Raw genomic sequence first — 142,945 nt, forward strand, 5'->3', positions numbered from 1 at the left:
CAGCAAATTCTAGGAGTGTATGATATGGATGAAAAGGAGTCTGTGGTTCTCCCAAATTCTTTGTTTTAATACTTGCAAGTGACGAGTTAGGAACATGAAGCAGTTCCACAGTGAATGCTGTCTCAGATGTGTGTGCGCATCAGATGAATGTGTTCCCCATCTGTTTTTCCTCCTTCATTCATAATAAAATATTTTTAAAAATCAGGAGACGTTTCATTGCATAAGTCTCTATAAAACCTCATCCTGCACATGATAAGACACCAGCCTGACACACCATGTTCTTAGTAAGCAAACGGTGTGTTCATCAGCCTATTGACATTCTTATTTAATTCATTTACACCCAGGGCTTTTTTTCTGGGGAAAGAGGTGGTGGAACTCAGTGGGTTGCCCTTGGAGTAAATGGTCACATGGCTGGTGGCCCCGCCCCCTGGTCTCCAGACGGAGGGAAGTTTAGATTGCCCGACAGCAATCTAAACTCCCCTCTGTCTGGAGATCAGGGGGCAGGGCCACCAGCCATGTGACCATTTTCAAGTGGTTCCGGAACTCCATTCCACTATGTTCCTGCTGAAAAAAAGCCCTGGTTAGGCCCCACTTTTCTCCCTGGTGGGGATCCAAAGTTGCTTAAAGTGTTCTCCTCTTCCCCATTTTATCTTTACAACAATCCTGTAAAGCAGGTTAGGCAAACTTCCATGGGAGAGTGAAGATTTGAACCTTGGTCTTCCAAATCCTAGTCCATCTCTTTCACCACTATAACACATTCCAAGTGATTGGAAGTGGGACAAGATGCAACTTTCTGAATCGCTGGGCTATTTTGTATTGGAGCTAAAGGAAAATGGGTAGACATCCAGTTCCAATAAAAATCCACCTTATCCTTTAAAAACGATTAAGATACTTGGTGGCCCTTTGGGAGTAACGATATTAGGTTCACCAGTTATCCATGGGATTTAGCTTCCCCTAGTCATTGAGGATTGCAGCCTTGAGATCCTTCTTAAGTCCATTGCAGCATTGAATAGGAAGAACTAGGATCATGTTTCACCTTCTCTCTTTAATATGAAGGACATGACTCTGAGAGCCAAGCTACAAGTGACGCCTGACACAGGTTGGACACTTGTCAGCTTCCCTCAAGTTTTGATGGGAAATGTAGGCATCCTGGTCTTGCAGCTTGGCTCTCCATTTAATTGAAGTTTACAGACCAGCAGTCTATGGGAGGGAGAACATGCAGTCGGGAGGGGAGTGCAGGCATCGGGCTCTCGCCAGGCACCCCCCTTCCCCTCCACTGGGTGTGTGTGTGGGGGGGGGGGGGTTCTGTAAACTTCAATTACATGGAGAGTGAAGCTGTAAGACCAGGATGCCTACATTTCCCATCAAAACTTGAAGGAAGCTGACAAGTGTCCAACCTGTGTCAGGTGTTACTTGTAGCTTGGCTCTCAGTTTCAGATTTCGACCAAGCAATTCTCATTCATCTCTTTGGAGCCTCAATTTGGTAGGCAATGTGTTCTTTGTCTGAAAAACTTGCAGCTGGTGTAAGATGTGGCCATCCACTTCCTGAGTGGGGATACATGACACCCTCCCACAATTCTCTGAACGGGCTTCCATAGCGTCTTGGGCAGAAAGCATATCTTTGGATTGAGCCTAGAAAACCTGGATGAAGAGGAGGCTGCCCTCTTCCTTGTGGCTCACTGATATCCCTCTTATCAGTTCAGAGCTGCTTTTCGAGGGCGATGCACTTTGTAGAATGCCAAGGGTGTCCAGAAAAGTATCAAGACTCCCCCCCCCCCGGTACATTGAAAAAAGCCTGAAAGCCAACTCGAATGTCTACTCCCTGTTAGGGTTACCAACCTCATGGAGGAGATTTTTTTCTTGGAACTATAACTGGTCTCCAGACTGTAGTGATCCGTTCACCTGGAGAAAATGGCTGCTTTGGAGGGTGGACTCTATGATATCACTTCCCTACTGAGCTCCCTCCCCTCCCCAAACTCTGCCCTCCCCAGGCATTAATCCCAAATTTCCAGGAGTAGCCTAAACTGAAATGGACAATCCTACTCCCTATCAGTTTGCTTTGTTAGTAAATATATTGATATTTGGCATATACTCAATAAGAAGAAGGCAAGTATCAAGAGTACTATGAAGAAAATCCCTCTCTTGTCAGGAATAAAGTCCTATGTTGGAAAGAATAATAATTCTTCAAACAAATCATTATCCTCTGTACAGAAGGAGGAACCAGAAATCCAGAGGACAATTTCATGGAGAACAAAGAAGTAATTGAACAACAGGAGGTAGTAAGTACACAGTGCCACCAGGAGAAGGGAAGAAAAATCTAGGTAGGAACAGACAAAGCCATCAGAGATTTCAACGTGAACCTGTTCCACAGCTGAGAAATTGAAACTGTCATATATGTCTGTCTACATAGCTGCCATGAGTATTTTCTGTGTTCTGTGCTGGGTAATAATGATCCTCTGAGGGTACACGAAGTTGCCTATTGATAGCCTGTTTGGCTGGGAGTTGCTTATCTTGCAGGTGGCATCTACTTTCGTTTTTACAGCTGCCTGAGAGATTGTCCTGGAAGGCCCGTTGAGCCTGGGAACTGAAAATGACTTCATTTTTGCTTCTCCCCTCCTGTCTCAAAAGCCCTTCCTCCCCCTCTTCTGACCCCTTCGCGCCAGAATCTCAACCATCCTTCTCCCAAAGGCGGGAACTTTCCCTATAACTGACCCCTCCAAACTTCCATAACATCACTTTTGCCAATGACCTTGTCTGAGAATACTGATACTGACTGATCTCTAATAAAGTTACTTTAACTCATACCCTGGAGTGTGTGCAGTGGAGTACTATGGGGATCTAACTGCCAGAACCTGACATTAACCCTAAATGTCCAGAGCCTACTGCCTGCTATACGTAATACATTTCTTGTTAACCAGATTTAGCATTTCTGCTCCCTTGTATGAATATCTGGATAATCTCTGGCTTTTCATGTCTTTAGTATTAAATATTGAGTTCCCACAACATGCCAAAATTGTATCTGGCATATCAGAGGTAACACAAGCCTGGGATGAAAATCTTCTTTGTAGTTGTGTAAGTACTTCCATATGGAGAATGATATTTAGGTGGTCCTGTTTTTAAAGAAGCCATCTTCACATTTAGGAAATCTCAGGTAGTGTATTTAAGAGACATGTTTGTGCTCTGTCAAACCGAAAGTTCACATCAACCGAGAAATCAGCATTTTGAACTCCGTTACAGTTTAATTTTCTGAAAGCATATATATGGAGATCCCAGAGAAACCTATTGGCTACCTTGAATGTTGAAGAGGAAAAGAATCTGCCTTAACTACTGTTTGCTCTGGGTAGATGTAACATCATGATGGTTAATACAAACCCTGGTTTGCCGAAGCACGTTAAACCATGGGAGTGGATCCAGCCACTCCACTGAGCAAAGTCTGAAGTTTTTCTCCAGCCTCTAGTGTTTTCCTCCAACTTGTGGTTCTTCCTTTGGAGGAAGGCTTCAGACATTGCTAAGCAGAGTAGTTGGATCCACTCCCATGGTTTCACATCTCTGGTTTTCTGCCAGTCCTTACCTAGCTAGGCATACATCTTAAACATGATTAAGAAAAAACGAACCACGGGGGAAACATTACAGTGGCTACAGATATTTTATATTTTAACTGCAAGATTCGAGACCAGTAGCAACAAGACTTCTAGATTCAAACTCCCTTTATCAGATACCTGAGAACCAGGATGGGGTAGTAGACTAGGATCTGGGAAAGCCAGGTTCAAATCCTCACTCTACACTGGGTAACCTTGAGTTAGTTGGTTGTTGTGGGTTTTCTGGGCTGTATTGCCGTGGTCTTGGCATTGTAGTTCCTGACGTTTCGCCAGCAGCTGTGGCTGGCATCTTCAGAAGTGTAAGATGCCAGCCACAGCTGCTGGCGAAACGTCAGGAACTACAATGCCAAGACCACGGCAATATAGCCTGGAAAACCCACAACAACCATCGTTCTCTGGCCGTGAAAGCCTTCGACAATACAACCTTGAGTTAGTCACACACACTCAGTCTAACCCACCTCACAGAGTTGTTGTGGGGAATAAAATGGAGGAGAGAATCGTGTAAGCCCCCTTGGGTCCTCATTGGGGAAAAAGGTGGGGTATAAATAAAGGAATTTTTTTTTGGGGGGGGGGACCTTGACAGAGAACTTGACTTTCAAAAGCTTATACCCTGAAGATCTTGTTGGTCTTTAAAGTGCTACTGGACTTAAATCTTGCTGTTCTACTTTAGAGCAATATGGCTACCCATCTGAATTTATATTTTAACAATTTTTCCTTCTAAGACTCCAGCTTTCACACTACTTAAGTAATACCTTAAGCATACTTACTGAAGTAAACACATTTGGGATCCATCTGTTTATATTGCTACTGTCCTTGAGCCTTATGAGATAGTTTTTAAAAATCCAAATCGAAAGTTCTTCCTATATATTTTCTTCCTTTTTCATGTCTTTTTCTATACTCTCTTTTTAAAAATCTGTTTTAATCTGTGTTTTTTAAACCTTTCAATAAAATGTATATTAAAAAATCCAAATTAATAAATGCCTCTAGGGGAATGTCATTTCACAACTTCCCTTGGCAATTTCTTCTATCAACCAACTCTTATCACCCAACTCATCTTACAAGGAGGAAGTATCTCCTGATATCCATTCTGAAATCTTGTTTGAACTTCTTGCTTCTTTAATGGCCATATTGTGTCAGTGGAGATGTTGCAAGTTACAGCTGATCCGCTGAACTGCTGCTGCTTCAAAGCTTTCTGCCCTCGGAGAAATAAACTCTGCAGAGCGCTGAAATGTACCGATTTCACAATCCATGTCCGCCAACCTTAGGAGCTTGCTCTAGTTTTCAAGCATATGGCATTGCAAGGGTAAAAACAATACAACTCTAAATGTAGCCGTGCAATCAAGCTCAATTGAAATCAAAGAGATTGCTTTATTCATTTATTTTAAACATTTCTATGCCAACTTCCCACTCGATTCAGAGTCCCCAAAGTGGTGAACATTAACGTTTCAAACAATAAAACATTTCAAATACACCCACCAACTCATATATGCACATGAAATGTTTTTAAACATAAGGACAACAGTAATAGTAATAAAATAATAAAATAATAATATAAAACCTATAAACATATAAAAACAAACATACAAGGAGGAAGGCTAATAGCATTTGGTGAGGGAATGCCAAACAAAAGAAAAATGTTTTCACCCACTAATGGATAAGGCATTTTCAAAGTTCAAAAATTTCAGCGCCACAACCAAGAAGGCCCTTTTTTAGATTGCTGCCTGTCTAGACTTAGAGGGCTGGGAAACTCAAAGCAGAGCCTTTGAAGAGGACCGTGGTGGGATAGGTTCCTGTAGGAGAAGACGGTCTTTCAAGCATGTTGGCCTTCAGCTGTATATGGCTTTAAAGGTCAATATTACAACCTTGACTTGGGCCTGGAATAGGGCTGCCACGTTCTTGCCACCACTTCAGCAGCTGACGGGAGGGGGAAAAAATTAAAATCATGATCTGCTATCAGTGTTACATCACTTTCATGGAAAACTTTCAAGTGACAGCAGGTTGACCCAGGAATCAACAGAAACCCTATGGTAAAACCATAGAGTTCCCAGTGATATCTGGAGCAGTCTGATGTCACTCCTGGGTTTATCCTGGAAATGATATAATGCTGTCAATGGTGCCTCCCATGTCCCTGCCCCTCCCAGCCTTCTGCGGGTTGCCAGCTAATGGTTGGCAGCAATAGTCTGGAAGCAAATTAGGAGCCAGAGTAGATGGAACAAGACTGGAGTGATACGGTCTCTATGACCCATTCCACTCTGCATTCTGGCTGCAGAATTCTTTAATAGCTTCTGGACTGTCTTTAAGGGTAGCCCCATATACAGCATACTGCATTAATCTAATCTAGATGTTACTGGGGCATGCACTCCAGGGGCCCGATATTTCCTGCCCAGGAACAGCTGTAGCTTGCTTACCAGCCAAAGGTGGTGAAAGGTGTCCCTGGTACCAGCACCACCAAAAGGCCTTCACCATTGACTGCAGATTGTATTCTTCAAAGGAATGTATGCTTATACGGTTGCGTCATAAAATCAGTCCACGAAGCCCTGGCTTTATATTGCAATTGGGTTGGGCTGTATTTTCACAAGTGATGCTAAGTCCATGTATTATTTGCATTGTGTTTCATCTGAATTTTGTTTGTAGAGAAAAGACATTTCAAGCCAATCATTAAGAGATTAAGAACTATGCTTGAGAGAATTATTCTAACACAGAACTTAACTGTGGTTCAGAAGAATGAAATATGATTAATCTAATCAAGAACAAGTGCATTAATTTAATTCAGCTCAATCAACTCTTCTTGGCCAGATTGTATTCAAGTTTAAATACTGGTGTGTTTTTTTTTTCATTCAGTTTGCAGACATGGGATACTGAAAAATTAAGTTAGACGTAATTTGTATTGATGATGTAACTTGTATTGACGGCTTGTGAGATACATAGACTTCGTTCGTACGTAATGCAAAACGATGATATAATTAAACTATGGTTAGTGTGATTTTTCTAAACGCTGGTTAATCCACCAACTGTTTAATAGTGTCTGTCAAAGCAGGAGCTGAAAAAATGATCTGAAGCTGGTCTATTAACTACAGTTGGCAGATGCTGGTGAAAGGCACTCTTGGCCACAGCTGCAGAGGAGTTAGCCGTGTTAGTCTGTGGTAGCAAAATCAAAAAGAGTCCAGTAGCACCTTTAAGACTAACCAATTTTATTGTAGCATAAGCTTTCGAGAATAAAGTTCTCTTCGTCAGATGCATGATACAGAGACTGGTCAAATATAGAAGAGGAGGGAGGATATTTGACCAGTCTCTGTATCATGCATCTGACGAAGAGAACTTTATTCTCGAAAGCTTATGCTACAATAAAATTGGTTAGTCTTAAAGGTGCTACTGGACTCTTTTTGATTTGGCCACTGCTGTGATCTGCTTATCCTACTGTCTCTAGCAGCACCCCAAAGCATGAACCTGTTTCACAGGAGGGGAGTGAGAAGCCCCCTAAATTCCTAGGCTCGTCTTTCCTAGGGTTGCCAGCCTCCAGGTGGGGCCTGGAGTTCGCCTAGAATTACGACGGATCTCCAGACTATTGAGATCACTTCCTCTGGAGAAAATGGCTGCTCTGGAAGGTGCATTATACCCCACTGAGGTCCATCCCTTCCTCAGACTCGGCCCTCCATAAGCTCTAACTCCCCAAATCTTCAGGAATTCCCCAACCCTGAGTTGGCAACCCTATCTTCCAGCCACTAGAGGTACCTCCATTTTGCCAGGATTTTCAGCTTACATCCTGGTTTGATTTTGATTTGTTTCTTGGCATCCCCCCCCTCCCCATCTCCTAGCTACAGAGAAACCTGACAAAGGTGGTGAAACCAGCATAAGTCAAAGCAAACTGGGATTTGAATGATCATCTGTCAGCCGAAACCTTGTTTCACAAATGAACCATAGTTAAAATAAACGATGGTTTCACTGTGGTGTCTGAACCAAGCCTCATTCTTCACCAAATGTTCTACAAATGTATGTGAGCGTATGTGCTTGTATAATATCGCCCTTATGTAACAGTGTTCTTGCCCATATAGCCTATCATTAAAATACAGCGACAATGAATGATGACTTTCATTAGAGACCGAGAATGCAAATGAGTTTTCTTACAGAATGTTTATTGAATCAGAAGGAAATCAAAATATACAATTATCTAGAGTTCAGATGCTAGCTTTGAATTATAGCATTAGTCATTCTTCCTCCTTTTACAATAATGCAGGTATCTGGATTTACTAACAATATTATTAAACTTGCACGTCACAGGATCTTCATAAAGCTGGTACACTTGTTTTCAATCTTAGGATTTGGTGGATTTTTTTAAAAAAAGAAAGTAGCTTTAATCACAGACATAAATTAAGAAAACTGTCTGTAAAACTGTTCCCTCCCCTGAAGATAGAAAAAAAAAATTAGTAATACAAAAGTAAATACATCCTCTGAATTAATAAGAAAAAGGAGATCAGGTCTGCCCCCTTGTGTTGCTTTCTCGTTAATACTTTAATTACTCCCCCTAAGTTAATTTCTCCCGTTTTACTACATCATGGAAGAAACAGATGAGAATTCATTATAAATGTTGTACATTTCAGCCTTTAATTAATATTAATAGCTTGAGAACCAAATTGAAGCATACCTTAAAAGCTGATGATGCTATGATTATGGTCCTTTTAAACATAACCAACTTTAAAAAAAAACACTTTTCACTGTATAGTTTCTCAAAAGCTGGTTCTGATGGCTTCTTTAAATATTCGCAATTGTTCTCGTCTTCCTTGCATAATTTGGCCACCCAAACCAAATCCTTCCTATCACATGCATTTAACTATACTGGTTAACAATTTTAACAATCGGTCCCCTTTCTTACCTTGGAATAGTCTTAGAACTCGAAAGTTTAATGCAGTTCCATCTTCCTCCCACATTGGCCCTGTGCAGCTACAACACTTAACTCTCTCTCTGTCTCTCATTGAAGGGCTGCATCTGACTACTTAAACCATGGTAAGGATGGGAAGTCATAGGATTGGACCCTGCAGAAGATTTCCACACATGGAAGGAATGATTTTCACTGACCGCCCGCCCCCCCCCTCAGACCTCTGACTTCTCCCTCAAAGATGTTCCTGAGCATTTGGTGCTGCAGGGGGAGGGGAAATGCATGCAAGTCCCACTCCGTAGATAGAAATCTAATCCATTTTCTGAAATCTCTATCGGATTGAAGCCACGGTTTGAACTGAGTTTGCAAGCTATTGTTTATGCAGGCCAAGGATAAGCTTGGGGCAGGGTGTGCAGCTTGGATATAGTCCTGTTTGCTTTGCTTTTAGATGTCCAGACAACAACAACCATGTTGCTTCCCTGTGACAGAACTTTGTTTGGCAAGCCTGAATCATTTCACCACGTGTGTGTTTGCTTATTATTTTATTTATACCTTGCCTTTCTCACGAATGGGGATCCAAAGCAGTTCACATTGTTCTCCTCTCCTCCATTTTATCCTACAACAACCCTGTGAAGTAGGTTAGGCTGGAAATGTGTGATTGACCCAGGGTCACCCAGCAAACTTTCATGGTAGAGTGGGGATTTGAACCTGGAACTTTGAGATGCTAGTCCAACACTCTAACCACTACGCCACACTGGCTCTCACAGTCAGCGTGTGAGTTAAGGCAATTATACCTACAGCTAAGTGTTAAGTCTGCTCATATGTGAGAAAACTGTTTCCTTCCCAAATGAGGCTGTAGCTTGCTGGACTACTTGTTCCATACTCCTACATATTCATGACCAAAGTGTCATTCCTAGATCAGCCACAGAAAATAAACAGGCTCGTGTGTCAGAGAAGCTTTGGAAGCAAAATGCCTGGATCGCTTGCCTCTTCAGTGAAGGGATCTCAGATAACAAGGCAGGAAAGCTCTCTGATGGAGACCTTAGAGCTGCTGCTCTGAGAAAAAATAGTCCTGGGTTACACTGATCAGTGCCTGACACAGTACAAAGCAGTTTCATGTGGTCAGTGGCAGGAAGAACTGGATCTTTAGTCCACAGTTTTGCCGACCATTGTAAACATTGTGCTTTTAGCATCCTTTCCTAGATAGAGCTCCTCCCTCAGTCTATGCTGCCTTCTTGCCCTTGGCAAGGAAAGAACCTGTGCTTCTTGATTGCTCCTATTGCATTCTCGTTGTGATCCTAAATTCATGAGTTCAGTTGCCAACTCCAGGTAGGGAAATGTTTGGCAATTTGGGGGGATGGATCCTAGAGAAAGCAGGGTATGGGGAAGGGAGGGACCTCAGTGAGGTATAAAGCCATAGAGCCCGCCCTTCAAAGAAGCTTTTTTCTCTAGAACTGATCGCTGTAGCCTGGAGATCAGTTATAATTCTGGGAAATCTCCAGGCCCCGCCTGGAGGTTGGCAATCCTATCATGAATCTTGATTTAAAAGGTTTCATGCATTTCAAAGGTTATTAATAACCAGAAAAGCAATGGACTTTGTATGAAAATTTGGAAAGAAAAAAAAAGTTAAGGCACAGCTGAGACTGAAATATCTCAGCCCCACAAACTGTGGAGACGTAACTTGCATAGTACGTACATTACCAATGAATACACAGATTATGAATGTGCAAATTGGGTGGGCATAAAAGGGTCAGGTCATTTATTCCCAGGATTCTAGAGATCTGGCAAGCAAACCATTCAACTGTGGCCACACAGGAACAGGGAGTGGGGATTTTTGGGGAGTAAGCCCGAGCTACATGTGGGGATAGAAGCCTGTTGCTAAAAAAATTGACTTTTTTTTTAACAAAGGGGAGGGTTGTGCAATCGGGGGATGGATCCAGTGGTCCCCTTTCAAGCTGCTCTCACAGTCCTCACTTTTTCATTAATCTACCCCTCCCCCATCCTTCATTCATTCTTACAGCATGCTCATTGTTTCTAATTTATCTTTTGTGATATACTAGCTTTTGAATGAAAACATTCCACATAGGATGGTTTCAAAACGCACGCCCGTTTTGACCCTGAGGCTTAGCATTCATTTGGCAGCAGGCGTCCAAAAGCGGGGTGGAGGGGAGATATCAACCAAACCAGGAAGTCGATTTTTTTTAACTGCAGGGTTAGAAGTTATCAGGTCCAAGTGATTCTTCGGGAGCTTTAGAGGATTCATTACTTGGGTTTTGCAGGTGCTGGCACAAAAGACACGGGATCCGTTTGCACTTCAGCATCAGACATCCTTTTGGGGCTCTGTTGAAGGGGGAGGGAGGGAGGGAGGGAGGGAGAGAGATGAAAAGCTTAAGTATTATTATATTGAAGTCTTGCATAGTTTTTTTTAATGCAAACCCATTAAGTTTCTAGGCCACTTTATATATATGAAGTAGGCTGTACTCAGAGCTTTATTTTGCACTTTAAAAGTTATACTACAGTAAGTCACATTCTGTGTCAAAAAAGGTGAATCCTGCAACATCATGCAATTGGGCTTAATTTTGCACCATTTAATCTGCTCTTACTAATTGTCAGGGTCGAGGGGAATGGAGCTGTATGATCTCTGAAGCCCCTTTGGAATCCCATTCACTTTCCTCTTTGGTTTCTTGTTATTTCTTCAGGTGCCGTTCATAAACTTTCAGGCATAGCTTTGCACACATAAGGACTAGAACTTTATTTTCCATAATTTTTAATTAAAAAAAGTGAATTTCTGCACACATTCTGTACTTTTCTGTGCTTGTCCAGAACCATAGAATACATACAGCCCTGGTGCAGCAGGCCAAAGCTCCTTACACAATACATTTCAGAACAGTTTTTTGTATGTGGACTGCTAAACTTTGTCTTTTCCAATTTGCTCCTGTAGAATGCCAGTATACAGTAGGGCTTGATACATGCTGAATGTTAGGGAGAGATTATTGGGATTAGCTTCTTTAATTCTAACACATCATTATGTTCGATCCTGCTTATGAACATTATAAAAAAAAACCATTAGTGTTTCTACCTGTAAGGAATGTTAAAAAACAAGACCCTGGTGGTACTCAAGCAGGTCAAAGGTCTGTCTTGGGCTTTATTCCCCCTTACGGCAGACCGTAGGATTAAGAGAACAGCTCATGAAAGTAGGAAGTAAGCGGGTTGGATCCTACCAGTCTATTCCAGTGGTGCCAACGTGTTTCTCTGGTGCAAGGAGCATACCACAGATGGAAGAGTCTCCTCTCTCAATCCAGAGGAGTTATCCGTGTTATTATGTAGGTGCAAAATAGTAAAGAGTCCAGTAGCGCCTTTAAGACTAACCAATTTTATTGTAGCATAAGCTTTTGAGAACCACAGCTCTCTTCATCAGATGCAGATGAAGAGAGCTGTGGTTCTCGAAGGCTTATGCTACAATAAAGTTGGTTAGTCTTAAGGCGCTACTGGACTCTTTACTATTTTCCTCTCTTAATGGAACACATCTTGGGTGGGCGCAAGCCTCCTTGGATCAGAGGAATGTGCCAGTGCTAATGGATAAGACTGGTAAGAGCCAACCCATTTTATTTAAACAATGCCTACTACTCCGTGATTTACCATTAGAAACAAGCACCCAGGAGGACCCTGGCCCACAGGCTCACAATCTGAAATGTCAACAGCAATCTTGGTTAGTGATGCTCAGAATATGGAAACTGACGATGGAGGGTTGGGAGGTTGTGCCAAGAGTTTCAGATAGAGTCAGAGGCGGAGCCTTGGGAGTTTAAAGATTAGGTCTGAAAGCACTTGTGTTGACAGGTATAGATTAAGCAAAGTCTGTTGATTTATGTGGGATTGGTTTGTTTGTTGGGTTAAATTGTACTAAATGGGCTCCTATCATTGTGTCATATGAAGCACATGGGGCTGGGCTCAGTCACATGGTCATCAGTTTGATGCTCTGTTCCTAGAAGTAGATTGCTTAATATAGCCCACAGGCTATATAGACTTCCTTCCAGACATCCTGCTAGCAGGAGATAACATTCTGTATGAATGTCACAAGTCTGGAGAACTCATTCTAAATTCCACCAGCATCCAAAGCTGGGGCTTTTTTAAAGGATTTTATCACTTGCAACAAGAGCTCTGGCAGCCGGTGTGCATGGTTTCAGACCAATGAAAGACTGGATTTGTTTCTCAAGATTGGAATTTATTTATTTAATATACATTTTGCGGGGGGGGGAACACTTTGATTTCTGATTATCACGTTCTTATGCTGGCATTGTTTATTGCATTAGTGATGCTTGGATCTGATTTTAAGTGTCGAGTCTGTTTTGTGTGACTTTTCATTGCTTTGCTGTAAAACCAATGAAATTTTTTGTGCTCTAAAAAAAAAAAGATTGCCAACATTTGAAGAGGAGTTGATAGAGGCTGAGAACAGACAGTACTTTTCCAGAGAACTGAAAACGGTACAGAGCAGCTATCATACGTATACTCATTTCTGTTATTCCTTTATCATCTCTAATTAAAACAGGCTTTGTGGGATTTTGGAGCACATCAATGACTCTTCATCATAACACTTACAACTCTATCTAAAAAAACCCGCTTTCTTCCGGAAGATTGAAAATAGCAGCTGTCTACGAGAAACTCAGGAATATATTTAAATCATGGATAGCCTGAGCGGGGTGATCAGTGGCTGCTGTTTATAGATGAACCTGTGCATATTAACTTAGCTTCCAGCTAATATGCCCCACTTTCAGTTGCTAATTGCATTAATTAACATGTCTGGAAAGGCCACATGAGCCTGATCTCATCAGATCTCAGAAGCTAAGCAGGGTCAGCCTTGGTTAGTAATTGGATGGGAGACCTGCAACGAAGACCAGGGATGCAGAGGCAGGCAATGGCAAACCACCTCTGTTAGTCTCTTGCCATGAAAACCCCACAAGGGATTGCCATAAGTCAACCCTGACTTGAGGCTACTCTCCACCACCATGTTCGCTGCCCAATGTATAAAGTAGCTTAGTATAGTGATAAAGCCAATCCACGATTGCTGCTATGTGTATAAGACTGAAATAACATTTGAGCTTGCAACCCCCATCTGTCTCATAGACATGAACTCTATGCAGAATCCCATCTGTAGGGGACACCACACAGGGAAGGAGAGAGGGAATGAGTGTTCTGGCCCTGCCCCTTGCCTCCCCATGATCACCAAGTGGTCTGCATAGGGTGAATGTACAAAGGAAGCGCCTGCACATATGCCACGGGCATGCACATATGCTCCATGCATTCACTCCATGCATTTGCTCAGCCACTGCACAGAGGCTGGGGGCAGTGCCAGCATGCTCATGCCTGCTGTCCCTCCCAGCACACTGACTGCCCACATGGATGGGATGTCTGCACAAGGTTACTGTGATTCCTATAATTCATCCTTTCCTGTTTACAGCAAACCAAAGCTGCTTTCCTAATTAGCAAACTACACTTTGTATTTGCCCTCCAAAGCAGAAGTGCAGAGCACAGCTTGATTGTATTTTGCAATTCTGCTTGGGACGTCGGTAAGCATAGTTTTTCTGGTTCCGGTGTAAAGTTTTGAAACAGGGAGAGGGAGAATCCAGGAGAGGAGGAAGAAATGGAGAAGGAAGGAAGAGACAAGCCAAAAGCTGGTTCCAGGTGCCTGCAGGCGGCAACAAACCATAGCTTGCTGTTACCTCTTGCTTTGAAAACCCTCCAGGGTTGCCATAAGTTGGCTGTGATTTAATGGCACTTTCCACCACTACCAAATATCAAGAACGGAAAGGCTTCAATGGCCCCTCACATATACTGCACTATACCTGCTCTGGATTGCAGCTTCTGGGATTATTTTGCATTAAAAATCAAAACCCTAATTATTACTGAGCGACACCCTCCTAAACATCTGCAATTTTTTACTTCAATTTAGCAGATATAGTAATGATACAACTTGCTTTGTTTATTTAGTATTTTGTAGTTAAATGACTATTCAACTTACGTTTTATAATGTTGTAACCATTCAGACAAACTATATAGACCTTAGTGTAATTTACAATTTCTATTTTATAACTAGCTTTCGTATTGTTGTACTGTTAAAAATTATAAATAAAATATTTTTAAAAAATCAAAACCCTTCTGTAGAAAGAATCATGCTACTGAGTACCTTGAGATTTAAGTCAAGTGTGAAAAAGCATGCATACAAAATGAGTTACGTTCTTTTAAAAAATATTGAACGGGACCTTTCATTTTCAAGGATTTTTTTTTTAAAAAAAGAAGCATATACCACCTATTACTTGCATGCTTATTTTCCCACTTGACAAAAGGCGTATATATTTTACCACCAAAGCGAAAGAGGAAGCTTTCTTTCCATGCTCAGAAACATCTCACCTTCAGACATGGGGAGAAAATAGTAGCTATTAAGACAATGCTGTGAGTGTTAATGAATAACTCCTAAAACAGACATATCCAGCCCCATCTTAACTTTATACAAATATCCAGCCCCATCTTAACTTTATACAAATATGCTGGAGAATATAGAAAGTTGTTACCAGTGGCCACAAGCCTGCTCTTAATCTCCGGTGCCGTGCATTCAAACACCAATCAATAGTTTCTGATGAAAGAACCAATGAGCAGAGATTCATATCTGGTATACAAACCTGGCAGGTAGAGCAGCTTATCAGAAAATCCTGCAGGAGTACAAAACTTACAAGGTGTATGGTTTCTGACAGCAGCCAGTAAGTCTACCCCTTATTAAACAATTTTGACAAATTTTGTTGACCTGACCAACATAAAATGCGACTGGTGTATACTACTGCCATGTATACGCTTCTGCTGCTGTGCCAGGCCAGCACTGGGAATGGCTCCCAGGGCCCTGCTCTGCCCCTACAATAGAGGTTCCAGGCACTGCGCTACGTGCAGATCGCTCAAGAAAGATGAAAGGTAACGTACAAGGCCCTTAAAAAACCCTCCGAACGACTGTTTCTTCTCTGTCCTCTTGGGAACGTTTTCCTTCGTGGCGTCCCTTCCATTCTGAAGGGAGTCCGTCTCCGCGCCTTCTTGCTCCGAGGGTTCTTGCGGCTCTTTGGCTTCCTGTTTGCTTCCTTTCTCCTTGTTCAGCGTCTCTGTTGAGCTCTCTTTACTCCGAGCGCCTGCGGATTCTCGACTCTCGGCCTGGGTAAAGGGCCTGTCTGGGAAGTCCAGGGTCTAAAGCAGTTTCAAACAGTAGTTACTTTTTTTTAAAGAGTAAGAAATGCATTTGATTTGGCAGGAGGACCCCCAGTTTAGTTAATTTAAGTTTTGCCCTTTGACATCAACTGGATGGAAACCTGATGCTTTGTTATCTCAAGCAAGGTACACCTAACATTAGGGGTGTGCAAGCCAAAAATTTTCGGCTATAGCCGAAAGTAGAAAGCCGAAAGAAGATTCTCTATCGTTAAAGCCGAAAGCCGAAACAAGAATCTCTTTCGGCTTTCAGCTTTCGGGATTCTTTCGGGATTCTTTCGGCATTATTTCGGCTTTTTTCTATGGGAAAATGCCTCCGTCTTCCCGGACGTCTGGGGGAGGCATTTTCCCACCGAATAAGCCCAAAATTGGTGGGGACCTTCCTCTAACCCTTCTCTAACAACCACCCAAGTTTCAGACAGATTGGACTTTGGGGGGCCATGTTATGGCCCCCCAAAGCAGGTCCCCCCATCCTCCCATAAGAAAGCGAAGGAGCAGCATATTGTTAGCATGCTGCTGCTCATCTTTCTTCATTATTTCCTATGGGGAAAAAATGAAGAGGCAGGCTTCCTTTGCCAGGGGTGGCATTTTGCATGCAAAATGCCCCCCAGCCCTCTGGGGCCCTTCTCCCACCCTTCCTCCCACCCCCCACCAAGGCTCAGACTGCTCCCACTTGGGGGGGCATTTCATGGCCTTCCCAAGTAGGTCCTCTCAGCCCCTAAAGTCCACCCCTTACAGCCCCACACAAACCCAATTCCCCCCCAGCTGCCACACACAGACCCAAATCCCCACATTAGCCCCTCACAGACCCAAATCCACCCCCACCTGCCCCACACCCATAACCCCAGGAACAGGCTGGCAAAGGCCAGCCCTCTCCCTTTGTTCCCTATGCTGGGAACTTCTAAACTCTCTTTCCCTGGGCAATTCTGCACAGCCCAGAGGTGCCACAATGGTGGGCACACTTCTGAGTGCCAGCTGGTCCCTGTGAAAGAGCACCTGAACCACAGACACCCTCCCTCAAATTCCCCCACCACCTACAGAGATGGCTGGCCAGCCAGCCCCATTGTTCCCTATGATGGGAACCAACTGCACAACAAAGAATAAAACAAGAACAACACAAAATAAAGTTTTAAAAAAATTATTTTCTCCCTTCCAAAGTACAAGTAGGCAAAGCATTATGACACATTACACCAGCAGTCCCCCACACAAAAAAATTAAAACAAAACTCACTTAACATCAGAGAATCACAAAACACGATTCCTGTCAAAAACACTTTATTTCTTGAACAGCTTTAGGTTACACAGCAGGGGGGAACACCAAAGGGCATGGCAGCACTATCTTACACAAAAATAACACAACTCACTTAACATCAGAGAATCACAAAAGCACAATTCCTGTCAAAAACACTTTATTTCTTGAACAGCTTTAGGCTACACAGCAGGGGGGGAACACCAAAGGGCATGGAAGCAGTATCTTACACAAAAATAACACAACTCACTTCACATTAAAGAATCACCCCAAAAAATTGCAGTCAAAATCACTTTATTTCTGTAACTGCTTTAGGTTACACAGTAGGAAGGCACCACAGAGCAGGAAAGCAGTGTACTACACAAAAATAACACAACTCACTTCACATCAGAGAATCACACAAACACAATTGCTGTCAAAAACGGTGAAGTGGGTTGTATTATTTTTTGTAGTACATTGCTATCATGCCCTGTTGTGCCCTCCTACTGTGTAACCTAAAGCTGTTCAAGAAATAAAGTGTTTTTGCCAGGAATTGTGTTTTTGTGATTCTCCGATGTTAAGTGAGTTGTGTTATTTTTGTGTAAGATAGTGCTGCCATGCCCTTTGGTGTTCCCCCCTGCTGTGTAACCTAAAGCTGTTCAAGAAATAAAGTGTTTTTGACAGGAATTGTGCTTTGTGATTCTCTGATGTTAAGTGAGTTGTGTTATTTTTCTGTGTGGGGGACTGCTGGTGTAATGTGTCATAATGCTTTGCCTACTTGTAATTTGGAAGGGAGAAAAAAAATTAAAAACTTTATTTTGTGTTGTTCTTGTTTTATTCTTTGTTGTGCAGTTGGTTCCCATCACAGGGAACAATGGGGCTGGCTGGCCAGCCATCTCTGTAGGTGGTGGGGGAATTTGAGGGAGGGTGTCTGTGGTTCAGGTGCTCTTTCACAGGGACCAGCTGGCACTCAGAAGTGTGCCCACCATTGTGGCACTCCTGGGCTGTGCAGAATTGCCCAGGGAAAGAGAGTTTAGAAGTTCCCAGCATAGGGAACAAAGGGAGAGGGCTGGCCTTTGCCAGCCTGTTCCTGGGGTTATGGGTGTGGGGCAGGTGGGGGTGGATTTGGGTCTGTGAGGGACTAATGTGGGGATTTGGGTCTGTGTGTGGTAGCTGGGGGGAATTGGGTTTGTGTGGGGCTGTAAGGGGTGGACTTTAGGGGCTGAGAGGACCTACTTGGGGAGGCCATGAAATGCCCCCCCCAAGTGGGAGCAGTCTGAGCCTGGGTGGGGGGGTGGGGGGAAGGGTGGGAGAAGGGCTGGGGGGCATTTTGCATGCAAAATGCCACCCCTGGCAACACAAGCCTCCCCCAGCTGTCAGTGGTAGAGATTAGAGCACCTACTTGGGGAGGCCATGAAATGGCCCCCCCAAGTGGGAGCAGGCTGAGCCTTGGTGGGGGGTGGGAGGAGGGGTGGGAGAAGGGCCCCTGAGGGTGAGGGGGCATTTTGCATGCAAAATGCCACCCCTGGCAAAGGAAGCCTGCTTCTTCATTTTTTCCCCATAGGAAATAATGAAGAAGATGAGTAGCAGCATGCTAACAATATGCTGCTCCTTCGCTTTCTTATGGGAGGATGGGGGACCTGCTTTGGGGGGCCATAACATGGCCCCCCAAAGTCCAATCTGTCTGAAACTTGGGTGGTTGTTAGAGAAGGGTTAGAGGAAGGTCCCCACCAATTTTGGGCTTATTCGGTGGGAAAATGCCTCCCCCAGACGTCCGGGAAGACGGAGGCATTTTCCCATTGAAAAGCCGAAAGAAAGCCGAAAGAATCCCGAAACGTTTCGGCTTTTTTCTTTCGGCTACCCGAAACGTTTCGGCATTCCCCGAAACGTTTCGGCATTCCCCGAAAGAAGCCGAAACACTTTTGTTTCGGCATTCTTTCGGCATTCTGAATGCCGAAACGCACATCCCTACCTAACATTTCTTCTACACTGCCAATGGCTGGGTCCAAGCTGAGTCCCTATGGCGCCAGGGCTTAGTTTGGACCCCGTCACTGACAGCATGAGTTTGGAGTCGGTGCTCATCTCCTCCCACCCTGTTAAAGGCTGGAAGCACCCCGCAACATTATTGTGCCAACCCAAGCAGTTGTTTGGGGGGCATGGCTAGTGTACCAGCCACATGGCAACCCTGTATCCAGTATGTCCGAGGCATCACTCCTATACACGATTAACTTGGGTGTGAGCCCCATTGAATTATCTGGGACTGACTTTTAAGTCAATGTGCAGAGGATCGAAAGGCACCGCTTATGGAAAAAGGAGTTCATCCTGCTACCCTTGATCACATGAGTAGCCCCTCTCACAACTGTGGGGTTGCTTATGTGAATGAAATCTGCACCATCAGTTTTCTGCAAAGCATTTCTTTATGCACATTTTTCTTATTTCTTGCTGCATAATGAAAAAGGAAAAAAAAACATTTGACACAGGGCATGTCCAGAGGGCTCTTATTTTGGCAGGTCACCATGCCATTTTAGTATTTCCTTAGGGCACAGATGATGACAAATAACAATAGTTACAGCTGCTGTTCCTAGGCTGGGGCAGCACATCTGCTTGGCATGCAAAGGGTCCCAGGTTCAATCCCCAGCATCTCCAGTTAAAAGGACCCGGCAGTAGACAATGTGAAAGACCCCTGAGACCTGGTCCCAATCAGAGCAGACAATACTGATCTTGATAGGCCAATGGTCTGATTTGGCATAAGGCAGCTTCAAGTATATAATGCTTTAAGAGTGTCCAATAATCTTGCATCCCTTCTCTCGATGACCCTTACAACACCCCCAATAAAGCAACCCATTATTGTATTGGAGTCCCATACAGATGGGATGCTGAGACGGAGAGACAGGAGGAAATTTAAACTGGGCGCTTCCTTGCTCACAGTCGAGTGTTACGCTATGTCACCTTCCATGTGACTGATGCGCAGGATGCCTGTGCCAATGTTCAAGCATGTGTCTTCCTTGAGGAAAAGATACTCTGAGATAACTTCCAACATTTATTGGTCCTGAGTAGATGTCACTCAGGAGTCGCAACCAATCTGGAGCCCAAGAAGTTGCCATCTGGACACACCCCTTCAGAGACAGGCTTGGATTCCACGAACAAGTTAAGGGAATGCTGGATACTCTCTGCTGCCAGTCACGTTTCCTCTTGCACTGCCATTTGAGCAAGATCAATTGTTTTCAATCAGCCTTGGGCAAACAGAAGTGCTAACACATGAAGAGGTGTGTTTTGTAGCAGAGATTATTGAGCACACATAGAACTTGTTTGTAGGATCTGAGTGAGAAAGTTTTCTCATGCATGCAATACCACCATCACCAAAGAACAGTAACAATGTTCTTTTAATCCCAAACCATGAAGCAAGAAACCAAAACAGTTGCGGGGGAAGATGTAAGAAAGAGACATGAAAGAGAGTGGATACATGATACCAGGTTACAGAAAGGAAAGACAATCAGAACAATTTCCCCTGTTTAAGATTAAAATACTCCACCAGAAGATTGACAAACCATGATCTGATCAAAGAAATCTAATGCCACAGAAAATTCTGCATGGAATTGCAAATGGAGAAAATGTTTTCCTTTTTTTTTTTTTGCAATGCAACAACTATAACCAAGCAATTTATTACACCAAAGGAAGGAGGAAAAAAAGACATAGAAAAGGCTGAACGTTTACAGGATTCACAATGATACAGTTTTTAAAAGAACGAGAAAACAAGTGGCACTGTTAGTATTTCTGAATTGTTTTGGCTCTCCAATTATTATTTATCCTCTCCTTTACTCTAGACTGTATCCATCAGCCTTGGCTGTCATGTCTGAATTAGACATCGAGAAGCGAATAGTAGTGGATCTGGTCCAGCATTTCCACAGGCAGAAAGATTGTCCACTGAGAGCCTCACTACAAGTGACATCTTACACGCGAACGGCACTTGATCATTTTCACAAGTCTTTCTGGGAATTGAAGTCCCTCTCCCGCACCCCTTTTCCTTCTGTTTCTTCCCCTCTCTGTTAGAATGGCTGCCTGAAGAGATGGAGAAAGCCTACGGTAGCAGCTTTTGCAAATCGTCTTGCTGGGGGGTGGGGGATGCTCTGGAGAAAGCTGAGAAAGTCGCAGCTGCCCACCCCCAAAGATCATTGAGAGCAGGCTTGTGACTGGAGGAGCGATTTGCAAAAGCAGGCTTTCTCCGTCTCTTCAGGCAGCCATTCTAACAGAGAGGGGAAGGAACAGAAGGAAAAGCGGTGGGGGAGAGGGACTTCAATTCCCAGAAATACTTGCGAAAATGATCAAGTGCCGTTCACGTGTAAGATGTCACTTGTAGCGAGGCTCTGAGGAACACAACTTTCCCCCCTCCCACTGTAGCCAAATTGGAACGTTTCAGACTACAGAGGGAAAGAAGTGGCAAGAAAGTCGCTCTGGGGATTGGGAATCCTTCCACCCATGGAAACACTGCACTGGGCACAAGCCATTGACTCTTCCAAAAAGGCTCTATCCTGACGTGACCCTCAGTGTTTATAGGAACGAGGGGCGTATGGGAAAACATCAAATGCTCTGTCTGATTATTATCATTTAAAAGAGACACTGATAGCACAACTCTGTGCAGAGGTATCCCAGTCTAAGCCCATGGAATCAGATCAGATGGAAGCAACTTGTCATAAGATTACACTGTTGATTGAAAAGGGGACCATGCCCTGGTGCATAAAAAAACCCTCTGGTTTTGTAACAGTTCTATATTGTACAACCCTCTTCAGGAGTCTGTATGAGCACTGAATTCATTAAGTTTCGGGTAATGAAAATTTCTCTTGAGTAGTACCTCCAGAACAGTACTCCTTCACTGTGTATAACTGCTACAGAATTAACAGTTACTTGGTTTAAGTTTTGGTTAAAGCTCAAACCATGGCCGTTTCCACATGGCTTACCTTCTTCTGGAAAACAGCGTCTTCGCGCGCAAAATCGCGCTAGGAAGACGCTGGTATCACGCGAAATCACGCGAGAAGACGCTGTCTTCCGCTATAACAGTGTCTTCTCATGCGATTTCGCGCATGAAGATGCTGTTTTCCGGAAGAAGGTAAGCCGTGTGGAAATGGCCCATGTTTAGCAGGTTGAGAATGGGCCTTGGAGTCTGGAGTCCCCTCACACTGACATTAATTATAGTCAATTTCAGCATGAAATTTTTCAACTGAAGATAATGGGGATGTCAAGAAAAGCCTCTACTGGAGCCATGTAAAATATGTCCAGGATGTCATTTTATCCCTGGATCTGCAGGAATACTGGTATATTTTCCCCTAAATATCAGGAAAAGCAATGTAGGCAGCTAATCTGCAAGACTTCTCCATATTAATGTTTTAAAGCCCCCAAATTGACACGTTTAATATTGATGGAAACAAGATCGGGAAATACAAAATGAAAGCTATAAATAATGAGCCATATGTTCATCCCTCTCATTGTAGTGGCAGATCTAAACCTGACAGCCTGTCTCGGCTCATAAGCGGTTAGTGCTCCTCGGGAAAGGAAAGCCAGATTAAGAGGATGACATGTTTTCCTAAGGATTTCTTCTCGCCTCAGCTGTAGCGGCTGAAAGAAAGATTCTCGCTGGCTTCGAAACTGAATCACAGTCAAGCTCCTGCATCTTTCATTGATGACATTTTAGCAGAGGTACAGCAAATGAGACCAAAGAGGGCGCTGGCCTCACCAAATGGCATCTTCTACTGCCGGTTCAGAATGGAACACTAAACACTAAACAGTCAGATTTTATTGCTCTTCAGTGACCTCTTCCCCTTCTTCACTTGCCTCCCCGGTTGTCACTGCAGGGTTAAATAGAGGTGATTAGGGACAGCTTCTCTTAGCGACTGTGCAGTGCTGCAAGGACTCCTTTGCAAAGATGCTTCAAGCGGGACAGTTGGCTGAACAAACTGTTCACCCCAGTGCCATCTTTGCAAACCCTGATATTACAAATTAAATACATGCCCCCTTTACACACTATGCATATTTCAAATGGCTTTCTGTTTTATTATTTACACCTTTCTTTTGAAGAAAACTAAGAGTGGCATGCCTGCCTGCCACATGATCTTATGCAAAGGGCCCAATAATCCCTTCTGCAGACTGTTTTTTGAAAAGGGGTTCTGCATCCTGTCACAGTCCAATCTGGAATAGTAACATTGCATTTGGGAATAGAACAGAACACACAGATGATGTATGACTGTGCAGGGTACATGGTCCCCATTCTGTGAATTGTCTCATGGAAATCTACCTGTAGGCTGCTGACCTCTTATCCAGACAATTTAGAGGGCTCATCCTGAGGAACTCAGGGCCAAGCTAGACTTGTAGGTTTTTAAAGAGTTGGGTCTGGGTTCCCGAGATCCCTGCAGCTTCACAGCAGCTTTGGGGAGTAGCTGTTAAAAACAAAGGAGACCCTAAATGGCCACGGAATGCCTCCATGGGGGGAGGAGGGGCTCCACCTTCTCCCTCAAGCCATTTCGCCATGTCAAAATAACAACAACAACAACAACAACATTCGATTTATATACCGCCCTTCAGGACAACTTAATGCCCACTCAGAGCGGTTTACAAAGTATGTCATTATTATCCCCACAACAAAACACCCTGTGAGGTGGGTGGGGCTGAGAGAGCTCCTAGAAGCTGTTATTGACCCAAGGTCACCCAGCTGGCTTCAAGCGGAGGAGTGGGGAATCAAACCTGGCTCTCCAGATTAGAGTCCTGCACTCTTAACCACTACACCAAACTGGCTCTCAAATAGCAGGGGAGGGAGGTTTTTTCCTTGTTTTTTTCTGCTCCACGTGGAGTGTTCTGTACATGTAGAGCAGTAAAAACAGGGAAAGGGACTCCTCTTGTGCTATTGAGACATGGGGAAATGGCTGGAGGGGGAAAGGAGGAGCCCCTCTTTCACCCACAGAGGCATTCTGAGGCCATTTGGGCTCTCTTTTATTTTTTAACAGCCATTTACTTTTTAACTGCTATATAGCTGTGGAAACCTGAGTTGAGTCTGGGGAACCCTGTATAATCCTGCACGTCTAGCCTGGCCCCAAGACTACATGTTGTCACAGAATTAGAAGGCTACTACTTATATGATTCACATTTCACACCGGAGAGATCAAGAGTCCAGGCCAATTGGTCCAGTGTAACAAGGCTGTAGTGGAACAATTTCTGACTTACTCATTTTTAGAGATGCACTTTCAAAGAAGATTAAGAAAAACCCTAACAGTGCCACAATGAATCCAAACATTATTAGGAAACAAAGTATGAGTGAAATACAGTGTCAGAAGCTGAACTTGATGTAACAGAGACTTTTTATGAAACCATGACAGTCTTATAAGAAAACAAAGAAAGGCAGGGCCAGTTCAAGATATTCGGTCACCACAAATTAATCATCAGCGGAACCTGCTGCTACTGGACTTACCTCGGGAATTCACTGTCTTGGTAGTGATATGGGCCCAGGAGGTTTTATTTATTTATTTATATTTTATTTTATTTTATTTTAACCTGCCCTCCCCACAAGCGGGCTCAGGGCAGGGTACAACATTGATTAAAATACAACTTAAAATCAATCATAAAAACAGCAACAGATAAAATGCTGTACCCCTTTCGGGGCAACCAGCACCAGTGGACTCTTCATACCCCTTGTAGAGGGAGACCAGTGGAAGGCTCGGCAATGATGGGCTAAAATTAGCTTCCACCATATGCCTGGTGGAACAGGTCTGTCTTACAGGCCCGCCTAAATGACACAAGATCCTGGCGGGCCCAAGTGTCCTCAGACAGAGGGCCAAGCTACACATGACGAATGACACTTGAACGGCAAGTGGATTGAGTGGAGGGCAAGTGAACAGGGAGAAATACACTTGCCATTCAAGTGTCATTTGTCATGTGTAGCTTGGCCCAGAGAGTTCCACCAGGTTGGGGCCAGGACCAAAAAGGCCCTGGCCTTGGTAGAGGCCAGCTGAGCCTCCCTCGGGCCAGGGACCACCAGTAGATGTTTTCCAGTTGAACAAAGTGCTCTCTGGGGTACATACATTTTGCCAGTCCTCTCCTGTGCCCCTGATATCTGAGAGTGAGTTAAACCCCCAAAGGGCATCAGTGCCCTCCTCATTGTGCCACCCAGCAGTTGCTTAGATTGTTTGGCTGGAGAACCGGCCCTGAGTAAAGCTCCAGGAAGTGGAGTATAACTGATCCCATCACCAAAGGAAGAGTGGATTCCAGACACTTACTTGCTGGTTAGGCGTTGGGACATTTACCTCTTCTGAAGGGGTTATCCCTGCATCATCTCTGGCTGACTAAAATAGCAAAGGATTATATGCATTTCTAGAGTGTTTCCATGGTAAGCATATCAAATGGTTGGACACTAGCAGGTTCGTGAATCTCCAACATTGCCTTTGAAGGGAGAAAGCTTTTCTGTCTGACTGCAACTCAGGGCCTGCATAGCCCCCTCCTCTTCCCATGCTAGGGAGATTCCTGGGTTTGTCCTATTTGGACACAGGTGGGGACTCCACACTTCTTTAGCTGGCATGCTTCATGCTGCTCTGAGAATGGGCAGCTCCTTTGGGCAAGTCCAGGTAGAGCTCATTGAGGGATTCTCCCAGGGCATGGGATGAAAGATCAGCAGGCAAGTGGGCCCATTGAGGTTGACAGGACTTAATCCTTGGCCTTGAGATTTTAGGGGCTTATTCTCAGAGCCTCAGGACTGTCAGCTAGCCCACAGAGTTTCCTGTATGTGGTAACAAGGGCACATATATATTTCCAGAGGAGAGGCGATAATTTGGTATCAAAAGTTCAATGGCATTTTATGTTTAGCACATTTCCATCTTATTTTAATAAATGATTTTGATTGGTAAATAGCCCATCTCTTCAAAATCACAAGACAGTGACTACATCCAGGCCTGGGGACAATACAGCGGAGTGTGAAAATGCCGCCCTTAGTATTGCTATTCGGTGTGACATCATCAGGCCCCGTCCCTTGATATCATCACCCCACGACTCAGAGTTTGGCATCCTGGGGACCTGGTAATTCTGGAGCCCATAGTGAAGCGACATGTACACCAAGTCCCAGGCTTAATTTCCAATATCCCCATTTAAGGCAACAGAGCTGGAGAGATGCTGCCAGTCAAAGTAGATAGTATTTAGTCTAAATGGACTGAACAGTTTGATTCAGTACAAAACAGCTTTGTATGTTACACACCAGATAGGTTTCTATGGCAGGGGTATTGATAAATCAACACCAGATGAAATTGTTCTCCATCTTGGCAAAGAATGAACCAAAGTTGGTTTACAGATTGCTGCTTGGACCATATCGAAACAATCCCAGAATTTTATGATACTTTTTTTACAGTATATATAATTGTCAGTTTTAAAATTATATAGAAGCATGTTTTTTTTTATCAATTTCCATTCATGCCTTAGATCTAGATGGGTAGCCAGGTTACTCTGTCTATAGCAGTAGAAAAGAGCAAGATTCCAGGAGCACCTATAAAACTAACAAAACCTGTGGTAGGGTGTGAGTTTTTGTGAGTCACAGCTCACTCCAGATGCCATTTATGCCTTGTAATCTACATTTTCCATTATAAAGCCCATCCCATGACTATCAAATAGGGAATATTCTTAAAGGGCAACTGTCCCCAAGGAATAAAAGTTTAGCATTTATATGAATAACAACATCCGTGAGATTTGTTATCAGTTTATGAAATAGCTATTAAGGATAAGTGAGAAATAATAACAGGCCATTCTGACCTCTCTTCCTCACCCCTTCTGCCTTTCTGCTGTTTGTAGCTTTTGGTATAACTTTCTCTGACAATTGAAAATAACACTTCATGCATCTGATGAAGTGAGCTCTGACTCATGAAAACTTGTGCTGCAATAAACATGTTGTTTTTTTGAAGGTGCTGAAAGACTTACTTGGAGTTAAAACAAGAAACCGTTTTAAAAGCTACCTTTTTGTGGGTTTTGCACACTTTGCCTTGACTGTGAATTAGACCTTTGATGTGGTGTCAGAAAGATGACTGAAGAACAGACTCTCACATTCCCTGGACATAAGCAGTGGAAGCTCAAATAATAGATGCAACAACTTTCCCTTCCTTGAAATCAGGGATATCCAATGCATGTTCCATAGAGATATTTATTCCATGCATTGGGAATTCACGGACTCTAATTCCATTTTCCACCAACTGTGTGAGCCGTGAAAAGGAATAGCACAGCTCAAAGTATCTGAAAGCACGGTCCATTGGAGAGGATGGCAATGGGTGCAAAACACCAGCAACTTTAAGCTGCGTAGTAACCCACTCAAAGACATCTTGTGTTGCCATCAGTATAGAAGTGGGACAAACCAACAAGCTTGGAATACTCTAAGTGTTAGACTTATGGCAACAGAAACCAGTTTAGTAAACAGTTTGGAAGTCGACTGCACTAAGGCTTTAAATATATATGTGGTGGAGAATGCCCTCAAGTCATAGTCGACTTATGGCGACCCCTGGTGGGGTTTTCATGGCAAGAGACTAAGAGCAGAACCACAAGTGACAAAAGGCACAGATTTGACACTTGTCAGCTTCCCTCAAGTTCTGATGGGAAATGTAGGCAGCTTGGCGGAATGTTGGACAAGTGACAGTTGAAAAGTCCATTGGACAGCAGTCGGAGAGCCAAGCTGGAAGACCAGGATGCCTACATTTCCCATCAAAACTTGAGTGAAGCTGACAAGTGTCCAATCTCTGCCTTTTGTCACTTGTGGTTCTGCTCTAACAGAGGTGGTTTGCCATTGCCTGCCTCTGCCACCCTGGTCTTCCTTGGAGGTCTCCCATCCAATAACTAACCAAGGCCAATCTTGTTTAGCTTCTGAGATCTGACAAGATCAGGCTCACCTGGGCCATCCAGGTCAGGGCTTAAATATACATAGATGTGCCATTTTAATCGCAATCTTCCAATACTTGGTTGTATGCATACAGCTAATGCTTAGCATGTAAGCCACAACTGGGTGGGAAAGGCAGGCCAAATCTTTTGCTTCCCTCCAAGGTTCTCTCTTTCCTGCTTTCACTGTGAGAGGACAAAAGAGAAAATTGCCAGAACAACACAGAGATATGAGAATGGTGAAGCCTGTGTTCAAACTGGGAGAAACGGGCGCTCCCCAGATGAAGTGTTGGAAGGAAATACCATACTGTACTCACTTAATTGCCATATAACTTCTGAAAGTATTTTACAAGGCATTGGGAATCCATCAATGAAACTTTGTTGGCATCTACTTGTTTTTTGTTTGTTTATTACTTATGGATGGGGGAAACTTATTGTTAAACCCCTGACTGGTGCTAATGGGATGCTTTCTTCAAGCCAGAGGGGTTGGGGAGGAACTAGTGGAGCCATGTATTTATTTATTTAAATGATTTCTAACTCACCTTTCTCCATATAGACCCCAAACACTTAAGCTTCCACTGCTTATGTTCTCTTTCAGCCCAACCTATCATGGAGGGTTGTTGTGAGGATAAAATGGAGAAAGAAGAACCAAAGATACTCTTCTGAGCTCTTTGGACAAGGATGGAATAAAATGTCCTAGACAGACAGAACAAACAGAAAGGAGTGGCTGCTTATGGTTTCCTGGGTCATGTTTTATATTCCTTCCCTCTACGTTAAAATATATATTTTTCCTTCTTACCAACTTAAAGAATTTCCTCAGGTTTGTTTTGGAAGGCTTTTCCTCTCCTTTGGATCTTGTTTCTGCTGCTTCCAGGCTTCTGCTTTCAGTTTTTGCAGGGGCTTCGGGGGCGGCTTCCATTCTCTCTGTGTTTATCACCTCTATGTCATCTGTCGGAGTCTGCAGATTATTGGCAGAATTTTTTAAAAAAATAAAAGTAATGCATCCATGACAATGCAGCTAGATATATCGAGACAATCTGTTTTGCAGAATCTCATGCAGGGGCAAAAAATAAAATAAAATCCAATTTTGTCAAATTGAAGAGCTAAAGAGATTTTTCTAGGAGTCAGATTGGAAGAAGGGAGACAGAATGACCTGAGTGTGCCAGTAAGAGAGGAAGATCCTGTTCTAGCTGGCTCCTCTCCTTCCCTATTTCCTCTGAATCAGTGCTTAATTAAGAGGGATTCAACCTGGAAACTATCGCCTCTGATGTAGGAACTTCTGTGCTGACTGCCATTAGGGACAGATATCAGCCAGAGTCTTCCTGCCCTCCAGTATGGGAGACGGAGAAACCATCTTCCTAATCTTTACCAGTCCTGCTGATAGTAATCATTAGGACCAGTTCTGAAGTCACTGATGGGCTATCTGGATTTTTACACTCCTGATCCCATCTCTCTTTCCCCCACCTATGAACCACAACTAGATTTTCTTGTGAGAAGATTCTTAGGTCCTAATCCAGCATCTCTCTACACGATACATCTGACATGGGGATGCTAAAGTGTAGGGAGACATAATGTTAGCTGGGAAGTGTAGTTTAAAAAGACAGAGCTGGCTGAGATCATTCCTCAGAGGGTTTGTTAATTTCATCTTCACCTCCCTGAAAGGGAAGTGAAATTGACAGAGCGATCTCCTCTGGTTCTGTCCGGCTTCCCGGCTATCACTGCATCTTCCTACACTTGAGCGTCCTCATGTAAGGTGTCTCATGTAGAGAGACTCCCAGTGATGTATATGTCTGAGTGCCATCAAGTCACAACCAATTTATGGCAACCCCATCAATGGGATTTTTATAGGAAGATACATTCAGAGGTGGTTGGCCATTGCCTTCCTCCAATCTTCCTTGGTGGTCTTCAGCCTAAGTACTGGCTAGGGCTGATGCCCTGACCTGGACAACCCACACTAGCCTGATTTCATCAGATCTGAGAAGCTGAGCAGGATCAACCTTGGTTAGTACTTGGATGGGCAACTAGCAGGGAAGGCCAGAGTTGCTATGCAGAGGCAGCCAATGGCAAACCATTTCTGTTCTCTCCTGCCTTGAAAACACTATGGGGTTGGCATGTCAGCTGCAAATTAAGAGCACTGTAAACACACAATCCAGTGATACTTAAACACAGCCCTGTTTTCCTGCTTCTACTTCCCAGTGTAGTGAAACTTACCTGCATTTCTACAGTGTTTTGTTGCTCCTGTAAATGGCAACCGATGATGTGGAGAGAAGGGTGGGGAAAGTCAGAATGTCATAGGATCAGAATATGGGTAATCTTTGAGTGTCTCAACATGAGACATCTGACACATGAAGAACATATGTTGGGAGATGCAATGATAGCTGGGAAGGGAAGTTTAAGAAGACAGAGCCGGGCAAAGGCTTTGCTATACACTGGAGCTGTGTGAAGGGTCTGTGAAATGCCAGAAGGTAACTTCAGCCCATCAAACCTGCCCAGGTCCAAGCCCAGCTCTGAAAGGCAGCTCCAGCCCATTTCCTTTCCTTGTTTCCCTCTGGTTGCGATCCCACACTGTTTTAGACTGGAGAGGTGAAATTGACAGAGTCTTAGGGGAGGCAAAGATGAAATTAACAAACCCTCTGAGAAGCGTCTCCCAGCTAAATGCATCTTCCTACACTTGACAAACACATGCTGCTTTGTCATGTCCAAAGTAATGCACAAATTTCACCTGCTTCAGAAATACATGCTTCTCACCATGGGTTGTGATGCCCAAATTCCCCATTATCTATTCACTTAAAAGATTTATGCCCTGCCTTTCCATCTTTGAGAAAGAATCAGAAGGCAGTTTCCAACATTTTAAAAATAAATAAATAGCAACATCATTTTTTTGGGCTGCTCCAGCCCATTTCCTTTCCTTGTTTCCCTCTGGTTGCGATCCCACACTGTTTTAGACTGGAGAGGTGAAATTGACAGAGACTTTGGGGAGGAGAAGATGAAATTGACAAACCTTCTGAGGAGTGATCTCCACCAGCTCTGTCTTTTTAAACTATGCTTTCTGGCTAACATTGTGTCTCCCTACACTTGATGAACATGCACTGAGGCGTCTCGTGTAGATAGAGACTTTGACTACATATCATGAAGGAGGAGGAAGAGACTCAAAATGGAGCTGCTGTTTCTGGCAACAGCCCTGTTCATCATGACATGTAGTTCTACCTTAAAATTCAAGCACTGGGCAATCATTAGCAATTTAGCTTTTATTGTTTTTAACATTCACATTGTACCTTCACATCCTATCTTACTTCTTTGCAACACTCCTCTTACCTTCTGATTGGGATATAATGACTCAGTTCTCCTTTGCTACTTGTATCTGATGAAGAGAACTTGACTCTTGAAAGCTTATACCCCAGAAACTCTCTTATTGGTCTTTAAGGTGCTATTGGACTTGAACCTTGCTCAATAAACGTTCAGTCAACTACATTTAATATTGCTTATTTAATACATCTATATCTCCCTCTTTTGCTTCAGCACAAAGGGTTCGCATGAAGTTTGTCATCCAAGCAAAGCGAGAGGGCAGAGTCAGACCTGCATAGCTTCAGTAAAGTAGTTGAATCATCTGCCTTCTAACCATACCTGGTCCCATTCCACGTGTTACATGGGAGGTCTGAGAGTAGATAGCCCAAATTTATTTTAGCATAAAATCCAGTTGGTGCATGTGTTTTCTAATTCGGATCTGATCCAATGGTACTGGGCAGAGGGAAGATGGTTCACCGTTTCCCTTTCCTTGATAGAAAGCTCTCCCCTCCAACTGCTGCTAGCCCCAGTGAGGAAGAAAAACAAGAATCTGTGTTAAATATTGTGGCTAACAGCAGTTGGGGGCAGTGGGGGGATTCCTACTGGAGAAACAAAGAGGAAAGTTTGACCATCCTGTTATAGCACAAAGACCCGGATCAAAATTCATCTCCCCACAGCTGCTTTTCAGCGTTAAGGCAAACGTTGTGAGACCGCACCTCTCCCAACACAGTATGGTTCAGCTCTCAGTCAGAACAAATAATACAATTGCATTAAAAAGAATCGGCTCCATTATTCGTCTTAGCAGCAGGGCTTTTTTTCAGGGGGAACGCGGGGGAACGGAGTTCTGGAACCGCTTGAAAATGGTCACATGGCTGGTGGCCCCGCCCCCTCATCTCCAGACAGAGGGGAGTTGAGATTGTCCTCCATGCCACCAGCCATGTGACCATTTTCTCTGAGGGCAACCCACTGAGTTCCACTACCTCTTTCCCCAGAAAAAAAGCCCTGCTTAACAGCAATCTGTGAGAAGGTTCTCAGGATGTTTTGTCTTTTCGCTCTCGAACACAAAATGCAAAGCCGTAACGCAGTAATGCATCAGACGACAAAAAGAAAACTGCTGGAAGACATCACCCAATCAAAGTTAATATCTAATATTAACAGTGCTTAACTACCGCCATTAAATAAACACTCATAAAAATTGAAATCAAATGGCCCTGCTCACAGAAAGCCTTTGAATAATTTAACCTAACCAGTATTTATGTGGTGCTTGACAAACTTCATCCTCTCCAAATTCACCCTTTTTAACCAATATGTCTTGGACGGGCTTTTGCCATGGCAATTGTAAACCCCCCCCACCCCCCACTACTTTAGCTGTTAATTTTTGCTGCTGCTTCTGTAGTAATGCTATTAGTTCCTCCAGGCCAGACAAACAGTCACCACTTATTTAGGTGCAGAAATTGCTTCTTTCCACAAAGCCGAACACATCCTCAATAAAGCAGAAACTGTCTTCCAGGAGTTCATTTTTTAAACATTATAGCGTAGATCAGATTACAGCTACTGCTGCTACAGCTGTAGCCCAAATGCATCTGTCTCCCAGGCTATGTTGATACAGTGGATTTAGTTTCGTGAGGGATAACAATTGCACCCTGGGAGGAAATTCCAGACTCCCCCTCCCCCTTCATAGAAAACACGGGATCTTCAATTACCCTGAAAACCTAATCAACTGGCTATTTTATGGTTTGCTAAAAATATAATAAGTAATAGGTTTGGAATAATAGGGTAAGAATACTATTGTAGAATCATAGTCCCTTGACTACAGCTGACGATACTACATCAGGAAGACGGCTTTGTGTGGAAATCAAGCTAAAAAAAATCAAAAGGGATATGTTTTACTTTATTCTTGTTTTATGGCAATCTGTTTTGAGCTTTGGAGGATTGAGCAGAATATAGAAGTGGTATAAACAAAGAACCGTTTTGACCTATTCTGCTTTTTACAGATTTTGAAATGGCATACATTGACATGTATTGGGATAAAAAGTAAATTTCTTTTTTTCTCCCTCGCTGGGAAGTTGTGATATCTCTCCTTTTAGTATGCTGTAGCATAGTGGTTAAGTGGTTGGGCTGTGAATCAGCATTCTGCTGCTTTGAGTTCCACAACTGCCATGAGTTTGGTAGCCTTGGGTAAGTCACTCCTCTCAGCCCCATCTCCTCAGCTGTATTGTGGGGATAATAATCACACTGACTTTGTTCACCATTCTGAGTGGGCACTAATCTGTCCAGAACAGTGATATATAAGCACAGTTATTATTATTAATATGGCAACCAGACTGATTTCTGGTGTTAGCCACAGGAAACATAGGATGTTTCGCTAATGAGTTAGAAACCATAGATTTCACCATTATGTTGCCTTACATATTATCTATTGCTTTAAATATATACTCCTGTATCCTACCTGTGCTTTATGTTGTTCAATGTAAGTCCTAGAATTTATTATGTTCTGTTTCAGCAGTTCCTCAACCCTATACTGGATCCTTGCTAATACTATATCTTTGTAAACTTATATTCTTTTACCCCATGACATTGTTTATGGAAATGTTCTTGACACTTTATGGAAATGCCTGCCCTTGTCCTTGCCACTAATTGTACTAATCTCACACTATGTAATCCGCCTTGAGTCTCAGTGAGAAAGGCGGAATATAAATAACATAAATAAGAAAGAAAGAAAGAAAGAAAGAAAGAAAGAAAGAAAGAAAGAAAGAAAGAAAGAAAGAAAGAAAGAAAGAAAGAAAGAAAGAAAGAAAGAAAGAAAGAAAGAAAGAAAGAAAGAAAGAAAGAAAGAAAATAATTTTGTATGAACCCCACAAGTTGTTTCCGGGCTAAATTCAAGTTGCTGATTCTTATCTTAAAGCCCTTTATGGCCTGGGCTCAGGGGATACCCGAGGAAGCATCACCTGAGGGTTGTGCCTCCCATTTCCCACTCCCTAAGCCGACTGTTTCAGGAATAGCTCTCCCACCTTCTGGTCTGGATGTAAGGGCTGATGGATCTTCATTCTCATTTGCATCTGACAAATGAGCTGTCTTATGAAATCTTCTACCCGGGAAAATTTTTTATTGTTCTGTAAAGTGCTACTGGACTGGAATTTAGTTGTGTATGCATGTATGTGACTTAATTTTCCTACTGTCTATCAGTTTGGTGGTAGAAAGGGCCTTTTCTATAGTTACTCCTGGTTATGTGGCATTAGTGGCTTGGATCTAGTACACTGTTTCTGCAGGCAGAAGGAGTTCCGCAACTTTTTCTCCTTCCGCTTCTTCCTGCCACCCAAACTGCACGGCCTCCAAAGCTTTCTGCCCGGAAAAATGCTGCACTGGATCCAAGTCTGTTCCTGTTTGATATTTGCTAGTACTAAGATCTAGTGTGCCTTAAAGATGATCGTTTTTAAATGATCACATGTGCTTTCTTTGGATTCAGCTGCTTTATTGCCTGAGAAAAAGCTTTATAAATCTCTTTCTGGATTGTGTGTGTATATACTCTTCTCTGCCTTGAGAATTGCTGTGTTGAAAAGTGGGCTATAAGTGAAAGAAATGAATATATAACATATCTGGGATCCACACATACCTTTTTCCAAAAGAATTTACTTAGAGGTGTGGGGGTGGAAGCAGATCTCTCCTTTGTCACCTCTTTTGGAATTTCATTGGTGATGATGACGGCTGGTGCTGGTGGCGCTTGCTGTTGGGCTGGAGGTTCAGGGGCTTTTATATTCTGCTTTATTGCCGGAATCTCTTGCGCTGGAGGGATGTTTGCTTCTGATTTCACATTATCAATGGCTACGGGCTGCTCAGTACTCTAGAAGCATGCATAACAAGAATTTGTAAGACCAAAGACAAGTTGGAACAATTTTATACATTACCAATGGGAAAAGATACCACATGATAAGAAGGGGGGGAAATACGCGAAGGAATGTTACCACTTTCACTGGCCTATGCATTCATGCTTATCCTCAAACACTTCAGTGATTAATAAGACAAGCATATGGCAATGACACAGGCTGGACAGTGATTGAATTCTGGACATTTTATTTTTAACCACCAAGCTGAAAAGCATAGCCATTGGAAAGCACGGCTCTCACGATTTTTTTTTCAACAGTGTTACTCACTTGGATATTAGCTGTTTGCTGGGCATCTTTCTTTGACTGAAACGGAGAAAACAAATGCAAAGTCAAGTCATTGGTAAGCTGACATTCCTTAACGGTAGGCAGTATCTGAGATCTTCGTTACTTTCAAGAATCCATTACATCAAGCAGGTTTTGCCTGGTGACTGACATGGGGAACCCTAAACATTTAGGTTTTCACGGACAGTGGATCGAGGTCTAGGATTGAAGTTGTGATGAAGCATTCATACAAATGGTTAGTACACAACACACGTAATCATCTGGTGAATCCAATGCATTGGCCACTAACAGAAATTCACGGGATGTCCCAGTTCTGTAACTATGGTCACCAAAATGAGTGCATTAAATGATCTGTCTATTTTTAACTTCATCTAATAAAAAATTCAGTAGCTTTGGAAAGCATTTCCTACAACATTATTTATTATACCCAGCCATTGGCTTGTGGAGCTGCTCTTCATGTTCTTCAAACATTCATTGCTAATCATGTCAGGAGAGTGACTAAGTTGATTGCTACCACACCCACGTTTCCCAATGTGACATAATTATGACAGGGCACACTAGAATGTGATATAATTCCACAATGACTTTCTGGAGATCACTATCACAAGATATGAGGGTGTGGCACCAAAAACCTTGCAAAAATTGTTCATGGTAGAACGTCCTGACACAATCAATTTGCTGTGAGCAAACTGACTCTTATACTCAAATCTTTAGGCTGTGATCCAAACTTGGAATTAAGATCTGCTCAAACCACTGAAGCTTATTTACAGGTAATAGTAATATGGGTCAGGAAGTTAGTCATTCATCTCTTTGTTGTTGGTTGACAGAAGACAGTACGGCCTATGTGGCAGAAGAATGGTAAGACCAAAATAATTTTCCTGTCTGTTTGAAACTTCTGAATCTCTTTGTGGGGAATAAAATAAAAAAGAGTCCAGTAGCACCTTTAAGACTAACTAACTTTACTGTAGCATAAGCTTTCGAGAATCATAATTCTCGAAATTCTCGAAATTCTCGAATCATAATTCTCGAAATTCTCAAATCATAATTCTCGAAATTCTCAAATCATAATTCTTGAATCATAATTCTCGAATCATAATTCTCGAAAGGTTATGCTACAGTAAAGTTGGTTAGTCTTATAGGTGCCACTGGACTCTTTTCTATTTTGCTACTACAGACTAACACGGCTAACTCCTCTGGATCTATCTTTCTGGGGAATGAATATTCCAGCCTGTTAACGGAAGAGCTGGATTGTATATTCAGTCTCTTCTGCTCTATCAGGCCTAAGTTGGGAGTCATTCTGTTGTTTCATAGTATTTCCAGATCTCTCCAACAAAGAGACCTATGCTTCTAGGGCTAATCAATAAGGCCCAATGGACTGTTTTGCAAATCACAGTTAAAGAATTTTCTTTAAAAGCCTAAAACCTGCTGAATACTTCCTTCTGCTGATAAAACTTAACACAGAGGATCAGATATGCTAAGTTAGCTCCAATGCCTCCTTTTATCTAAGTCTTCCTATAACAGAGAAAGTCTTTCACTGTTGTTGATGGAAGGCTTTGTCCACCAGAGGAAGTCTCAGTGGATAAAGTCTTTGGATTCAATGTAGCAGAAAACAGGTACCGCCTGTGTAGCTCCAATAATGGAATAACATTTTCTTGCCTTCTCCCTCCTGCTGTACTCCACTGAGAGCCCTGAAATGTTGTTCCTGGGGGACATGGAGCCCTCGGGAATAGCATGGATGGGCAAAACTGGGGTGTGCAGAAGGAAGCGGAATCCATTTCTGTCAATGGGACTTTGTTGTGAACAGTTTTTCTAGGATTACTGCTTTGGGATGAAATGGAATACGCAAATGCTAAGACGCATTGCATCCTCCTGATGACATGACTCCAAACCCCACATCTTTAATGGTATTTGATATCATATATCTAAATTCCAACTTGGCCCCACTGCGTGGATCAACAAATATGCAAAATGGGACTGCCCAGGGCTAGAGTAGAAGTTTTTGCAAATGAAAAGCAGCCCCCAACTTTGTAGGGAAAATCTTACATTTAGAGAAAAGTGGAGGGGTGAAATAAAACAAAGAAATTTAAAACTGCCAAGATCTTGTGAGACTAGTTAGCGAGATCATGAAGCCATTTGGGATTGCCTAGGCAACCACATCGCTGAGGTTGTCAGTAGTTGTCTATGCAACCTAAAATGGCCAACAAGATCTTGTGAGCTCTCGTACGATTTTGGTAGTTTCAAGGAGCGATGAAAAGAGAATGAGTGACAGCAGGGATATTGTAGGTGAAGAGGTAAGCTGAGATGAAGTTCAGTTAAGGAGAACAGAGCAAAAGGGGAAGAGAGAGGGGAAGGAAATCCTCCTCTTGCACAAGTCCTTGAGGGTCCCACACTCGAATATTAATATTTTGGAATTAAAAAAACATGTAAAGACAAGTTTTTACATATAACATATAACTGTGTCCAGCTATTAACATCAACGAGAAAATTGATGAGAAAATTAGTTTTTTCTAAAGCAAAAAATATTGCTTTCATTTGTAGTTAGTATTTAATAAAAAAAGACCTGAAAAACAATGCTTTATTGTAAAAAAGCAAAATAGAATAAAGGTGACTTAAGAAGCTACAAGGAGAACAGAAAGAACTAGTGACCGATTCCTGCTCTCCATCATGGGATGTGCAACGAGTGGGATGTACGCAGCCTTTTCTATCTCGTGAATGTTCAGAATGGTTGACAGGTTAAAGCTTTGTGGTTTGAAAAAGCATTTGGGACAATCGGTGATAAATTGTCTCTGCGCCCTGTCTGGCTATGTTGCTTTTCCATACTTTTTTTTTAAAAAAATGATGTTGCTATTTATTTATTTTTAAAATGTTGGAAACTGCCTTCTGATTCTTTCTCAAAGATGGAAAGGCAGGGCATAAATCTTTTAAGTGAATAAATAATGGGGAATTTGGGCATCGCAACCCATGGTGAGAAGCATGTTTTTTCTGAAGCAGGTGAAATTTGTGCATTACTTTGGACATGACAAAGAAGCACGTGTTTGTCAAGTGTAGGGAGATGCATTTAGCTGGGAGACGCTTCTCAGAGGGTTTGTTAATTTCATCTTTGCCTCCCCTAAGACTCTGTCAATTTCACCTCTCCAGTCTAGAACTCTGTGGGATCTCAACCAGAGGGCAGCAAGGAATTAAAATGGGCTGGAGTTGCCTTCCAGAGCCAGGCTTGGATCTGGAGAGATTATAATGCACTGAAGTTTCCCTTCTGGCATTTCACAGCCTCTTTACACAGCTCCAGTGTATAGCAAAGCCCTTGCCCTGCTGCCAGCTCTTTTTAAACTACCCTTTGCATTGCATCTCCTGACACATGTTCTTCACGTGTCACGTCTTGTGTAGAGAGACTCTCACTATTCATGCTCTTTCCTGCATCTTGTTGCAACTGAAACCGTCTGCTGGGGCAAACGTTAGCCTTTGTCTGTTGATAAATATTTGATTTAAGTTTGGTGTGGCACACACAGAGCTCCACGTGAGCAGAGGCTACTCCACTCACACTAGTGTTAAGTTTGGTATGGCACACGTGGAGGTCTGTGTGAGTAGGGGCTGCTCCACTCACTTCAGTGTTGGGGAGATGTAAATGAGGGGGAATGTTGCCTCTCCTCCTTGTTTGTTTAGCCTTCTAGATGGAGAAGGATGAAAGCATGTTAGCTGATATCCTATTAGACTGAACATGTCTGTTCAGAAGTACATATGAATGTGCTGTCAAGTCGCAACCGACTTACGGTGATTCCAGCAAGGGGCTTTCAAGCTAAGTGAAAAACAGAGGTGGTTTGTCATTACCTTTCTCTGCTGAGCAGCTCCAGTCATCCCTGGTGGCCTCCCATCCAAGTTCTGACCATAGCTGACCCTGCTTAGCTTTTGAGATCTCTTGAAATTGGGCTATACCATGCCTCCTTCACTCAGAAGTAACTGCCTCTGAATTATTTGGAACTGATTTCCTTGCAAATACAATTAGAGCTGCTGTATCAAACTTGACCCGATAGGGTGTGGTACTTTGAACTGTTGTGTTAAAGGTATAACTTTTAGCAAAATAGCTGCTTTCCCCCCTTTAAAAACACTATCAAATCGTTTACAGTTTTATAGGATTTCCCTAAGTATCTTTCCCACTGACATTCCGTTACAAATAAATGTACTTTATTATCTAAGCCCCCTACTCACAAAAATTCCATGTGGGTGTCTGAGTGGAATTTTTGCATGAGGTTAATATTTTCCATCTGCATCTCAAGGGTTTTTGTCCCTATACATTCTTGAGGATACAATGTTGCCATTCTTTCCCTTCTACCCCCTTCTGATCAGTGGGTAAAACTATTGAGTTATGGGCAAATTTAACAATACACTGATGGGGTTATACTCAGGAAGCCTAGAATTCTGGACTAACTCAAATCCTATTAAGTTTTGCAAAATGAATCAAGTGTATTTTACTAGTGATATACTCATACTGCTGAAACTAATTAGAGAATATCCATCAATGGCTAGTAGCCATGATGGCTAAATGGAACCGCCAGTTTCAGAAACAGTATACCTTGGAACAGCTGCAAAAAAAGTTTTAGCCTATGTGCCCTATTTGTGGTATTCCTGGGGCCACAATGAGGATCACACCAGATGTAACCTGGTCCAATCCAGAAGGACTCTTAGCTCGGAATATATTTAGTTCCGGAGACTTGGAAATCATATATGGTTTGCAAATTCACATCTACAAATCAACACCTAGATGTGCTCCTACCACTATATGGCTTGCAGATTATCAGCATGTTAAATTATTTCTGGAATATACAATGGGTTTCTGGAGGTTCCTCCAAATAACTAGAGAGAGAGTCTAAACAGAGGCATGCAGTGTTACTCCTTACTCCTGGGCAGAAAGAGTCAGGCAGATGTTCTTTTCAAAAAGCAACATTATTTTCTTACCCAATATAAGAGAATGTGGGATAACTAGTATTCATTTCAGCCAGAGACACAGTAGAGAGGATCCAAAATGGCTTATTCCCCAAAGGTGTGGCATTACAAGCAATACAGAAGTAAAGAACTTTCCGACTGAAGTTAATGCACTAGTAAATTACTGCTGTTTGAAAAGGCAGCTGCCAACGCACCCTGTGGCAGACGCAAGGTCAATCTGCCAGCAGAAACGACTCCTTGCGTTTCCAAAGAGATGATCAGCAGCACTGCGACTTCAGCCTGCTTCCTCCTTGACTCTCAGCAAGGGAATCACAGAACTGACTGCGGCGAAGGGGAGGGGGAGTCAGAGGGAGGGGAAGTGGTGGTTTCCCCGCAGGTGCATCACTGCAGTCACACATCTCTATCTCAAAGCCACAAAAAACTAGAATCCTTGTTGCAAGTGCTGTTAAAAGAGATGGGAGTCAGCTGCTACTGCTAAAGGAGTCTCTTTGGTGCATGAGCAGAAATGTAGCTATAGAAAGTGCTAAAAGTGGACTGTGTAGACCAGTGGAAATGAGTCCCGCAAACAGTTTCCCTGGCTAATGTTAACAACAGTCTGTTCTGCACCTATTGGGTGCATCTTAAAATTGAAATATGGAAAGCAGAAGAAGGCATGCCACTTTCGCAGTAAGAAAAATGCGTCTGCTCTGCTTCGGAATTGTCCAAATGACAGTAAGATTGTTGCCAGCATTTTTTCAATATGATTAATCTAATTCTTGCCACTGTTTGCTCATTTTCTGTAATGTGCCTTGAGTCTCAGTGAGAAAGGCAAGGTATAAATGAGTAAATTTGAATCTTAACAAGCTTTTGTCGGTGTTTTGTGGGATCTCAAATGTGAATAACATAGATGGTTATGGAAGAGTCTAGGCTCTGAATGCTTTGTGAAGCCAGGGATCTATTTTAAGGCACTGGAAAGGCTGGCAGGGGGGGGGGGGAATATCCCCACCTAACTGGGGCTTGGAAATGTGGGAGCAAATTGTATTTCATACATGGAAACTGATAGTTCATTTCGCCAGACGTAAGCCTAAGGGCTTGAACATGTATTGTGATGGTACAGAATTGTGATGGAGAGCTGTACCTCCAACTTAAATATAAATAAACCTATCCACATTCATTGGACATATATGGGTACAACCTATGAGTCCACACATACATGCGAGTACAATGCTGTCCATGTGATCAGGAATATTGCTTTTTCAGAATTCCTGGCTGCACCTACGAATACATGCTCTTATACATGTGTAGGCTCTATACATACTCGGTGATTCCGCACATGTTGGATAATGCACTTCCAATCCTCTTTAGAGATCATTTGGAACGGATTTTTTTGTGTGCGGAACAAAAAATCCACCTCAAACGACTGATAAAGTGCATTATCAAACATGCGTAGAATCAGCCACCTACCAACGAACACATGTAGGTCAGGGCAGAGTTTGTTGTCACAATGCCATCCCTCCATGCATTCCTCATAACATTTAGAAAGGGGGTTAAGGTCTGCATTTTTTGTAATGTTACACATTATCACTCAAAACACAAGATATAAATGCTATTAAATAAGGCAGGCAGTGTGCCTTTTATTCTTCATTGTTTGTCAGATCTAAATTCTAGTTAAAGGAAACAGGTTTTGTTAGCAAAAGGGACTTATGACAATGACATTATGGTTATTATGGTATGTTCAGAAGGATTTATTTTTATTGAACCCTGAATTCACAGATGTTATAAATTTCCAGATTTCCAAAATGCTCAAGATACTTTCTTTCCCTCTCCCCATTGAGATGAGTTTTAGCATGAAAACACCTGCCAAGATTTTGTCCTCCATGTAATCTGATAGCTGCAATGTTTCATTCTGAGTTTAACTAATATTCATCTGTTGCCATTCAGGGTTCTCTTTTTGTTATTCTCCAATACCGACCTTATGCCTAAACAGTTTGCTAAATGTACTGTGTCCTAATCTGGGGCTGTCTGGTTTCTTTTTCTTGGTGCCTTTTGCGTGGGAATCAGCCATCGTCTTCTCAGCAAGCTGTCCTCCGTGGGTCTTGCCTGCTTGAGTTGCCTTGTACAACATCATTCAAAGTTAAGTCCTCATTACAAGTTCCACTTTCTTGTTTACTCACAATATACATAATTGCAGAATTGTAATTCAGTATTACTCACATCCACAGACTATGCCTCACTGAAGATAATTCAGTACATTGTTATTTAATTCCGTTTATTTATTTATTTTTTAAGTTAAGATAAAATTTTAAGATGGGGCATTGGCTCATTGGTTTGCCTACAGAAGGGCTCCGGATCAGCCGTTGGTGTCTCCAGGGAGCAAGGACTGGGAAGGGCCTTTCTCTCCCTGAATCCCTGGAGAGGTACTACCAGTCAGAGAAGAGGGACCAATGAACGGACTCAGTATAGGGGAGCTTCATATATTTAACATCTGGGTACAATTTCCACCATTATTATGTACTGCTGGAGTGCTTTTCAAACATTCTGTTCATTGGCTGGGCCTTGTGAGAATCATGAATCCATTCCCTCCTCCCTGCCCAGAACAATGCTTTCCCAATTCATCTGCTGAGAAACCCCAGGACATTGCAGATGATTCTGGGACAAGATTTAGGACACATGCTCAGATTTTGCAAAGCATTACCTATATGAGAAGAATCCAGTAGGGTTTCTCATTCTCAACACTTTTTGGCAGGGCCTGAACTCAGAGCCAAACTACAAATGATGCCTGACACAGGTTGGACACTTGTCAGCTTCCCTCAAGTTTTGATGGGAAATGTAGGCATCCTGGTCTTGCAGCTTGGCTCTCCATTTAATTGAAGTTTACAGACCAGCAGTCTATGGGAGGGAGAACATGCAGTCAGGAGGGGAGTGCAGGCATCGGGCTCTCGCCAGGCGCCCCCCTTCCCGTCTGCTCGGTGTGTGTGTGGGGTTTCTGTAAACTTCAATTAAATGGAGAGCCAAGCTGTAAGACCAGGATGCCGACATTTCCCATCAAAACTTGAGGGAAGCTGACAAGTGTCCAACCTGTGTCAGGCGTCACCTGTAGCTTGGCTCTCAGTCTTAAAATACCAATGATATGAGGTCCCTTCCTGGCAAGCATTACCATGAATTCTGCATGAATTGAGAGTTGAGGCTGATTCATACCCAACACTATCCCATGACTGGGCATTTCAAAGGGTCATCTGTAATGGAGGATAAGCTGTCTTTGCAGGATGCATTTCTGCCATTATTCATTTATTTGCTTCAGTTATAGTCCATCAGCCTTCAGTCTGCCACTGCTTTTCATTTTATTAACAAAACCTGATAAGTTCCCCCAGAAATGCTAGAAAACCAATGCAATGCTGCAATCCCACTTACTATAAGAGGATTTGGACACAAAGGAATAACTAAGGCATTACCGGTTGCCAAAGTAATATAAATCAGTATGACCTAATGAGCAGTATGTTGGATTTGACCCTGGGAAACTTGAGTTCAAAATTTTGTCAACTGTGGATGCATTAGGTGGCACAAGAATTGCTTTCTTCTAACTCCAGTTCCTTTTCTTTGAAGTGGGATTAACAATGATCTCTGGGTTACTGTGAAGGTAACAAATAGGCATATATATTCTATGAATAATAATAATAATAATAATAATAATAATAATAATTCAAATTAATGAAAGTCAATATTTTAGTTCTCAGTGTGCAATGATATTTGCTAAGAAGGAAACCCATCTCACTGACATCAAACAGGTCAGAGGTCAAGTTCTCCAATGGAAGCCTCTTCAGGCCCTACCAAGAAGCACTGAGGATGAGAAATCCTACTGGATTTCCTTGAAGACAGGGGTCATCAAGTTATGGCACCTTGGACAAATCTGACTCCTTGATCTCTCCTGATGCTTTAGAGCTAAACCAGAAGAGAAGAAGGCTATGAAGGGAGTCGTAGCTGGGCTAGCAGCATTCACCACTGTGTTATTTTACCCCACAACTCTAAACTCTGTTCCATCAGTAATGGAAGACTCTGCACTTCCATTAATTATTCTTAGGTCCTGCACTGTCCATCCCAAAAATTCACAAGAATTTTGTTTGGTAAATGATTTCATAGTGCTGCAAAATAGCAAACAGTCCAGTAGTACCTTTAAGACTAACCAATGTTATTGTAGCATAAGCTTTTGAAAGCCACAGCTCTTCATCACATGCATCTGATGAAGAGAGCTGTGGCTCTCGAAAGTGTATGCTACCATAAAGTTGATTAGTCTTAAAGGTGCTACTGGACTCTTTGCTATTTTGCTACTGCACACTAACACAGCTAACTCCTCTAGATCTATAATACAGCAATGATGTCTAACCTATGGCAGCTGGTAATTGAGCCACAATGGCTACTATTTATTCTATGGGACCAAGAAGATAGTAAACACAGAGACTTTAGGAAATGACCTTGTCTTCTTACTCTCTATTAAAATCATTGGGAACTTGGCACAGGCAGGACTATGACTTTAGAGACAGATTACTTGGAAGCAAATATGGGCTTGGTTTGCTTTGAATGCAAACATGGCTGGATAATTCCTGAAGAACAGGCAAAATCATTCTTGTCCAGAGCACAGCTACAACATAGGTTGGTTGGAACATTCCTTTGGAGTCTGTTTATCAGAAAAAGTTTCTGAGTCTGTTTATCCTCCTGTTTAATAATTTCCAAAGACTAGCCTACAAGAATGCCTAGTTTCAGTAGTCTCCCAGGCGATGATATTGTCCATAAAGTAGTCCAAGGGAGGGAATGGTCAGCCTCGTAATAAAGTTTGCACCAGAAATGACTTCACAGTACTATATATAAAATATGTACATTTAGATATTACATGTAAAATCCAAAAGATCCATAACATTTCAGTAGAAAGTATATTTTACAAAATGAAACTTTTCTGGTTGGACTGTCTGAGACCAGGTAACTGATTTAGTACCCATAGACGGCTACCAGTTCCCCACCCCTGACCTAGATCTACATGAAACAAAAAACTTCCCTGTGTATGTAAAAACAAGCAAACAGTAATTTCATGGCAAGAATGCATGCAATAAACAGGACTTTGGGAGGAGGGTTGGCTGTTGTGTAGGCTTAAAGGCATGGCAAGTATGTGGAAGATAACATTGAACATGTGATTTCTTACTTGGAAATTCATAATCAAAATAAGAACAAAGCTGGATGAATTTTGCATGAGTGCTAGAATTGCCAACTTTTGGTTGGGAAATTCCTGGAAATTTGAGTGTGGGACATGGGGAAAGCAGAGTTGGGAGGGGAGAGGAACCTCGGCCATAGAGTCCACCTTCTAAACCAGCCGTTTTCTCCAGGGGAACAGACCTCTCTAGTCTGGAGATCAGTTGTAATTATGGAAGATCTCCAGGAAGGTGGTAGCCCTAGTGAGTTCAGAGCCTTCCATGGATCCACACTCATCCGTTCTTGGAAGGATGTATAAACTTCCAAACTGAATCAAACTCAATAGTTGGTTGTTTGTTTCCAGGAGAAGCTGGTGGTGCTGATTAGCTGGCCTTGTGACAATCAAGAAGCAACTTACTCTGCTCTTACCTAGAGCGGTGCTTCAAAGGTGGTGGTTGTTTTTTAAATATCCGCTTTCCAAAAAACAGTGCACCAAATATGGATAATTGTGCAAGGCACTGGGGAAAAGTTTTTTCAAAGTATGAGGGGAGGAGCAAAAAACAATACTGACTTTGGAGACTGAAACATGTGTCCATAGAAGAGCAAAAGCAGGAGCAAGCAGAGTTAGCCCCACAGTAGAAAAAACAGCATCTGCTCATGGACTAAGATGCACCTGTCTTTACTCCAAATGGGATAACAGCTGGAAGATTTATCGTACACCCTCATGTCTGACTCCCTAACTAAAAAGAAAACCTTGCTCACAACAAAAATAAATTGCAAACTTAATTGTCCAGTTTATTTGCAGGCGAGGCACTTGCGGGAATGGAGCTTTTGATAAAGAAGCATGGTCTTCCAATGAAGGGTCATAGCTCAAAGGACGTGCTCTGGCTGTGAAAGGTCCCTGGAACAGTACACAGCATTTCCACTTAAACAGATCTTAGGTACCAGGGCCAGGAAAGATTTCTTCCTAAGGGCCCTATTTAAATGGGGGGAAATCACATATTTCCACATATGCATCCACCTGCCCATATCTAAAGTGTGTGTGGTACAAAAAAGGATCACACAAGGAAGGAGAGATACACCCAGTCTTCTCTGATGCTTTACCAGGTTAAAATTGCCATTCAGCTGTATCCTGATGCAGTCAACATTTTCCTTACAATCTTACTCACTTTTGCTATTGGTGCCAAGAGGTGGCGGTGGTGCTGAAATCAATGGAGCACAGTAAGATAGGGCATGGGGGAAGATTGAGCATCCTTTACCTATATATTCAACATTTTATTGAAAAATAGACACTAACAACCTGTGCTTTAGTGATGAATGGGCAGAGAAATGTATAAGATACAAGGATCCCCTCATCAAATCTAGGGTTGCCTTAAGACCCTAAGAAAACTCAGGTCTGCCACCAAGTATTTTAATTTATTTATATTTTTATTTTACCCTTTTCTTCCAACGGCTCAGAACAGCATCCACATAATGTTTGGGGAGGAGTATAAGGCATAGGGGCTGCTTCATATGTGCACGGTGTCACTTGAATGACCCGCATGTGTGAATGTGCCAATCATATGTGTAATGGATTGATAAGAGTGTCAAATTTTGACTGAGAAGACTCAGGTTAAAATGGCCATTCAGCTATGTTGCTGACAATGGTCCAGTCCCTGTTCTAGGATGCTATCTGGAGCTTGATGGAGGAAAGGGAAGGTAAAAGGGTGAACTTTTGTATCACACAATACCTACCCAAACACAATTATTTTCAATGAAACCCGTTTACATATTCAGCTGAGACAGGCATGCATGAACCAGCGCAAAAAACATGTACTAATCCAGATTAGACAGAAACAAACAAAACACTCACCTTGTCCTCTGTATCACTCTTGGAATCCGCTTTACTTGGAGAAACCTGAATAACCAAGAAAACAAAAATAACCCATGGAATGCGCGTCATCAAATAAGTGAAAGTATGTGAAGAATGATTGTCAATCTAGGACCAAAGGCAAAAATTATAGATATGCGCATTTAAAACTAAGGATAGACGTGGGGGAAAGGATAAGGACCGCACAGGGAGATAGCTGTCTTCTTCAATATGTCCCCATGTGCCAAATATGATCTTCAGGCTGCCACCGGCTGACCTTGACTTATGGTGGCCCACCTGGCATCAATCAGATCTTGGGCCTTTTCTATTGTGGCTCCCGCTTTGTGGAATGGGCCCTCTGAAGAAATAAGGGGGACCCCCCTCCCACACTGGAAATATGCAAGGTGTTATGCAAGGCTTGCCTGTTGGCCAGGGGGTTTGATGGGGCAGGCATCTTTCCTTTTTCAGAGGGGGGGAGGAGCATTTGTGATTTTTATTCTATTTATGTTTAATCTCTAATGTCTGAACTGTTTTTGTATGCCTTCTTGAGCCAAAAGGAAAAGCAGGGTAGAAATGGTTTAACAAATAAAGAAAGTTAGGGCATCAACTAACAGGGCCACCCTAAGACTGCTTTCCTGGGAGTAAGTCCCACTGAATAGACTTGATTAAGATTCTCAATAAACCTGCTCGGGATTTTGTATATTCTGTATATTATATTTTTCCTGTGTTTCTTCTTACTCGTATCTGCTCGGCTCCTGTGAACCAGATATGAGCTGGGAGTTCCGTGCTTAGAATTTAATTCTCGTGTGTGCCCTGGCCTGATTTGGATTGGGATTCTGGCCCATGGGGAGAGGTAGCTTTAGCATTCACCCTGAACTGTTTTCTTATCTGAAACAGGCCACTGTTTCCCATGTTGAGAAGACTAATATGCAGTGATAGGCTACATGTAAGTTTTCCCAAATAGCAAATCCCCAGGGACCTTTCAGGTCAGGAAAAGGGGAAGCCCTTGCACATTGTGGCCCCTATCCCAATTGGATATGATTAGAAATTTAAGTTCAATTTTCCAGCACATGCCTGGTCAACAGTACTGAGCAGACATGGCAGGGGCACAAGGACATTGTAACCTACAGGTAGACTCTTAAAACACAAGGAAGAATGTCTCCAAAAGCAGATTTGACAGAAAACTCTCAGGTCCCAGATAGATAATAGGAGTTTTTGCCCCCAGAATGAGAGTACATTCATGGAGGAGATCCAGAGGAGTTAGCCATGTTAGTCTGTAGTTGCAAAATAGTAAAAAGTGCTACTGGATTTTTTACTGTTCATGGAGGAGAGTGCTAAGTTGAAACTCTGTATGGAGAGGCAGTAGACAGCTGAACATCACCAACATGTGGTAGACGTGTTGATTGTTTAAATTATTTTTTAATATCATTCCCCTAGAAAGTTCAGGGAAACATGCAGGGTTCCTCATAACAACCCTATAAGATTGGATTCTCTATTGTTGGAAATCAGTTGTTGGATTAGCTCGACCCTTGATCGGATCCAGACAAACAATTCTTACGTTCTTGAATAAGCTGAATTAATTTCTGGAATGTTCATATGAGAATGTGGCTAATGAGTCTAAAAGACAGAGCCAAACATAAGTTGGAGAGTTTCTAAGTCTTCAATAAAATGATAGTGTGCCTTGGTTGGTAATATTTCCTGTTAACTTGCACGGATATTTGATTAGATTTACTACAGCCGTTCCATTCTGTAACACTGAATTCTCTTATCTGTGCTCTATTGGGTAGCATTTGCACTGTGAAGAGCTGATGATTTTGTTCTGATTTTCACAGTTAATAATAAAAAGGTCAACAAACCATCAACATATATTTCTTGTAGCTTAAACATTCCTTTTAAGACAAATAGTTCTTTGCTTTAGCTAATAATTCCTGGTACTCTTACTGGGTTGTATCTTACCAGTCCACTTAACTAATGGTGACAATTTCTTCCAACACCAGGAATCTTCCTCTAATGCGAGACGATCTTTAGCTGATCAGACTGTTGAATACCACCCAGTATTTCAATATTAAATGTCCCTCATTTCGCATCCAGACTCAAATTTCTGTAACTTGTATTAATTTCTGCTCTGCCTGACAGGAAGTATTCCCTCTCCTTGACATTTCCCTCCACATCTGCATAAAAGATACTGAAACAAACTGCACAACTCCAACACAACAGAGTAAAATTGAAGAAAAAGTCTTACCAGGGTTTTAAAGAAACTCATGACGCTGTTATAGTCTGTTCCGGACGCTGTTTTCACGTTCTCTGGTTTTACCTCTTCTTGGGCAATATCCTCAGAGGCCAAGCAATCGACTCCCAGAGACTCCTGCTGCACAGGGTTTTCTTCACACGCTATGTCCTGCAAAAAGGGAGCACCCGTCCTTCAGTCCCTTGCTCGCTGAATACCCAGCAGAAGATTGTAAAAGTAAACTGTTTGCCACTTGCATCAATCCGCTCTCTGAGTCACAATCCTAATTCCATCCATATTTCTTCAGCCTACATGGCCAGAACAATTGGCCATCTATGCTAGCTGTGTCTAATATATGCAGTATTTGCTACTGGCTGGGGGAACATTGTTCCGAATGCTAGAGGACAACAAATACAAGAAGTCAAGTTGCATGTGGCACTCTGAACAAACCGCCTCTTCTGTTCAGTGCAGCTGAACACTGAATAGTAAGTGACACGTGGCTCCAGGTTGGGTCTTCTTGAATCCTTCGTGTCAGATCACAACAGGCATTGGGAACTGTTAGTGTTCCGTTCACCACCCTTTACAGAAAGGATGGCTTAGGAGAATTCTGTTTAGATTTCATTTATTTGTTATTGTTTAGTTTTGGCTAAAAAGTCCGTCCAGGAAGTTACTGTGAACCTCGATGGGACCACAGGTATTCTAGTATCTATCTAGTACATTTTTATCCACTACCCTTCTGCCAAGGAGCTCAGGTAACATCCGCTGTTCCCCCATCTCCAATTTTTTGTCAAAACAGTCCTGTGAGGGAAGTTAGGTGTGTCTGGCCCAACGTCATGCAGTGAGCTTCATAACAGAGGAAGGACTTGAACCCAAGCCTCCTAGATCTCCATTACCCAATGCTGGTTCTTTAGACCAAGAGGATCAACAGTATAAGTAGAGTCACAATTAGGAGGTACTTCAGAAAAGATCTCTCTGGTGCCAAACCAACCACCAATAAATCCCTGCCAACCATCTCTCAGAGGGGAGTATTCTATCCAATGCCTTTAGGTAATCTAGGCCATGAACTTGGGTGGCAAACCTACCAGAGATCTCTGCTGGAGATGCTGCTGTCCCTTGACTTTCAGGAAAAGCCATACGTGAAACTCCCTTATACCCAGAGTTAGACTGTTGATTCTCTAGAGATCCCTCCCAAACAACTGGGATTGTGGCTACGATCTGATGCATAGAAAACATGTACTTTGTCCTGTGGTTTGGGTTTTCCATCTCTCCTGAAGAGTCAGACCTATTAATAGGGACCATTAAATGTCTGAACATAAAGTCAGCAGCCTTATCCTTCATGCCAAGTTTAGACAGCTAATCCAAAATTGGCAACTATTCATTTTCACACAGTTCTCTGAAAAACCAGGACTCCCTCCCTCTAGATTCTTACTTGAGCACAGAGGATCACGTGACCGTTCTGAATGCGAAGAATGTACCGCTCTTAGCGAGGTCTTGCATGACAATTATATTCTTAACCTTTCCCTGCCTTATAAATTAGCATTCCATTTTAGCTGAAGAACCATTCCAGATAATTTAAGCCACGTCTCAACCTTCTGTACCCTCCGAGCAGCAGAAAGGGCTTTGTTCCTTGTTACTAAGATACTTGTTCCCCAGCTATACGACCAAAGCTTGCAGTAATATCTGGCTGCCACGTAGCTTCCCATACTCAACTACAGATACAGCAGCAAGGCAATGGCTCAGTTCAGACATAATGTAAAGCCACGTTCATTGGTTAGTTGATCGTTTGAATGAAGGTCACTCCATAACTAGTGTTAGTTAGGGATTGTCAAACCAGGCTCTATAGCCAGGATTTAAAATGGGTTCATTAACTACAGTGGATCTTAATGGTGTTGTGTGACGTACAAACACAAGCATCCTGGTTCATCCCCGGTTTATTCACTGGGGTCACCTTCCCAAACTACTGCAAAAAAGTAATGAAACCAGCTTTTGTAGATGCCAACAAAATTTGTTGATGTGGATCATAGTTTCATGCAATGTCTAAAATGAGCCAATGGAAAAATCCTATGTACCACCATCAGCAGGTACTAGCAGAGGCGGGTGTGTTTGACCTTCCCCTTCTACCAACAAGTCCAGTGGGCCCTGAAAAGATGGCACTGGGTATTAGGGAACCTATAGCCATACAATGTCGGCAGCTTCAATGAGGAAGGAACAGCAAGCTAAACTGCCCTCATCTGTCTCTTCCAGCGGAAGAGCTGCTGGCAAAAGAGACAGGAGAAGCAACTTTTCTCACTTTCCCCTCCTCGCTGCAGCACAGCTTTTGTTCACATGGCTCTCCCAACCATCAGCATTACCTTTCCAGGGCTCACAGGGGGCTGCTGAGGACAGGAAAGAAAAGGCCAGGAAAATCCGCCAGTACCTTACACAGGCAGTGTGTAAGATCCAAGCTAGCAGGCCCATTATAACCAACAATAATCTGAAGAAAGTGCATCACTATCAAACACCATCCATCTATTAATGTATTTTGAGAGCTACTCTTCAATGAGTGGTATACGTTTATACTGGGAGAATGAGCCATAGAAGTATTTTTAGCTGCGTATTATAAAACATACCAAATGGCCATTGTGCATGTGTGACTATTGGTGCTGTCCAGGCTAGCCCAAGTTTGTCAGATCTCAGAAGCTATGCAGGGTTGGTTCTGGTTAATACTTGGATGGGAGACCACCGAGAGAGTCCAGGATCACTATGCAGAGGCAGGCAATGGGCAACCACCTTTTGTTTATCTTTTACCTTGGAAAGGTAAAACCATGTGGGGTTGCCGTATGTCAGCTTTAACTTGACAACACCTTAGACACACACACAGATAGGATTGCTTAATCACCATCCCACTGGAGGAAGGACCACCACTGGGAAAAATCCACATAGGTAGTACTGCCCATGTGGTTGTGGTATTCACACTTCAGTGAAGTCCCTGCCCCAAAGGGCATGAGTGTGCATGATCATGGGAATTGGAGGACAATTCATGACAAACTGGATCATGGGAATTGGAGAATGTTTCACGACAAACTGGAGGAAACTGGGTTCAAATGAAGGGTGTTTGGCAAGCTCAGCAGCAGTTTGCTTCATGCAGTCCTCCTCACAGATGAAAGAATCCAGGGTATGGTGCTTTTGTATGAGAGAGTTGCAAACAAAAGGATTTGTTTTAGGATCCCCCCACCTCTCTCCTTTAAGATTCAAGGTCACGATCCACCTCAATGTGTTAAAGACTTCAGAGGGAGCAAGGGGTGTCCTAGGATATGTTCTTCAGGCAACCCTATTTCTAGGGAGTATGTCCCATTGATCTAAGCCTAAAAGTTTCTCTTTGGTGTCTAGGGGCCAAGCTACAAGTGACGAATGACACTTGAACGGCAAGTGAACAGACTAGTGATCGAGTGGAGTGCAAGTGAACAGGGAGGAATACATGTGAGTCTGTTCACTCGCCATTCAAGTGTCATTCGTCACTTGTAGCTTGGCCCTAGGCTTCTTCCGATCCTCTTCTCCAAGGAACCTTCCTCTGCCCACAAGTTGCATGCTGTGTAAGTGTTCCTGCTCTGCAGCATCCACCACTACCACCACCCTGATTGCCAAACATCCTGATACAAGAAGCAAAGAAAGACATTTGTTTTCTTCTTTCCACAGCTGATTCCTACAAAGCACAGATGCCAGGTCAGGGTCCAAAGTTCAGCATCGACACCTGTTACGTGTCCGCCCCCTGCTTTTCCACTCCTCCCTCTTCTTTTCTCTGCCTGTCTGGCAGCAGCTCTTAATTGATTTCATAGCAGCTGATGCTTTGCAGACAAAAAGAAGGAGCCTCTCAAAACACATGCCCGGACTCATGAGTGGAGGCTCTTCCCCTGCCCTATTCGTTGACTTTGCAAAAGCTTGTCCTGGGGTGACTTCTGTTAGTCAGACGATTCTAACGATTTCCTTGGCTTAAACAAACCCTTGAGAATACAGCAGCAACTCATCAGTATCCTTCTTGAGCCTGTATCAGTCTGAGACCAGGACACATAGGTTGCAATCCTAAGCATTACTAGGGGAATGCCCAATGGAATTCAGTGTGATTTACTTCTAAGTAGACATAAGTGCTTAGATTTGTACTGATCCTGCCTGGCTATTAGGATAAGAACAGAAGAAGAACAATGTGCAGGTGCCACCCTGCACTTGGGTGAAATCAAGAGCAGCCCATACATGGGCTTTCTCTGTGGTGGCCTCCTATCCTGCGGAATGGCTGGAAAGGCCTGCCTGAGGAGGCCAGGCGAGCCCCCACTCTGCTGGCTTTCCACAAACGATGCAAAACCGAATTATTCAAAAAGGCTTTTTACTCAGATAGGAGGGCTGTATTGTAGGGTGGGTGGGTGGGGGTCTCAGATGATTTGCTAATCAGTTAGGGACCACAGACTTCACCACTATGTTGCTTTACGTATTTCTCATTTACTTTCAATATGTGGCCCTACCTGTGTTGTCTAATGTCAGTGCCAGGATTGCTTATGTTCTTTTTCAGCATTTCTTCAACTCTGTATCGGATTCTTGCTAATGCTATCTATGTCTTTGTAAACTTGTATTTATTTTATAGGCCTCTATCATGTTTCCTCTACTGATCTTTTCTGGATAGTTCCCGTTTGTCCTCAGCTTCTAACAAAGGTGGATGGTACAAAAGAGGGCATTTTCTGTGGTGGTACCCCAGTGGACATTCAGCAGTTCTTAGCTTTGCTAATTTTAATGCTTAGCTTAAATTGCTCCTTTTCACTCATGGTTTTTAAATGATTTGCGGAGGTGGTACATGTGTTTGGTCACAGACAGGGATTTTTAATTGTTGTATAGGCTGTTAATTACGTAATTAATTTCACATTTATTTGATTTTTGTTTTCATTGTTGTTTTTAGAAAAAGGTTTGATGATGTCAGCCGCCACATGAACCCACATGAATTAAGAGCGCAATATAAACTTTTAAAGAACATAAATAAATTTCTAGTTTTCAAGATGATTCTGTGGGGGATAGAAGGGAAGCCCTGTGTTGTAAATTTTTGTGTTTAAACAACCAGGAAAGAATTTGCCACAGCCCTGGGGAGGGGTGGTGGTGTCTGGCTCTAGCCACATGATTTAAAAGCAAAAGGTGTGTTACGCTACAAAGAGCATAATTGTCCTATAATAACTTGTCAGACTTAATAGTTCAAAGTACTTTGCTTTAGTGCTCATAAAGATGCATTTTCAGGCATGAGAAATCAAGTCAAGATATGTCCGTCTCCCAGGTACAAATTGAATCAGGAGAGTTGGCTGAAACCTCTGAAATAGAGGGCTGTATCTATGGTCTTCAGAGATGGCCCAGGCTAGCCTGATTTTGTCAGATCTTGAAATTTAAATAGGGTCAGCTCTGATTCGAACTTGGAAGGGAGACGATCAAGGAAGCCCAGGCTTGCTATACAGAGGCAGGCAATGGTAAATCACTTCTGGGTTGAATCCACACGTACCGGCATAGCACTAAACAGAATGCCAGCATCTTCCTAGCGCGATTTCTGACGTTATCGTGCCACGATGCCGCTCTCATGGCGCAATGACGTCAGAAATCACGCTAGGAAGACGCTGGCATTCCAACAGTTTAGTGCTATGCCGGAACGTGTGGATTCAGCCCTGAACTTTTCTTGCCTTGAAAACCCTATGGTGTTCCCCTAAGTCATTTGTGAATTGAAAGGTTTTATTCCAGATTTGATTCCCTATCCCTCCGCTTGAAGCCAGCTGGGTAACCTTGGGTCAGTCGCAGCTCTTCCAGAGTTGTGGCAAGACAAACACAACTTGAGACTCCTTCCTTCTGCACTGAGTGGGATGCATACCTAGGTCTGTCTGTCTTATCAACTTATCTACCCACCTACTTACCACCTGCTTTTCCTCCTCCCATCTGGACACAAAGCAGCTTCCAACACTCTGACAACAACCCTGTGAGGTAGGTTAGGTTGAAAGAGAATGACTAGCCCGAGGTCACCCAGCAAGCTTTCCTGGCAGAGTGAGGATTTCATCCTGGGTCTTCCAGATCTCAGTCTAACATTTTAAATATTACAACATGCTTGGTTTAGAAATTCTGGCAGATGTGCTGGAGATATGTAATAAAGATGATAAGGCTTTCCTGTTTAGAACAATATGTATAGGTCTTTATGTAATTTGCAAAAATACTTTTTGGTACATTGTTCAGACTGTTCATTGCCTTGGTTTCCCCCTTCATCCTATTTATATGGAGAATAGTTTACATATTATTAAAAAGAGAGTGGGATTTCAGTGGGCTGGGGACAGCAATGCGTGTGAAATCTTGCATGCATGGAATTGCAGGATAACAAAAGTCCCCCTTTGCTTCATGAAAAGATAATGGAAGGAGAATTCATTTTCAGGCTGGCATACGGAGAGTTAAAGGCATCAGTTGAAGGTGACAGCCTCCCGAAGATAATCACTCCCTAACATTTGCAAACTGAGGGCCAAGCTACAAGTGACGAATGACACTTGAACAGCAAGCGGATTGAGTGGAGTGCAAGTGAACAGGGAGAAATACACTTGCCGTTCAAGTGCCATTCGTCACTTGTAGCTTCGCCCTGATTTCCAAAAAATATGCAGAACAATGGTTTCGAGAAACTTCATGCAACAGTTAAAAGTAGATGCCAGGAAGCAGTGAAAATACTTTCAAAAGGGGAAAAAATGCAAAGAAGATCGTCTTTTCCATGCCACATTAGTAACAAAACCAATGAAGTTATAAATAAGGAAGAACTGTGGAACTATTGCATTGAAGAGGTAGGGTGAAAATAAAAATAGTATATTATTAAGCAAAATTAACGCTGTAAGAGCACTGGCATTGGCAAAGGAACTAATGCCTAAATGGACTAATGAAGTTCCTGGGAGTAACATATGGCTTGTAACGTTAGTAATCTGCCCCTAAAATGTGTTTCTACTGTCTCAGCAAGAGGCAGCTTTGTCAAAAGGAGCCAACGACTGAATGAAATCCCCTGAGTATAGAGCTACTCATTTAACATTATTGCTCCAAGCAGAGTTGCCAGATCTGGGTGGGAGCAGAGCCTGGAGAAGTTGGGGTTTGGGAAGGAGAGGGGTTTCAGCAAGGTATAATACAGCCCACCCCCCAAAGCATGCATTTTCTTTGGAGAACAGATTTCTGTAGTCTGTCCATTGTAATTCCAGGAGATGTCCAGGTCCCACTTGATGCTGGCAACCCTAGTGCCAGGCCTGGTACAAACTTGTAACACAAAGCTACAAACACACATGATCCTGTCCCATCATGAAAGGGACGTTGTTATTCCATTTCTGAAATGATGTACTTATACCATGTCATGGCTGTGGGAGTGTAACATGGGCCCTCTGGGACACCTAGGCCATTTATCACCCATTCCCATTGGGCCCTGACTCATTCATCTGACTATGGCCAGTGTGGCAAAGTAGCTAGAATGCTGGCCAAAGATTTGGGAAACCCAGGTTCAAATTCCCACTCTGCCATAAAGCTCACTAGATGACCTTTTGGGCAGTCATTCACTCTATCCTACTTCACAGGGTTGCTGTGAGGATAAAAATGGGGGTGAAGAGAATAGTGCATACTACCTTGAGCCATTTCAAGGACAACTGGGATAAAAATAGACAGGGAGCCCTAGCATTGTTCCAGTATCTTCAGCATTGGTGAACAGGAAAGAAAATCCAAAATATGTACTTAATAATATTTACAGAGAAAGTGTGACCAAGAGGCAGAATACTGGAAACTAGCTACTGTTCTGAGGAAGCTAAACTGGTAACTTGAGAGCCAGCATGGTGCAGTGGTTGAATTGTTGGACTAGGGTCTGGGAGACCCTGGTTTAAACTTCCACTCTGCCACTTAAATTCATTAGCCTCTTAGCCTAGTGCCTGGCACTAGGGTTGCTGGGTCCCCCTGGCAACCAGCAGGAGGATAGGGAGTGGCAAGGTGGCAGGAACGTACTGGGGCATGTGAAGCTGTTGCTACTGCTTTGGCCATAGTTAAAGAATCAGTCTCAGCATGACACCATCCTTTTTGGGTTGTGCTAGAAGTGATGTCATCGGCCGGGGAGAACAGGCTCATGATCCCGCCCCATTTTTCTGGCCTACCTCCTTCTACGTGTTCAGCTGATGATGGGCATGCATAGACAAGCGTTACCAGAAGATTGCTTATCGTAAGCAGGCAGCTGGCAAGCCCACCTGGCCCCTCAGGAGGATTTGGGTGGAGGGCACCACACTGGCATTCGACATAACTGCTGGCAAAATGTTGGGGGCAACACCTTAGGTTTTACCCCCAGTCTCTGGTTAAACCTAGACCTAGAGTTACCAGGTCCCTCTAGCTTCCCAGTGGGAGGTGGTGGACCCAGTACTTACCTTTCCGGCCTTCCTATGATCCTCTTCGTGCATGCGCTTTGTGCGCTTGGGCCCCAGGAGTGACATCATTGAGGCACCCCTGGAGCATGCCTGGGAGGCCTATTCCCGCGCCTTTCCCCTCTGCTGGCCAGAGGAATGGTGGCTGGGGTGGGGGGAATGTCATGAAGTTAGTACCACTGTTTTTTTGCTGGAAGTGACATCGTGACATCACATGCAGTCGCACTCACCCAATTTTCTCCCTCACTGGCCTTTGAGGTACTGACGGGCAACGGGAGATTGCCAGAAGGTCTCTCACCATAGTGGAGACATAGTATCCCTGCCACAAACTAACCTACCTCACACGGTGGTTGTTGTTAGGATAAAATGGAGGACAGGAGAATAAGGGTGTAAGCTGCCTCAGGTCCCCCCTTGAGGAGAAAGGGGGGTATAAATGTCTAAACAAATCACAATTTGTTGCGTAATGATATCTTTTGAAAAAAAGAAAAAAATGAAGAAATCTATAGCGCTAAAAGAAGAAATATTAGTCCTGCAAGTTCAATATTCTAGTCTGTACCTGTTGAGAGGTCACTATCAGTTCTACCATTTGGGGGCATGAAGGTGGGAAACGGACCCATATGAAAAGAATGCGTTTCTGCCAAGACTTCTTTGTTCATGGAGAAGCACAGCTTAGTCAGTGAAAAGTTTCAGGCACATCATTTACCTTGGCTTGAATAGTAAATGCTTCATCGATTCATGAATCCGGTCCTTGTTTTAATTATGCAGCTTCCTGAATGTAGTTTTGTGGGGCTTGAAAATAAGACTGTGGTTCACCAAACACAGAATTGCCTGTGTCCTTCCTGGACCAAAACTGAACAGGGAGGACTCTCTCTCTCTCTCTCTCTCTCTCTCTCTCTGCATTACTTGTTGTTTGTTGAAATTATAGCGGAGGGAGCTTTGATGTGATTCAGCTCCCACAGAAGATAAAAGAGTGATGTGTGCCTGGAGTAAAATCTGGATAATTATGATTATATCAAACATTTAGTCTCCCAGTATAAATATATCATCCATATAATCAGAAATTAGGCTGTCTGCCAGTGGTCAGGGAAAGAAACCAGTTTTATAGGAAACACACATGCCATTTAATCTGAATTGGCACGTTTATTTTAAAGAATAAAACCAAGCCACTAAGTAAGGAATTATTACAAGTTTTTAAAAGACAAGGCACAATTCAGAATCAAACTACATGTGACATTGGAGTTCCTTAACTGGAATTCCAGAGGAGTTATTTGATGCTAAAAAGCACCTGTGGGGTGGGTGGGGGGTGGGGAGGGCAAAGTGGCTTGCTTGGGGCTGTGGTTTTGGGGGAATGGAACTCGCACAAAAGAAGAATCTGGGAATGTGAAGGTTTACAAGGTTCTTTGTGCTTTGAAAAGGAGGAAGAGCCGGAGCTGGTGGCCAAGGACACAGTTTTTGCATCTTACGAGCTGCCACACTTAGGCAATTAATCTGTTAGATTATTCAATTTAAAATCTTTTGATCCAAAAGCAAGTCTCAGTTACATTTTCAGCAGCCCTTGAACTCTTGAAGCATGAGATATCGTTAGGGTTGTCAATTTTAATTAAAAATAGTGGTTCTGTGGAAGGAGCTAAAGAATAGTGTTGGCTGGGGCAGGGCCAGCACCAGACCTAATAGACAGATTTGGGATCTGTTGGGTCATGTTGGTGTAGCCAGACAAGACTCGTGCGTTGATTGGCTTTTCATACCGCAATACTGGTTACCTGCCAGAACACGGCTTTACTGGTTGAACCAGTCGAGTATTAATTGGCAACTCAAGGGATGCGATTGCCAGTTTACTGTTTCACCCTGTAGACAGTTTCTGCAATTGCTCCTGGACGGGTTCATGTAATAGGTCACCATGACTTATTGAATGGTGGAAAACAAGCTGGTTGTACATCATTTGATGAGAATCCAGCAATGATCTCAGTTCTAAAAGACCCCTTCTGTAAAAAACAACAAAAAAGTAGGCTTTGTGATAAAACCAACAGCAGGCTGTTTTGATTGCAGCTCTAGTTCAGCTGGATAATTTTTTTAAAAATCCATTTTATTTGAATCCAGTGAATCAATGGGTGTTTTTTTTCTGAGCTTTTCAAAATCTCTTTTATAAAAATGTTCAGTATCACCAGGGGCTAGCATGACTGCCTACTGAAGATCTTCAGCTATAAAATGGATTATAGGAGACTCTTGGATTCAACAGCCTCCATAGGTGCTCTAATAATCCCTAAAGGAACCCTACATTTCTAAATGCTTTTTAGGAAGTGGCATTTCGATACAAGATGAAATTCCAGCTCATCAAATGTTTTGAACGCTTAGATATATTTTGATAGTTCCTTAAATGTGGTCAGTATATAGAATTACTGGAGGAGCTGTTATCTGTTATCAATGTTAATCTATTCTCTCGATCATAGCTGGGAACTTTTCTCTTTGCCTTCTGGATTCAGTGGCAAGGGGTAGTGGCAGTTCTTGCTAAATGTTCAGGAATTTCAAAGGGAGGGAAAGAGGAAGCAGAGAGTGACTCAGCACATGCATAACTGGCCGAGATATTTACCAATCAACAGAGTCACACACAGATCCTGACACCATAGAGGACTGCATTGTTTTCTCCAATAATATTGCTTGCTTGAGTAGGGGAGTATTTTGATTATTTTCTATGTAAACACAGCAACTCCTGCTTGCTTGTTTTTATGTTCTCTCTGGTGCTGCAACTGCTAGGCACAAGGGCAAATGTTTTGTTTGCAAACACTGGCAGGTTAACAACAACAGCAACAACTGTACTTATATACTATGCTTCTAAACAAATTAATGCCCCATTCATAATAATAGTGTTATTATTATCCCCATAATACAGCTGGGGAGCTGGGGCTGAGAGGAGTAGCTTATCCAAGGCCGCCTACTAAACTCAGGGCAGTAGTGGGATTTGAACTAGCAGAGCGATGATTCGCAGCCCATCCATTTCACACAATTCTACAGCAAAGTGCTGCAGACTGGGAAGCACAGAAGCAACATAGCACATTTGCACCCTCTCTAGGAATAACCAGTGCCTGCTGTGCCATCTTAATGTGTACGCACTAGTCAGAAAAATCAGAGTCAAACTGGATCAGACGTAAATGATCAGAGATGAGGATCTGTTGATGTTCTGAAAGTTCCTTCAAAGCAATTACTGGGAGGGAAGGGATCACAATTTGGGATGGGGTTCACCCTTGCCTCTATACTGTTTCCATCATACAAATCATCCCTTCCTGCGCTACTAGCGCCATTAGAGAGGAAATGTAAAACACCATCCTCTTTGCATGGAAAGAAAGTAGCAGCGAGATTTATTTTTGAATAAACATAGAATATGCAGGCAACAGGAGCTCAGTCATCCTTCCTCCTATGCCATACCTCTCTGTACTCCACTCTGGTGCATTTATTTATCTCCCTGCCTGCCTCCTTCCTATATTGGATCATAGCTGTATGCCAGCAACTCCACGTCTATACCATTTATATCCTATCTTTCCTATAAGGAGCTTAGAGTATTATACATAATTCTCTTCTTCAATGTGTCTTTATAACCACTCTGTGAGGTCAGAGAGAGCAAGAGTGGTTGGCTCAAAACCACCCAGTTAGCTTTATGGCTGAGGGGGGAACTTGAACATGAATCTCTCCAGTCTTAGTCCAACAGTGTAACCACTATGAAATATTGTCTTTTGCACGGCTCAGCTGTTAGTGCTAAACTCAATGTGAAAAATAACAATCAAGGGAGGTCAGCTTGGGTAGATACTACTGGGCTAGCTGGATGAAACATATCATAATCCAGTTCCTAATATCCTATAAAACACAGGAAAATGCTTTCATCATATTGGCAACACAACATACTTAGGGATCAGAAGAATTTTTAATAGTGTTACATGTGTGGTAACCAATATTAATATTAATACTAATATTAATACTAATACACTTATTAATGATAATGATAATGATAATTCGATTTATATACCGCCCTTCAGGACAACTTAATGCCCACTCAGAGCAGTTTACAGTGCTTTTAAATTTGGGTAAATTTTGCAGAGAGAAACACAAGTAATGCTGAGATGCTGGACATCTCAGGGCCAAGCTACACATGACGAATGACACTTGAACGGCAAGTGGATTGAGTGGAGGGCAAGTGAACAGGGAGAAATACACTTGCTGTTCAAGTGTCATTCGTCACGTGTAGCTTGGCCCTGTGTCCATAATGGATGAAATGAAAACAAAAGCAAAATAGGGGTGGGTGAGTAAGTTGCATTAGGAGAAAAAAATTGAATGCCTGAAGGGATGTTGTTATAACCTACCCCCCCCCCCCCCAAGTCTCTTCCCTGCATTTAAAAAAATTTACCTGCACATAAATTCAGAAGTTACCTTTTGATCCTGCAATCAAGGAATAAAATGTAACGACAAGATAAATTTAAACTGTAAAACAGAGATGGGCCTCTTTAATATTCTCGGGGGTTACTCCATTCACCAGAAGTCTGTTTCTCCACTTACCCTGACCTGTCTCTACGTAGCTGTAAAGCGGGTGACAGCTAGTAGAAATGCAATTACGGAACCATGCTCAGCACAACACTTATAGAATGCCACCACACCTCAGTTAAAGTCTACTCTGGTGTTGTTGTGTAGTAGTTATAATGTGGGAGACCTGTGCTCTGGTTATTACAGTGTGGGAGATGAGGAATGGGAAGACCCAGGTTCAAATTCCCGGTCAGCCATGAAACTTAGGGCCAAGCTACAAGTGACGAATGACACTTGAATAGCAAGTGGATTGAGTGGAGGGCAAGTGAACAGGGAGAAATACACTTGCCGTTCAAGTGTCATTCGTCACTTGTAGCTTGGCCCTTACTGTGTGATCTTGAGCCCACCACTCTCTTTAAGTCCAACCCACATCACAGGGGTGCTGTGAGGATAAAATGGAGGAAAGGAGAACAATGTACACTGCTCTCAGCTCCTTGGAGGAAAAGCAGGATGAAAAAACACACTCAATAAATAAGTCCTGTAGGGCAAGTAATATTGCTTTGCATGCCATATTTGGCTTGAAGGCCTCAAGCTGGCAAAGGGTGCTGTCGACCATCAACATTCCAGCTGCGACGCTAATCTCTCCATCTCCCTTACCTGTATAATATGATGCTATCTTGTCCCATAAATACTTTTTACAGATTTAATAAAGAAACAATCAGGTATTATTGTTTAAACACTTGCCTTTCCCAGCAGGGCATTCTCTGGCGTGCTTTGTAATCCTGAAGTTTCTTCTACTGTGATGGACGTGGCAGGATTTTCTGCCTTTACTTCCCCTTGGCTTTGGACTTGCGCTTGGTTCTTGTCTTTCCCCTTGTCCAATTTGAAGAGTCTGTCGAAAAAGGTTAATTCTTTGGGCTTGGACGAAGTGGCATCCTCTGCCTCCGATGTGGCTGGTTCAGAGAGTTCGATTTCAGTGAGAGATGCTTCCCTTAGGTTTTTATCCGAGGCTTCCTCAGGCACAGCTGCAGCAGGAAGATCCAGGGTCTCACTCGTTGCTTTCGCTGGGGGTGCCTCTGAACTGACATCCAGTTGAGCCGACGCAACTGCTGAATTTGTCGCTGGCTCTTCAGTACGTCCTGGTACGGGCCGTGAAAATGCAAAGACAAAACGAGATTTGGCAGCTGGCGGGGCCGTCTTGGCTTCCTTCCCAAGATTATTTCCATTGGCCTCGGAGATGGAGCTTATCTCCATTGTCTTTGGGGAAGAAACAGCCACATTATCCTGGATGCCATTCACTCTTGCATCCACTACAAGCGCAAACAAGAAAACAGCAATTATCCATGGTGACAAGAGAGATACCCCATTAATCAAAACTGCCTGGATCTTTAATGGACTGTCAACTGCATGGCCTGGACATGCACTGTAGCCTACGTGCAATGGGAGGCTGGCAACCATACATAGATCCTCCCTATACATCTTGTCATCATGTTGTCTGAAAGGGACAACACACAGGTTTTCAACTCCAATGCACATGAACCAGGACTTTGAAAAATCAGGTTTTCTACAGAGGCTGTACACTCATGCTAAATCCACACACTGATTATTTAAAAAGATTGTATTTATTTATTTAAAACATTTATACACCACCTTTCCACCCAAATAGGGTCTCCAAGGGGGCCCAACGTGACAACAGTCTATATCTAGAGGTTTATGTGTAATGTGTTCTCTTGATTCATATACAGGCTCCTGGTATATGAGATCATAACATGAAAAGGTTTAATGAACATGTCATTCTCTTTATAAGGTGTGAACTTCAGCCTATCAGCTTGCCCTTGAATCTAAGTGGTCAAGACCCTACATATTGTAATGGGTTCGCTTCCTGTGGCCCACACTGATACTCCCTCAAATCATAGGTTGACAGGAGAAAATAAAAAAGATCCTAATAACCACCTATATCACTATTTAATTTGTATCACTTCTATAATCTTTACTGTGCATGCCCTGTAAGATAAAAAGTCACAATTACTTTGTGCTATGAGAATGTTGCATTATGAACCAGATAGAAATGAATAGGAGTTACACTGATTGGGGCGGGGGGGACACACGCCAACAGTGCAATCCTAAGCAGAGTTACTCCAGTCTAAGCCCCTTGATTTCAACAGGCTTAGACTGGAGTAACTCTGCTTAGGATTGCACTGTAAGTCATGTTGGTCTGACCAACACTCTCCTCGTGAACAGTACTGCAAATCCACTTCCCTAAGAGGGTCATACTTGCCCTATGATAGGACTATCCCATCCCATACACCTTAAAATAATTATTGTCCTGGTTACTCTCTTGCACCTCCCTCAAGTGGCCCACTTCATCCTTTGAGAATTTGGGTCCTACAGCAACGCTTCAAAAGCCCTGCTGTCGACTCATTAATCAAGATGCAGACCGAGGCAGATCTTGGCCTCAAAGTGAAACTCTGTCACTTATCTAAGTAAAGCCAAACACAGAGATAAAAGCAGGTTGTGGCGGATTGATGCGCCTTTGATTTCAGAAGCAGCACTCAAGCAAGAACAAGAAAATGATTTCTAAGGGTGTTTCTTAAACAGCTGTAATAAGAGATGAGCCAAGGGGTGCAAGTGAAGGGTAAAACTGGGAAAGGGAGAGATCCCACTTTACTTTGTGGACCTGGAAAAAATGCAAAAGGCGTGGAGCTAATTTCTATGTGTTCTCACAGAATCATCAGCAAAATGGTGAGGCTGAAGATAGTTGTGCTTGGCCAACATAGAATCCAAAACCAAAATCAATGTAGTCCCTTTAATTCAGACCAACCAAAACAACATAAACAGTAGCTCTGTCTACATTACAGTGAACACATGTACAATCTAGCTCTGTTCACGTTACAGTGAACACACATACGGCCTGTATATGGGTATACCTGCTTGTAAGAAAGAGCCAATAAGCATTCCCTTTATAAATGAAACTAGGACCTAGATAAATGTGTGGTTTCAATTAGGGGTGTGCACCCAAAAAAGATTCAGGTTTCCCACTTTAGGTTTATTTTTCTTGTAATGCAAACAGCTGGAAAAGTGTTGCAGGTGCGGCTGCCGCCGCTTTGCCCAAAGCTTCCCAAAACAATACGAATTGCTTTGGAAAGCTTTGCTTTGGGATTCCCGAATCAGCTCAGGAATTCTGGGCCTGATTCTGGAATCCCAAATCTTTCCAGATCGGGCCCGATTCAGGTTAAAACCTGAATTGGAAACCCGAAGCTCACATCTCTAGTTTCAATCACACGTTAAGCTGTACATGCGTTGAATGTAACATGACTCAGTGCTCCTATAAAGAAAAATTAAGTATACACCGTACACAGCAGCCACTTTAACTTGTGAACATGGTTTGTATGTCCAACGTGCACTTGATTTTTCTTTGTGCATGCGTTGAATAACTCTTATGCTACATTTAACATATATATGTCCCATTTAAATCCCACATTTATCCAAATCCCCAGTTTATTTTAAAAGTAAATTTGCTTTACAAAAGGATCTCTGTGTGTTCACTTTAACATTTGAATGGGCTAGTGAAGATGTGTACACACAATTTTTTGTCAGTGCAATAAGCAATTCTTGTCTTACATTCAGTGTATTCTCTTTCCATCATTATAGCTATACTAGGAGCTCACAGTGGGAATATACAGTACTGGATATGTATGGTTAGCATTTCATGTGAAGAGGGAAGTGCTTGGATTTTCTATGCACCTACTACTTTGGTATACACTGTACCAAACGCATGTGTACACTTGTGGGTTTTCCCAGTGGGCCATGCAACACCCCTCCTAGGACCTTCTGTTCAGGAAAATGGGGCTGAAAGGAAGACTGAAGCCCACAGTTTGGGCCTGCATCAGGCAACACTTGCATAGGAATTGAGGAGAATCCACAACTCAGATTTGACTGCTACACAGGGTGGGAACCCCGGACCCAACCTGTGTACTCTACAATGTGTACAGATACTAAGTCACAGGTAACAACCAAGGAAAAGTGTTTAAACACAGCTTGGAATTCATTACAGCAAATCAGAGCTCTTTGCAGCAGAACTCAAGAAAGTAATGTAGTAGGCAGCCACCAATGCATCCACAGCAAGGTGAAGCTGAGAAACTGTTTAACTAGATTGACTAACTGGGTTGCTTTTGTCATTTTAGCAGATTGACACACTTACTACACCCATTTACTAAATATGCCACTGAATACACAGCATCAGTCAGGGTGCTGAGAAGCCCAAGAAGTATCAGGTATTAAAGGTACAGTGGGAGAGCAGCTGCTTTGCATGCAGAAGGTCTCAGGTTCAATCCTTGATGTCTCCAGTTAAAGAAACAGCTGCTTGTCGGGAGATCCCCAACAAGCAGCTAATCCAGGGGTGGAAATGCCCTTTTCCCTACCATTAAACAGCGGCACGGAAAGGGGTATTGGGGTTTAACACGAACCAAACGAACCAGCAGACCAGTTGGTGGAAGTTCGTGAAAAACGGGTTTCCACAAACCACTGGTTTGTGAAGCACGAACCGGCTCGAATCATGAAGAACTTTAGTTCGTCTTGTGGTTTGTGCCCATCTCTATTAATGATACACCCGTTGTTGGGTATTGTTTAACCATTGTGCTATAGCAATTCTTTACATTTTCTTGCTCGTGCTGGAAAATCCAGTTGCAAATGGTTGCTATAGGCACAATGAGAGCACAATATGTGGATGCAGCCTCACTGTGGTTAGTGTGGTTCTCTGAACCTGGACTACTCAGTTAGCTGTAGCTTGTTAAGGTCTGTCAAACTACGATCTAAAGCAACTCTTTGAGATTCATTTATTATTAATGAATTATTGACCATAGTTAACTGTGGTTTTGCATGACATACCAAAATGAGCATTCTGGCCTAATCCAGGCTCATTCTCTGGTGCCAGCTGCCTAGTCAAAGCAAAGGTAACAAAAATCTGTTGAGGCAAACCAGGATCCGAGTGATCAGCTATAAACCAAATCATGGTTTTACACACTAACCAAAGTTAAAAATAAACTACGGTTTGTGTTATGTCTGAACGAACCCTGGGAGAAGCAAATTGATGGGCTACACATTACTTTCTACAATGAAGAAAACAGCAGCTCCCCAGGGTCAGAATGAACACAACATCAGGGGGAACGTTTAATCCCCTCTCTCCACAGCCCCAATCCAAAATGAGTCCCCACACAGCTGAGAATTAAATTTGAAAAATAATTGAGAGCTCCAAAAACAGAATTCGAAGCACTATTTCATTTGACAGGATGCAGGGCAGACCCATAAACAATGTAACGAGGTCCTTATAACTGTGCATTACTGTGAAATTATACACAAGAGAAAAGCAGACAGATGAGAATATAGGCAAATGTTTACTGAAAACACAATGTGGAAGAGTGACACATTCTGTATGAATCAGAAGCAAGTCAATACCATTAATCATTCGAAGCTAACACCCACAGATCATACACGAGCTTGACATATCAGCTTTTTGTACTAAAACAATGTGCCTCCGCCTCTGTACAGTACACACAAACACACACAAATTGCCCAGTAAATTCAGACAACAGAAAATGAAGTACCTAAAGAGAGAAGGTGTTGTTCCTAGTGCTGTGCTCAAAGCTTATGAGTGTACATTGTAAAATAATCCTGTGGTCTTGAGAATGTTATATGGTAGTGATGTTTTAAAGGAAACCTGGGAACTGCCTAATGGTGAACGAATTATAGTCATATACACATCACATGCCACTACAACATGCCTGCTGATCAAAACTTGGAGTTCTGAGAGGAACCGGAACAGCTCACTTTAGTTTTCACATTATCAGTCACTTTTTACATTAATTAACGTAAAACGTCTGTATGACTTTTGAATAGGGTTGTCAGCTCCTGGCTGGGAAATTTCTGGTGATCTGAGGACAAGGCCTGAGGAGGGTAGCGTTTGGGGGGGGGGGGGGTACCTCAGTGGAGATGTGATGCCATAGAGTGCATCCTCCAAAGCAGACATTTTTTTCTAGGGTGGCTGATCTCTGGTGTCTGGAGATAAGTTCTAATTCTGGGGGGTCTTCAAGCCTTGCCTAGAGGCTGGTTACCCTATTTCTGAACTGAATGTGATTTTGGAACGGCCCATTTTTGCCTGGAACGTCTTGGATCCGGAGAAATGTTTCTGTAGGCAGAAAAATTTCCACCTCTGGAGCCTGACTTTCCTGCATCCCACTCCCTTCACTGCAGCCAAAAGTGACCCTTCCCCAAAAGCTGTTCCTGGAAGCCCCCCAAATAAACTGGGGGCATTTTGGGTTGCAGTGGGAAAAAAGGGGTGGCTAGAGTGACAGACTAGGATCTGGGCAACCCAAGTTCGATTCCTTGGTCTGCCATGGAAGCTTGCTGGGTGATCTTGGGCCAGTCACATGCTCTCAGCCCAGCCTACCTTGCAGGGTTGTTGTGAGGGGGAAATGGAGGTGAGGAGAATGACGTAAGCTGCTTTGCCCCCTCCCCCATTGTGGAGAAAGGTATAAATAAAGTAAAATATCAATAAATTAATAAATACTCCAGAGACAGACATCCTTCTGCTCACCGAAAAGCACTGTTGCGCCTGAACTCCTTGGAGAAAGGGGGCGAAGCATTGGTAAAACATAAAAAATATTTTTCTTATTTTGTGGTCTGTGATCCGCCCCTTTGATTTTAGGCTTCGTACAAGAGCCAAAGGTTGAATCCATTTTAAGAGGTTCCCTTTTACAAACCTAAGTGGAAACCTTTTAATCTGATTTTGGGGCCTGTCGCATTTAATATTCACCATCCGAAACACAGGTTGTCTGCATTTCAAAACAATTCTTCATATTCTGATTTTAAACATGCACCTTTATGGACTAATCTCACTCGTGCAAAGCCATACAGCTCAGGGGCCAGCAGGTGTTTCCTCAGGGGTGTGGTGTTTATCTGCCATGGTTTTATCTCATGCCTTTTTTTAGCTCCCAGCATTTGACCATGGTAAAGATGACTAAGAAAGTAACCCTAAAGAAGTCTGCTCAGAGAATCCTACCCAGGTCTACTTAGTGAGGCTTACCCACAGGAAAGTATATGAACTGCAATATCCTGTGTGCTTATGAAAGATATACCATCGAGTGATCTTTTATGTGTTGGTACAGAAAGAAGCAAGTGTATGAATTACAGAGAACTGAAAAGTTTTTTGTGACTATTTTTGAGACTGCCTATGATCTATGTGGACTAGCCAACAGACACCCTTAGGTCCCTATATAGATAAGAGAATAAGGCAGCAGCGTGCTTTATAGCAAACAAAATACTATGTGAATACCAGGGCCGAATGCCTATTTATCATGCTGTAGTCTTTTTTTTTTTAATTTTCATTTTATTGAATATGAACACGTAATATACAAAAGATGCGGTAGTCTTATAAAGTATGGAAGCCATATGGCAGAATACATGCAAGGCATGGTTCCCAAGCACATGGCTATGGCCACCAAAGGTATGAGCACAGAGGTTGTCCCTATATTATGTGGAAACACCTAAGTAACATTAGAGTATATACAGCAGTCATGCTTGATGCCTAAAACAAACTACATAAAACTTCCTTCCCCTTCTGCCTAGTGCCAGACACCAGTACAGACAAGAGTTTGACTCAGTAAAGCATATCATCGTTGACCACTTTCATTGATTTACCCTGCCTATCCCTGAAGGGCTCAAGGTGGATAACAATGTCAAATTAAAAATATTTGAGCACCTCTGTTTAGATTACTTTTGAAAAATTAAGCACCCAATCATCCCATTCCCCTGGTGGGGGCAGGGGATCCCTGCTTTCACCCTCCACCCTCTGCTACCACTCACCTGGCTGGCGGGGAAGAATGGTGCGGGAATGGTCCTCCTGGGCTTGCTCCTGGTGGCAGCGCAACGGCGTCACTCCTGTGGCCCAAATCGGCCCATTGCGAAGTGTGCACGTGCTCCTGCTTCTGCGCAATGATGTCACCCGGAAGTGACATCACCAGAAGTGACATCATCTCGTGGCATGGGAAGTATACCAGGGCAAGAGAAAAGGTAAGTGCCAGGTCCCCTACCTCCCACCTGGACGTTAAGGGGACCTGGCAACCCTAGTTCTACTGCAGACCAACATGACTACCCATCTGAAAACCCTTCTAATTAAGCCACTTGACTTCAAGAGGTTTGAGAAGGTGCAACTCTGCTTAGGGGACAGCACTATGCTTCTACCTATCAAACTACACAAACTGGAAATATTTATTTATTTATATTTATGTCATTTATAGTCCGCCTTTCTCACTGAGACTCAAGGCGGATTAGATGGTATGAGATTAGTACAATCAATATCAAGGACGTTTCCATAAACAATGTCATAGGGTAAATAAATACAAAGTTTACAAAGCTTTAGCCAAGAATCCAATACAGAGTTGAAGAAATGCTGAAACGGAGCATATGCAATTCTAGAACTGACATTAGACAATATATAACTACCCAGTAGGGTCATACTTGAAGCAACAGGTAGCACATAGGAGCACATAATTAAGCAACAGATAGGACATCAGACAACACAGAGGTGACGTTTATGGTCCCACTCGATAGTGAAGTTTCTGAGCCCCCCTTCCTACAATACAACCCTCCTATTGGAATAAAAAGCCCTTTTGAATAATTCAGTTTTGCATAATATGTCTCTTTACCTTGACCAACACAGCATGGGAACAACTACACCAGACAACGGGAATCGATAGAATAGGTCTTCCTCTCCAGAACATACCTGTTTCACCCTTTGAAGCAGAAAGCTGTGCAGCCTCGATCGCAACAGGTCCGTTCTTAATATTGTCAGATGGTTCAGACGAAATCTGGAACACCAAACTATGGATCAGTCACCTTGCTGCAGACTCTAGTACTAAGCTGTCCACTAAATCAGCAAACAAACAAAAAACCTGGAAAGCTATTACAAGAGTACTATGCATGGCAAATGCGCACAGTCTTCATCAGTAGGACTGGCAACAGGCCTGGAGAAAAAATGTCTCGTGCCTTTAATAGAGACTTAATGTGTGGAAATGGGCAGCTGAAGATTGCAATGGCATGGAGGTAAATAACCTGGTTAAAAAAAAATCACATGATGCTGTGGTGGAGGGGGGAGACTAACTCTTCCCAATAGCATCCAACCTGTTGCATAAGTGACTGATGTCCACCTGAATACAAATATACGAAACCCATACACACCCAAAAGAAAATCCAAATTCTAATCCCTTACTGTGTACCTGGCCAGCCTCTTCATTCCAGATATCCCATCTCAGTCTCTAAACATTACCAGTATTAACTTTAATGCAGCAAGTCTTATGCTGAGCAATTGAAGAGCACATTTATGAATTTAAAAATGCCATTTGCTTTCTCCAGAGAGCAACAAGCAAGCAAAACATGGCAAAGCTTTCTACTGGAAGTTACCTCTGAATAATTACCTCTGAGTATGACATTCGGTGAACGATCTCTTGATCTGAAGGTTCCTCTTCTCTGGTTACTGTGTTCCCCATAGTGGCTGAATTTGAGAAAACCCAAAACAGAAGTTTAGGAAAAGCAAGATTATTTGAGCAGCAATTCAGACCTGGGAATGCAACTGATCCCTGTGTAGGTATGTATAAGATGATTTTTTTTAATTTAGAAAATGTCTATGCTGCATCTCCAAAGACTTACTCAAGACAGCTTATGAACTAAAACAATGCAATAAAACCAACAGCGTTAAAACAATCAATTAAAAACAAGCCAGGGGCATAAAAAGAGCTTAAAAGAATAGTGAGCTGCATAAAATGATATTGATAAAACAGTCCTCAGGCTAACAGCAGACAACTGAAAAAAGGTGGAACCTCTTCAGGTAAAAGCCTGGATAAAAGAAAGGGGATGAAACCAACGAGTTTTTCCGCTAGTGAAAAAGGAGGAAGAGGGATCCCCTGTATATTAAAAAGCTATGAGGAGGAACTACCAATAGAATTTACCAGAGGCAGGGCTTTTCCAGCAGTGGCACCTGGCCCATTCCCTTGAGGCTTACTTGCTGCCTACACTCGAGGTGGGCACGAACTGGGAAAATACCGAACCATGTGGTTTGTGGTTCGTCACGTTTCAGGAACCCCGAACCATGAACTTTCATGAAATTGCCCTGGTTCATGAACTGGTTTGTTTATGAAAATGTCGCTTCTAGGGCAGCAGAAAGTCAATTCTGGGGCAGCAGAAAGCCCATCCCCCCCTTGCCTAGGAAACTGATTGATCGGCACCAGGCTATCTGCAGTGACAAACTGAAAACGAACCAAACAAACCAGCCTAAAGTTCATGGTGGTTTGTCAGAAATCAGCTCTGATGAACTGCCAGTTCACGAACCACTAACTGGCCTGTTTCGTGATGAATTTTGGTTCATATTTCGGTTCATGCCCACCTCTAGTCTATGCTATTCTCTTTTAGGCACCAGACCAAAATGTTTCTTTTTACCCAGATTGTTAATTAAGGGTTGATTTTTAACATCATTTTATAGTCTGCTTTTAGCCTGAGAATCATGCATGTTAAGCTGCTCTGGGTTGATGAGACTGGGGTTTTAATGCTGGATTTTAATTAATAATTTGTGACATTGGGTATTTTATTTTGTAAGTCGCCTTGGGGGAAGTTCCCTGGAGAGGCTGCATAGAACTTTTCTAAATAAATCTGTGTGTGCAGCAGCCCCGATGGAAGAAGAGGAAAGTGATTTCACCTGATTCCCCCTTTCCACTTTTGCCTTCCAGGGTTTTTGTCTATGGGGTTCCTGTAGCTGCCAGCTGTTTTGGAGATCCCCAGAAACTTCTGGAGGAGAATGGGATAGAACGACATTGCAAACATATTTACACTTTATGGGGTCCAAGCCTATAATATTATCCTTTCCCATCACATATTCTGGTCAGCAAGAAAAACAGCCATTATTTATTAATTCAAGCATTTCCATCTTGCTTTTCCACTTCAACAGGCTCACAATACTGTTATACTACCATAAAGTCAACTCAACACCAAAAACACAGCTTCATGATACAAACGGAGACAGAAGACCATGAGGACACCCCATTATTGCTCAATGAGTGCTTTGGTACGAGTGGTAGTGGTGGCTGCTAGTAAAGTATCTGAATTTATGTATAGCGATAATAAATATAAGAACAGTTGGGTTAAAAAAGAGAAGCTACCCTTACAATGAGTTATGTCCAATGTACATGAACTAATAGTTTGGCCCAGGGCTTTTTTTCAGCTGGAACGTGGTGGAACGGAGTTCCGGCACCTCTTGAAAATGGTCACATGGCCAGTGGCCCCGCCCCGATCTCCAGACAGAGGGGAGTTTAGATTGCCCTCTGCGCCATGGCACAGAAGGCAATCTAAACTCCCCTCTGTCTGGAGATCGGGGGCGGGGCCACCAGCCATGTGACCATTTTCGCCGAGTGCAATTTAAACTTTAAAAAACTCCCCCCTTGTTCCAGCTGACCCAAAGTGACATCATTGTGCGGTCCTGAGTTCCACCACTGAGTTTCACCACCTCTTTTCCCAGAAAAAATGCCCTGGTTTTGCCCCTCCCAGCCTGCAGCATCAGTCGCTTGGACCGGTGGGGGGGGTATCCTTTGCCAGCCCGATGGAGGAAGAAGCAGAAAGCCTCTTCCCAGCCATCCAGGCCTCAGAGCTGGAAGGAGAACCAGACACCTTATAAGGCGGTTCTGCACCCCAGGGCGGAGGTCCAGGGGTGACCCCAGGGTGACCTGTACTGCTAGTTAGGCCCTTGCCATGCTTTGAATTAATGATGGATGTTAATGTTCTTGCCAAATAAATGGCCCTTATGTACTGCCAAAGGCTTTCACGGCCGGAGAATGATGGTTGTTGTGGGTTTTCCGGGCTGTATTGCGTGCCAGGCAATACAGCCCGGAAAACCCACAAAAACCAAATGGCCCTTAGTTCCCAAATACCTTAGCTGCCTCTTTATTCCAGCTGAGGGAGGAAATAAATGCAAGAACAGTTGCGTTAAAAAAGAGAAGCTGTCCTTACAATGAGAGTTATGTTCAAATGTACATGAATGAATCCTTCAAACTTTAGAAGGCAGTATTAAAGATGAATGTAGTGTAACTGGTTTAAAAAAGAAAGCCTTTAGTGTCTGCTAATATTGCTTTCTCAAGGTGTGTTCCTTTAGCTGTCAAAGAGGCTGAGCAGAAGAGAGTAAAGTATCAGCTCGGAGAAAGTCCCCCATGATCTTGTTCCTTGTTCCAAGGTGTAGGGGCTTTTGGATTAAAGGAGGGAGACTAAATTCCCCTTTAGGGATTTTTAGGACTATGTAGAAAGAAGAAAGGAAGGCTCTGATAGTGCAGTCCCAGAGTTACATCCTTCTAAGCTTTCAAGTCTGTTTAGGATTGCACCACAAATCTACTCCGCAGCTGGTTGCTGAGTAGGAAAGCCCTACATCACACTTCTGAAAGGGACAGCTACAGATGCCACTAAACAAACTGGCAACAACTCCTAATACTTTTTGATCATCTGTGACTTCATATAGTGGTGGCAGATCTGAATATTTACAAAGAAATGGTTTATGGCTTACAGTAAGGAAGTTTCAGGCAGGAGGAAGTGCTGAATCTCTGCCCCCTCCCAGATTTTGCTTCCACGATCTCTCTTTTCTCAGCCAGTTAGACTCATTTCCACTTGCTAGATAGTGAGTTGCCTCAGGGAGAATAAAGTGCAAGGGGGAAAGCTGTAGGCAGATAGGAAGATTTAGCACCCTCCCCCTCCCCCCTGTGCTCACATCTCCCTGCCCCCATTAGTGTTGCCACACTCCAGGTGGAGCCTGGAGATCTCCCATAATTACAATTGATCTCCAGACCACAGAGATCAGTTCCCCTGGAGGAAATTTCATTTTCTGAGAGCATAATCTAGGGCATCATATCCCTGCTGAATTCCCTTCCCGGCTTCACCCACAAATCTCCAGGAATTTCCTGTCCTGGGATTGGCAACTGTACCCCTCGTACACAGCTTTATACATGATGACTGGAAACCTGCTTTAAAGATTCAGGCCTGAATCCTTGGGTCCTGTAGAGAGCTGGGTTTGCAGCACAGAATTGCCCGAGCCATGCAATATCCAGACATCCTGCGTGATATACTTAATTATTATATCCAATCCACATTAAGAGAGCAAGTTTGGTTACTAAATTCAGGGAGAACAAAATTGAATCATGAGTCTGGAACCCAGAAGTCTCCGGTGTCATATTACATTTTGCTATGTGAAACAGGGGGAAAAAATATGTTGAATGTGTATCTCTACCTGTTGCTAAAGTAAATATCCGGTTACACACTTAGCAAACGTTTGGAAAGGGATTCCACCTGTGTACCTACCCAAGAGACAGATGGGGGGGGGGGGCGGGAAAGAGCACAAACTTCAGCAATACTCTCTTATTTTGTAATTTTGCAGCCATCATACAGATAGGGTCACCCACTTGAGAACTAGTGTTGATTTGCAGATCATAAAAAAACGTCACTTGCTGATGTCTGCATGTCAACCCTCTGTTAAAGGGACAGAAGCCAGCCAGGCTGCTTTTCTTCTGGCTGGTTTTCAAACTAGAGGCTGATAAATCTCAAGGTCATACAATATTAAGAAAGAGTGAATCCCCATGGATCTGGAAGGGGGGGGGACTATCTTCACTTTTTAAAAGTTTGCCTGCTTCAAAGTTGACAGTGAAGGGTAGGGACTGGAATTAGTCACCAAGAGTAAACAAGAACCACCCTTGAGCAATACAAACTGGAACACAGCTGAGCTCGTGCCATATTTCCAAGCCTGTAGGACTTCCACTTGAATTCAGATCCAGACCTTCAGTATGCTCATTCCCTCCCTTTAAATCTAAGAAGGGCTCATTCACACATTATACTCAGCAGACAAACACACTGTTGGAATCTCACTAGAGGAAAAGCTACTTGGGGCAGGCGGTATAGAGCAAAAAAAAAAGACCTTGGCTGGTAGGGAAAGGATTAAGATCCCCCCCCCCCACCATAGGGTCACCATAGGGTGGAGGTGACCTGATGGCACATAATACACATACCTCACTATTTCTTTTGCAAAATGTGGGCCTCCCAATGGTGTGTCCCTTTCATTAAAGCAGACACTGGCGTTGCTGCTCTTTTTCTTTAGCTGAGAGAAGTCTGCTTATGTGACAGAGTAAGGTAGAGAAACCCCAAGACAATACTGATCTTGCAGAGCTCTGGGTGTCCCTGCCTGTCAAGGGATGCTGCTCACTTGAGTGGATTGCTTGCGTGAGCAGAAAGGGGGAAAGTGAGGGACAGAAAGAGAAAGGGATCATGCAACACACATCATTCAATCAAATCATGTGAACTGCCTCTAAAAATAGCATGCTCTCCTGACCTCTTCGCTTCATTGAACATCATGGGAGACATTAAATTCTGCCACAGACTTGCCTGCTCCGTGAATCCCTTATTCCTGTCCCCAACAGAAATGAAGCTTAAGTACATATAATTGGGTTAGGTGTCCATCATCCCTTGTTATCCTCTCTCTCTCTTTCTTTTTGCTTCCTTCCTTTCTTTAGTTAATTGGGGCAGGGGCCTTTTTGCTTGTTACTCTGTAAAACATCGTCTGCACTGATAGGGCATAATAATGATGGGTCAGGTCCAGAAAAGGCCATTTTCACTCGTGCCCTAGGAGTGCATTATGGGGGGAGTTTTGGGCTGCCGCAGTAAGAAGGCAGCAAGGAGGGGGGGGGGGGTCAAATTCTACTGTCAAAAATCCCTGCTTGACCTTGCGCTAAAGCAGGCTCTAAACTTGCTATGCCCAGAATGAAGCAGACCCAGATTTCAGAGATCAGCTCGGATCAAATCCCAGATCAGGTTCTCACATTACAGGCAAGACGATGTGTGGAATGTTCATGCATCGGTGTTGTGCAAAAGATGAAATGTGTCAAGAGTACGCACACAGTAGAAGCACAATTCCAGACCCAGAAGTGTTGTGTTGATGGTGCATGTCACCCATGCAATCCTAACTGGTGTGTCCTGCCATGAAATGGATCTCGGTCTGAACCCACTCTGTTCCTAATCCTTTTCAATTCCCTTTTATAAAATGGGAACAACAGTGGCCTGCCTCACAGGATTGTTGTATGAATTATGGAGGTAATCGTATGTAGTTACAGTGCTATGGAAACCCTTTCCAAATCAGAGGCGGGTGTCTCTATTGAACTGCACCCTACCCTTCTTCCAAGAGGTTCAGGGCATCATGTATATGACTCTTGCAGCAATCCTTGAAGATGGTTCCAGGTGGGCAGCCATGTTGGTCTGCAGTAGAAGAGCAAGATTCCGGTCCAGTAGCACCTTAAAGGCTAACTAGGATCCGAGCTACAAGTAATGAATTACACTTGCCTGGCAAGTGAACGGACTCACGTATATCCTCCCTGTTCACTTGCTCTCCACTTGATCAAGATATCTGATGGAGCTCTGACTCTCAAAAGCTCATACCCTGGAAATCTAGCTGTTCTTTAAAGTGTGACTAGACCAGAATCTTGTTCTTTTACAGCAATCTTGTGAGGGAAGTAAGGACCAAATAAGCTGTAGGTTCGAACAGGGGCTTCCAGTGGAGTGTTTCTAACCTAAGTGCCTGCCCACTGCCCCACTGAGAGGCTGTGTGGTGTAATGGCTAAAGTTCTGGTGGGCTTGGACTGGGGGGGGGGGGAATCAGAGTTCAGATCTTTACTGAACGTTCTTGGTCCAGTCTCATTTTCTCACTGCCAGCTAAATTTTCCTTACAGGATTATTATGAGGCTAAAGAACGTTGCTCCTCCTCCTCCCGACACCACAAGGGATGTAATACTGTGGTTTGGATAATATGTTCATCCTGTCCTTTTCTAGAGCTGCGTCCCTATTTAGCCAGATCTCCAGTACCATTTCCTCCACTAGCTTCTGCCCCATAGCACGGGAAGGGGACTTAACCATTGGTTTGTTTGTTGCAAATGTGATTGTTATATCAATATGCATTCACCCTCTTTATTACCTTACCGCAGCTCACATAACCTGCAAGATGCACCCTGAGATTTTGCTAGAGAGCCTACCGTTTCCCTCACCCCTCTAGAATGATGTGGGTGGGTAGCTTATGCCTTTGAGCTATCCCTATCTCCTGTCAGCATACTGATTTTGGCAGAAATGCTCTGCATCCCCTTGTGGTATATTTTGCATTCAGCTCAGAAGCACCGACCTCCTGAGGGAAGGAATAACAGACCCGCTAGCCACGTTGGCAAGGAAACAGAACTCTACTCTGTTTTGCAACTGGAGAAGTTGGCAGAGAGTTCCTCTGAAGTTTCATCCTACACAGCTTTCCAAAGTGCTCGTGGCAGAGGACAGAGAAGAAGGAAAGAAAGGGGGGGGGGAAACCAACACCTGCCTGATCTTAAAAAAAAATCTAAGAAAGAAGCAAATAAAAATGAGGGAATCACTTACCTGGTGTTCAGCCAAGAGCCCTACGCTGTTGGATTCCCCAGTAACTGTTCAGGCAGATGTCTGGCTACAGCCCTTCCCAGCGGTCAACAGGTACCTTACCTTGCCTTGGGCAATCTGCAGAATGAAACCTCACAAACAGTAAAGTGGAAACACACCGACAGGGTGGAGTTTGTGACACTCAACTGCTCCGCTGAACTATTTTCCCTACCTAGCCTGCAGGGCAACCCAAACCTGTTCAGTTAAAGGCACACTACATATTTTTTTTTTAAAATAATGTTTTTTAAAAGAAATGGTTTGTGCAGCCAATTGCACAGCTTTGCTAAGAAAGAAGCATAGAAATGACTGAAGAAAATGAGAATTTACACCATTAGTGTACCCTCCCCCCCCCCCAAATCTGCCACCTAAGAGGGAACTCTGTGGCACTGAATTCCACTACCAAATGATCAAAACATAGGATGGACTGAGAAAGAGGCCCGTTTTTCTCTCAGGGCCCAAATACTAGAACTCTGGGGCATTAATAGGTGGGGGGTTCAGGATGAAGAAAATAGTTCTTCACAGAATGACATGATAAATTCATGTAGGTGGCTTTTAAAAAGGAATGAGACTGTGGGCCAAGCTACAAGTGACGAATGACACTTGAACGGCAAGTGTATTTCTCCCTGTTCACTTGCCCTCCACTCAATCCACTTGCCGTTCAAGTGTCATTCGTCATGTGTAGCTTGGCCCATAGACACCTTCACAGAGGTGAAGTTCATCTCTTAAGCTCATCAATGGCTATTTGCTGTAATAGCTAAATGGGACCTCATTCAAAGGTAGTACTTATACCTCCAAAGAACTAAAGTCAGCAACTGCCAGAGGCTTAGGTATCTGTGCCTCTGTTTGTGGGCTTCTTGCTGGTTAATGTAGAGAACAGAATACTGGATTAGATTAACCTTTGGCCTGAAACAGTAGGATTTGTCTCTCTTTTTAGTTTAGAAGCTACAGGACTCATGTCGTTGTCCCTGAGAAGAAGAAATGCTCTTACGGGAAGAAGGGCCTATCTTCTTGTCCTTTCAGAAAATGGTCTTAAGCCCCTTTCTCACTCTGTGGGCCAAGCTACAAGTGACGAATGACACTTGAACAGCAAGTGGATTGAGTGGAGGGCAAGTGAACATGGAGAAATACACTTGCTGTTCAAGTGTCATTTGTCACTCGTAGCTTGGCCCTCTGTTAGACATGGGCACGAACAGCATTACGAATGGAAAAAACCCACGAACAGCCCGTTCGTCTGTTAGTGAACAAGCCGTTCATGAGGCTCCATTCTAAATGAACAAGTGGTCGTTGCAAGCCTTGTTTGTTGCCTTCCTCAGCCATTAGTCAAGCCAAACAGTCTGGCACCTTTCAATCAATTCCCCTGGCAATGGCAGGGACTGAACTCTGTCTGAACTCCTCCTGGCTTTCCTTCTGGCTTTAACCCCTCAAAGTACTTCCAGCAGAGAGTCCCGTTTTTGCCACTGTAAAGAGAAAATGACAGCAGGGGGGGGGGAACCCATGGATCATGCCTTTTCTGGGGTGCAATCTCTCTGAAACTTGGGGGGGGGGTCTTCGGAGGTCAGTGAGAGCTATGTCCCCTGCAAATTTGGTGGGTATTGGACATTGGGAAGGTCAGTTTGTAACCCCTCAAAGTAGCTGCCTTCAAATAGGCAGTCCCGTTTTTGCCACTGTGAAGAGAAAATGACAGCAAGGGGGGCACATGGATCATGCCTTTTCTGGGGTGCAATCTCTCTGAAACTTGGGGGGGGGGGGTCTTCGGAGGACAGTGAGGACTATGTCCCCTGCAAATTTGGTCGGTATTGGACATTGGGAAGGTCAGTTTGTGGGGTGTTTAAAGGGCCCTACCCCTTGCACGTGGCAAGAAAAGGCCCTTTAAACTATCAGCTGGCAGGCAGCAGGGGGAATCCCCCCTGCCATCTGCCAGCTGATAGTTTAAAGGGATCTTTAAAGGGCCACAAACAACAAACATGTTTGTGAACAGGGTCATGTTCGTTACTGTTCGTTGTTCATTGTTTGTGGATGGCAATGAACAGTTTGTTTGGGGTTTTTTCCCCGTTCATGCCCATGTCTATTCTGTGTCTCCCTCATGTGTAAGAAGGAAGGAGTGAATGAACTACAGCCACAAAATTATGGGATGAAGTAAGTCTCCCCTAGGTTTTATTGACATAGGCTGGTGATTTCCTCTCAGTGCCCATGGAATTACCATGATGACCCCTGCCAGCGTGTTTCCTGGAGGAGTCTTCCAATGTTTTGTGATTGGACCTAGCCTCCACAGCAGCCATTTAGTTATTGGCAGCCATTTTCTTGTGGCCCCACTACCTGTTTTCAGAATTTCTCAAAGTGCCTTCAGATTCAATAAGGTTGGAGATCCCTGGTAGCCTCAGGGTTTCCAGGTCTCCTAACCTTCCCTGCAGGAGGCAGAGGGGAACCTGGCACTCATCTTTCTTGTTGTCTTTGCACACATGTGCTCCCAGGCCCAGCACGGTGATGCCATTCCCAGGAGGCCTGCCCCCCCCCGTCCATGTGAGTGGTGGCAGGGGGAAGAGAGTGGGAATGGAGGGATCCCTCACCCACACTGGGGGACCTGTCAGCACTACTGGTAGTCTCAACGCAATTACAATCCTTCCCATCCATCACCAGATACATGATTAACATGGAGAAATGCATTTTATGAACATGGCATTCTAGGATTAGATTCCTATTTCGGTTTCCCTGACCGCTATAGCACTTGCAAGCCACTATAGTCATAGAAATTGCAGCTGGAATGTGTTTCTGGATCTCTTGACATGCTACATTCCTCCAGGCTATCCCTATACTATGACATTCAGGAAGGAACACCTGGAAATTAATTAGGCTTTGTGATGCAGCATTACAAGATGCCAGGGGCATGATGGGAAACATATGGTTATTATTTTTACTAAGTTTAGGTCAGAAAATGGGGCTTCAAGACAAGAAAGGAAACTCAGCCCAATGGTTAGAGAAGAAAAATGCCTAATTCTGTCTTTTTATATTAACTTATTTATGTATTTACTTCATTTATACCCCACTTTTATCCCCAATGGAGGCCTAAAGTGGCGTACATTTTCTATTTTATTCTCACAACAACCCTGCAAGGTAGGTTAGGCAGAGAGCATGTGATTAGCCGAGAATCACCCAGCAAGCTTTGCTGACAGAGTGGGGGTTTGAACCTGAGTCTCCCGGATCCTAGTTTGATACTCTAACCACTACACTACTGTAGGTCTCAATTTTCATGCCTCCCCTGCATTGTGCCCTCCCACTGTTGTTCCCTCGTATCCTGAGTCTGGCCTGGATCCTTTCAAACCAAAGGAAACCTTGGAGTTCTGTGTTCAGAGCACACAGAAATTTAATTCTTGGACGTGTGGGGACCTTGTTTCAACTGTGGCATTTGGGGAGGGAGGCTTAAGCCTGTTTTCCTCACCTTAAAATATTCCCAGGGATCTACTGTCCATAGATCATGGCTAGGTAATAACAACAACATCATTTGATTTATCTATTGCCCTTCAGGACAACTTCACGCTCACTCAGAGCGGTTTACAAAGTATTGTGTACTGAGCTTGGAGCTCAGAATGATTACAGCCCAGATTACAGCAGACACTACTCATTAGATGACACTACACAGACAAGCTGAACAGAAGCCCTCATTATATACACAGAAACCCCGCCCCAAGAATAGCCAGTAACCGATTTGAATGTGTACTTTACGATACCATCATTTGCACGAACTATATACAATGTATAAGATAGGCAGGCCAGTGATTGGTCTTTATTCCTCAGGACCAATTGGCTGCTGCCTATGGAATGTAACCAATGAAGTGCAGGCAAATGTAACCAATGAGAATGAAGTGCATTTGTAGGGTACGGAGGCAAGGGGTACAGCGTTATAAGCTGCTTTGAGTCTCCATTGGGGAGAAAAGGGGGGTATATATAAATACATAAACTGCAGAAAAGCTCTATGATGGGTAAACTACCCAGTGAACGGAAAAGAGAGGAATTTGGGTAGGTTAGCTCCTGAAACTGAGAAGCTCTGGCACTGAGCAGTGCCCCAATAGGAAACTCTGTATAAGTTGTTCTGAGCACTGTGGAGGAAAAACAGGAAAATTACTGCAATAAATAAATCAAAGCTATCACTGGCAGTGCCCTCTGGGATGCTGAGTAAGATATCAGCCTCCCCCTGTCTCTAAAGATGGTCTTCTGCTCCATGTTTGGTTGAGAAGTGGCTGCTGAACCAAATCTTCAACTGGAGGAGATCCCCTCATCAGAGAAGAGTTGCACAGCCTTCTTGGGGAATATGCCCAGTCCTCTGTACCACTTCCTCAGCACGATGACTCAAAGAGACAGGCCAGGGTTGCCACTTGCCAATCTTTAGGTGGTGGCTGGAGAGCTCCTGGAATTATAGACGGTCTCCAAGCCACAGAGATCAGCTCCCCTGGAGAAAATGGCTGCTTTGGAGGGTGGACTGTATGGGATTATAACCCACTGAGGCCCTTCCTCTCCCCAAACCCCACACTCTCCAGTCTCCACCCCCCCAAATCTCCAGGAATTGCCCAGTCTGGACCTGGCAAGCCTACATCAGGCAAATCATAATTTGCCACCCTATGATAAGCAGAATCTCTTCCTCCAGTTCTTGCCATGTTTATTCTGGAGGAGCACTGCTTTCCCTTATTTGCCGGAGGATTTCTCTCTCTCTCTCTCTCTCTCTCTCTCTCTCTCTCTCTCTCTCTCTCTCTCTCTGGCATTCCTTATCCAGACATTTCTCTTTGTCGTGTCACCTGATTTGGCTTGATCTTGGCCTGACTCATGCATTTCAGCCACTGAAAATACACCCTTGCTTTCTGTCAGCCTGCAGATAGCATCAGCAATGCAGAAGAATGGACTTTTCTTGGGGAACTTGCTTCCAAGACCTCCCACTAGGGAAGTGAATGGACGCTTTCCAGAGATGAAAGGGTGGGTGGGGGGGATTTTGCTTATGCAGTGATGAGGTCTGTTGTGCTCTTGTTCTAAGAAAACAATAAGTGATCCACCCACTCCCACTGCACTTCTAACTAATTTTTAAAACTCCCTCATATTTAAAAAACAGCTACACCAGAAGAAGCAACTAAAAGCTCCCTTGAACTAGTGCGCATGTGTGAAGTGGCTTCCTGGTTTGTGACCAAGACTTAGATTACTAGCATCCAGGGCTTTTTTTCAGCTGGAACATGGTGGAACGGAGTTCCGGAACCTCTTGAAAATGGTCACATGGCTGGTGGCCCCGCCCCCTGATCTCCAGACAGAGGGGAGTTTAGATTGCCCTCCGCGCTGCCAAGCAGCGGAGTAACTCAATGCAGTCATTAGAATGTGACCTCTAATAAGCAATACAATCATATTAGGATTACTGAAATTTGAAACAAGGCAAAAAGCAACATTGAAGAAAATGGTGTCACATAAGTAGAAGACCGTGCAGTGGGAGCAGGATAATACCTACAGCAAATATGGAAGAGATGTGGAGGAAGATCTGCAAGTAGAGACAAAGGAAGGACAGAAGGCACCCATGGAAACTGGGGAAAGACGGAGCAGTACACTTCCCTTCTCCCATAGGATTTAGGATTGCCAACTCTGGGTTGGAAAATTCCTGCAGATTTGGGGAGGGTAGACTTTGGGGAGAGAACTCAGTTGGGATGTGATTCCACAGCATCTGCCCTTGGAAACAGTCATTTTCAGCAGGGGAACTGATCTCTCTTGTCTGGAGAGGCATGATAATTCTGGGAGAACTCCAGGCCCCATCTGGAGGCTGGCAACCCAAACAACTTGATATGTACCGGGAACTCCTGTTAAGGAACGGTCTCTCTCTCTTTACTGGAACACTGGATAGTAGATCTTTAGTCTCCTTCCAAGCCACTGATGGCAGGTGGTGGGAAACCAAAACTGCTGTGGCCAAAATTGAGCTGGCAGTTAGCCTACACACTCGATGGCTTCTTCTAAGACTTCATTGCATGCCTGCTTGCGGTAAATACTATACACGCAAGCTGTGGGTGGAACACAATCCTCTGAAACTAAACAGACCAACTTGCATCTTATATTTGTTACATCATTCCGTGTGTGTGTGTGTGTGTGTGTGATGAATAGCCCATCTCTTCAAAGCCAAATGATTGTGACTACACACATACACAATGGTACAATTTATGTGCAGGCAAGTGTGCCCAGACAGGAAAATCCAAGAGATGGACGGTTGCCGGAGTGCAATATCTAGTGACGTGCAGAAGACTCTACCTGAGTTGGGATGCAGAGGACCTAACGATCCTATTCCAAGGTGAGAATCAACAGTTAGCGGGGAGGTTTGGGATCAGGTAAAGAAGCATGTTTAGGAATGGAGACTTTCCCCTTCCCTTTTGGAAGTCCATCCCGAGGAAGACTAATCTCTCTCCCTTTGTCTTCTGCCAACAGGTGAAGAGGGGTTTTTTTTTGGCGTTCCTTCACTGACTCTTATGAGCCCTCCTCCCCATTTATGTGTTTTAGTTAACTGATTTAAATATTTTATATAGATATAAACACTGCTTTAACATTTAATATGTTTGCTACCTTAGGGACCCTGAGTTAGATGGAAAGGCAGCATAGAAATGTTTTAAATAAATAAAAAATAAATATTCCCAGCATTCAACTCTCCTGTCGTAAACTTGGAGCACGGGTTGTCATGTTCATCAGCACTGAGAAAACAGGCTGCCACGTTCAACATCACTGCTGAAAGGTTGTCAAGGGCCTTCTAGAGTCAGGTTTGAAGATTATCAAGGCATAAAAGCAAATGGCTGGGCTAGGGTTCCTAGCACTGCCTCAGCAAATATTGGGAGATCTGAAGGGCAGAGCCTGGAAAGGCAGTTTGGGCGGGTTGTGTTGTCACTTCCAGATGTTCTAAATTACCTCATCTAGCATCTATCGTCTTTACCACAGAGACTAGGTTAAATTCCCAGAGTGTCACTATGTCAAGGTCATTTTTTCCTCCTGTTTTGTCAGTTTCTTGAGGGCAGGAAGTTGGGGCAGGAAATTCTCCTTCCCCTCTTGGTAAATGGGAGGCCTGGACTAGGTCCACATATGAAAGAGGGTGGTAGCTTTTGCAATAAATGAAGCACATGGAGTAGACCTGGCTATCACTCTTGAATATCTCTGATTGCTAAAAGCTGGGGAGATACAATAGGGGATAGTATCCTTACAATGACCTATGTGTGTGCTTCCCAGGACCATCTGTTCGGCTTCTATTGGAAACCAAATGCTGAAAAAGTTGGATTCTTGGCCCAGTAATTTCTTATGTCCAGAGGATACTTACAGTTTGAGAATAAATAAGATGAATTGCAATTGGCTTAAAAATGTAGCTGATCTAGTGCTGCTGACATGAAGGGTGTGTGCTTTGAAAGGGAACAATAGATTAAAGGGAAAATTAGTAACAGTAGTTAAATATTGTGGTTTTGCTCAGTGTTTACTTAACAGGCCTTCTGTTTGCTGCCATCATATTTGTCATCTACCTGTTCATCAGACATCTTACACAGGGATACTCAAGTGTAGGGAGACACAATGTTAACTGGGAAGCATAGTTTTAAAAGACAGGGCCAAAGGCTCTGTCAATTTCACCTCTCCACAGGAGGGTAGTTTAAAAAGACAGAACTGGCGGAGATCGCTCCTCAGAGGGTTTGTTAATTTCATCTTCTCCTCCTGGAAGGCTCTGTCAATTTTGCCTCCCCTTTGGAGAGGTGAAGATGAAATCAACAAACCCTCTGAGGAGCAATCTCCGCCAGCTCTGTCTTTTTTAAATTACCCTTACGTGGAGAGGCAAAATTGACAGCATCTTCAGCTCTGTCTTTTTAAACGACACTTCCTGGCTAACATTGTGTCTCCCTACACTTGAGCATCGCAGTGTAAGATGTCTCGTGTAGAGAGACTCCTAGATGGGCAGATTCAAGTGGGTGTGACATTTAAAGTATTATCATGTTTGAGCGGTAGTGACCTTAAATAAGAAACCTTCTTAGTATAATTTTTTTAAAAAAAACATTTCTCATTCTTTAAATGCAAGCTATAACATCAGAGATTTAAACTGCTTAGTTGTAAAAAAATTAAACAGGTAGATGAATTACTGCTCTAGCTGCCGTGGCGCACCCGCTGTCCTCACTCTGGCTGCAGTCGTGCACATAGGACAGTTTCATTTTAACTTCAGACATTTTGTGACAAACACAGATCAACAGGGCTTACTATAGCTCTGCTGTAGCAACCTTCCCCCCAACTACCGAACCATATGAATTGGAATGCCACTGATGATAGTTAAATAGACATATTTTCTTTTGTTATTTTGGGGACTAAAGTCATTACTGAGGAAAGGACATTGCTAGCTTAAAAGGGTTTGGCACCGCCTCAGAAATTCCAAATAGTAAGCACTCCTACAACACAGCACACACACCAGCTTTCCCACCAACTAGTACTGCATACCAAAGAAGCCCTACATCACCACGGTGGTTTAAAAGCCCATTTTCGAAGCATATTATTTAAGTGTTACAATCATCAGAACGTTAATCTTAAAATTTAATCTTAGTACCTCAAATCATTGCATAGTAGTATAATTTATAACAGCCTATCTTCAAAGTCTCTTTTAAACATGGGTTTATGTCCTGAGGCACTGTTTTGTGGGCAGGATTATAATTTCTCCAGCCGAAGAGCGTTTCTATGTGCAGTAAAGGGGAAAGTGATTTTTGTCAATTCTTAGTGCAGACTTCTACTTTGACTCCCCTTCTCCACTTCCTTGGAGGGGGCTCCACTGACCCCCACAGGTACAGTTTTTGAGTGCACAGAAGACAGCAGCGGGTGAGAGAAGGGAAGGTTACTTTCCTCAAGGATTACTCTGCTCACGCTTCTTAGGAGTCCAAGCATTCGTTTTTAAATTATAATAATTTACTTGTAATTTGTGACAATTGTAATGGCATCCCTCCCCCTCCAAAATCTACTTCATCAGACTGTCTCAAATCGGCTCCTACCAGGGCTGACCCCTGAAAATGGAAGGTTTTTTGTAAAGTGATGAGGGAAAAAAATGTACCATTAGTATTTTTATTAGGATAATGTTTAGAAGAATGACAAAATTGAAAACAGCTATTTCTTCATGTGGGAGCTTCCAGAGAAGAGAGGAGGTTACTGTGTCAGAACCAAATCGGAAAACAGAAAACCATTGTGCGATTGCAGGGGAGGTGGGTGAGGCAGGCATTTTGGAAGCACAATCGGGGCCCTGTATGAGCTGTTTTGCATTCCCACCAAATATGCCCCATTGATAGCAATACTATGCTAAATATTTCACTTCATTAATACAGTTTGCTACAAAGTTGAGATAATTATTCTCCTCCTCTGTCACAGATTTCAAACAACGTTGTTCTCTTCATCACCACCCTCCCTGGCCTTCCTCTCTTTCTCCCCTTTGGTGTGAAGCATGAAGAAAACCCAGTCGACAGGATAAACAGCTTATTCATGTCTAGACTGATCTTTTTCGAATCACACTTTGCTGTGGTGGGACTTGTATACTACATTTTGTGGCAAAGTTAGCTCAGAAGGTACTGCTCTGTTTGGAATCAATGATCTTTCTTGTCAAATTAGCCATAGGCCTTCAGTGGTAAAGGCAAATATCCACCCTCTAACTTTTCACAACGGAAAGAGGAACATACTGGCAGCAAAGCCCTGCCTTGCCCACAATAGTTTTGATGACTAAAAATTCTCTTCAATTTGTTACATGTTAGATTGATTTAATTTTCAGTAATAGCCTCCTCACAATTTGCTGTTTTGATTAAAGATGAATTTGAAAAAAATGAATTGTCCTATAACAGTCTGCTACATTTCTATCTTACTATTCCTCCAAGGAGCTCTGGGCAAAGCACGGCATTCTCACTTCACTCCTTTGATTCTCACAACAACCCTGTGAGGTAGGTTAGGCAGAGGGAGGGTTCCTGGTCCAAGGCCAGTCAGTAAGTTTCTTGGCAGAAGGGTGATTCGAACTTGGGTTTTCCCAGTTCAAAATATACCTCAGCACATACAGAGTGGGCAGTTTAGGAGGGCAGCCATGCTGGTCTGCACTGCAGTAGAACAGCAGGATTTGATTCCAGCAGCACATACTGCATGATGCCTTTGTTATTTTTATTATTTATTTTATTTGTTGGATTTATATCCTGCTCGCCCTGCAAGCAAGCTCAGGCAGGTCACTGCCTTCTCAGTGAGAAAGGTAGACTACAAACAAACAATAATGCTCTTTCCTTCATGATCAGTATGAATGAAATATATTACTAACACTCTATACTGGTGGTGGTTGTGGATTTTCTGGGCTGTATTGCCGTGGTCTTGGCATTGTAGTTCCTGACGTTTTGCCAGCAGCTGTGACTGGCATCTTCAGAGGTGGGGCACCAAAAGACAGGGATCTCTCAGTGTCAGAGCACTCAAGGCTTCTAGAGACTGGGATTCTGTGGATTCGTGGGATTCCAGTGAGGGAGAGTGGACTGAGGGGGAAGGACATGGAGATGATGAAGTGCAGGTGAGATTGGTGCAGTTGGGTGCCCTGTCCAACAACATACTCATTAATGGGTAATTGAGGGGAGTGAATGTTCCAGCACAACCCCTTTTTGACTGGGTCTGTATGGGGGTAAGACAAAAGTACCCTGCCCCCATGGAGTGGGAAGAGCACTTGCCACCCTGGAATGCCATTTCTGAGGCAGCAGTACAGCTCAGGGGGGTGGCCATGCAGACTGGGATTTACATCCCAGCTTTTCCAGGTCCTGAACAAATGCCCCTCACAGCTTGCATGAGAGCACGGTTAATGAGAGGAGCCCCGCCCAGCCTGTGTGGTGCTCTATTCGCTGTGCTGGGAGCTGCCCAAGGACAGGGCATGGGAGATGTGGTGATCCTTCTGGGACAGCTGGGGGATGTTCCAGGGGGAAAGAAACCCAAAATACAGGTTGCTAAAGAAGAAAAGGAGTGCCAGAAGAGTAAGGTGAAGAAACCAAAAGTAACCCGGGGGCAGATGTTTTTTGAGCTTCTTAGGAAAGGAGTGTTGAGAGAAAAGATAGATGGCCTTCCAACGCCTGATTTGTTCTGGATGTAGAAACAGATATGTGCTACCGGGAAAGAGGAGGGGAAGGTGATAGAGGCCAAAGGTGCTCAGGTGAGAGGAATAACCCGACTGCTCCTCCTGAGGAGGAGGACAACTCACGATATCCGCCTTTATCCAAGGCATCCAAGGGGTGGGAAATACCTATACCTTTAGATTAGGGGTGTGGCAAGGCTCCAGTGAGAAGGCTAATAAAGACAGCTATTCCTGGAGACCTTGCGGTAGGGTCTGAAACCCACCGTACCTTCATCAGTCTGAAAAATGGTCACATCCAAATAGTTAACAGCCATTTCATTGATGGTCCAAGTAAATTGTATATTCATATTGACCGTGTTCATCCAATGACACAGTTCCAGGGCTATACTTTTAGTGGGAATTCTGAGGCCAGCAGTGTCTCCCTTAAATTCTCCTGTTTGGCCAGTGAAAAAGCCTGATGGAAGCTGAAGAATGACTATGGATTATCATCAGCTAGACAAGCAGGCTCCACCCTTGGCAATAGCCGTACCAGATATGGTGACCTTACTAGAGAGCATAGAAAAGGATGCTGGGGTATGGCATGCTGTGACTGACTTGGCTAGCGCATTCTTTCGTATTGGGATTGACAAGCCCTCCCAGGATCAGTATGCTTTCACATGGGGGGGGGCAGCAATGCGCATTTCAAGCCCTACCACAAGGGTATTTGCATAGCCCCACCCTATGCCATGGACTGGTAGCAAGGGATCTGATTCAGGTACCTTTAAGTCCTGCCTTGTTTATGGCACATTTTATTGATGATATTATGATTTCAGGCTCTACAGAGCAGGAGGTGCAGCAAGGATTGACCACTGTAGTGGATCATATGCGATCTTGAGAATGGGAGATCAACCCAAAGAAAATACAGGGACCAGCTCAACAGGTACAGTTCCTAGGGGTGGTATGGGCCGGACCGGTCAGACATATACCGGAAAAGGTGCTACACATGATAGCAGCCTTGCCAGCCCCAACCTCTAAGAGGGAGGCCCAACATATCGTGGGCCTAATGGGTTTTGGGAGGCAGCACATACCCCATCTTGCCTGGATTCTGCGCCCCATTTACTAGGCAACAAGGAAAAAAGCTCAGTTTGAATGGGGGGAGTGCCAGCAGGCGGCTCTGGCAGAAGCAAAGGCTGTGGTAGAAACTGCAATGCCCCTAGGTCCTTTTGTAAAAGGGCCCCCATTTGAGTTACAGGTGTCTGCTAACCAAGAGGTGGCTGTATGGAGTTTGTGGCAGAAAGGGCAAAGAGGGAAGCGTGTGCCTTTAGGCTTCTGGCTGCGGAGGCTGCCAGACGCTGTAGCAAACTACTCTCCCTTTGAACACCAACTGCTAGCATGCTACTGGGCTCTAGTTGAGACAGATGCACCGGCCAAGAGCCAGTAGTAATGAGACCCGGTATACCTATAATGAACTGGGTGAGAGATGAGTCAGCCAATCCTCGGGCTGGCAGAGCACCGCAATCTTCCGTTGTCAAATGGAAGTGGTACATTTCTGAATGAGCTCGCCCTGGTCCCCAGGGAGTAAGTGCCTTGCAGGAACACATGTTGGCTCTCATACCAGTGGATGGGGAAATGACAAGAGATGTTGAGACACTTGAAGAATCACCTGTTAAAGAGGCTCCCCTGTATACTGAAGTGACTTGTGAGGCTACTTGGTTTACAGATGGTTCAGCCAAGTATAAGGGGGAGAGCAGGTATGGTGTGCTGCTGCGCTGAACCCTAAACCGCAACTCACACTAACTTGAGCTGGGAAAGGGCAATCCAGCCAATATGCAGAGTTAATGGCTGTGTTAATGGTCATAGAACAAGCTGTAGAACAGCACAAGGATGCAGTATATGTCTACGCAGACTCTTGGGCAGTATTTAAAGGACTGACAACTTGGTTTCCTAAGTGGAAGAAGGAGGGCTTTACTATTCATAACAGCCCCTATTGTGGGGACAGGAGTTATGGCAGCATATTGAGGTTTGGATCTTCTTAGAAGGTATGGAGCACCCCTGGCCATTCAAAAAGAATAACCCTTGAAGAAATCTTTGTGTTATTAATACTTGTTTTCTCTTTCTATTTGAAATTGTAGTGCCCTTAAGACCTTCCTTGATGATGGGAAAATAGAGTCTTATGGAATGTTTGTAAATATGTAAATAGTTAAACCTTGAACTGCTATGAAGAAAGCATGGAGGAAGGTTGTGTGGCTCACCAAGGGGTGGAATGTAGTGAAGACAATTGTAAAAATGAGGAGATAGGTGGTGAGCCACACAGCCCTTCTCCATGTAAATAGCAGCCTCAGGGTAGCAAGGAGTCAATCTCCACACAGCATATAGCTCTGTAAATTGAAAGCACCTGGTGATGGGAAGGGTGACTAGATAAGGGGGCCAGCTTTTCTGAAAGAGAGCCCAGCTGTTGAGTGACTGGCCTGCCTGGAGGACTGCTTGAAAGGTTATTGGGTGGGTGGAGGATTGCTGTTGTTATTATTATTGTTTTTGCTGCGTTTTAGCTGAATAAAGATGCTTCCTTTTGTTCAAGAATATTGCTTGTTGGGATCTGTTTGAACCATGGCCAATACAGCATTTCTGCTGGTTATTCTGGAACTGTCAGCAGCTTTTAATGACGTAAAATATGACATTGAGCTACTCGGCTAGGAATGGTTTAGGAGGCATTGTTGTACAGTGGTTCTAGGCAGGCAGGTTTCAGAAAGAGGTGCTGGAAAACTATTGCTCCGGAAGTGCCTCCACGTTCTGTCATCTTATCCATGTTGTTTAATGTCAACATGAAAGCTGCTGGTAGAGGTCATCTGGAGCTTTAGAGAGAGAAACTATGGCAGCTGGGATTTTAACAGGGTCTCAGTATAATGAACATATAAGATCTGATCAATTATGCTGGTTTCCAGTCTGTTTCTGGGCACAGGCCCAAATGGTGGCTTTGACTTTTAAACCCCTAAATGTCTTATATCCAAAGTACTCACCGAATTGTCTCCATGCTAAGTATTTGCAGGACATGCCAAGTATTTGCAGTACAGCTTTTGGGGGTGTTTGCTCCTGCATTTAGAACTCTCTCATTGGAAATATCCTGGCTTGGCTCCCCTGGCTAATCTCTGACAATGGAAGAGATTTTCATCAGCAGGACAAATTTCCTTGGCTTCTCTCTCCCCCCCTACAGTAGCCCCCAAATCCTACTCCTGGGGGACAAGATAATCCCGGGAACAGCATCGGGGGAGAGTGAAGGGGCAAATCAATGAAAAGTACCCCAAATTTCATCAAGAAAAATTGTCAATAGGATTCAACCCATTGTCTCTTTTGGCACTGTGTCTATGAAAACTTGTTTTTGAATGGCCTTTGAATGTTGCAACAAGGGCTGCTTTTAGTTGATTGGTTTGATCTTTGCCTTAAGGGTTGATATTGGATATTGTAGCTTAGATAAACTACTAACAGATGAAACTCTAGCTAGTACTAAGGCAACAGCCAAATTTTGTGCGCAGGCAATTAAATTGCACAATAAATTCTAGTCAGGTGCACTTGAGCTCTGATCCAGGCCATATTAGGCAGCTACTAGATTGTTGCTCTTTTTAGGTCTCTATTTCAAAATTTTAAAATGTCTAGGTAGCATGCTATTTGATATTTTATACTTAATTTAATTATATAATGTAATTTTAACCAGATATTTTAACATCTATATTTGTACCCTTTTAACCGAAGATTCTTTTAACTTGTGTACTGTTTACCTAATAACGAAAGGTTTTGTTTTATAAGTTCAAATCTGGTCATGGATGTAAATAAAATGAAACTGAAACTGATATTGTAACTATGATGCACATTGTGGCTGTTCTTATTCCCTTTTGTTGCAATGTATATTGTAACTTCCCCAAACAAACAAACCACCCAATAAAATACCATTCCACTTTCTTTCTTATTTCTTTATTATCAGGCAGTTGATATGCAGCATCCAGGGCAGCTTCATTCTTATCACTATTTGGGCAGCAGATGGCAGTATTGAATTATTTTAAGGACAGGTTGTACATTTTCAGTAATATCTAGGTCCAAAAAAAACTATTACGTTTAACAACATCTCTTTAATTGGATATTTGCTTTGTGGTCTTTGAATTCAGCAACTTGAATTTAGTTTTCTCAGCTTTCATACTGATTGGTTTTATTTATTTTTATTTTTAAATCACTGCCTATGAGGCATTAACTTCTCAGTTCAGAAAACAAGGTGACTGAGATGTGACATGATTGAGGTCCACAGAACTATACAGGGTGTGGAAAAAGTGGACAGAGAAACTTTTCTGCCTCTTTCATAATGCTAGAACTTTGGGTCACTGTGTCAAATTAGCTCACAGTAGATTTAAGACAGACAAAAGGAAGTGCTAATTCATACAATTAGTAGTTGACTTGTGGAACTCTCAGCCACAAGATGGGGTGATAGTCACTAGCCTAAACAGCTTTCGGGGGTGATGGACAAATTTATGTAGGATATCATGATAGCTGAGTGGGACTTCTGGGTTTGGATGATCATTGCCTCTGAGCATCAGATGCTTGGGGGCAGTCAGCAGGCGAGGGCTGTTACCAGTGGACTGAGCTTGTGGGCTTTGTTATGGCCTCTGACTAGCCAGCATTGGAAATGGGATGCTGGACTAGGGGGATGCTGAACTAGGGGGCCTATTAGTCTGATCCAGCATGGTTACTTTTATATTATGTACCCCCTCCTCCCACAAAAAAGAGATGCAATGCAGCTTAACGTATAAGTGCCAGCATAAACAAATATGCTTTTGAGCGTCAAAGCTCCCTTCTTCAGGTATCTTTTGCCTCTTTTGACTCTCAAAAGCTTCACTGGACTTAAATCCTGCTATTCTACGCCGGACCAACATGGGTACCTACTTGAAGCATATATAAAAATCATAAAACAACAACATATTACACTCTACAATCTATAAAGCTGCACGACAATGAAAGCCACAAAAGGGGGGGGCGGGATTAATAATCCATCATATAACTTTAACAAAATGCCTTCTGAAATAGGATTGTCTTACAAATCCCTTCTTAAAACTAGCAAAGAAAGCCCCTTTCTAACTGCCTATGGAAGACCAAACATTTATGACAGAAAAGGCCCATGACTGAGGGCCAAGCTACAAGTGACGAATGACACTTGAACGGCAAGTGTATTTCTCCCTGTTAACTTGCCCTCCGTTTGCGCTCCACTCGATCCACTTGCCGTTCAAGTGTCATTCGTCACTTGTAGCCTGGCCCTGAGAGTCTTTCTACACAAGGCATCTTACATGAGTAGCATCAAGTGAAAGATCTCACACTTGTTCTTCCATCATGGATACACATGCACAGCTGGGGAGACAGACTGCACTTGAATATAAGTCCCTGTGTAACATGTCTTGAGTAGAGATTCTGAGCCACAGATCCTTTCACAATCTTGTGAGATGAAATGGCAAACAAAAGCCACAGGGAGGAGCCACTGGAACTCAGATTGCCAACTCTTTGAAACCATACACTCCACATTGTGCTTTCAAGCTCCCACGTCCTGTCCGGGAAAACAGAAGATAACTTGAATTCAGACATAAGAAAACTAGTGCAGAACCAATCATTAAATTGAGGTTTGAGGTAAGTCTATTAGGTAAACATATTAGGATTTGACTGACTTCTTAATCTCTCTCTCTCTGGCTTTATTACCCAAGCAGATAAATTGCAGACTGTCCTGTTACCTGTAATAATATTCATACCTTCTAATATTCACAGATGGAAATGAGGACATGCTTATAAAACCCTAAGATGAATAATAAGGTTCACTCCTCCCCTCTTTCCACAAACTATCTCACAGATCAGAAGACTGCCGATTGTGAAATAGCAGGCTGTGCACTGCAGGATGGCTTAGTATTCAGGTGTGTGCATTACAGACAATACACACTACAGGTATGATGTACCCATTCTTTGCTCAGATAGCTAACTTCTAGAAACAATGGGGAGGAAGTTGAACTTTGAGTAATGGCAATTCTGGTAACCTGTAGTGACAACATTTTTAAAAGCGTCCCCAAAAGGTGGGAAGGGATATTCCAGAGAACAGAAAATATGAGATATGCCAGGTAACTAGTGGCAGTTGGTGCTTATGTCCTAGGAATGCAGTCCTACACCTTTAATACAGTGATGGAAAACATCCACTAATTTTAAAGGAGTAATATTGCAAGCCTAATTGTTCAGGACTTTGAGTACTGCCAGATTCCTGACTGTGAAGGCAGAGCTTTCCTGGAAGTTGAATCATATGTATGTAAGCCCCTCTCAGTCTTCAAGTGGGTGGATCTGAATGCTGTCTCAAGTCTGGATGAAAGTATTAAGTAAAACTGAAAGTACATCAAGAGTCCCACAAATGACTACCAATAGGGAGAAACAGACTCATGGCTTTCACTGAGATGGATTAAAGAGTTAATTGGGGCATTGTGTATAACACTGCATGTCATAGACCTGGGAGATGCACAGTGAAATCCTAAACAGAGTTACTCCAGTTAAAATTTGTTGAAATCAATGGGCTTAGACTGGAATAACTCTGTTTAGGATTTCACTGTCCCAGTTCAGAAAAAATCATCTCACACCTTTGTCATCTCTTCTGGTTTTCTGCTTCTGATGTATTTAAAGAAAATCTTGTTTGTCCTCCTCTTGACACATCTAGCAATGCTCTCTTCAACTTCCCTTTTAGGTTTCCTTACAATTATTTATATTTCACCAGAGGCTCCACACTGGGATTTTCTTTGTGCTTTCCCCTCACACTTTCCCATTCTCTGACCACTATTCATAATAGGCTTTTTTGATGTTTTTCTTTCAAAATTCTCAGTAGTGGATCTAAAAGTTTAGTGTTAGGACACTATAGAGAGAGATCTGCTATCATTTTTTTTTAAAGAAAACCTGCAATGGTGACCGTGAGGGGAAATAAAGAGAAATGTTGCTAGATTTGGGCAGAGAGGTTCAGAAACCTACTCCTTCTCATATAACATAATAATAATAATAGATTTATACACTGCCCTTCAGGACAACTTAATGCCCACTCAGAGCTGTTTATAAAGTATGTTATTATTATCCCCACAACAACAATCACCCTGTGAGGTAGGTGGGGCTGAGAGAGCTCCTAGAAGCTGTGACTGACCCCAGGTCACCCAGCTGGCTTCAAGTGGAAGAGAGGGGAATCAAACCCGATTCTCCAGATTAGAGTCCTGCTGCTCTTAACCGCTATACCAAATGGGCTCATCCACACTCATGCCACAGCTGTGAAGGAAAGACCATGCCAAAACATGTTTGGGAAACTGCAGAGCTGAGCCAGGAAAAATCCAGAAAGTGGGTGGCTGTATAACAACGTCATGTGGAATTTAGAAAACAGCAAGAGTCCAGTAGCACCTATAAGGCTAACAAAATTTATGGTAGGGTATGAGCTTTCGAGAGTCACAGGTTACTTCTTCAGCTCTTTCCTACTACTATAGACAGAGTAACCCATCTTGGTCTATCTCCATGTGGAATTTATTTATTGACTTAATTTATACTCTGACTTCCACCCCAATGGGGACCCAGGATAGCATACATCTTTAACCTCCCCTCCATGTCCGTGTATACAACTGGCCCAAGATCGCCCAGCAAGTTTCCGTGACAGAAGGATTCAAATGTGGGTCTCCCAAATCCTAGTCTGACATTTTGACCATTATGCCACTCTAACCACAACACTACAACCCACAAAGTGCTACAGTTTGGGGGGATGACATGGAGCAGGATCTCTGAGTGGAACCAGCCTGAGTCACCATAAGCAGGTCTCTGGATTGGTGCCAAATGAATTTTCTAAATAAGCTCTCAGACCATAAAACTGATGCTGAAAAGGACCCAAAGGCAGCATTGGAAGTGACCGTGCTTGTTCAAGTGGGGATATTCTTGATTGCTACATAGTCCAAACAACTTTCCACTGGAAATCTGGACTTTGCTAAGTCATGCTTATTAGAATGCACTTAGATGGCCTCATGGTCCCAGCACACATGCCAAGAAAAGATTTGGGAAATATGAAAGTCTTTTCTCTCTCACCGCAAAGCTGTCTTGGAACTTGTTTTCACTTCTGGCAATGTATATTACTCAATGAGTTTTCACATACCAGCTCCTGGATTAATCACAGTTCTTAGGAAAGTGGAAAATGTGAACGGGGATAATATGTTTTATTGGGGGAGTCCCTTGTAGATTTGTATTTCATCCTTATGAAAACCTTCCAGACAAGCTTTGGAAGGTCAGATGCCTCCCCGTGGCTGTATTCGGCTAATTTAATTAGAAAATGATATGGGAAAGTCAAACATCATTAAGAAATGAATGAAAAACAACCCCAGTCAACTTAAGTGCTGTAAAGGGCAGCAGTACAAGCTGATTTTTTATTAGCAATGCTTTTATTTTAATGAGGAGGGTTTTTTTATGTTAACGAATTAGAATTTCCTGCTCTGATTTCTTCTTGCAGTATTGATCTTTGATGCAAGATCTCTGTGCTCATCAACAATTCAAGAAATAATGTGAAGCAAAGACAGCTGGTGAGAAGTTGGGAGATTGGCAGTGGGTCTCTATGATATGGAAGTGACACAAATCTTAAGAGCCCTTCTGGACCAGACGAATGACCCACCTAGACCAACACCCAGTTTCTTAGAGTGGCCCACCAGATACTTTGAGAACCCCACCAGCAAAGAATGCAGGCAATTGCACTTCCCTGATATTGTAACTGGTATTTCCAATACACTGCTTCTAAACTTTATACAACCTTTACAAGAGAAGATCCCATTATCAGTTCAATCAAACACATATTTGATCATTTTGTGCAGCCTGCGAATAAGACATTTTTGCCCGCTATCAACCTCCATTGTTACTGTTAGAGCTCAGCGACATATTCAGATAAGAAATGTGGTACGCTTCTTCAACTGTGTACCTCTGCGGGTGGGGAAAATGTCATGCTCTGTCACATCTAGTACTCCCTTCACATAGTTAACTAAGTCCTCAAGGACCTTCTACCTAATATGGTCCCTTTATACCTATAGAGTTTCTGAGTGGCAGGCCATTGAATCATGCATATTGTTTGGTGGCATCATTGGAGGATGATAAAATGTCAGAGTTCTTAGTGGTAGTTTGGATTTTACAGTTTCGAATGTGTCATCTAAATATGCCTTCTGTGACTTAATATGTTTGCTTCTTTCTCTCTCTTATCACATTACATTTTTATCATTTTATCTTCCCGCCAAGCCAATCAAGAGAGTTCACATGCTTGTTCCGTCTCCCCTCTTATCTTCATAACGACCCTACAAGGTAGGTTAAGCAGAGAAATAATGATTGCCCAAAGACACCCAGTGGACTTCGTGATGGGTTTGAATCCAATTCTCCCTGTTTTTACTCTAACATTTCAATCACAACACTACAGTGATTTTCCTTCAGCTTTTGCTTTTCTGTGTCTTCTCTAATTTTTCCAATACTTCATTCATTTTTGTGTTTGAAATTCATTTCCCTCTTACATCCATTCACTCGAAACAGCTTGCAAAAGTTAACTGACAATAATAGCACCAGCTGCAAAAAGCGCATCTAAAATATGATAAAATAGTAGACGCACCACCAGGAAACTAATTACATTAAGCAACGTGCAAAAGCCTAGCTCTGCTATTAACAATTTTATCATCAGTCCTCCTTGAAGAAGAGCAGCTTTGGACAGCTTGAAAAATATTTGAAAACTGAAAACTGCCAGTATGGCCAAGCTTCTTAATTCGCTCTCCCTACCTAGATGAACAACTTCTTTTTAAAATGTATTTTCCATGAGGCAGAAAAATGCATGTATAAAAATGCACCAGAACAGTAAGAAACAAAATAGAAATGAAACAAAAATGAATATGGGGCTTCTGGGCACACCTTTACATTTGTGATTTACTGCCAAATGGAATATGACACATCCCACACAGTCATAACTAGAGATGGGCATAAACAGCAATACGAACAAAAAAAAGCCACGAACAGCCCAATCTACTGTACGCGAACAAGCTGTTCATGAGGCCCCATTCTAAACGAACAGGTGGTCGTTGCAAGTCTCCTGTTGCTGTTCATCAAGCCAGACAGTCTGGCACCTACAATCAATTCCCATGGCAACTCAGGCAGGGACTGCCTGAACTCTGTCTGAACTCCTGCTGTTGCCCTGGAAACCCCAATCTAAGCCCAATTTAGCTTGATAGGCAGGTCTTTCTTCCAAGTGTGGAGCTCCAAATTTGTTACAACAAGGGAGCAAAGACCAGGGGGGAGGGGGGCTCCCAGCTCTGACTTTGCAGACAGTGGAGAGGGAGAGAGATTGTTGCTGTTGGCATTTTGATAGAGTACATTGGAGCTTGAATTTTCTTTGTGTGTGGTGGGATAGGAATCTACCCCTTCAGGTTCCAGGGCTGCTGCCAGGCTCTGGGCCAAGCTATTATTTATTACTGGTACCTTTCCTGCTGCCTGCTCAGGTAAGGTTTCTGGGAGTGGTGCAGTAGGGATCTCGACCAAACTTGGATGATGGCTGGAGGAAAGCCTGCTGGCCTCCATGAACATCCAACCACAAACATGTTCGTAAACAGGTCATGTTTGTAAGTGTTCATGAGTCCCTATTCATGGATGACAATGAACATCATGTTCATTTTTTTTTCTGTTTGTGCCCATCTCTAGTCATAACCTCTGGAATAGCTGAGAAAGTGTTGTATATATAGCTTTTGGAAAAGAAGCCAGGAGTTTACATTGGGCTGCCCTTGAAGATGGCCTGGGAACTGGTTTAGAATTACTGACAAGGGCTAGCTGACAGGAACACATTTTACCTGCTGTAAGTAGCATTGGCAAGAGCGCAACAGGCAGGGACATGGCGGGTGTAGCTCTAGGAATCACTGGAAATTCTATGATAAGGCCATAGCTCTAAGACCATTTTATTAGTTAGGGCTCTTAATGGGGTTTAAGCTGCAGGCATTTTCTCAAGGAGAGGGTTAAACAGTTCTTTGTATGTTTTTAATTTTTTTAAAAAAATATGATCTGCCTTGAGTCACAAGGGAAAGATGAGATGTAAATATTGTATTAAATCAATCGATAGTAAATTTGTTGAGAGTTATTGTGATATAATGGTTAGCGTGTCAAAGTAGGACTCACGTTAAAAGCCCCTTTGCCCGTGAAATTCACAAGGTGACCTCTCTCTCACTCACTCACTCTCAACCTAACCTATTTATTAGTGACAGAATTAGGGGCAGAGGGGAAGAATCACATACGCCAAGTGTCCCCAACTTTTTTGAGCCTGTTTTAGCATTTTAACACTATGTGGTGGGTACAGCCACAAAATGGCTGCTTTGGGAAGCGGAGCCCACCACAAAATGCCTGCTACAGCTTACTTTCAGTCACAAAGTGAAGATCCTTGTGCTGTGGAAGCAACTTCTGCCAAAGCAATGTTTTTAAAAATCTGCACAGCCAATCAAATCTTCAATGGGTAATAAACCAAGCTTGGCAAAAGCTCCACCTGGCCCCACCCACTTTCTAAAAACACTTGGCAGGCACCAGAATAGATGTCGATGGGTGCAATGGTGCCCACAGGTACTACATTGGGGACCCCTGACGCACACTCTGAGTGCCTTGGAGGTAGGTAAGACAAAAAGGTACTAGATAAACAGATAAGTGCCCCAACATTTCCTGTCCTTTTTGCTCTTCTTTAAATAATAAAATGATCAAGAATATAAGAAGAGCCCAGGGCCGATTCCAGACGGCCCTCCCTATACCGAAACGTCGCGCGTCGTCGCGCAGAAAACGCGAAATATCGCGTTTTCTCGTGCGAGTTTTGCGCGACGTCGTGCAAAACTCACGCGAGAAAATGCAATATTTCGTGTTTTCCGCTCGACAACGCGCGACGTTTCGGCATGGGGAGGGCCATCTGGAATCGGCCCTGCTGAATCATACAGAAGATCCATGTAGTTCAGCATCCTGTTTCCCAGAGGACAATTTGCTGGCCACTAGATTGCATGGCTTTAGAAGCAATCAGACAGATCCATAGGGTAGAGATCTACCAGTGGTCTCAAGAGCTGCAGGAACCTCCAGGATCGGTTAAAGTATGGCAGGGAAAACCAGTTGTAGGGAAGGGCCATTGGGGGCCTTCATGGAAATATCTGACATGCTGTTGTGGGAAAAAGTTTGCTGGATGAGATGGACTTTTGGTATGGTCTACTGAGCTCAAATGGTTGAAGTCCAAACAAGAGAAGATGTTGAAAACCCTTTATTCGATCTCTTCTCTCCAGTGTGTTCTTTAAACAGGAGCTGTGAGGGAGTGAGAAAGAAGATGCTTACCTCCCCACCTCCCATCAAAATTGCCTTGACTGCTTTTTGTAATAGGCCTTTGTGTGTAACATGTAGTTTACCCCTTAGAGAAAGGCTAACAGGAGCAACTTATCAGCACCTATTGGGACCTGTGATTAAACATTCATCAATATCTCCTTCTATACATAGAGAGCCAGTTTGGTGTAGTGGTTAAGAGTGCGGGACTCTAATCTGGAGAGCCAGGTTTGATTCCCTACTCCTCCACTTGAAGCCAGCTGGATGACCTTGGGCTAGTCACAGTTCTCTGGAGCTCTCTCAGCCCCACCCACCTCACAGGGTGTTTTGTTGTGGGGATAATAATGACATACTTTGTAAACTGCTCTGAGTGGGCATTAAGTTGTCCTGAAGGGCAGTATATAAATCTAATGTTGTTGTTGTTATTAGTCTGAGCAGAGATCAATTGGTGCCAGTTGTATGTTACCTCCTCTTATAGCAAGTACCCGAACCGTTTTTGAGAACATGATTAAGCCAACTTCATTCCAGTGTTTATCAAAATCATGTTGATAAAAAAAAATATACAAAGTTATTGATGTTTTTTTGTACATGACCCTGCAGAGGGAAGGGAAGTCTTTGGAAGAAAGCAACAGCAAGAAGACCGACCGATTCTTTTATACAAACAAGCACTTTCAGAGGAGTCAGGAAAGCAAAGCTGATTGAATGATGTATCTGAGGGTTGCTTATGTGTGAGTATTGAATGATGAATCCGACTGGTTTTCAGACAATACTAAGGGATTGTCCTGCTGATATGGTCCATGCATCTACTGACCCTCTAGAATGAGGAAATGACCCAAGAAATTGATACAATTACATCTAGACTCCATCCCTCAGGTCTAAGAGCCTGGGAAGCCCCTTGGAAAAGACAAAGGAGACAGCTGGCAGACAATGGAGAAAGACTCAGAATAAACCTGTCAAGGCATTGGTTAGAGCTCATTTTAAAGTCTACTCCATGGTGGTGATGGTGGCAAAGAAACAATATTTCTCCACCACCATTGCATCCACACAGTGTAGGCCTGTGAAACTCTTCTGTGTGGTCAGGACCAATTAGGTTCTGGTCTACAGGAGGAGGTAGACTGCTTTGCAGCCGCTTTGTGGACAAAATCTCTCACATCCTTTCCAACTTGGACTCTACATTACCAGCAACAGGACTGGATAGATCTGTCCAGTTGTGTAGGATACCTTTTAATTTTTACAGTCAGGGGATGTGGACAGATTCCTGGGAGCATGAGGCCTACCACTTGCTTATATGACCCTTGCCCTTTTGGATGCTTAAATCTGTGGGGGCTGGTGGACGGGGTCAGGGAGACAGTAAATGCCTCCCTATGAAAGGAGGCGATAGCTCCTGCCTTGAAGCAGGCAGTGGTACATCCAATCCAAAAGAAACCTACTCAGGATACAGGAGACTTGCGTAACTACTGTCCAGTCTCAAATGTACCATTCTTGAGCACGGTGATTGAACAAGTGGTAGCTGGCCAGCTCCAGGGATTCCTGAATGAAGTGGACTGTTTGAATCCAGTCAGGCCCCTGTGTGCCTTGGAATTAAGTTTTGAGCAGAGAATCCCCAGCATATGTCAAATTGAAAGGACGTGAGGGATTCACCTGGGGCACAACATGAGGACTATGCTATGTATAATTAGGCACTAAGAGTCTCTCTACACAAGACATCTTACACTGGGACACACAAGTGAAAGATCTTACACTTATTCTCCCATTGTGGATATGCATGCATTGCTAGGGAGACAGAGTAACTTAAATATAAGACCACTTAGAAAGTAAGTCACTTGAGTGTCCCCATGTAAGATGTCTTGTGTAGAGAGACTCTTAGTTACTTTGACCTGTATCACAGTGGTGCAGAGTTCACATTCTTGAAAAACTCATTGACTCTCAGCTAAGCCCGCTGTTTAAGGTTTGTAAAGCAAATAACTCCAGAGACAGCTGGGTCTTGAGGTTCTTGCCTGAGTCTATTTTGGATTTTCCCAGGCCATAGTCCACTATAGCCCTAAAATAGATCTTTTTGTGTCTTTATAAAACTTTCTGGGTGCTTTGAGAAGCCATTTTTGGAGGTTTACATTACTGGAAATGGATATTCCCACTCCCAACTAACCACTAAGTAGACCCTTAGAGTTCCCCAGTGGCTTTTAAAAGCCCGTTCATAATAACAACAGGGATTCTACAGCTACACTTTTGGTTAGAGGAAATCTGTGGTTTTGGCTAGTGAAGCTCCATGTTTTTGTTGAGCTGCACATTTTTCTTCGTTGGAGGAATAGGTGAAATAGTTGTAGATGTAAACATATTTTCTGGAGAGGTCCTAGAACTTAGTGGTAGAAGACTGACTTTGCTTCTTAAAGGAAACAGTTCAATCCTTAAAAGGATCCCAGGTTGAATAGCTCTTTTTGCTGGTGTTCTGACTTGATTCAGTAGAATGGAAGAAACACTGATCCCTTTCAGACATTATTATCTTGCATACTGGGAGCCAATCAACTGCCCAGAATGGACCTCATTACGAGCGGTCACCTTTTTGTCTGAACAGGGGCAATGGATGCATTTACCATGCAAATCCATCTTCGGTGTGTGCAAAATGACCACTGAGTTTTTAAAGGATTTGTGTTCACAAATACTGGGGATGTATGCACATGGTAAATGTGGGCCTTGCCATGTTCTTATAAAATGGCAACCACACATGTAGGGGAGATCTCAAGTAGCACACGCTCCTGTTATGCACAGTTGGTGGGATCCCAAGAAGTATGACTATAACATCTGAAAAGAATTATTATCTCTTATACAAGCACAGTGCCTCTTGTATTATAAAGGGGTAGCCATGTCAGTTTGTTGTAGCAAATTAAGGTGCTGCTGGACTTTTGTTTTAGTTTGTAATATAACTAATTTTCTAGTAATCTTTCTTTCTTGCTTGCTTGCTTGCCAAAATATGACAAGTGTCCTCCAAAGCCACATCATAAAATGGAATTTCTCTTCTAAAGTTTCATGTTCCTGGAGCAGAACCCTACCCCCACCCTTCTTGTGGGCTGAAATTGCGTAACATGCAAACTCACAGTCTCAGCCATGGATTTCTAGTCTAACAGAATCAGGTGGGGTCAATAGGACTAAAGGAATTGATGGGAAAATCTCGTGTAGTGCAGGAAAGGAAGTTGGTGATTCAATGAAATGAAAAGGCTCTCCTCTGAGTCAGGGCTGGGTGGCTGGTCATTGCTGCAGTCCCAGTCACAAGGCCAGCCCAACATCTTGAGTGCAATCTTATCTGCTTGTCCCTAGATCATGTATGACTGTGGCCAGAGCAAAGGATTCTGTCCTCCTTGTCGAGATTTACTTCTTCCCCCTTAGACAGAAGCTATCCTTACCATTCCTGCCTTTTATGGTGGTAGTACCAGGTTTAAACGCATAGATCTGCCATACCTGAATCCTTGCCATAACCCCATTAGGTTGGGCAGCACAATTATCCCACTACATTGCAGTTTGGAGCTAAGCATAAAGGGCTGTGGTCACTTAATGCAGATTTACACGCTAAATGTAATTCCACGATTCTTTTACTTGACATTTAAATGAACAACTGAACAAACAGAAAGCCTGAACTGGGGCTTTGGTTTAAGGGGGCAGACAAGCATGGTGGGAGGGGGCTATTTAACTCTCCTTGTACCATTTTCCTGCTAATAACAACAACAACAACAACAACATTTGATTTATATACCGCCCTTCAGGACAACTTAATGGCTACTCAGAGTGCTTTACAAAGCATGTTATTATTATCCTCACAACAATCATCCTGTGAGGTGAGTGGGGCTGAGAGAGCTCGGAGAGAGCCATGACTGAACCAAGGTCACCCAGCTGGCTTCAAGCGGAGGAGTGGGGAATCAAACCCAGCTCTCCAGATTAGAGTCCCGTGCTCTTAACTACTACACCAAACTTGCTCTCATCCACACATACATACATGCTACTTTTAGTCATGAGAGGGGAGAACCGGTAAGTTTTCTTCTGTGAGGGTAAAAGCAGCAGGGTGTATGTGACAATTTTTGGTGGGAAAAACACCCTGAGAGAAAGGATTAAATAGACCCTTTAACCTGCAACCCCGTCAATGCTGTCTCTTTAAGAAAAAAAAAATTAGAAATCTAAGCAGTGTTCCGAGAGATTATGGCTGATTCAGGGTTTGAATGGAGGACTTGCAGCTTCTTGTGGTTACCACGACACTGGCAGTGGTCAAAAAGTGAGAACCCAAGGTTCCTTGAAGCTTATCAAGGGTTCTTCAGCAAAAAGAGCCATAGCAGCAGAGAATTCCCTTGTGAAAACTCCTGGCCTGCAGATTTTCAACTCACAGTTGTGGGAGAACGCTCAGTGTCAGTGCAGATAGGTCAACAAGGCTCATCAGGCATGGCTGGCATTCCATTTGAAATTCCTGCGTGCACTGGGACGTGGGGTGAGGCTGTGGCTCAGCCGTACAGTACCTGCTTTCCAGTCAGAAGGCCCCAGGTTCAATCCTCGTCATGGACAACTAACAGCATCAGGTAGTAGCTGGTGTTATGGAAGACTTCTTCCTGAGATCCTGGAGGGCCACTGCTGTTCAGACTAAACAATATTGACCTTGATAGACTGATGGTCTGACTCAATAGAAGGCAGCTTCCTGTGTCTTTACATCTCAGAACCTTCTGAGATGCACAGAGAGTTAACAGCAGTTCATTCCACGTGGCATGGGTTCCCTGCGTATTTGCATATAATGCCACGACAATTGTGCATCATGTTACTTCCTGACAGCTGTGTGAACAGGCCAATGAACACTCTGTGTGCTATATCTGCCCCAAGCCATGAGGTCATTCGTAGGCAAGCAAAACCCCAGCAAGGGTTGCCATAAGTCAGCTTTGACTTGAGGGCACTCTCCACCACCAAGCTTCTTTCAGTCTCAGCAGTCTACAGTGATGGGGGTAGGGCTACCAATTCCAAGTTGGGAAATTCCTGAAGATTTTAGGGGTGGAGCCTGGAAAAGATGGGGTTTAGGAGGGGAGGGGCCTCAGCAGGACAAAGTGCCATACAATCCATTCTCAAAAGCAGCCATTTTCCCCAGGGGAACTGATCTCTGTGGCCTGGAGATCAGTTGTAATTCTGGGAGAGCTGCAGCTACCACCTGGAGGCTGGAGTAATAAAGAGGCAAAAATCCTACCCACTCACCTAGCCGAGCTGAGAAGAACCGTGTGAGCAGTACCAATATGCTGTATAATACAAGTGTTTATAAAAGTTTTTGAAAAAGTTTTTGAAAAAAACTTTTATAAACACTTGTATTATACAGCATATTGGTACTGCTCACATGGTTCTTCTCACCACCTGGAGGTTGGCAACCCAACTTGGAGAAAACACTTTTCTAATTCAGCATCATTTTTTGAGATGTACGCACACATAACATTATTCAACTACTCAAGAAACCCTATAAAATGCTATATTGTTTTGAATTATTATGAAACAGTAACAATAGCAATAATATTATTCCACCCAACCCATTTTGAAAACAAGTTAGGAATTCCATAAACACTCTTCTCTTTAACTGCTTAGTCAATTGTGTCGCTAAAGTAATGCATCTGTAATTAAAGTAGTATTTCAGTGCTGGTGGTAGGTTAGGTATACAGCACTTGCAAGTGTTTAGTTTTACATACATTACAATTCTTCATAATAAATCTGCAATTCAGGCCAGTATTATTCCATTTTGCAGCCAAGATGTGGAGGCTACCCAGGGAACTGGGAGAGGCGATTTGAACCCAGGATTTCTGATGCATTATTAAGGGCATCCTTGCATGCCGTGCTGTTTCTGGTTCCTGTTTGAGCCCTGTCAGATTTGGTGTGTGCCAGAAGTTCCTTCTTGAGAGTTCCCAGTAATTTTTGAAACGTAATTCTCAGATGTGTGGGGGCCTGAGTTCAGTGGGAGCATACTGTGCAGGCAGAAGTTTCCATTCACACCATTTGCCTCTCTGAAATGTCCCCCTCAGCTGATATTTGCCCCTTTGTGGAAACTTGCTTGTCGCCTGTCAGTATATGCCAGTTTTCCCAGTGGGGCAATTAGTGGCTCCCCTGGACCATGTCAGCTCAGGAAAATGGCACCTGAGCCCCCTCTTCCCATGTGCCATGGCGCTGATTTGGATTGGGCCCCCTTGCCTCTGAGTATTAAGTTTCAACGTGGAATTCCCAGAATGAATCTAGTTGGACAGGACCCAGGGAGGACCATGAAGCTGTGTGATGAGTGATTAGGGCCCTGAGAGTGCAATCCTAGATGGAGTTGCACCCTTCTCTTAAAGTCAGTGGGCTTGCAAGCATTTAACTCTGCTTAGGATGGCACTGCAAGCCTCTTAGCTACTATGCTGCACCAGATTTTGAATGCAGCATCTGCCTGTCTGCCTGCATTTATAGTCAGGCACTCTGTGAGAGCCAATGTACACGTTATAGATCCAGAGGAGTTAGCCGTGTTAGTCTGTAGTAGCAAAATCAAAACGTACACATTGTAGTTTTTGAAGAGTTGGGTCTGGATTCTAAAAAACAAAAGAGGAGAGCAGAAATGGGCCTGGAATTACACTGTGGGGGGTGAAGGGCTCCTGTCTCTCTCCCCCTCCCCGGCCGCCATTTTCCTGTGTGAAAGCACGTTGTGAGGGGGAGATGTTTATCTATTTCTTCAACTTCGTTGTGAGAGGTATCTGTGCATGTGGACGAAGAGAACTTGATTCTCGAAAGCTTATGCTCCAATAAAATTGGTTAGTCTTAAAGGTGCTACTGGACTCTTTTTGATTGTGGAGCAGCAGAAACTTGTAACGATGTCTCCCCCTGTGCTGTTTTTGCACAGGCAAATTAGAAGGGAGGCAGGAACCTTTCTTTCCCCTGTGGCAGCGTTCTGACCCCTTTTGGGATGTACTTTTTAAAATAAAAAATAAAAAAATAAATTCCTTGCAATTTCTGTGGGGCTGCAGGAAACAGAAGTTGGGGCCAGGCAACTCAGAGAACTGTACCCAAGTGTTTAAAAGCCGTGACATGTTTGGCCTTGGATGAGAGAGAGAGTCAGGGAACAACTTCACGTGTTTGATGAAAAGGACTCTGCCCTACAAATTCTGATGTCAGGAAAAATGTATTTGTTTCTAAGGAGTCATGAGTTTCTTTGCCACAATCTTTCTCTTTGTTAAAATCTGAATTGATACCCCTGAATGGATTATGCCCTTGTTTTTTAAGCAGTGTGGGGTTTGGAGGGGAGGTCAGGTTGCATACTCCTTGAACTCGTAGGTTTTGTGGCTCTGGGGTCATGAAGTGCATTGCCGAGTTGCCAGTGGGGGTTAATTATTTAACGTGCCTCATCTGTCACTCTTGCCTCCACTTGGTGTCACGCTCATTTGACATCCCTGACTCACTGGGCTTTCTTATCACTATAAGGTGGCAAAGTTGTCTTGGGCCAAAAGGTTCAAAAGAGAGAGAAAGAAAGTGCACAATATCTTTTCATTGTGTCTTTCTCAATTGTCTCTATTGTTTGCTCTCACAGTGTAAAATGATTAGATACGCTTATCAGGGAAAACAAATTGTATTACCCTGAAAATCCTACTCTGCGGCCTTCTGCTGATAACAGCAAGTCAGGTTTACAGAGGACAGAATGATGAATAATGTGTTTGTAGTTAAAGAGTGACTTCAGCCCCCAAGGGTGCACAGAAAGGAGAAATGTGATCAAGCTACTGTTACCAAATGCAAACTGTGGATCTGTTTGGCTCCCCTTTAAAGCTGACACAAAGAACTTTGCATCTTTCAGTAATTTTTAGACCAGGCCACTCAGTTCATTTGAAACCAAAAGTCCCGTTTCCCCACTTTGGGGAAGGAATGCCTGACATTAAGGCTGCAATCCTCCTTTACTTGAGTATAAGCCCCGCTAATCCCAGTGAGACCTAGAGTGTAGCCTGATGCAATGTTTTCCATTTATTTATTTATTTAGGAAATTTCCATGCCGCCTCTCCAGACATCCAGCTGGAGGTGTTCAATTAGGAGCTTGTAAATATTGCAAATGTCTTGTTCAATCCATTTTCCTCTCTGTCATCCTTCCCAGAAAGCAGTTTCTCTCTGTAGTTCTGGGAGGAAGTATGACTGAGCAAGTGGCAGCAAGCTGAGGTTCATTGTGGGGATAAGAGAAGTGGTGTAATGTGGTGTGCCTGAACTCGGCTTCCAGTGGTCAAAGCCCCAAAGAAGGGGATGAAGGGAGACTTTTTATTGTATGAGAAACCTGCTTGTTATTGAAGGGTGACACAGAAAAACTGGGTCTAGCCAGATGCACAGTCTTAGAGGTAACCAGGGCCTTTTTCAGGGGGAATGCAGTGGAACCGAGTTCCGGCACCTCTTGAAAATACTCAGCAACAGTGCTTGAAAATAATATTATTTCAAAGAAACCCATGTGTTTCTTCCTCATTTCCCTCTTGAGAGTTCTGCCGCCTCTTTTCCCAGAAAAAAAACCCTGGAGGTAACTCATATCTGAACTTATGGAAAACATAAGTTAGTCATTGAAAGGAGGGAAGACGGTCCTTTGTACCTTTGTAGAGAAAAGAATGTTGGTCTGTGAAACTTGCTATATAAGATAAGAATTTTGGTCTGCAACTGCTAAAATCCACTCTTCTACATAACCATTCAAGGGACAAAAATTCAGTCTTCCAGTGCATCTGGCTCAAACACCTGCTTTGAAAACTGCTTGCCTTGCTGAAACAGGGACCTGCATGTTTACCTCAAGAAGACAAATAGTAATTTCAGAGTGGGGAAAATGGCATCTGACTGTGAGGAAGGGTTAAACTCCCCTTCCTTTCACTCCATGTTCCTGATCCAAATCAGTTTCTTGGGTACCTGACTTTTAGAGGGAAAAAAATGTTCAGAGCTCCATTCACTGGACTTCCGGCATCATGTCTGTCTGAGATGTTGGAATGAGGAGAAGAATTATTAGAACATCTCACCCCCCTGCCCCACAACTCTATATCTTGTTTTGAGAATAGGGATAAAGAGACAGTGCTTCAGATACAAAAAAACTACCTCAGTCTTCCCCCTCACATCTAAAGTACTAGTAATGAGGGCAGGCAGGGATTAGTCTTAGGCCAAAAAAATCCTTCCGTCTTCCATCAACTGGCTGTATCCTTTGTGCCATACTGCTATCAGCTGCAAGCATGGAGATTGCTTGTTTATTTATTTAGAATATTTCTATGTCACCTCTTCAGAGTCTTGCTTGAGGCAGCTTACAATTTAAACCATGTCACAATATTTTAAAAACATTAGGCATTAAACAGTATAAAAACTCAATAAAACAGAAGAAGACCATAAGATAAAACATCTGATTCAAAGCCTGGGTACCGAGATGTGTTTTGGCCTGGTACCTGAAAGAAAGTAAAACAGACACCATGTGAGCTAAGAGGGAGGGCATTTCAAAGGTGAGGTGCCACCACAGAAAATGCCCTGTCCCTTGGAACCACCCACCTTGCCTTTGCACAGAGAGCAGCATCGGAGAGGTAGAATTTAACTGTCAGGATAGAGAGCATGATAGTAACTCCTGGTAGCTGGGATGGCTTTAGGGTTGCCAAGGCATTGCATGGCAGGAACTTTTGAGGCAGAGCAAGGGGCAGAAATGATGTCGTGCGATGCATTGACATCACTTCGATGTGAAAACCCGAACGTGACATCAGCACATCAGGTTGAACTCTGTAATCCCCCCATTATGGTAATACCGTATGGAGTTTGAGGGAAACTCCAGGGTGTCATCTCATGCGCTAACATCATGTCAAAGTTTTCAACTGGAAGTGACATTGGTTCATTGCGCAATGCTATTTCCACCCCCACCAATTTCTCCTGGTGGCCTGATGCAAGGAGTGGGGCTGAACTGCTGGGAGACTGCCTGCCTAAAGTGGGCAAATGGTAAGCTGAGATGGCTTAGGCCATCATCACCCTCGATTAAATATAGAATGAGAACGCTTTTCAAGAAAGTGGGTGCCAAACTACATGTGAAGGCATCTTTGAGGCCGCTATACAAGGATGTCATTCCTATTTTAAATGCTGGGAGACACAGCACTCTTGTGTTCCTTCCTGCACTCTTTCAACAGCCGAAAAGACACAGGGAGCGGCAGACATGAGGATGCTGTCATGTCTAGTTTGGCCCTGAGCCGGCAGTGACTTATGAAAATACTGTGTAGAAACACAAGTCAAGGCTGATATTAAACACAGGTTGAGTATTCTGTTTGGCCATTATGCCAATCACACATGTATCTTCTGAGTTTTCTTTTCCTGTATCACTCTTCCTTTATCCCTCACTACTCCAAGGAAAATAAAAATTTGTAGACAAATGGAGACAGAAAGTAGAGAGCCTGACACAGATATCATAGCACCACCAGAAAAACAGGAAGAACTAACCCAATTGATGCAGGTCGAAAAGTTGGAGGAAAATTTCATATGGATTCGGTTAACGAGAAAGGATGTTCAGCTGATTTTTTAAAAAGTGTTATCATCTAAATCCATAAGGAATACAATTTAAAAATCAAGGGTTTGAAACATCCTTTAGACCTGGAAACAGGGAGAGCCTGCAAGATTTGACTTGTATCCTTTTATATGACCCTTCTGATTTTACAATCTCTTTTAGTGATATTTCTGGCTACTTCCCACATATAATTCAAAAACTCAAACTATCGAAATGTATGAAAATGTAACATTAGAAGGTAAAATTAGAAGGGAAGGAATCTGAAAGATAAGGCCAAGTCAAGGCATTTAAAATAGCTTCTGGGTCTTGTCACTGCAGTCAGTGTACTTGTGGTGACATAAGTAGATATGAGCCAGTACTGATTTTTAAAAAGTGGCTGAAGGGGTACCTCCCATCTTCTTCTTTGAGTCCTCTGAGAGAGAGAGAGAGAGAGAGAGAGAGAGAGAGAGAGTTGTCCTATTAAGAAATTTAAGCTTCTTTCAATCCTGACTTGCTCATTTCTCAGTCCCGTTTGGGCCGGTTGTTGGTCTGTGGTCCATAAGTCCAGACATCCTGGCGCCGGTCTATCAATTCCCTAGGCAATGGAGGGCACAGCTGCAGACCTTTTGCAGACCTTAAAAACTTAACAGCTCTGCCTGCTGAGCAGAAAGCTCCCATTCTGCTCTATGCCAGCAAGGACCAAGAATGAATTCCCTAGGCAATGGAGGGGTGGATGTTCTGCAGCCAATCTTAGCCCTCAAAACCTTGATAGGCAGCTCTGCCTGCCACCCAGAGAGCTTCCATTCTGCTCTATGGAGCAAGGAGCAAGAATGAATTCCATAGACAATGGAGGGGTGGACATTCTACAGCCAATCTTAGCCATCAAAACCTTGATAGGCAGCTCTTACCTGCCAACCAGAGAGCTCCCATTCTGCAAGGGAGGGGTGGATGTTCTGCAGCCAATCTTAGCCCTCAAAACCTTGATAGGCAGCTCTGTCTGCCAACCAGAGAGCTCCCATTCTTCTCTATGTGAACAAGGAGCAAGAATTAATTCTCTAGGCAATGGCTGGGAAGGTGTCTGTGTGGTGAGTGAGCGGGCTCTTCCCCTTTTCTGTTTGATTTTGCCTCACTGCAACTTTTGGGTGCTGCTAGCCAATGCAAGTCAATTGGCATTTGCGACTCCAGTATCTACTGGAAATTGTGGCTGAAGATTCTCTGTGAGTTTGGTCTCTCTGAGTGTGAATAGGGCAGAGCCAGAGCTCCTGGAAGTGACAATGGACAAACAAACTGGTCCATGAATGGGGCTGGTCCGTGAAAAGTTTTTGGTCCGTGGTCTGTGAAAATCGATGGACCATGGGCCGGCGGTCCATGGGATTTTCCTGGTCTGTGCCCACCTCTATTATTAATACTTCCTAAGAACATTGGGTCTGGTATTTTCCAGACTGTGTTGTATTCATTTAAGAATGAATAGAGCATGGTTTCCAGTCCTGAAAAACACCAGGCTAACAAAATACTCTATACCCTACAATAGCCCTGCAGAGAAGATTAGCATATCAAGCACCAATCCATATGCAAAAGAACCTCCACAGGATACAGTGAAGCCTCCCTCCATTAGCATTCCACACCTTGGGAAACTCTTACAGGATGACTCAGCTCAACCCCACCTTCCTGAGTAGATATAAATTACCTGCCAACACCTTTTCCACACTGTGACACTGAGAGATCTCTGTCTTTTGGTGCTACACCTCTGAAGATGCCAGTCACAGCTGCTGGCAAAACGTCAGGAACTTCAATGCCAAGACCACAGCTATACAGCCCGGAAAACCCACAACAACCATGTGTTGTATTCAATTACACATTTTCAACCTCTTGCTTCTGAGCAAATGAATGTTAAGGTGTTTTCACAGTATCAGATATCAAGAGATTGTCAAATGTACTTTTCAAGGTATGCTAATTGCCTCACGCTTCAATCCTGCAGTTAGAGAAACCATCGTGATAACAGAGCCCTTGACCTTAATATTTATATTAGTCACAACTTGTGATGTAAAAGTTCTTGGAAATGACTCTTAAAAATCGATATGGTTAACCAGAAAGAGGAGAGAAACTGGCCTGATATAGCCTGATTCTGTCAGATCTTGGAAGCTAAGTAGGGTCAGTACTTGGATGGGAGACCACCGAGGAAAACTTTGCAGAGGAAGGCACTGCGAACTACCTCTGCTTCTCACTTGCCTTGAAAGCTCCTTTCTGGATTTGCTGTGGGTCAGTTTTGACTTGATGCCATGTATGTATGTTATGTAATCAGAGACAGAGAGAATGAGAGAGAGAAATACTGTTCCATAGTAGGCCAAATTCATATAACCAGATTGAAATGGGCAAACTCTGAGCAACCTCACCAGCTTAAAAGAAGAGCTCTCTTGGCAGGTACAGTGTACACAGGCCAGGAGGGGCAACCTGGCAGTAGAAGAGATGCTGTTTCCTATACCATCTCTTCTCAGCAGGTTCACCTCTTGACCACCCCCGAGATGGCCCTAGAGATGTAGTTCATCTGGTGGGGGCTCAGCCCCTCTGGAAATGTGAGGCACATGAGCCAGGATTTGGCGGAGGCAATAGTCAGGGACTATCTTTCAAAGCTTTTTGCTGATCCTCTGAGCTACTGGGCCAAGAAAGAGGTAGTATGGCCAGCCCTCTCTCTCGAGGCTCAGAGGATCCTCTCATGCCCTTTGACCAGTGTGCAGAGCGAGCACATCTTCTCCCATGCAGGTGACATTGTCAGCTCTCATCTCACTCTTCTACTCCCCTGGAGAGTTGAGCAGATGGTCTTCCTGAAGGTCGTCATAATGTTCTTTGATTGCCCAGCTCTGGACTTCCAGAGTGAGTGAAATGAGCTAACCTTGTGGCCTGCATCCTCTGCCAGTTTGTGTTGGGGAGCTGGGGGAAGTCCTAAAGTCAAACTTTTGGAGAAAATCAGCAGGAAGAACATTTGATCCAGTAGGCACAACATAAAATGCACACACCAATTTGAACCCCCAGCCCCATCCGTGCACACACAGAAAACTCCAGTCCAGCCAGCACACTTCTGGAACTTGGCACAAATTTATGCAGAAAGTTAAGAAAAGCAGCACCAAAAATGTTGTTCTCTTGCCACTGGAACAGGAAGAATCAGAGAGAGAGAGAGATTAGGGAAAGTAGAGAATGTGACACACCATGTAAAAATGCCACAGACCAGCAGAGGCAAAACCACAGAAACGCCCAAAATGAAGCTACACAATGCTGTTGTGTATGTGTTGTTCTTGTGTGTAATGTTAACTTTCCTTGTTGCAGGGGTGGGAGGAATGGCCAGTGATGAAGGGCGACCGCAGCCTGCAGCTCAAGGCTCCCCTGAGCCAGTGCGAGTGCCGTTGTAGGCTACAGTGCAGGCAGCAGACTGCAGAGACAGGGGAGAACTTGGGTTTCCCCAAATTACTCTTCCCTCTCAGGGCCAAGCTACACATGACGAATGACACTTGAACGGCAAGTGGATTGAGTGGAGGGCAAGTGAACAGGGAGAAATACACTTGCTGTTCAAGTGTCATTCGTCATGTGTAGCTTGGCCCTCACTTTCATTCTGAGGTTAAGAGGGCTCCATCATATACTAAGCTACAACAACTGTGTTTGCTTGCCATTGCCTTGTGGTTGCAGCTGAGTACTTGTTTGGTTCTGTTCTGTGGTGTTCCCCACTTGCCCTGGGTTTTGTCTGGCTGCTGTGAATAATGCTGGTTCTGTTGGGCTTAGAGCCAAGCTACAAGTGACAAATAACACTTGCCTGGCAAGTGAACAGACTCACCGGTATTCCTCCCTGTTCACTTGTGCTTCACTTGATCAACTGGAGAGCAAGTGAATGGCAAGTGAACAGGGAGGAATACACATGAGTCTGTTCACTTGTCAGGCAAGTGTAAATCATCACTTGTAGCTTGGCTGTAAGTTGCAACAGCGTCCCTTGCTTCAGTTTGGTTTGACTGGAATTCATTGGTATGACATGATTCTGTGGCTTGATATTGTTCTCCTGCTTCTCTTTGATTCCAGGGGGATTCCATTCTCTTGCTTCACTTTGGTTCTGTTGGGCTTTATCTGGATAGTGCATGCACTAGGTGTGTGCTTCTAGCCACTGGTGGCCTTTCCCCCGTGTGTTTCTGCCTGACACTCTGCTTGGAAAAGTTTTCCCCATAGGGCCTTCTTTAGGGGGCCATGCAATTGGACCCCAAGGTCCAATCTTCCTGAAGCTTAGAGGTCTTTAGTGGACAGTCAGGAGTAGGTTCCCGGCAAATCTGATGGAGTTTGCCATCAAATCTAGGGGCTATTCCCCTCGCCCCCCCCCCCCCCGCCGCCAGATAGCCCCTGGATAGTTTTCTCCATAGGGAATAATGGCCAGATAAATCCAGGATTCTCTAATCTTGCCAAACTACTTCAGAGGATCTTTCCCAGATTTCAGAAATTCTGGATTTTTGGGGGAGCTCTGAAACCTGAATCTGGATTCTTCCTTCCTTCCTTCCTTCCTTCCTTCCTTCCTTCCTTCCTTCCTTCCTTCCTTCCTTCCTTCCTTCCTTCCTTCCTTCCTTCCTTCCTTCCTTCCTTCCTTCCTTCCTTACCCCTACTATTGATTTTTTTCTTAATTAACGTTTTACTTTGCCGGCATGTTTTACTAGGCTTGCTTTGCCGACATGGGAGGTCTGCACCTCATGTAAAGGAATGTTGGTTGAAGAGTTTGTCTGAAGGCATCAGGGCATCGGCAGCTTGCAAGCTGGGACACCCATTGAGTTGCTAGGATGCCAGCCTGTAAAGAACATTTCCAATGCTCTCATCAGCCCTAATAGGAAGAAAACCCATGACTGCCATAAACTAATGCTGCTGAAGGACCCAAACAATCCACAGAGTCCCCACCCCATGAAGTAAAATCATTCGGGAACAGAAGCTTCTAAGAGAAAAGTAGCAGTAGCAGACTATAATTGGTGAGTTTTTTTCTGTAATGTTTGTATCTACAAGGTCTGTTTAAATGTAATCCACATGTGCTGTTAAAGTAACCTGGTTTTTGGGAAATGGGATTCTTTGCATCTATGCAAAAGAGAAAAGTATCAATAGCAGACTATAATTGGTGAGCTTTTCTCTCTGTAAAAACATTTGCTATGATTTCTGCATGGCTGCAAGGGCAGTTTGAAGCCACCTCCAGCCGGGAGTTTGGGAATTCTTCATAACTCCTCGGTTGATTTTGGCTTATTATGTGCCTTACAATTGTGTTCTGAAAGCATGAAAATTGATTTTGGCTTTTCATTGTGCCTTATATTTGAGTTTTGATAGCAAGAAAATTAAACTCTTTTGTACGTGGTCCTGTTCTTCGGCTTCGTTTCATTTGGATTTGCCCTACAGGTTGGACACTTGTCAGCTTCCCTCAAGTTTTGATAGGAAATGTAGGCGTTCTGGTCTTGCAGCTTGGCTCTCCATTTAATTAAAGTTTACAGAGCGGCAGTCTATGGGAGGGAGAACATGTGGTCGGGAGGGGAGAGCCGGCGTTGGGCTCTCGCCAGGTGCCCCCCTTCCCATCCGCTGGGTGTGTGTGTGGGGGGGGGGGGTCTGTAAACGCCAATTAAATGGAGAGCCAAGCTGTAAGAACAGGATGCCTACATTTCCCATCAAAACTTGAGGTAAGCTGACAAGCGTCCAACCTGTGTCAGGCGTCACTTGTAGCTTGGCTCTATGTCATGGAAGGAAGGAATGAGCAATGGCCTGCTCAAATGAAAGGCAAACGAGTCCATGAGCTGATCTACATATTTAGAAGGATCATGTGGCATTCTTTTCTGGGGCTATTTCTGACCTAGAGGAGGAGAGCACATGCTTTAGTGCTCTGCCAAGGCAAACATTTCCTGCTTGTTGGAAGAGAACCTGCTAGAAAAATGACTCTGTGCTGGTCTTCTACCCGATGTTTATACATTCAGTGAGTGAGAGGCCTTTTTTTAAAACAGGGAACCATTCACTCATGTAATTTGTTCCTCCTCATTCTGAAGTGGTGCAGTCCCATTAAGGGCTTCACATGAGAATCTCTTTATGTTGTTCAGCAATTTGAGGGGGGATGTGAAGAGAATGTAAATGTGGTAGCAGAGTGGGCTGTGCTATCTGTTTTGTAGCTTATGGCCGTATGTAACTTCTGGTCAATGGTTCATAAGAATGTGAACTTTGGTTTCCTCTGGTCTACCTCTGGAGCAAACAGCTTCTCCTGCAGTCAGAGCTGTGTGCAACTAGGAGCAAGGATGCGAATCATAACTTGCAAGAGTCGAGTCCAGTAGCATCTTAAAGACCAACAAAATTTTCAGAGTATAAGCTTTCGAGATTCAAAGCTCCCTTTGTAAGATACTTGACAAAAGGGAGCTTTGACTCTGGAAAGTTTATACCCTGAAGATCTTGTTGATCTTTAAGGTGCTATTAGGCTTGAACTTGGCTGTGCTACTGCAGACCAACATGTCTACTCAGAATCACTTGAATCCATCATAACTTGATTTCTAGTTTAATGCCACATGTTTCCATATGTTTGGGGTCAATGGCAGGCAGCCTGTGTTTTTTATGCTGTCTAATGAAAGTATCAAGTTCACAAAACTAAGGCAAAGGGCAGAGGCCAATTCGATTGTGATCCATGATTTCTGAAAAGCCGGTCTGAGAAAAGCCTCACGAAGGTTGTAAACCTGTCTCTGAGCATTACCATTGCAGACTGCAGGTGGCAACTCACAGGATTTAAATGTCCTCCATGCAAACAAATCCCTGCCTATAGAAAAAGGGTGTCTCCTCTCCTCCCCCTAACATGGTAGTTTTGCGTGTGTGTACGTATAGGGAATTCTTGTTTTGTATGAAAGAGATTTTGATCATGTGGATAACCACTTGCTTTTCTGAACTGGCATGGCCCTGAAAAAAGATTTACCGCCTCAGTGAGAACCAGGCCAAAGTTCCGTTCTATTAATAGTACACCGACCTCAGGATGACAATTGTCTTGGTTCACCCAGGGCAATTTTCTATGAAAGAAAGTTAAAAATAGACAAAAGTCCAACCCTGGTAAAACTTTAATTTGCTGAGATAAAAATAAGAATTGCACTGGGACAGGTAGGCCAAAGAAAGCATTCCTTGGGGTCATGACACTTACAGCAGCTGCTTAAACTGTGGAATAAGCATAATAGCCAATAATTCAGTCTTCAAAAGGCAACATTTGTCCAATACACCAGAAAAATTAAATTTGCCTCCTGCCTGCAGAGTAGGGTTGCCTGGTCAGGGGACTTGACACTCATCTTTGTGCCATTCTGGGAGTCCTCCTTGTGCACACAAAGTGTGTGCGCACCCTCGTGCCTGTGTGATGATGTCACTTCCAGGAAGTGATGTCATTGTGCAGGTGCATGCACATTCTTTGCAGTGGGCCGATTTAGCCCCAAACAGGCCCAATTCAGCCCGTTTGGGGCCTAAATCTGCCTGCTATGAAGCACGGGAGAGCTCCCAGGGTGGTGCAATAATGTCACTCTTGGGAAGTGACATCGTCATGCTGCCCTGGGAGCATGCCTGGGAGGCCCGTTCCTACACCTTCCCCCCCTCCCCCTTCAGCCAAGTGAATGGTGGCAGGGGGTGAAGGGTGGAAGTGGGGGACCTTTGCATGCGAAACAGCAAAAACAAGGCAACATCTCACTCATTGCTGTTTCTGCATGGGAAAACAGCCTGGGGAAGGGGGCAGGAGCCTTTCCTCCCCTCACAATGCTGTTCTAAGTCCATTTGGGCTCTCCTTTTTTTAAAAAAAGCCATTACCTGCAGCTGCTGGATTGCTGCAAGCAAGCTATGCTGAGTCTGGGGAACCTGGACCCAAATCTTTAAAAAAAACCCAAATATGTAGTTTGGCCCTGTGGGATTCTGTTATCTGAGGCTAGAGACAGAGGCTTTGGCCCCACTCCTGAGAAAATGCCAAACCACCAGTCCTGTAGATGGAAGAGGTAAGTGGACTTTCACCCCTGTATTGGATCCTTGCTAATGCTATATCTTTGTAAACTTGTATTTATTTATCTTATCTTTCCATACAGTGTCCTTGACACTGTATGGAAATGTCCTTGATACTGACTGTACTAATCTCACACTATGTAATCTGCCTTGAGTCTCAGTGAGAAAGGTGGACTATAAATTATATAAATAAATAAATAGTTAATTGTAAGCACCCTGTCCTGGATTGGCCAGGCAAGCCCAATCTCATCAACTCTCAGAAGGTAAGCAAGGTTGGTCTTGGTTAGTAATTGGATGAAGACCAGGATTGCAGAGGCTGACAATGGCAAACTTCCTATTAGTCTCTTCCCTTGAAAATCCCATCAGGACTCGCCATAAGTCAGCGATGACTGGACAGCATTTTCCATCACCAACTCATGCACAGCGATGAAAGAGATAAGCAGGGCTTTTTTTCAGCAGGAATGCGATGGAATGGAGTTCCGGCACCTCTTGAAAATGGTCACATGGCCGGTGGCCCCGCCCCCTGATCTCCAGGCAGAGGGGAGTTGCCCTCAGCGGTGCGGAGGGCAATCTAAACTCCCCTCTATCTGGAGATCAGGGGGCGGGGCCACTGGCCATGTGACCATTTTTGCAGAGGGTGATTTAAACTTTAAAAAACTCCCCCCTTGTTCCAGCTGACCCAAAGTGACATCATTGTGTGGTCCTGAGTTCCACCACCTCTTTTCCCAGAAGAAAAGCCCTGGAGATAAGTGATTAGGAAGGTTTAAGTTCTCTGTGAGAATGAATGAGAACTGCTGACTCAGGGGCTGAGATCTCTTGGGGAGGGTATAAATTCTAGCTAAAACTAAGCAGCTGTGTTTGGGGATGAGGGGGCAAAATGTATGATCTGGCCAATTCACTAAGGCAACATGAGCCAGTGAGAGGAAGCAAACTGTTTCTGCCCTACCTCGCTGTGCTGCGCGCTTGGCGGTTTAAAGTACCCCCCCCCCCACACCCTTTGCCAGAATGATTGTTTTGGTTGCCTTATAATAGGAAGGCTTTCTTCTGCCTGCCTCTGATTTAGGAGAGGTGTACAGCCCCCGAAAAGTCATTCTAATCAGGCAAGAAACAAAACAGTTCGGATAGGTGTTTACCATTGAAATCAGTGGAAATATAATCTGCATATAACGACTTCTGCCACACATCCCTGCACTGGTGAAGAATCCAAGCAAGGTAACTGGAGGACAAAATAATCGGAATCAAAATTTGGTGGTGGGTGAGGGGGAATACATGCACGTTTATTTCAGTGTTCTTGACCAGAGAGGGAAGCCTGAGCAAAGGAAGGAGGTGTCGTGTTTTGCTTGTGCAGAATGCACGGTGGTGGTTGTGTTGCAGAAACAAGCAATTGCTGAGAATCTGGAGAAGGCCAGTTGAAAGTTTCTGCATGATGGACAGCTCCAGAAGATGCTTGGGTTGTGTTGTATAATAAGCTGTTGGGCTTCTTCAAGCATCTCCGAATGTTATTGTTTTTGTGTAACCAAGCATTTGCTTTGAAAGTTGTCTCTTCTGCCTCCAGCCACTGTGAATCATGAGGCAGCTGGAAACAAGTAAAAATGTGTGTTTATCCTCTAATAAGTAGGTTAAGGTGATTAGCATGAATGAGGGAATGTTATAGAGGGACGATTACCCTGTTCTTGGAAGGCTGTTTGTTCTGAAAGCCGTTTGTTCTGATGTTGTGCCCGATTTTTAATGCATGCTGTTGTGGGATCTTTCTTGGCAATTGCACACATGTCAGAGGGTTGGAGGAAGATGGTAAAGATGGAAATGGAAATGATTTTTTTTTTGTAAGGGTCATTGAGTTTCCCAGCACGAAGACAAGCCAAACCATGCAATAACACGGCATAGTGAAACTTGCCGTGTTCAGCCTTCTCATCTAATTTCATGTCATTAGAATCTTTTACAGAATTAATTTGTGACTCTTAATGGCTTACATGTCCCATTGCCAAATGTCCCTGGGTCTTATTTATGATCTACAGAGACCAGATTTTCGAAAGCAAGAAGTCTGCTATCACTACTAATAAGAGTTATGGAGTATGCAGGGTTTTAAAAGCCCCTTGCTTTAATTGGGGATAATTCTCTAGCTCTTTTGACATAACTCTTAATGCCCACAGTCAAAGAGACTAGGAATTACAGCACTGCTTCCACTCAGCAGGGCTGAGCGCCTGGCAGCCTTCAATACGCACATTATTAAACAGTCATTATATTCTTTTTAATATTATAAGTTGTGCAGTGCCTGAAAGACAGAAAAGGGTATCAATTTAAATGAATGCTTAAGTATGCAAACTAACAGCACACCCAATTCAAATCTAACCCTCTGAGCAGCCATAACATGACACAACATAATTAGGTAATAATTTGTTTTAGCATATTATAGGTGTAAATGAAATCTTAGTGCTGGTTCACACTTCTTCCCAGTTGCTTGTTCCCCACTTGACGACTGCAAGAATGAGCTGTTGGTCAAGGGCATGAATGAATGGGCCATCATGGACATTACACCACAGATAACTTCCACATCACAGCTACCCTTTTGGAATAAGCATCATATTATGGTTGCAGGGGAAATCTGTTATAGGAACAACAGCAACACCATCAGCAACACAATACCAACAGCAACACAAGAACAGTTAAGATCTGTTGAAGCAACTATGCATTCCTTATGTGAAACAGAGAGAGAGAGAGAGAGAAAGAACGAACGAACAAACAAGTTCAAGCATTCTTGACAGCTGGTGCTTTTGGATTAATAGTCAATTATTTGATTCTGTTTCTTATTTGTTAGCTGATTTTTGAACAGGAAGGTAGGGCAAACAAATAAAATTAATAAGGGGCTTGGATGCACTGGAGTGCTTCTGCAGATGGAACGATTTCTGCCCACCGACAATGTTTTTCTCATCCCCCCCTCCTTCAGCAGCACCAAATGCTCCCTGTAAATGCTGTTCTTGGGGGTCCCACGGATATGCTCCTGGTGATCCAAGCCATGTCTAGAAAACTTTTAAGCATTTTTCATCCCAGTCACATAAACTTTTTTTTCTGAGAATGCTTTCAAGTGTCAGCATTTGAGGTCAATTTGACCTTTGAAAGGCGCAGTTCTCTGGGGCAATTGGTAACTTGTGATGTTCCAGCACTAGCCAAAAACTTTCAAAACAGTTTTTTTCCCCTCTTCAAACGAACTGTCTTTCTATTCCAGTGCTGTTATTCTTTGATCATTTATCTTACCTTCATTTTCGAAAGTCCTTTACAATGGTTGAAAATGCATCAAGGGGCTTTCAATTAGTTGAGGATCTATGGTGTTTTGAATAATAATAAGGATAATTCTCAACAACCTGTAAGATATTACTCTACATTCAGCAGCAATATATTGCCCTTCCTACAATGATGAGTTTGTGTGACTGGGGAGAAGGCAGACTGAGCATGAGAGGGAAGAAATGACCCCCATGAGAAGAGAGGATGAAGCAGGGGTCATGGGTGGGGGAATAGGATATTTCCTCCTCCACGAGTCCTTATGAATCTCCTGCTTCCCTGTTGTAGAATGGAAGATAACAACAACATTAGATTTATATACCACCCTTCAGGATAACTTAATGCCCACTTTGAACAGTTTAAAAAGTGTGTTATTATTATCCCCACAACAATTATCACTCTGTGAGGTAGGTGGGGCTGAGAGAGCTTCGAGAAGCTGTGACTGAACCAAAGTCACCCAACTGGCTTAAAGCGGAGGAGTGGAAAATCAAACCTGGTTCTCCAGATTAGAGTCCTGCCGTTCTTAACTGCTACACTAAACTGGCTCTCAATATGTATCTGAGACTCAGTGGCAATCACTTCCTGTGGCCGTTGAATTTAAGGCAGATGCAAAATCTGAATTGTAGTCTTTTAACCCAATATGATCCATGTGTACTTGGAAGAAAGTTTCACTGGATTCAGCGGGACATGCTCCCAAGTAAATTAGATAGGTTGTATGATTGCAACCTAAGTCAATCTCTGGCACTATATGACACTAGATCTGTTTCCTACTGGTGGGCAAGTGGTTCATCTTGACCAGTATCGTTTACTGTAACTAAGAGAGAACTACAAGTGACAAAAGGCACAGGTTGGACACTTGTCAGCTTCCCTCAAGTTTTGCTGGGAAATGTAGGCAGCTTGGCGGAATGTTGGACAAGTGACCATTGAAAAATTCATTGGACAGCAGTCGGAGAGCCAAGCTGCAAGACCAGGATGCCTACATTTCCCATCAACACTTGAGGCAAGCTGACAAGTGTCCAACCTGTGCCTTTTGTCACGTGTAGTTCCGCTCTAAGTGTATCGCATAGCAGACAGAGGTCAATCTCATTGCTCTTTAAGTAGCAAGAGTTAAAAATCAGGCTATACATTTAACCCGGAAATCCCCAGTGGGGTGCTTACGGCTCCATGTTGCCCAATACTGGGTCATGGGAGTTAAGGTGGAATCTTTAGAAAGTATACTTGTATTTTTATCTACATTTATTGATAACTGGAAACCCCTTAGAGACTTTTTGCATGAAATGGAAAAAACTGAATTGATGATTTATGGATTTAATGATTAAGCGGAGTGGGGAGAAATTGGATAATAAAAAAGAGAGTCCTTTTTTTGTAATTATAAAGTAAGAAGATAGTTGTGGATTTTCTGCATTGTGCAGGGGGTGTACTAGATGACCCACAAGACCCCTTCCAACTCTATGATTCTGTGATTTGTGTTAAACCTGTTATTTTACTTGTTTGTCATAGAAAAAAAAATCAGAAGTTGTTTCTTTATATTTCTTTATATTTTTTTTTGTTTTCAGCTTTGTATTTTTAATTTTTTTTTAAAATTCTTTTGATAGTTTTTATCTTTTGGTTTAAAAAAAATCTTAATAAAATTTAATTTAAAAAAAGAAAGTATTCGATTTTTATTTGTTTGTTATCAAGCCTCTTGTCTAAACAGATTCTCATTTTTGACATGTCTGAAAGCAGCCATCCATTTAATCAGTAGAAAAATCAAGTAAAACATCTATAGATGAACAGGTGATCACCAAGCAGTGTGCAAGCATTCGTGTTTGGAATTCCAGATCAAGCTGGGTTTGGTACAAAAAAGAGGCAGGGGATAAGTTGTTTCAGGCAGAGGGGCAAAGCTCAAAGTCTGCAACTGTACTCTGCAAATGAAAAACAGAAAATGGTGCAGACTAGCAGTGCAATCTTATTCTGAGTTGTTCCAGTCTAAGCCGACATCACCAGTCAAACTCAGCCCTTAGGTTAGTTTACATGGAGCTTGGTGCACAACAGACTTTCAAGCCTCATCAGGTTGCGGAGGGGGAGAAGGACAGGAAAAAAACATGAACACGAAAGGCATCACTTTGTCAAATGTCTCCACTCCAGCACTAAGTGAGAATCCTTTAAATTCTCACTGATACCTGGGAATATCATGACTAGCCTACCCTGTTTCATACAATCAGCTTTTAAATGAGATTTAAAGCTTGGTCTAGTCATGCAGTTGCACATGTTAGAAATGAGATGGTACACAATTTATTTTAGTTTATCTTACAGAATCCATTTTTAGATTGCAGGTGGGAATGCGGTACTTTCAAGCTGCTGCAACAGCCTCCTGGCTGGGAGCTGGGATTTGCCTCCCCAAAGGAGGGGGAAGCAGCCATGGCTTTTCTGGGCATCTGGGAATGCTGGGGCGGGGGACGGAGACAGAGGCCTTATAAGACTGCTCCACCACCACCACCCAGCAGTCATGTGCGCCTTGCAGGCTGGTGAGCACCCTCGGCATATCCCCATTGGTGGGGAATTGGGGTCTGTCAGGAGTGGCTGGCTGCTTTGTGGCCCAGAGGCGAGGACAGATGCCTGGGTGGGGAAACCCCTGGGCAAGCCAGTCCACCCCCAGCTTTGCGGCCTAGGGGTGGAGCTTTAAGGGGGGGGGGAAACCACGTTGCCTGTCCAGGCTGGAGCCAAGCCATATGATGGATGGCTCACACCTGGGGCAGAGGGTGGCTCGCCCAGACAGGTCAGGGCGGAGGTCCAAGAATGACCCCAGTGCCCGACCTGTGCCGTTAGTTAGGCCCTTGCCATGTTGACAAGTTATGTTGTTGGTGCTATTTAATAAAGCGTCCCATATTTAGTAGGGGTGTGCAAAGGCACCCTGGTTCGTGTTTCCCGAATCTGGCAAACCCGAATCGAGAAGCCGATTCGGGTATAGCAGAAACCCGAATCGCCCAGCCGATTCGGGTATGCCGATTCGGGTTGATTCGGGTTGATTCGGGTTAGCTTTTTCAATGGGAAAAAGCCTCCCCAGGCTTCTCTGAAGCCTGGGGGAGGCATTTTCCCACCGAATCAACCAAAAATTGGTGGGGACCTTCCACTAACTCCCCTCTAACAACCCCCCAAGGTTCAGACCGATTGGACTTTGGGGGGCCATGTTATGGCCCCCCAAACCAGGTCCCCCTATCCTCGCCTAAAAAAGGGCATAGCTTTAGGTTGCTGCTGCTGATCTTCATTCATTTTTTCCTATGGGGAAAAAATGAAGAGGCAGGCTTCCTTTGCCAGGGGTGGCATTTCGCATGGAAAATGCCCCCCAACCCTCAGGGGCCCTTCTCCCACCTTTCCTCCCACCCCCACCAAGGCTCAGCCAGCTCCCACTTGGGGGGGCATTTCATGGCCTCCCCAAGTAGGTGCTCTCAGCCCCCAAAGTCCACCCCCTACAGTCCCACACAAACCCAATTCCCCCCCAGCTGCCACACACAGACCCAAATCCCCACATTAGCCCCTCACAGACCTAAATCCACCCCCAGCAGCCCTACACCCATAACCCCAGGAACAGGCTGGCCAGCCCTCCCCCTTTGTTCCCTATGCTGGGAACTTCTAAACTCTCTTTCCCAGGGCAATTCCGGACAGCCCAGGGGTGCCACAATGGTGGGCAAACTTCTGAGTGCCAACTTGTCCCTGGGAAAGAGTACCTGACCTGACACACAGACAACCACCCCCTGACACCCCCACCACCTACAGAGATGGCTGGCCTGCCTCCTCATTGTTCCCTATGATGGGAACCAACTGCACAACAAAGAATAAAACACGAACAACACAAAATAAAGTTTTTTAAAAATTATTTTCTCCCTTTCAAAGTACAAGTAGGCAAAGCATTATGACACATTACACCAGCAGTCCCCCACACAGAAAAATAACACAACTCTCACTTAACATCAGAATCAAAAAGAGTCCAGTAGCACCTTTAAGACTAACCAATTTTATTTTAGCATAAGCTTTCGAGAATCAAGTTCTCTTCGTCAGATGCCTGATACAGAGACTGGTCAAACACAGAAGAGCAGAGGGAAGAGGCAATTAGGGGGGGAGGGGGAGGGAGCAATCAAAACATTCCTTTGCTAGTATATGTAAACATCTCCTTTTGGTGTGTGTATCAGTTGGCTTCAAAGGAGTTTGCCCTGTTAGTTTGTAGAAGCCAAACAGCTAGACCATCCAATTCCAATGCAGTATGGGCCTTCAATAACCACAGCTCTCCCTGCCAGATGCATCTGACAAAGAGATCTGTGGAGAATCACAAAAGCACAATTCCTGTCAAAAAACACTTTATTTCTTGAACAGCTTTAGGTTACACATCAGGGGGGCACACCAAAGGGCATTCCAGCATCCCACCTCACAAAAATAACACAACTCACTTAACATCAGAGAATCACAAAAAACACAATTCCTGTCAAAAACACTTTATTTCTTGAACAGCTTTAGGTTACTCAGCAGGGGGGCACACCAAAGGGCATGGCAGCAGTATCTTACACAAAAATAACACAACTCACTTCACATTAAAGAATCACCCCAAAAATTGCTGTCAAAAGCACTTTATTTCTTTAATTGCTTTAGGTTACACAGTAGGAAGGCACAACAGGGCATGACAGCAGTGTGCTACACAAAATAATACAACCCACTTCACAGTTTTTGACAGCAATTGTGTTTGGGTGATTCTCTGATGTGAAGTGAGTTGTGTTATTTTTGTGTAGTACACTGCTTTCATGCCCTGTTGTGCCTTCCTACTGTGTAACCTAAAGCAGTTAAAGAAATAAAATGCTTTTGACAGCAATTTTTTGGGGTGATTCTTTAATGTAAAGCGAGTTGTGTTATTTTTGTGTAAGATACTGCTGCCATGCCCTTTGGTGTGCCCCCCTGCTGTGTAACCTAAAGCTGTTCAAGAAATAAAGTGTTTTTTTGACAGGAATTGTGCTTTTGTGATTCTCTGATGTTAAGTGAGAGTTGTGTTATTTTTCTGTGTGGGAGACTGCTGGTGTAATATGTCATAATGCTTTGCCTACTTGTACTTTGAAAGGGAGAAAATAATTTTTAAAAAACTTTATTTTGTGTTGTTCGTGTTTTATTCTTTGTTGTGCAGTTGGTTCCCATCATAGGGAACAATGAGGAGGCTGGCCAGCCATCTCTGTAGGTGGTGGGGGAATTTGAGGGAGGGTGTCTGTGGTTCAGGTGCTCTTTCACAGGGACCAGCTGGCACTCAGAAGTTTGCCCACCATTGTGGCACCCCTGGGCTGTGCAGAATTGCCCAGGGAAAGAGAGTTTAGAAGTTCCCAGCATAGGGAACAAAGGGAGAGAGCTGGCCTTTGCCAGCCTGTTCCTGGGGTTATGGGTGTGGGGCTGCTGGGGGTGGATGTCATGGCCCAGTCTGAGAGTGAGGTCTCCTCTGGAGGAGAGGAGCCTCGTGTAGCCAGCCAGGACTCCTCAGGAGAAGAGGAGCCCTGTGTAGCCAGCCCTAGCCCTGATTCAGCAGAAGCCAGCAATCAGGAGCAACAGCTGCTGGCTGATCAGAGCTTACAGCCAGCAGCTGAGGCACCAGCATCCTCTAGCTCCAATACTATAGAGGAAGCTCAGCCAGGGACTTCTACATGTGCAGCACAGCCAAGAGCCTCCACCCCCCCCAGATTCACCCACGCCCAAGGAACGCCGCAGGCAGCGCCAGAGACTGGAACTGCAGGAGAGCCGGCGCAGTGCTCGCCTCTTAAGCCAACGCCAGCTGCTGGAGAGTGATGATGAGTAGTGGCAGGATAGAGCCCCAGCAGCTGGCTGAAAACCACGCCTGGCTATAAGAGCCAGTCTGGAGGAACTGCTGGGTGTGGAAGCAACGTGTCTACTGCATGCAACCACTCCATGTTTCGTGAACCTTGCCCGTGCCTGCTTTTGGACCTGACACTATCGGTGACTGACCTTGGACTGTGCCTGACCTTGCTTTTGGACTCTGGACTCACTCCTGGCTTTATCTCGTGCTCTGACCACCGGTTTGACTTGGCTTTTGCTCTTGGAACTCCCCTTTGACTTTGGCCTTAAGGTTTGGACTTGAACCACCCTGCTTGGGCTGGCCCAGCCCGTGACACTGGATTTGGGTCTGTGAGGGGCTAATGTGGGGATTTGGGTCTGTGTGTGGCAGCTGGGGGGAATTGGGTTTGTGTGGGGCTGTAGGGGGTGGACTTTGGGGGCTGAGAGCACCTACTTGGAGAGGCCATGAAATGCCCCCCCAAGTGGGAGCTGGCTGAGCCTTGGTGGGGGGTGGGAGAAGGGCCCCTGAGGGTTGGGGAGCATTTTCCATGCGAAATGCCACCCCTGGCAAAGGAAGCCTGCCTCTTCATTTTTTCCCCATAGGAAATAAAGAAGAAGATGAGCAGCAGCAAGCTAAAAAGACGCTCACTTTCCCCTTTCTTAGGTGAGGATGGGGGGACCTGGTTTGGGGGGCTATAACATGGCCCCCCAAAGTCCAATCGGTCTGAAACGTGGGGGGTTGTTAGAGAGGAGTTAGAGGAAGGTCCCCACCAATTTTGGCTTGATTCGGTGGGAAAATGCCTCCCCCAGGCGTCCGGGAAGACGGAGGCATTTTCCCTTTGAAAAACCCGAATCAACCCGAATCAACCCGAATCGATTCGGGTTATGGCGATTCGGAAAACCCGAATCGATTCGGGTTTCCCAAATCAATTCGGGTTTCCCCGAATCAACCCGAATCGGGGTGATTCGGGTTTTTTTCGGGTTTCCAAAACCCGAACTGCACACCCCTAATATTTAGTTCCCAACTCTTGTGTCTGCCTCTTATTCTGACTGGGGTGGCAAATCACATTTCTGAATGCTCCGCCATGTTTGAAACTCCTTGCCACTAGAAAATTTGCACAGCGGATAAAAAATAGGGCTAGATCACATTCTCCTTGATGTATTAGTTTTCTATGTGAAGGGAGTTTTCTGTGCAGAGCCACATTCAAAACCAGCCTACATTACCTACAGTCTGAAATGGTGCGCCCCACTCCACTGTCTCGACATTCTGACACCTCACTGTATTACAGACCTACCTTGAATAAAGTCCTTTGGACAAATGAATTTTAAAATTGATTCTCAGCAGCCAAGCCATGCAATAATTTGGCGTATTTAAAAGTAATATATTTTTGCTGTTTTTCTGTATTTTTTTGTCCAAACACACATTCCTGTGTGTTTTACTCACTCCAAACCAAATAGATTTATTACATCATAACGAACCTTAGTCTTCCCTGACTCAAGAATGAATCAAAATACTGAAATTCAAAGGAAAGACACCAAGTGTTATTTTTTTTTCCAGAATGAACCCGTTGACTGTAAACCCTTCTACCAATTGTTTGGATAGAGTTTCCACATTTGTTCTTTCTCATAGTGTGTAACCAAACTCCATTAAAGCAAAGAGGAGGCTCTCCACTGAAACCAAATGAAATGAAAATGTGATTGAAATAATAACAACAACAACTGCACTTATATACCACTCTTCCTGACAGATTACAGCCTCATTCAGAGTTAACTAAGTTAGTGTTATTATTATTCCCATAATACAGGTGGGGATCTGGGGCTGAGAGGAGTGGCTTACCCAAAGCCACCTACTGAGCTCATGGCAGTAGCAGGAGTTGAACCAGCTGAGTGTTTATTCACAGCCCAGCCATTTAACCACTATGCTACAGCAGCTCTCATGAAGTCATGGGATGTGGATGCCAGCAGAACCACAAGTGACAAAAGGCACAGATTGGACACTTGTCAAGTGTCCCATCTGCACTTGTCCCATCAAGTTTTGATGGGAAATGTAGGCAGCTTGGCGGAATGTTGGACAAGTGACAGTTGGAAAGTCCATTGGACAGCAGTCGGAGAGCGAAGCTGCGAGACCAGGATGCCTACATTTGTGGTTCTGCTCAACTGTCTCTTTAGAGAAAAGCCAATGGGGACTCTTAGAACTTTGGGGCCCCTCAACTTTTGAAGTTGATGGGAAGTAGATTCAGGGCGGACAAGAGAAATACCTCTTTATTCAATGAGTGATTTAATTGTGGGATTTCCTGCTGGAGGATGGAGTGACTGCTACAAGCCTGGACGGCTTTAATCAGGGAAGGGAATTAGACAAATTCATGGAGGTGAGGTGTATCAGTGGCTACTAGCCATAGTGACTAAAGGAAACTTGCACATTCAGAGGCAAAACAGTAAAGAGTCCAGTAGCACCTTTAAGACTAACCAATTTTATTGTGGCATAAGCTTTTGAGAACCACAGCTCTCTACATCTGATGAAGAGAACTGTGGTTCTCGAAAGCTTATGCCACAATAAAGTTGGTTAGTCTTAAAGGTGCTACTGGACTCCTAACTATTTTGCAGCTACAGACTTAACACAGCTAACTCCTCTGGATTCAGAAGCAATAAACCTCTGAATATCAGTGCTAGGAAGCAATACCAGAGAAAAGCTTTAATCTCTGTGCCCAGTTCTTTTGCTCTCCAGGGTAAGTGTTGGCCACCGTGTGATTCAGGATCCTGGACAAGATGGACCTCTGGTCTTATCCAGCAGGGCTCTTCAAATATCCTCAGCATGTTCTTGTTTCTGCAAAAGAGGTCCACCCTACATTTTCCAGGAAACAGTAAGCAGCCATTTCACCACATGAACGCGTCTTGTCATAGGAGCCAAGGAAAGGGCATTAGCCATCAAGAGCTGAACAAGGTCCCTGACAACTGCCAGCAGCCAACACAGAGAGAATCAGTTGCCACTATGAGTGTAGGGTGACTGCTTGATAGCACACCAGAAAGCTTTCTGATTTATTGTGGCTCAGAAACAACGACCAAAAAATGGGGGGTGTAGTTCCTTCAGAGGAGATACCACTGTCCATGTCTAATGAATTGCCCTCCATTAGTTAAGAGATATCTTTGAGGTTCAGAACAAGATACAGGTGCAACGTGGAAATAATCATAGGGTCAAAGGTAGTAGAACACCAAACCTGAACCCAGAGGCTACACCAACATATGCATGCTTGAATGAGTGTTGTTTGAACTGCAGTTGATATATTCAGAAGATTTTCTGTTGTATTAAGTCAATGTCAACTCAAGGGAAGTGGAGAATATTGCTGCATCTGGTGGTGGTAGCAAGTGTTGCCAAGTCATAGCTGATTGATGGCAACCCCTGGTGGGGTTTTCGTGGCAAATGACTAACAGAGGTGATTTCCTATTTCCTGCCTCTCCAACCCTCATCTTCTTTGGAGGTCTCCCATCCAATTACTAACCAAGGCTGATCCTGCTTAGCTTCCGAGATAAGATGAGATCAGGGTTGCGAGGGGTATCCATTTATTTTTTTAACATCATTTATACTCCAATGGGAATGCAAATCAGCTTATATCATTCTCATTTCCTCCATTTTTTCCTTACAACAAACCTTGCAAGATAGGTTAGGCTGAAAGTGTATGATTGGCTCAAAGTCACTCAGTGAGCTTCCATGGCAGAGCATAGATCCAGAGCCGTGTTAGTCTGTAGTAGCAAAATAGAAGAGAGTCCAGTAGCACCTTTAAGACTAACCAACTTTACTGTAGCATAAGCTTTCGAGAATCATAGCTCTCTTCGTCAGATGCATGGAGGGTAAGAAGAAACTAGTCAGATATATAGGTGGAGAGGGGAGGGGGGAGTAGAGGCAATCAGTGGCTTCTGATGGCAGAGCAGGAAATCAAACCTGGGTCACCCACTACATCACACTGGCTCTCAAAAATAACACATTAGCAGTGCCATCCTAAGCACAGTTGCACCCTTCTAAGCCCATTAACTTCAATGGACTTAGAAGGGTGCAACTTTATTAAGGATGGCGCTGTAGGTTTCCTAACTCTCTATATGCAAAAACAGATTCAGTTGTTTTTAATCCTTCAAAGCCGTTGTTGATAGGTTTCACAACCTTGCCAGTTGTGCAATATTTCTTAATGGGCTGGAAAATCCTACGTGCTCCTGAGTTTAGCCCTTAACTATTAAAAATGCCCCCTCTCTGATATGCCAGCGGCTTGTAAATTCATTATGAATGAGGCCACTCTTGCATCTGCCAATAATGGTTTAATAATAGGCTTTAGGTGTCCAATTAGTGGAGAGAAATAAAGCAGCATGTTTGGGTAAATGAGTACAAGATCACTCATGCTGAGCTCTTGGCTTTCTGACATGCCCTTCTGAAGCTTCACTGCATTCCTTGAAATGTAGACTATGGATTCATATGCCATGTTATTGAAGTGCTAGCAAAAATATTAAGAGGATAAAGGGTGGTTCAGGTGGACTGAGACATGATAAGCAGTTAAAAATTTACTGCCCTGAGGCTCAGTGATAGAGCATCTGCTTGGCACACAGAAGGTCAATCGCCTGCATCTCCAGTTAAAAGGATCGGGTGGCAGGTGAAGTGAAAGATCTCTGAGATCCTGGAAAGCTGCTGCCAATCTGAGTAGACAATACTGATCTTGATGGACCAATAGTCCGACTCAATATAAGGCAGCTTCCTGTGTACTGTGTGGAATCCATAACCATGTGAAATGAGAATGAGTTCGTATGTACCATGGGGAACTTATGACCATGTGAAGCGATAGCACCTGATGTCATGGATAAGTCCTATAGCACCTGATGTCATGGATAAGTCCAACATCACTGCCTTCTCCGAAGACTGACCACTGATCCTCCCAGCCCAACAGCATTTACTCTGACAAGTAGTGGATCTCCATAGCCTCGATCAGAGGTCCATCACAGTTCAGCTATGGGAGATAATTTTAATCAGAAAAGCCAGGGACTCAAGCTGAGACCTTCAACATGTGGAACGTGTGTGCTACTGACAAACTGTGCCCTCACCTGGATAGCCCAGGCAAGCCCAGTCTCATCAGATCATGGAAGCTAAGCAGGGTCAGCCTTGGTTAGTAATTGGATGGGAAACCTCCAAAGCAGGGTTGCAGAGGCAGGCAATGGCAAACCACTTTTGTTAGTTTCTTGCCTGAAAATCACAGCAAGGGTTGCCATAGAGCAGCTAGGTCTTGAGGATACTCTTTACCGCCACCACTTATTACTTGCATGCCACCCCACTGAGCACCTTGGAGGAAGGATGGAATAAAAATGTGATATTTTAAATGGAAGGAGAAATATTTTTACTACCCACTTGTTCCTTTCTTCATAATTATGTATGATTTTGCACAGTGTGTTTGTTTGTTTGCTTAAGTAAGGCTTTTATATTCCAGCAAAGTTTTGATTGAGCTGCATGGGATAGCAGAACCAGAAAACAGACAGAGCAAAGAAGTGGGGGGCAAAACACCAGCAACTACTAAATGTTCTTGCAAAATAACCCTAGGGGAGCTCTTTACATAAAACATTATGCCACTGAATGCAAGGACTGCAACATCCTCTGGTGCGTGGCATATGAAAGCACCCTGGCTCGAGCACTAGTGTGATAATATACAACAATGCTCCTGTGCAAGCAGCAGACACCGCTTCCACATGTGAACTGCTGAAGCTGCCCTATACTGAATTAGATCGTTGGTCCATCCAAGTCAGTACTGTCTACTCGCCCTGGCAGCTGTTCTCCAGGGTCTTAGGAAGAGGTCTTGCACATCACTTACTGCCAGATCCTATAAACTTGAGATGCCAGGAATTGAACCATGGACCTTCTGCATACTGAGCAGATGCTCTACTACCAAGCCACAGCCCCTCCACTGCATGGAATTCTACAGGGAGGCTGTCACCTCTGATAGCCACTCATATCATCAATGTGGTTTTCCACGTTGAACCAGTGGTTCACTGCTGTGTGTCATTCTAGTTGTTTTCTTGACCCTGTAGGAAGGACTGCAGGGGACTTGCCGACACACAGTTCTGGAGGCCTTTTGAACACCACAGAGCACAGATGCACAGTTCCACAATCCTGATGCACAGCTGGCACATAAGACTTGGATCAGAACAGATGTCGTAGCTTAGAGATCCAGAGGAGTTGGCTGTGTTAGTCTGTAGTAGCAAAATAGAAAAGAGTCCAGTAGCACCTTTAAGACTAACCCACTTTACTGTAGCATAAGCTTTCGAGAACCACAGTTCTCTGTGCATCTGATGAAGAGAACTGTGGTTCTCGAAAGTTTATGCTACAGTAAAGTGGGTTAGTCTTAAAGGTGCTACTGGACTCTACTATTTTGCAGCTTAGATGACTGCGAATCAGAGACCCAGTGTGGAGTAGCTGTTCTAGTGCCAGACAGGGACACAGTTCAAATCCCCACTCTGCTCACAAGGGGACAATTGTTCTCTCTTAGCTTAACCTACCTCACAGGGCTGTTGTGATGATAAAATGGAGAACAGCACTCTGAGCTTCTTGGGAGAGAGAAAAATGTAATGTTGATAGGAGTCAGGTAGACCGTTAATGGGTGAGCCTGGAAGGTACAGAGCCAAGGCCTCAAGCAACAGGGCAGCCTTGGTGCTTTAGAAGCCTGGAATGGAATCTAGAACCTTATGCTTACAAAACATGTGTTTGTAGCACTGAGCTACACATCCATGCGCCAGATCATCCACAGATAAAGATCAGCATGATAGAGTTGGCATTGAGTCACCACCACCACATCGGTGAACATTTATGCGAACGTACCGAATTCCCTTCCATTGCTCTTTCATTCTCTCCTTCCTTGCTCGCTGGCGACTCTGTACTTTGCCCCAGGTGCTTTAATGCTACACCTGTGTTTCCTGCAGCTAATATACTGAGGGCGAAGGACGTATGTGTTTCTTGGAACTTCCATGTACTTTTTCCTAGAAGTCCTGGTTGGCGTCCGAACTCACGCACGTGGGTGTTTAAGAGCGCCTTTCGTTAACAGTTCATGGGTTTGTTGTAAGAAGCACTGAGCAAAACTTGATTTCTGTGTCAAGTGGGGCACAACTCTTACTCTCATTACTTTGTACAAAGGAGTTGTTTAAATAATTGGCCCTTCTCTGCATTCTTGGTTTGGTGTTCAGATACCCTCACATTTACCGAAAGGAGATCTTCTTGCAAATGACAACGGAGAGTGGAACTGGGCCCCTGACAGCTTGAAATCTCTCTGTGCTCAATTCTGAGCAACGCTGAGCTCTACGCTACTTCAGAGTCAAGCAGCACACAACTTGCCATCTCTTCTTCATTCCCACCCAGCTTTGAGTTCAATGGGCACACGTTCCACTAAGTGCCAAATTATTCTGGCTCGTCAGCAAGAACATGTCCAAGAAAGCAAAGTGTAATTTCCCCAGATAATAAACTACATTCCTCTCTGGTGTTGTTTTTAAACTATCCCTTGGAACTAAATGCTTTGTGTTTCATAAGGGAACTCATGGCTGCAGTAGGACTGTTAGGGGCATTGGCACTGAACAATGAGTCCTGTTTTGAAAGCTAAACATTTGCACACTTTATACACTGAACACTTATACGTAAGACTTAATCTCTGCCTACAAACCTTTAGAGAGGCTTTAGAGGGGCCAACACATGTCTTCTGCATATGCCTGGATGTGTGTGTGCTGATCTGTCTTTCCAGTGATAGCCACTCTTCGTTCTTGAAATGGGGGTCTACCATTTTTCGACCCTTTGAGCATTCTGATTGGACAAATGAAATGAGGGTTAAATCTTGAAACGGGTTAGCTACTGAATCCATTCAACCTTTATCCCAATGACCACAGGTACACCCTGACATTTTTTTGCCCTGACAGTCCAATCTAATTAAACCTGACTTATTCCATCTTATTTTTTAAATTAATTTATTTTTCTTCATTTATACTCCACCTTTCTCCCCAATGGGGACCAAAAGCAACTTCCATTGTTTTTCCATCCTCCATTTATCTCACAACAACCTTGCAAAGTAGGCTGGACTGAGAGCATGTCACTGGCCCAAGGTTACCCAACAAGCTTCCACAGCAGAGTGGGAATGAAACCTGGGTCACCCAGATCCTAGTCCATCCTTCTAACCACTACACCATACTATATCTATGCTGCATAGCTCCAGATTTCTGTCCTGATGAAAGAAGAAAGAAGAATCAAGACAACAAAACTTGGTTATGTGTACTCAGTGACCCCATCTTTTTTGGTTCTTCCTCCCCACCCTTCTACCATGCTAGCTCACATACCATATCTTGGGATCGCTTCCTTTCCTCTTTGCATTTCTCACAGCTTGGCACTCTTTAAAATATGCAAATGTATGAATTAAATAAGAGGATATGAGTTCGGTTTCATAACACTTATTTTAAAGGGTGCCTTTCAAACAGCTAGTATATGTTTGCCAATAAAGCCGTGTTTAATGCCACCCACGCTCTAAGGCACATTCCTATGGTATGCTAATTTTTTCCCCTTTCAGATTAGTTTGTCACTGGCTAGGTTGGATATCCAGGATGAACGCCAAATCATTTATCCATAGCTATTTGAGAAGGGAAAATCTGAGGTTTCCTAGGGCTCACATCTCCAGGGGACCATGGTGGTACAGCTAGTATGAGCCCTGTAACTCATACCTACCTTCCAGATGGGTGTGCAAATCCCATAGCTCAGTGACAGAGGCCATGTTCTGTATGGAGGAAGCCAAAGGTTCAACCCCCACTTTTAAAGGATCTCAAAACTGGAAAGAGTGTTACCTAGACTCTGGAAAGCTGCTTCTGATCAGCATAGACAATACTAGGCTAGATGGTTTGACATGTATGAATTTTAGTAATCTGATTCCAATGATCACAAGTGGACACACAACCTTCTTCTCTCATATGACATATTTGTAGGCTCAGATGGAGGCACAGGTGACAAAAGTCTGGAATGATGGTGTAGAGTAGAGGCGGGCATGAACTGAAATAAGAACTGAAGTTCGTCACGAACTGGGCTGGTTCATGGTTTGTGAACCGGAGGTTCGTGGGAGCTCATTTCACACGAACCGTGATGAATTTTAGCCCGATTCATTTGGTTCGTATTTCTTTTTGTCACTGCAGAAAGCCTGGTGCCGATCGATCAGTTTCCTAGGCAACAGGGGGGGATGGGCTCTCTGCAGACCTTCTGCTGACCTGGAAGTGACGTTTTCACAAACCAAATGAACTGGTTCACGAACTGGGGTAGGTTCGTGAAAGTTCATGGTTCATGAAACACAGGGAACCATGAACTACACGGTTTGGAATTTTCCCGGTTTGTGCCCATCTCTAATGTAGAGTTGGCTGAGGATTGTATGGGACCCAACATTGCCTTCAGGAGCTGTTAACAATAGGACTTGAGTAGATCTCTGCTAGAGTACATTTTTTTTGTACCCAATTTCTTCATCATTCATAAGGTGTTCCCATGGACAAAGGGAAAAAGCCACCCTTAGCAAGGTAGCCATGGACATAATTCCTCATATTCCTGGAGTGAACAATAGAACGATAACAGGAGAAATTTCTGCCTAGTGCAGAAATGATGGGACCAACATAGCATTTTGTGTGTAGAAAATATGGCTGCAGAAAAGGATAATGCAGACTTAGTGGCTGAATTCATGCCAGAGCATATGCTTTGGGGTTTAGAGTGCTGTGTCCCATCAGAGCTGCAGAGGAAGGAAAACAACCCATTGTCTCTTTCAACATGTTGTTTATTTGCAGATTCATCTGATATGAATCTGAGCCCTGAAAAATTAAGGAGTGCAGACGCAGCTAGGGGGGAGGGTGTGCCTGGCAAGTCAAAATACTTGCCATTATTTTTATTACAACTGGCAAGCATGAGAGGTGGGCTCATTGGCGCTCTCCTTTCCATGTAGCCAAATTGGCACAGTTTCAGAGAAGGGCAAGAAAGAAGGACAGGGAGACAAGTCAATAGCCTCTGCCTGGACTATTTTAATGACTTTTTAAAGATTATTACTGATTTTATAGGTTTGTGATTTTTTAATGTATTTTATAAATGTTGTTAGCTGCCCTGAGCCCATTTGTGGGGAGGGCGGGGTATAAATCAAATCAAATAAATAAATAATAAATAAGAGAAGTTGAATGAACTGTACGCATTTAGTCTGCAGACAAGAAAACTAAAGGGGGGAAATGATCATGCTCTTCAAATACCTGAAGGGCTACACATGGAGGAGAGAAATGAATGTAGTGTTCCAGAGGGAAAGACTAGATCCAACGGGTTTACAGGAAGGCAGATTTCAGTTGAATATTAGAGGGAACTTCTTATTGGGAAGAATGGTTTGACAATGAAACTAGTTGTGTGTCTCAGTAGAGAATGGCATAGCCAACTGAGGTTTGGCTCCATGATAGGGTTGCCAGCTCCAAGTTGGGAAATTCCTGGAGATCTGGGGGGTGGAACCTGGAGAAAGTGGGGTTTGGAGAGGAAAAGGACCTTGGTATGATATAATTCCATAGAGTCCACCCTCCAAAGTAGCCATTTTCTCCAGGTGAACTGATCTCTGTAGTCTGGAGACCAGCTGTAATTCCAGGAGATCTCCAGCCACTACCTGGAGGCTGGCAACCCTACTCCATGATGATGTCTCTGACAAAGCAAAAATGGAGTGCCTTTGCCCAGTTTGCCCTCAGTGACACCATTGCACAACTAAATCCTATTGGTTATGCAGTAATAACACTTCGTCACTGAAGAGATTAATTTTGAAAAAAGAAAAGGGTGCTAATGCAGACCCAATTGGAGCTGAGGAAACTACCATGAGAGAGATGAAAGGAAAGGAAAGGAAAGGAAAGGAAAGGAAAGGAAAGGAAAGGAAAGGAAAGGAAAGGAAAGGAAAGCTGGCCAACTTTCACTGCTATAAAGCGTGTTCCACATCTAAAATGATCACAACTTTCATCACATTCAAACTTTCATCACATCAAATAGTCTAGACTATGTGAGGCACAACAGTAAATGTTAGCCTACACTACTCTGAAAAAAAACGTATTAAAGATATTATTTTAAATGTTTTTAATAGATAAGACTATGTTGATCAAAAACATTTTTAAAACGCTTGATTCTTTTGCATTGGTGTCCTTAAACCAATACAGAATGGGGAAAAATCTAACTTGCAACTACTGAAACTGGAAGTGTAATTTGTAATGCGGAATACATAAATATCATTCTTTTTGTCTCTGAAAACAAAATCTAACCAATAAGTTTCCTGTGAATTGCTTCCTGGTGCTTTGCCTTCCAACAACACTCCATAGGCGGCTGACATTACAGGCAAAGCTTAAACCTGGAAATCATTCTGTAAGTGTTGATAGGAGTGTTTATCATCATATCAGCAACTTGGCTTGAGGTCCAAACCATCACGCTTTCATAACTGAGGTGAGTAGATGGTAATCTCAAGAATGACAAGTGTGTGCTTGTGCCCAAGAATGTGAATTGCAAGAATTCAAAGTGGGGAAAATAGGCATTAGAAAATGTCTTGGCATTGCTGAAAGTGGATCCAAAATTATCAACTAGCCTCAATAGGCATAACCATTGAGTTACAATCCTTTTCTACACAGGGTATTTGCTCCAGGAGTTCAATGGTGTTGGAAAGCAGGTGCTTTCCTTGCTTTCCCTGGGGTTTCCCTAATCTTCCCTAAATGCGCTTTGTTCCAAAGTACTGGGAAAGATCATAGTACAGCTTGGATGGGCGATGTGTGGGATGTAGGGTTCTCAGTTGCCTTCTTGTAGCAGGTAATTTCCCAGGGGTTTGCCCTGTTGTTCGCCAAGGAAACTTCTGCAGAGGAAGGCACTGGCAAACTATCTCTGCTTCTCACTTGCCTTGAAAACCCTTTGCTAGGGTCACCATAAGTAGATTGTGACTTTAAAGCACACACACACAAGTTTCTATTGGTCCCTGAAGAAGGTGCCCCCAGCCATCCTGGACAGACTGAGAGGGCCCCAACCCCACAAATGAGGAAGAGAAGAAGAATCCAGCCAGACTCGCAGCTCTGTCGGGCCCTGTGTCTGTGTTGCGGTGGTTGGAGCGGCTCTTCCTGGGCAGGACAAGATTTGTGCTAGATGGGAGCCTCCCTCCCCAGGTTAGGCAACACTTGCCCATTTGGAAGGGAGAAATGGCACTGCCTGGGAAATTCCAAAAATCAAAGAAAAACAAGATGCCTGCTTCTGCTGATGTAAGCATCCAAACATGAAGAGAAATACAGAATTTTTGGGGTGTGTTTTTCATAATGCTTAAAGAGCCTGGATTTATCCATTTCAGAAAATCATAATGACCTGAAACAGTGGTTTTCATGTTTAGTTTTGGTTCAGGAAGTCCACAGTTCATATCCCCATTGAGCCCACATCAAGGCGGCTGCAAGGTAGAATAGGGCTGCTAGTGTCCCAGTGAGGGCAAGGGATCTCCTGCTCCCAGCCTCTGCCCATCACCACTCACCTGGCTAGCAGGGGGAAAAGGCCTGGGGAATGGACCCGGGAGCAAAAAACCTGGGCAAATGCACAACAAGTGTACTCCTGGCAGGAATGTCATTGCACCTGCTAGCCCTTATGAAGCGCAGGAGCATGCTTGCCTCCTGGCGTGACGTTACTTCAGGAAGTGACATCATCACTCTCGTCAGGAGTTCACATGCAACAAGATCTATATGGTAAATGCCAGGTCCCCTCTTGCCATTTGAAGGGTAAAGGGACCTGGTAACCCTAATGTAGAACTAGAACCTGGGAAGCTCAGCTTCAACTCCCCACTCTGACATTTAATTTATTGGATAATCTTGGGCCCTTCAACTCTCTCTCAGGTGGACTTGTCTTGCAATGTTATTGAAAGGGAGCACCCCAACATGGCACCCTCTTCTGTTTGTTTGGGCAGAGGGTGGGGGGAATGGCATTTGCTTTTTTAATCTTGAGCAAATCCAAAGGCTCTTGAATGGAACAGGAAAAAATACAAGGGAGCTTGGGGTCACTCCCTAATCACTGACTTACTATTGAAGCTCTGAGTTCATTCTAGCCACGAGTCATCACAGCAGTC

The 142,945-nt window shown here is 43.6% G+C and overlaps 1 protein-coding gene across 2 annotated transcripts; it reads right to left on the reverse strand.

Annotated features, from left to right (window-relative positions):
- Window positions 1-7,711: 7,711 nt before the first annotated feature.
- On the reverse strand, window positions 7,712-78,928 carry BCAS1 (brain enriched myelin associated protein 1). 2 transcript variants are annotated; one of them, XM_054981801.1, is made up of 13 exons: window positions 78,826-78,928; window positions 71,820-71,896; window positions 71,129-71,213; window positions 63,094-63,659; window positions 49,457-49,612; window positions 47,218-47,262; window positions 42,160-42,300; window positions 35,256-35,291; window positions 34,718-34,945; window positions 28,619-28,777; window positions 25,197-25,262; window positions 15,439-15,693; window positions 7,712-10,812 (listed from the first exon to the last, which is right to left on the reverse strand). In XM_054981801.1, the coding sequence occupies exons 2-13, from the start codon at window positions 71,889-71,891 to the stop codon at window positions 10,735-10,737; spliced, it is 1,887 nt and encodes a 628-aa protein (XP_054837776.1). In that variant the 5' UTR covers window positions 71,892-71,896; window positions 78,826-78,928; the 3' UTR covers window positions 7,712-10,734. The 2 variants fall into 2 exon arrangements, with proteins under 2 accessions (XP_054837776.1, XP_054837777.1); XM_054981802.1 differs by lacking the exon at window positions 42,160-42,300.
- Window positions 78,929-142,945: the final 64,017 nt, after the last annotated feature.

Source organism: Eublepharis macularius, chromosome 5 (genome assembly GCF_028583425.1).
Source record: "Eublepharis macularius isolate TG4126 chromosome 5, MPM_Emac_v1.0, whole genome shotgun sequence".
NCBI classification, from domain to species: domain Eukaryota; kingdom Metazoa; phylum Chordata; class Lepidosauria; order Squamata; family Eublepharidae; genus Eublepharis; species Eublepharis macularius.

What these genes read in the sequence shown, in the direction of transcription:
- BCAS1 (XM_054981801.1), bottom strand. Translation starts at nt 71,891, where the DNA reads ATGGGGAACACAGTAACCAGAGAAGAGGAACCTTCAGATCAAGAGATC. An exon ending in AGCAAACAGCTAATATCCAA is followed by an intron (nt 34,946 to 35,255) that starts GTGAGTAACACT and finishes GCATGCTTCTAG; the next exon opens with AGTACTGAGCAGCCCGTAGC. An exon ending in TCCCAACGCCTAACCAGCAA is followed by an intron (nt 15,694 to 25,196) that starts GTAAGTGTCTGG and finishes AAACTGCTTTAG; the next exon opens with ACCCTGGACTTCCCAGACAG.